Source organism: Candoia aspera, chromosome 12 (genome assembly GCF_035149785.1).
Source record: "Candoia aspera isolate rCanAsp1 chromosome 12, rCanAsp1.hap2, whole genome shotgun sequence".
Lineage (NCBI taxonomy): Eukaryota > Metazoa > Chordata > Lepidosauria > Squamata > Boidae > Candoia > Candoia aspera.
Genome location: NC_086164.1, coordinates 23,211,377 through 23,339,103, shown reverse-complemented (window position 1 = coordinate 23,339,103; position 127,727 = coordinate 23,211,377). Strand labels below are relative to the sequence as shown.

Sequence of the window (127,727 nt, the reverse complement as noted above, 5' to 3'; positions counted from 1 at the left end):
ATGTGGCATAGTTTGCAAAGAAGCCTCCAAAACACTTTTGATTTTTTTAAAACAATAAAGCTTAAATGATTTTATTTTTTATTTTATGACACAGAGTTAAAAAACACTCAACTTCAGCCAACTCTGGGTGCTTTACGTAAAAAGACAATAAACAAGAATGATTTCTTTAAAAAGTGACAAATAGTTAAAAGGTCATGCAATAGGGTTATATTAAATATCAAACAATATTCGGGGAATTGCTTAAAAAATCTCCATTAAAATAACAGAATCTTAAAAACACCCACCCTTTCAAAAATACAACAGAACATAATTTTCTACAGAACTGGAAAAAGATATTTAACTGTCCAGGTACAAAATCCAAATTAAAGCATCCCCTGATTAGGCTTGTCCAGTGACTTGGTCTCTTGTCAACCTGCTTTCTTTTAGGAATTGTTGGGTATCCACTTGGAATCTACTCCCCCCAAAAACCTAAATCCATTCTTTCTGGAACAAAAAGACAGCAGGTTCAGTATTTCTTTGGGGTGATGGCATCCTCTCTTCATGACCATTCTCTGTATCTGTTCCATCTCTCTGATAACTTCTTAAATTATGCTGCCTTGTGTAATGTCTGGATGGGGTTTGACCAAAGCAGAACAGAATGGAACAGTAACATCCGATGATTCGGAAATTACATTTCTGTTGAAGTAGCATAAACATTATTTCCGATTTCCTTTTATTTGGCAGCTAGATGGCACTGGAGAGAGATTCAGCTTGCAATCAACTACAATTCCAACACTTCCCCAATTTAATAAAAATAATCAAAAACTAAGATAAGGTGAGTCTGGCATGTTCTGTTTTTGGCAAATCTATGCTGTAATCTGGTAACTGCTGCCTCGTTTCAAGGTGCTGACAGATCAATCTTCATTATTTGATCTAGATTTGTCTCAAGTATTGATGTTAAATTGTCTGTAGTTACCAGGATTCTCCTTTTCCCCTTTTGGAATAGAAGACCAACAGGCTCTCCTCTAGTCCTGAGAGCAACCCCCACACTTTCTGAAAAATAGAGCATAAACCACCAACATGATTTTCCTGCAGCTCCTTCAGGATTAGGAGCATCTGCTGCTGCTGCTTTCGTATCCAGATCAAACCTTATGCTGCCAATATGATGCCACCTTTGGCTTTGTCATTGGCCAAAAGCAAGCCATTTTCAGGGCATACTATTGTTAATAGCAGGTCAGCAGGTAGGCCAAATTCTGTCTCTCTCCACATTCACCCAGCATGTTATCAGGAGCATCTGCTGAGAGAGGGGCAAAGGCTGCGAGGACAGGCATGGCCCTGCACCAAAACCCCTGTCTCTGGCCACGCATCGTTACACACACGCACAAACAGGTGGGCGTCAGTTTGGCAGTCATGCCTCCCCCTTCCCAGGACACACCTGCCTAGAATGTAATTTATGTGGACATGCTTCTGGACAAATTTTGAGCATTAATCCTGCCCTTTCATTCTGCTCACAACTGCTTAATCGAAGGTATCTTCTTGCTGGAGAAGATTGAGCCGAAACAGTCTTCCTTTTGTTATCATTTTGACTGCTATATTGACCAGATGATTTACTGATTCTTTCTCAAAAGAAACTGGCTTTTATGCACTTAAGAAGTCCTGAAAGAATTAAAATGCTTGAAAATATTTGAAAAAGTTTTCAAAAGTACTGCAGAACAAGCTTTTCTACAAGTTTGCACAGAAAGTAAAAAAAAAAAAGGAATCACACTGGAATACTGTCTGAATGCACACACACACACACACTTTAAAAAATCAGAATATTTCTAAAATATATTTTATTAAACAAGTTGAAAAATATTTGCAAAAATGTTTCCAAAGTATGGAAATAACAGCTTGTTACTTGGATAAAAAGAATTTATAGTGGTTTCAGCAATGGGTTAAAATTGAAAAATCCAAGAGACCACCAGATGGTGCTGGTCTACTACAATTAAGAAAAGAATATTCTGTAAAGAGCCTTAGAATCACAGAATATTTAAAACTAAGTTATTTACTCATTCATGGGATGTGCATAAAAAGGCTCAGCTTCAAACAAATGCTGAGTTTGCATAGAAAGATAAATGGCAGGGCTTACATAGCAGAAAGAGTCAGTGTGATGCAGTGGTCAAGGCACCAGGCTAGAAACTGGGAGACCGTGAGTTCTGGTCCCGTCTTGGGCACAAAGCCAGCTGGGTGACCTTGGGCCAGTCCTTCCATCTCAACCCTAGGAAGGAGGCAATGGCAAACCACTTCTGAAAAAGCTTGCCAGGAAAACTGCAGGGACTAGTCCAAGCAGTCTCTGAGAATGGGACATGATTGAACAGATTAAAAAAAAAAAACGGAAAAAATTAAAATACCAACATTCCAATGCACCTTTCTTCCTAGACTTATTTCCATATCCTTTTTGGAATTGGATGTTCCCGCTGAGCCCATTCTTTGGATTTTCCTTTTTCCTGTAACCTTGGCCTGAAAGAAGGCTGGCTGTCCTATCTCAACTCACTGCTTCCTTCTCCAGTTTTCAAAAGGAGGGAAATGCTGCTGTCTCCCAGCCATAACATAAGCCTCAGACTGCTATTAGTTGTAAGACCTCACTCTGAAGATGAGAAATAGAAAATGAATCAAGCTAAACTGAAGGTAGCGTTTCTTGAAAATGACAGCTCAATCAGATCACTGGATAAGCATCAGAGATTGAAGCCTGCCATTCACAATGGTTGCCATGACAAAATTGGGAGATGGTACACAGATTGCATACCATGACATGCTGAGGGAAACTCCGCAGGAGTGCTGTGAAGGAGGCCAAAAAGGTACAAATAAGCTTTATAAAAACCATTAGTACTGACTGCAGTCCCCGACACTCAGTGCTGAGGAATGAAGCAAAGAGAGCTGGCACCAGATCTGCTCCAGGTCCTGTCAATTCAAAAAGGTCATTTCATGGGGCCTGGGAAGCACGTGTTCTCTGTTGCCACGCCTGCCCTGTGGAAAAGCAGCCTGCTGGACTTTAGAAAGGCCTTGGGGGCCTGGCTCTTCCCCCAGGCATCAGGCTGGGATGCTACACGAGTCCCTCCTTTTGGGGGAGATGGGTGGTGGCAAAATTTGATAAATAATAAATTAAAATTTTCATTGTGTGCTGGGTGAGTTATTTGCCCCAGTGCAGCACAATTCTTATTTGTGCTGGGACATTTTTCACCCTCAGTTAGCCACGTCCGGGGAGGCAAGCTTGGCAGTGTTGGAAGCGTTAGCAAATCCAGCATGCCACATTAGCATGTGCATTAGCATGTAAATTGAGTTCATCCCAAGATACAACTCTGAGGAAGCTGTTTGTTGCCACTCCCACTTCCTCTCTCTCTCTTCCTCCTCCTTCCACCCAGGGACAAGCAAGCATGCTGCGCTGCTCTCCATTCATCAGGGCCATGTGCTCAGGCCTTGATGAAAGATTCTGCCCCTTTCTTCCATGCAGCTCTTGGCAGCTGTAGGGCTAAGGGTGAATTATGTACAGGGACAAAAGAAGAACGAAGATTTCATCTTTTTCACCAAACATGGATGTAACTGGACCAAGAATAAAAAGGAGTATTATATTCTTTCACTTACTTCTAAACATACTATATCTAAGCATGTGATTCTTTATGCTTGGGAGGGCTGAGTGTGTAAGATCAATAACCTGTATTTCTCTGGCATGCTCATTCAAGCTATTTTAAGATAATTCTCTTTTTCTGTGCCAGCTTCTCAACTGTGTTAAGCTCTGCTCCATTTCAGTGGTTCTAGCAGGCCACTAAATGGCTTCAGGCAGGAGGGCAGCCCTACAAAGTGAAGGAACAAATCCAGCCACCAACCAACGATGAAGCCTGCTGAGGATTCACCGGTCCAGGCTCAGACAGGGATGCCCCAAGGGAGGGGCGGCTGCAGAAGCACCTCCCTGGCAGGAGCACTCCCTTTGCCCTCCTCATATGGGGACCCCCTTCTCCCCCTGCCTCTGGAAGGAGGGGGGGCACTTCAAGCGGTCTTTGCCCATCTCTTCTCCAACCTGCCCTCATATAGTTCCTCCCTTCCTCCCCAAATTGGGCCCGAAGAGGGTCACCCTCCTTTCGCCCCACTTTCCCTGGATATTGAGATCCAATCCAACCACTTCCTAAAGGGTAAAGTCTGGGCTTGCCCCACTCCTAGCAAGACTGTCCAATGCACATTTTGCTTTACCTTCAAAGGTTAGAGCTAGGAAACATTTTTAGGAAAGAGTCTACAGGTGAAGGCAACAGGCTAGAAACCAGGAGACAGTGAGTTCTAGTCCTGCCTTGGGCATGAAAGCTGGCTGGGTGACCTTGAGCCAGTCCCTCTCTCTGAGCCCAACCCACCTCACAGGGTGCTTTGGGGAAAGGAGGAGGAGGGGGAAGGAGTATCAGGTATGTTTGCCACCTTATTTATAAAAATAAAGGTGGGATAGAAAACAAATAAGGAAGGAAAGGAACATTTTTTACTGACAACATATAAACAAAACAAGGCTGATGCCCAGAAGAAATGTCCAGATGCAACAAGCTGGTACAAAGAAGGCAAAACACGTAATAATAAGCATTGATACAAATGATGGGCAAATGATGTCAGAACAAACGCCCTCATCCCTAAGCCTCCCCACCCCAGGCATGCTAGGTTCATGCAACTACCGACAGAACAAATGTCTTTGCACAACACACATCAACACCAGTCCAAATGTCATTTACGAAAAACAGAATTTATAACCCCCATGGTTTTCAACAGTGACAGGAGTCTTCAAGCACCTGAGGACATGCTGCATGGGTGTGAAAGCACAGACACCTGTGTGTGCAAAAGTCATGCTGCCCACCACTCCTCTTGCTGAATGGTATCCCCAGACCTCTGCTTCCCTGTCCTCTGCTGATGACACCACACACCCAGGCTAGACTAATCCTCGCCGAAAGACAGAGGTTGGTTGAAGAAGTGAAGGAGACTTCCAAGAAATTGATTGTGTTATCCTTCAGTTCATGATATCCAGGGGAGGAGGAAGTGAAAGTGACAGACCTGCATACAAGTAGTCCTTGCTTAAGGACCACAATTGGGACCAAAATTTTGGTTGCCGAGCAATGCAGTTGTTAAGTGAATCTGACCCAATTTTATGATCAGTTTTGCGGCGGCTGTTAAGTGAATCACAGTCGTTAAGCAAATCATATGGTTGTTAAGCGAATCACACAGTTCCCCATTGATTTTGCTTGCTGGAAGCCAGCTGGGAAGGTTGAAAATGGCAATCACATGACCGCAGGACACTGCGACAGTTGTAAATGGGAACCAGTTGCCAAGTGCCCGAATCACTATCATGTGACCGTGGGAACGCTGTGACAGCCACAAGCATGAGGACCAGTCACAAGTTGGGATTTAGCACTGTTGTAAGTCCAAACCATTGCTAAATTAATGGTCATTAAGCAAGGACTACCTGTACTAGACTTCAGAAGAGTGTATTTTAATGAACTCCAAGGGAAGGTAGATTGATCCTCGAAATCCTGAAGGAGAAAAGCATACAGGAAGAATGGGGAATTCTACAAGCTGAGGTAGCTAGCTAGCTAAAAATGGGAAAAATCTGAAGAGGTCAGTGTGTATACACACAGAGCTCTCTAAAATGCTGAACAAAAAAACCAGACATACACAGGAAGTAGGAGGAGGAGCACACAACCAAATAAGAATACAAGGTTGTGGGAACTGTAGTAGAAAGTCTAAAGCTTAGAATGAGCTAATACCAAAATAACAAGAAAGGGTTCTTTGAGTAAGTATTCTGGTCTTACCTGAATCCTCTGAGTTAGAGGCTGAAGAGGCAGAGCATCAGAGAGTCAGCAGGCAATCAGGCATGGTGGCAGCTTCAGGAGACAAATCTGGGCAGGGGAGACTTGTTCCAGATTCTGGCAGGGCAACTAGCCCAAGAATGTGCTGGCCCCAGTGAAGGGCTGTGTAAAGGTGAGGGTAGCATTGCCCCTCATCAAGCTACAGTGGTGCTTAAAAGTTTGTGAACTTTTTGAATTTTCAATATTTCTGCATAAATATGACCTAAAACGTGATCTCTTCTCCACATAAATCCTAAAACTATATAAAGAGAACCAAAGTAAACAAATGAGTCAAAAACATTATAGTTGCTTTATTTTTTGTCATTTATCTATAACTGAAGTCATTCATTCCATTTTCCCTGTCACATAAAACTAAATTGGCCTTTGCTTGATTAATGTTGAAATCCATATTCTTTGTTGCATCATACAATCTGTCTAAATATTCACTGCAAATTATTCAGATTCTCATTCAACAACACATATGTATACAAAAATAAGTATATATTTGCCAAAACTAACATATCTCTAACATCAGCAGAATGCTTATGCATTTACCAATAAATATATTAAATAACCAAGGGGACACAACAAATTGTTGTCTTGTCCCCTGTTCATTGTTGAACTATTTGCTAACTGATCTATTTCTTCAACCTCTATGCTGAATATATATTAAGGGAAGCTGGATTGGAAGAAGAGGAGTGTGGTTTTAAAACTGGAGGAAGAAACATCAATAGCCTGCACTGTGCTGAAGATGCTACTCTGATAGCCAAAAATGCAAACTATCTGCAAGGTCTAGTACTAAAAGTCAAAGAGCATAGTGAAAAAATGGGACTAAAATTAAATATAAAGAAGACCAAACTAATGACTACAGGTACAACAATCAGCCTTGAAATTGACAGTGAAGATATCTAAGTGATAGAGAGCTTCTGCCTTTTACCATCAACCACCAACAGTCAAGGAACAAGCAGTCAAGAAATACATTCCAGGCCAGCACTTGGTAGAGCAGCCATGAAGGCCTTGGAAAAGGTATCCATACCTAGAAAGATCAAAATTATGCAAGCCATGGTATTCCCTGGGATACTCTATGGAAGTGAAAGTTGGACTTTAAAGAAGCAGGATATGAAGAATATTGATGCCTTTGAACTTTGGTGTTGGAGAAGACTCCTGAGGATACCGTGGACAGCCAAGAAAACAAACCAATGGATCATCAAACAAGTCAACCCAGAGTTCTCACTCGAGGCACAAATGACCAGACTCAAATTATCCTACGTTGGAAACATTATGCAAAGACTGGGAAAAGGCTCTAATGCCAGGAAAGGTGGAAGGGAGAAGGACAATCAGCAGTAAGGTGGATGGACTGTTAAAGTGGCAATGGGGGCACCACTGGAAGAGCTGAAGGACCAGGTTAGATTGTCATGGAGAACATCTATCTATGTGGTCACTAGGAGTCAAAAATGACTTGATGGCACATAATCTTTCAATCAATCAACCAACAGGTAGTCCTTGCTTAGTGACCATAATTGGGATCGGTAACTCGGTCACTAAGAAACACGGTCACTAAGCAGAAAATCATGTGACCATGACTGGGCTTACCACCTTACTTCCCCTTTGGTTGTTAAGTGATGTGGTTGCTAGGTGAAAAATCATGTGACCATGAATTACGATTTTACTGCCACTTTCTATACTGTGCAGAATTAACTCTGCTTGTCACAAGCAAAAATGCACACTGGCTGTGAAGCATGCAAATGGTGATCACGTGACCGAGGGATGCTGCAATGGTCATAAATGTGTACCAGTTGTGAAGCACATGAATGGTGATCATGTGACTGCAGGACACTGCAACGATTGTAAACGTGAGATTGGTCACAAAGTTATTTTTTGGCACTGTTGTAACTTCAAACAGTTGCTGCATGAGGCAGTCGGTAAATGAGGACTACCTGTACTTCCTCCCACACTAGCTTTACTTTCATTATATAACGCGGTTCTTGAATTCAGCAACCAACTTTCGACTCCACAATCACCCAACCATTCCATAATTTAAACCTACTCACTTTATATGCTTTCTCTAAAGCAAGAAGTGTCCAATAAATGTTCTTTCTCACATTCAGATGTGCTGGACAGCAGAAATCTGGTCTATACACCCCCTCTCACAGCACTGCTGCATATTTCTCCTATTTTACTGTCTCTTCTTGTATGCTTTTGATCATGATTAAGCCTCCCCAGGCACACTTATTGAACTAGCCACCTGTAGTTTTTTAATTCACGGTTGAAATGTTTCCCTCTGTAGACGGCAAAAATGTCATTCTTCCCAATCATCAGACCGCTCTGGGTCTTAACACAAATGTGAAACAAATCTCACAGCCACACGATAAGCAACCCATTCATATTTTAACACTTCTCCAGTTGCACCATCTACACCTGCGGCCTATTTTTTTCAATGTTCTTATGGCAGATTACATTTTTTTCATATTTTTTCTTGGGTTACTAATATCTATATCATTTCAGTTCCACTCTTTTGAAGCATCATCTGAACCCCGCATCTATAAAATATTCCTTCCAGCATCCCCTCATTTCAGTTTCATCCAACCTTGCTTCTAAGACCTGCGAAGTGAGGACAGATACACTACCATCTTAGGGATTTGTCCAGTTGCGTTTGGGTTCTACAATAGCCATGAGCTCAAAGCTGGAGAGGGCTTAAGAAAATGTGTGACCAAACACATTCCTGTGTGTGACAGAGTTTTCAGTTGGCCTGTAGGACAAGCAGAGCCTCCATCCAAGAAACTGGTACTGTTGCCCAGTTTGTCCCCTCTTTAGGCTCCTTGGCCTGGTCTTTGAGCTGGTGCTACCTTTTCATGTTGAATGAATTCAATCACTGTGCATTGGGAGTTGGGTTTGGAGTGACCTCCACGGTGACCACAGGTTTGTCTAATTCCTTACCCAGGACATGAAGCTGGTCTTGGACTAATTGTGTAGTGAAATGATTATGGAGCTGGATCACCTCCTAGTACAACTGCGGTTAATTGCCATTTGTGAGCTCTACCATTTCTTCTCTAGCACTTCATCTCCCTGAGCTTCTCGTAAGACCAAGACATACCTCAGGAATGGTGAACAGAAAGGTGACAGTCTGGGGCTTAAACCATGTAGCTGAAATGTTACTTTTCTTTATGCATATTCACCAATCACCATTCCCATGGTCTTCCATTTTTCATCATTCGCTGGAAAGTAACATGCATCTCACACCACCTTGAAGATTACTACTTGCACACCCAATCTAGATTCCACCAAATTATTTACTGGTGTGTATTTCCAGCTTTTCCTTTATAATTAAATTATATTGCATTCCACAAAATCAGACCTCTTTTATTCGGATCTTTTGCAAGCATTCATGTTCTCTTATTTTCACAGGGACACAACCTATGTAATTCTTTCTCACGTTCTTCACCATTCGTTTTCTTAAATTCCGCGTCCCCTGCAGCACAGTCACACCGGATCGGCCCGCAGATATTGACCTTTGCCGCCCGTAGCGACTGGGTTGCAGAATGCTTGAGCGGGGGGAGGTAGAAAAGGCGCTGCCAGCCCTCACAACTCCACTTTATCCATAGAGGCTGCCACAGCAGGAGCCCGAAAGCCTGCAGCCCCCGCCCGCCAAAGGGCGTCAGCAAAGCCACTTTATCGCACCTGCTCAGTCCCCCGGCCGAGGTCACGCCCCGCTCAGGGTGTTTGCCGCTCCGCAAGGCCGACCCCGGGCTCCGGCAGGCGCAAGTCACCCGCCCCGGGCCCGCTGGCCGCATCCGGGGCCAGCCCGTTCCGCGCACCGGCCAGCAGGCCCCAAAGCGCCGAAGGGTTAACCCTAACCCTGGCCAGGCTCGCCGGCTCTTCCACGCCGCCAGGCGGGCTCTGCCTGGGCTTCCACTGGGCACCCCGTCTTTTTCTCCAATTCAAGGGAGTGCCCGGGCGAGCGGGAACCGGATCCGCGCGCTTCTTCCAGCCCGCCGGGGCGCGAGCGGCGGCTCCGCGCTCGAGGCGCCGCGGGGCCGCCGTCGGCGGACAGCGGTTCCGGGCGCCCCGGGCCAAGGCGGCCGTCCTCTCCGGGGCAGCAACCGGGACGGAGGGCAGTCCGCGGCCTGGCGGGGCCAGCAACATCCCGGCCAGAGGGGGGGCGGCGCCGAAGCCGCGACGCCGAGGTGGGCCAGGAGAGCGCGCCCGCCCCGGGCCGCGGCGCAGAAGCCCCGTCCCACGGCTCGGCGGAAGGCCGGCAAGGGCCGCGCGGCGACGGGCTCGGCTCGGCGAGCGCCGCAGCGAACGGGGAAGCAGGGCCCTGAGGGGGCCAGGGCGACCGAGAGGGCGCCGAGGCGCCCCCTGGCCCCGGTCCCCGCAAGGAGGCTCCGCACAGCGACGGGGTTGGTCGGTCGCCCGGTGGGGCGAGGCAGGGGCGGGGCCCGGCGAGGGCGGAGCAGGGCCTCTCGGGGGTCGCGCCTCCTCCGCGCTCCGCCCCGCCCACCTCCCTGCGGCCCCGCGCGCCGCCGGCAGGGGGAGCCCACCGCCCGAGGAGCCTCAGCCGGGCGGCGCCCGGGAAGGACCCGCCGGCAGGGCACCACCCAGCCGGCGGGTCCGGCCGCCCCCTTGCCCCGCCTCTCCACGGCCCCGCTCCCCCCCGTCCCGCCCGCCGGCCGCGGAGAGCCGGCGCGCCCCGCCCAGGCAGCGCGCGGGCAGGCGGGGCGGTCTGAGGATGGCCACGCCCCGGCCGGCGGCGGGCGAGGACCCTGCGCGCCGCTCTGCTATTGGGCGCCGGGAGGGCTGTCCTCGGCGATCGCCTGCGTCGGAGAGTAAAGCGCGCGGCGGCGTCCGACGCGCCCAGTGTGAGCTGTGGAGCCGGCGCGCGTGTTCGACGGCGGGAGAGCGCGGGGGTGCTGCGCCGCCGCCGCCGCCGCCGCGATGGGAGGCCCGTGAGGCGCCGCGGAGGGTCGCATCGCCGGAGTAGGCGCCGCCGCCGCCGGAGCAGCCGCGGCGGTGGCGGTGGCGGTGGCGGCGGAGGAGGATGGGCCGGCCCGCGGGACGCCCCGAGCGCCTGTGCCGGGGGCTGCTGGCACTGCTGCTGGCGCTGGGCCGCCTGGCGCCGCCGCTGCTGGCCAAGAGCCTGGAGCCGGTCTCCTGGAGCGCCGCCAACGCCAAGTACGTGCCGGGCGGGGCGGGGGCGCTGGGACAAAGGGGGCGCGCGCGGGGCCGAGGGGCGGCGGGAGACTCCCGGCGGCCGGGCTGCCGCCCAGCCGCGGAGGACCCGGCGGCGGCCCCGGGGGGCGGGCGGTTCCTGCGGCCCCCGGATGGGCGGGAGCGCGGGGGAGCGGCGTCCGGGCCGGTCCGGGAGAGCAGGGCTGGGGCGCCCCCCCGGCCCCTCGCCCGCCGCAGCTGCCGCGGGGCGTCCCCGGGAGAAAATAGCGCCGCTGAAAATAGCGCCGGGCCCGGCCGCCGGGGGGAGCGGCCCTCCACAAGCGCCGGGCGGCCCCCCGCCGCTCTCCCTCGCGTCCTGCGTCGCGTCGCTGCTGGCCCAGGGCCTCGAACCGCTCCCTGGAACCCGGCCTGTTCTGCCGGGGACGGCCGACGGTCCGCGCTCGCCTCGGCCCTCTTCCCGGCCCGACCGAAGTTCTCCCGGAGCCCGGAGGAAGGCTGCTGGCGGGGGGCGGGCGATCGCGTCGCGGCCTTTGTGCTGCCGGGAATGAAGCCCGGGAGCCCGGCCGAGAAGCGCGGCGGCGGCGGCGGCGGCGGCGTCCTCAGCACGTCTCTTCGCTGCCGGGGGAGAAACCCCAGCGCCGCTTTTCTTGGAAGAGCAGCTCGGGAGATTCATTGCGGGCCGAAACTCTCGTCCCTTTAAGGTAATGTAATTAGGCGAAGGATGGGGCGAAAATGCATCCAGGCATTTGTATTTTACTGTTCTCTGGGGAGCGCTGCGCAGGGTTCGAGCCTTAGGTTTTCTTGTGGAGATCTGTTCCCTGCATTATTAAAATAAATGATTTTCTCTCTTATAATTCGCGTGAATTCTGCTATAGGGCCTTCTGAAAGCTTCCTACAAGACTTGTATTTTCTTTTTTCTTCTTGAAACAACAATTCTAGGAAAGTGGTTCTATATTAATTTTGGCTGGTTTCAAATTAATTTTGCAAGTTTCTTAGCATAAATAGTTCTGAAATGCAATTTCGCATTCTTAAACTTGTAAGAACTCTGGGTTTATATTCTCGTGTACACACATAGATTGTGGATATGTATTGAACGAGTCGTGTAACTGTGACTTTAAAAGGGGTTTTATTTGCGTGTTAGAATTCAGTGGAATTACTGTGGTTTTGTGTTACGAAATGCTCTGTGATGAGTGCAGTAATTTGCCTGCTTGTATGTTGTATTCGTTCCTGGTAAATTGGCTGCGATTGCAGAAATCAGTATGATATTTTGTTTGTAGCTTGCATTAGAGGCTAGCCTTGAATGATTCAGTTATTTTTATTTACAAAGTTGAATTACTATTTTTTCAAAAATGTAGGAAGACTTTTAATAAAAAGTTTGATCTATTCCAGTCCAGGGAATGAGATGCTGTACTTGAAATCCACAGTGGCACAATGCCTCTGAAGTGAGCCTTCCTTCTGGAAGACTTTCCTGCTGCTGAGGATGCCCCGAACACGTGGCAGGGCAGTGAATGAGGTGCGTTGGCCCGCTTGCTTGCCCAGGGGGCCTTGCCTGCCAGGCTCCTCAGAATGCGAGGCAGCGGCACTGGCACTTGAGCCCCCTGCTTTGGAGGTTGGGGCTCTCGGCAGTGTAGGGAATTCTGTGCCCCCCCTCCCCATTTCATTCCAGAAACAAACCCTGGAGTCTGAGAGTAAGAATCAAAATGCTGGTGCTACAGAAATAGAAGGTTATTCCTTCAAAGAGTCACTGTTTAAAGTTTAATGTATTTACTTTCCGTCAGGATTCAATTTTTTACCCATTTTTAATTGAAAGGAGCTGTGACTTATTTTCCCCTGGTTGGCTTAGAGAGAGTTAAAAGAAGCCTTTTGACTGTCCTGGCCAGCCATCCGAGGGCGCATTCCAGCCATTTCTCCTGCGGCAGCCCAAGGCCTCAGTTGCCCTTTGGCGCTTCTCACCTAAAGCGAGGGTGGAGCGAGGGGCTCCTGGCTTTGTGTTCCAAGTGGCACTTAGGCAAGATTGGGTGTGCTGGGAGACCATGTTACAATTGATTTCCAGGTCTTCAAGGCTCCCTGTTGTGCTCCCTGTTGCTTGGATGCCCAGAGTTGGATTGTATGGTGTTGTGTCCAGACTGGGCTGGATCTTGCAAGCAGTAGACTCCTGGACTACGTTCCTGTTTCCTCTTGGAGCTTTGCCCAAGGACCATCCGCTGTTGGGCTCTCAGAGCAGAGCTGTTGCTGTGGCTTCTTTGAGTAGCTGGCTCTGCTTGTGGTAAAGGCCTTTTTCAAAAGGAGGCATGCGGTTCTCTTGTTGTCTCTCATGTGATGGGGCTGTTGCGGGGTGGGGGATAATCTAAACAGGCCTCTCTTCTTGGGCTTCCCTGAAGTAGGGCTGCCCTTGGGCACTCCCTGCCTGTCCAGCTGGGGTTCTTCTGCCTGGGACTTCCTTCTCCAGCCGAGCTCCACGAAAAATATATAGAGAAAAGTGCTTCTGATATTCCTGCCTACAGCCCAACCGGCAGAATTGAACAAACCTTGTGCCATTACTGAACTGTCAGAGGCGGCTATGTAACTGCAGTCTTACGCTTGGGGAGGGTCTTGATGGGAAATTCCCTTATGAGGCCCTTGAGTTTATTGGAAAACAAAAGGAAGCAATACAATCAGCAGCATCACTCTGGCTAAAAGATGGTGTTAGACTCCAGCTCATTCTCTTGTTGTGTGCATCTTGAGCACACAGTGATGTTCTTTTTGGCTGTATCAAGTAGTGTGGATTTTTCAGCTGTGGGAGCTAGCTAAAGAATTATGTGAAACTGCAATCCCCTGATTTGCAGCAATCAATTGTCGACTTGTGTTATTTGTCAACATTTGAACAAGGGTGTTTTTTTTTTCCTTTTGGGGAAAGGGCAAGGAAGAAACCTTTGGAGCAACAAGGGTTTTTTTTTTCTGTTGATGCCATAATTTCCCAGCCCCTTCCTTCCCTTCCTTCCCTTTGCTATTCTGTTCAACCTACACCGGGGACAAATAATGTAAAGGGGATTGGGACTCTTGTTTGCCAGCCTCTGGAGACAGAACTGGCTGCACTTGCTGCGGCAGGGAAGATGGGTGGGTGGTTTCGGCTCTTGGGTAGCTGCACGAATGTCTTTGCCTGCTCCTTTCTGAACCTGCCTGCTGGTCATGTGACCCAGAACAGGGTGCATGGAGCCTGCTGGGGCTTTCTGGCGAAAATGTAGATGCTCACGGAGGGACCAGAAACACGCACGCATCCACACTCAAACACAGCAGGTCGGCCTGCTGTTATGCGGAAGAAAATGTACGTGCCTCTTATGGCCAGTGCTGGTAAAGGGTTTGGAAAGAATTCCCGGAGCCCTGTTCTGCATGCTTTACTGACTCATCGTCATCTTGGAAGATTATTGCCTTAATAGGACAAGTTAAAAAATATAAAACTTGTAAAATGTAAAAAGGAAGAAAAAGCAAATAGTAAGAAACAGCAGCTGTAAATGTTGGGAGAGTAATGCAGCTCAGTTTTTAAATAACAAAATAAACCTTGATCTAGCAGTCATGCTCTTCAGATTTTTAGTACGGGAGTACACATACTCCAGATGCCTCATGAATCTGGGTGCTTTCTGGTGGGTGCTGAGGGATGTCTGGTGAGTCAATCTGGTTTGCAACCCAGGCCCTTGACACGATTGTCCCTGAGTGGTCTCTCTGTCAGCCAATCCCATATGGTTCATTGAAAGCCTCTGGGAGATGAAGTGTCAGTAGCAACACCTCGAGGTGAACCTGACCAAGCATTAGGATGTGCCCACATTTGGCATACCCTGTGCTGATGAGAGGGGCAGTGGACCATGTCAGTGAGTTGTTGCTCAGTGGCTATATTTTGGTGGCCAATTCCCTGCTAAGGAAGAACCAGCATCTTCCTGAGACCTTCCACCAGGCTGCTGTGATCAATTAGCACAACATTTTGCTGGCAAAGTTGCCTAGATTTGTTCATGTCTTCAGGATAGGATCTGGGGTGATGACTTGCTTGGCTACCTGGGATTTCTTTTGAACTGTGATTTCTGATAAAGTGGTTGGGAGGCTCTCTAGGATGTCCCTTGCAGACTGCATCCCTGTCTCTTCTGGCTTCTCTGGGTAGCTGGAGGAGGGGCAACTGTTAGACAGCCATCTCCAGGTCACCAGCCTTGCTTTGAAACCGGGGCATGGAAGAGAGATGGCATTGCAGGCACTAGTGGAGGACATTCATTGGGACCTGGATAAGGGTATTGCATCCATCAAGGTCCTTTTAAGATCTCTCAGCAGTGTTGATATCATTAGCCATGGTATTCTCCTGGACCCCATTTGGTGATTAGGGCTCTGTATTGCAGTTGTTCCAATCCTTGCTCAGTGGGTAATTGCAGTTGGTGCTGCAGGGGTTTTTATAGATTGATTGATCATATTTGTATGGCCGCCCATCTCACAAGAAAGTGACTCTGTGTGACGTGTAACACTCAATTAAAAATGCATATAAAACACTAATTAAAAATATAAAAAAACACACAAAACAGGACAGGATGATGTTAACTGTAGTAAGGGAGCCATGGCAAAATCTTCCCGGTCCCCTGGGACCCCCAGGGCAGATCACACAGCCAAGTTTTGAGAGACTTACAGAACATTAAGAGGGGTGGGGTTAGCCTCACTTCCGGGGGGTGAAGATTCCGCAAGGCGGGCACCGCAGCAGAGAAGGGCTGCCTCCTGAGACCTGCCAAATGCAATCCCCTGACAGTTGGGACCAGCAGCATGCCTTCTGTGCCAGATCTGCTGTGACAGGCAGATGTATTCGGGGAGAGGCAGTCCCTCAAATACCCAGCCCCATGCATTGAAGGATTTCAAAGATCAAAACCAGCACCCTGGACCCAGAAGCAAACTGGCAACCAGTGCAGCTCGCAGGGCAGAGATGTAATGTGTACTCTTCTAGGGGCACACAGAACTGCCCGTGCTGCTGCATTTTGCACCAGCTGAACCTTCTGGATACTCTTCAAGGGCAGTCCCATTTAGAGCACATCACAGAAGTCCAAACAGGAGGTGACTATGGCATGAGTGGCAGTGGGCAGAGCCCCTGATCCAGGGATGGGCACAACTGGTGCGCAACCTGAAGCTGTGCAAAGGTCCTCCTAGCCACAACTGCCACCTGCTCTTTGAGCAGGAGTCGTGAGTCCAGGAGGACCCCCAGATTGCACACTGGGTCTGCCTGGGGCAGTGCCACCCCATCCGGCACCAAAGATGGCATAGTCCTAGAACCAGAAGGCCCCAAAACCCAAAGCCATTCAATCTTGTTTGTGCTCAGCTGAAGCCTGTTGTCCCCTCTCCAGACCCCCACAGCCTCCAGGCACTGGGATAAGACATTCACAGCATCACTTAATTTGCCAGGGGCAGAGATGTACTGTATAATTGGGTATCCTCACCTCATGGTGATGGATGAGCTTGCCCTGCAGCCTCATGTAGATGTTGAATAGGGGAGGGGAAAGTGCCAAACTCTGCGGCACCCTACACAGTAGGGGCTGAGGACGGGATCTCTCCTCCCCAACTACAACCAGCTGGAATTGGCCCCAGAGAAAGGAGGTGAACCAGCACAACACTGCTGCCCACCCCAAACTCTCTGAGCTGATCCAGAAGGATAAGCTTAAAGCAGCAGATAGAGGACCTGGTTGGGGAGCCCTTTGCTCAGCTTTTGCTAATGCCCCACTTGAGATGCTACATGTAGTAGGAGGACCTTGCTACGGTGACTCACACACTTGTTGCTGCCTGTTTAGACTACCGCAAAGTGTTCTGCGTAGGACTGCCTTTGAGGATGACTCAGAGGCTGGAGTTGGTTCAGAGTGCTGTGGTTTGTGTGCTAATTGGCATTTACTGATGGGAGCACATTACGCCAATGCTGCAGGCTGCAAGCTGATTACCAATAGGTTTCTGAATGCCATTGAAAATGGTGGTGGTTACCTATAAAGCCTTCCATGGCTTGGTGCCAAGGTATATGTAAGGTTTAATTCCCCCCTTGGAATTGATCCACCCAATTTAATCTGCTTGGGAGAAGCTACTAGTGGCACTCCACTTCAGGGAACTGAGGGGGATGAAGCTCAGTGGCACTACTTTCTGGTGGCGGCACCAGTCCTTTGGACAGCCAGTTGGCTCCCATCCTCTCTGCTTTCTGGAAGCAGCTCAAAACTGAGCTGTTCTAGATGGTGTTAGGGCCATGCCGAGTTATAACTTGGCTTTATTATTTAATTTTATTCTATGCTTTTAATTGGTTTCTAGACTTTTTTATTTGCGTATTTTTATTATGCATTGTTTATTGTGCATTTTGTCTTGTAACCCGGTGAGTCCTTTGTGATTGCAATGGTCTGTCTGTACATAAATAAATCTTAAGATAATGAAATACATGTTTAATGTTTTTCTTAAAATCTAAGACCATTGACTTGTTAGAAACAAATACTCCAATTTTTTACTGAAGATTTCTTTTAATTTGTTTGTAATTATTCCTGTTAGATTTTTCAGTTCATAAAAATGCATTTTTAAAATGTAAAATTTGTGTTATTGTAAACTGCCCAGAGTCTCTGTTGTGGGAGATGGGCAGTGATAAATTTGATTAATAAATAAAATAAAATAAGTAAATGTTTTACTTTCAAAATTATTGGAGTTTTCTGTAGCTGACAGTGCATCAGATCCAAAGTGACAATATATTAATGTTTTAATAGAATTTATTGCCATTCCGTAGTTTCACAAGTTATTTTTGTATATAGCTTTGAAGGTATACTTAGCAGTAAGTTGATTTTGGGCGCTAAACTAATTTTCAGCCTATGTCTTTTTTCAAAAAAAAGTTTGAATCAAATTTTCATGAGGGCATGAATCAGATTTATTACCAGTAACATCCAAATACATTAGGCTGTGTTTAATGCTGGGAACACAAACAATTCCCAAGATAACTAGGATACAATGCAGTTTTAGAGGCTCCTAATAAAAAACATAATAGTTGTGTACATGGCAGTCTCATTTTCATTCCAACAAATAACACACTAATATATAAGCCCAATGGTTCAATTGGAAGCACTCACATGTGGGAACCTCAGTTTAAGAAGAGAAAATTTGGTAATCTGGTCATTCTACAGAAAACTTCATCATTAACTTACCAATTTGTCTAAAGCATCAAAGTGGAACTGACACAGCCATTCCCATTACAAGGAGTAGTCCAGGCAGTCGCCAGGAGTCAAAAACTGACTTGGAGGCACCAAAAAAAGAGAAAGAAAAAGGAGGATGTTAGATCTATTTCCATTTATTGTGCATCTGAAAACGTAATTTATTATTATTTAATTTGATTTTTATCTTGCCATTGTTTTGGATTGACTCAAGATGGTATATGTACCTATTGCTCCTGCCTCTGATTTTCCCCTGTGAGGTGAACGGGGCTCGGAGAAAGTCACCAGTGGGCCTCCATGTCCAAGGATGACTTCGACTCACAGTCTCCCAGTTTCAACACCTTCACCAGAATATGTGCCGTCTTGTTACACAGCCTCCGCATGTTTAGGTAAAGAACTTAGATGGTTGTTAATAAAGCTCAGAAGTCTTCATCCTATAACAATTTGTGTCCAATTCTGTCTGCCTTGGATATGTCTAGTTTGTCTAAGAAGAGAAGCTGGAATTCCAAAGCCCAATTAAATAGAAGAGGAGACACATTCCAGGCTGAATCGTATTTCTGGAGAATAATCCCATTATTAAGAACTTTGGCGGAAGGGCTGAAATAATAGATTTCTCATATTAAATCAGATGTTTTAGCTCAACGTTTATAGTGGCTTCACTGGATGAAGAAAAGGATTTTGATATGGTACAGATTAAATTTTTGGAACTTTTTAAAAGAATCTATCATATTAAAAGCTTTTTCTTCAACCAGCAAAAACATCACTAATAATCTAATATTGTCAGAGACTTAGCATCCTTTCACAAACTCTATTATCGACAGAAGGATCTTCCGCAGTCTATGTGCTAAATTAGCAGGCAGAATTGGGTGACCAATCAGTTTGCCCAATCTCAAAATAGCTATTCTATAGGCCTCATACCATTCTGTTAGAAACCTGTCCCAGGAGCCCTCCTGGATTGTATAGAATTAATTGTTTCTAATACTTCCAGCAGCATTAAAGGTGCGTCAGAATCCTTCAACTGGGCTTGAGACATCTTTGGAAAATTTATTTTGTTTAAAAAAGTTTCAGGCTCTTTGTCAGGTATTTCCACATTCACATTATAAAATAGGGGTTTAAAAGTCCAAAATGAGAGAATTAATTTCCCCAGAGTCATTATATATTCTATCTGTAGAGTCCTTAATTATACCTGTTACATAGTTTCAACTGAGAATCCAACAATTTTCCTGGTTTTTTTACTAGTTCCAAGTACGACCATTTAATACATTTAATTAACTCTTCCACTTCAGATATATACAGTTGGCATTTTAAGAATTCCAAATTTAATTTCTCACATAGATGATCAAATTTTCCTTGACTTTCCTTTCTAGATTGCAATGGTAGATTTTTTTCTTTCTTCTTCGATTAAGCATATGCTGCAGTCCTGCAGTGTAAAAGCTTTAAAAGCATCTCCAACAGTCCTTGTATTTGTTATTTGAAAAAATATTGAAGTATTTTTGTTGGTGGTCAGAAAATCTGGGAAACATCTAATTTGATGCATTAAAAAAAACATTTTAAACTTGCCAGGAAACTCCTTCCTAAAGACCAGATCATCAATTATAAGAGGACCTGTAGAACAATTCTCTAGCCACCTTACTAAGGATTGGGATATTAAAAAATAATCCAAATAAACACAGGAATTGTAAGGAGTTAAAAAAAAGTTATATTCTCATTGGATCAGAATTAATCCTCTCCAGATATCATCTGCATTAAATTTCTTTCTGTAGCATAGAGGGCACTCCAGCTCTGCAGTAGGTTTTTCTTAGAAACTTTATGTTGGCCCATTGTAGAGCCCAAAACTAAATTGAAATCCCTGACCTCAATTATATGGTTTACCATTTAAATTAAAAAGATTTAAAAAGCCAACATTTCTAACAACCAAGATTATAGTATCTATTATTATTTCTAATTTTGAGTTACATTGTTTTGTTAATAGCATGGCAAGAATCTATAGTTCTGACCCCTTTAGGGAATGATGGGCATGACAAGACACCTGCAGGTCTGTAACATGAGTTTGCAAGTTTCTTTGTAGGTAATGTTGCTTGTAGCTATTCTAGTTTAGATATCAGGCAGATTCTACTGTGCTGACTTCTTGTTTTATGATCTTAGATTCTGTTGAACTTGCAGAACCTGAGGAAGAGGATTGGGTTCTTTGTAGTATGAGCTCTGACATCTGTGGGTTAGAACCATAACCTTCCTATCTCCCCGAGGCAGCAAGATAGTGTGTGTATGGCTGGATTTGAGAGGTGGTCAATGATTCTTCGTGGGAAAGTATGATGCCAGCTATTTTGAAAGAGATGGTGGTGTGCCCTTTTTCCAAAGAAGCATCTCTTGATCCAGCTGTGTTTGACAAAAGTTCCCCTTCCTTTGGCAAGGTTGTTGAGAAGGAGTGGGAGGGCTAGCTCCAAAGGATCTAAAGGAAACAAGATGATCCAGGTCTCTTATAGACTGGATTCAGGCCTGGTTATAGGACAGAAGCAACATTGGTTGCTCTGGCAGTTCTATGTCCTTTTTGATACTATTAGACTTCTCAGTGGCACTTGATACCATCAATCATTGTATCCTGCAAGGATTGGGAGCAGGAACATTTTCTTATGGGGGTTCCAGAGTGGGTGATTCCAACCCATAATTATAGTAGGTGACTACCAAGTCTCTGGCTGCTCCACTGTGAGGTGCCATGGGGGCACAGGGCTCTCTATTTAACATTTTTATGAATCCCCTGGGAGAGTTCCTCTGTTGTCTGGGAGTAATCTGTTGATGATACATATTTTCATCAGTGGTGCCATTGTATCAATGGATTTGTATACGTACCTGTCCATTTCACTGTTCTCCCATAGGGAACGCTATGGGGAGTGCAGAAATGGAGTAAGAAATAGTAAGCCAAATAAATTAAAAATATGTGATCAGAAGAGCAAAGGAAATATAGCTAAAGCTAGTTTCTATCATCATAGTTCACTCTACCTTTCTCTCCTGGCAGACTACCCTTGCATCCATCTCATCATATTCAGGTCCATCCTCTGCCACTTGTCCTTTAAATTTCTCACCACTCTTATTTTGAAGATCTTACTGACTCCATGTAAGCATTCTTTCTTACTTGCCTCTTGCTCTCAACTCATTCTCATTTCCTTCGTAGATTTGTTTTGCAATTCAGTTCTCATTCATTCCAAACTACCCCAAGATATGTTATTTCTTTTGTCCTGGATCCTCAGTTCTGCTTTCCGTTCACATTCATTGAGTACTTGCTCTTCCTTGGCTTTCCCTCTCCATGGTTGGCCACACACCCTTCTTAAGCAGCCCGTCCCTGCTCTGTGGAGCTTCACTTTCCTTTTCTCTTTTCTCTCTTTCATGCCACAAAACCAGATGGAGGACTCTCTTACCCCCAGCTGCTTTACATTCTTTTCTCACTCATTCCTCACAACAGACCACACATTACTCTCTACCTTTCTAACAGCATGCGTTCCCAAGCTTTATGGAACAGTGTACAAGGCACACCAATTCATCCACTTCCTCTAGTTTTTTGGCCGTTTACAATCATTTGATCCATTGTTCGCATCAAATAAACTAGCTGGTCTCTTATTCCTCATTGCATCATGCAGTCTGTCTCTGCCAACAGCATGGCAGCATCTGTGTGCCACAGTGCCCATGTGTCATGTCCCTAACCAGCCGCCCTCTCCTGTCATCCCCAGCATTTATGATGCATTAATCAAAAAGAAAAGGAAGTTCAAAATAAAATGAATACTGTAAATAACATGTAGAGTATATGTCAGATTAAAATACCAACTCTAGAACCCAAATTTGGGATGTGGCAATTTTAAGCTGATAATAATCTACACATTATTTACAGTATTCTTTCACTGTATTTTTTATTATTTATAGTTTTTGCTTTTTCCTCTTTACTGATTACGGTTCTGCTAACCAAATGTTCAGTAGAGACATGTCTTGACTGGAAATTAAGTATGCGATGTCTTACAGTACTCTAAATTTTTAATGATATGTTAGAATATATTAGCCACATAATCTGCTGGTTATTTGGGATTTGTTGATTATCCACCATGTTCTATGGTTTATATTGGTCCCCCCCCCCCATTTTCTATATTCTTTTAAATGTGTATTTCTTTCAGTATTCTTTCTTTTCCTTTTTTCTTGAAATAATAATAATGAATAGGCGTGGGTGATGGAATGGTTTGGTGAATATGGAGTTGAAGTTTGGTTCTGAAAATGGTAAGAACAGTATATGACAGAAATAAAGTGTGCACGGGAATAAATGGAGGTGGCCCATGACACTACTTGAGCCAAGTGTGCAACGATGTGAATGTGGATGGAGAGCTGGGCTTTATGGTAGTGAGAGGAGATTAGCAGGAACCAAACATTGTAGAGGATCATCCAAAGTCTGGTTGTGTTTCTATGGAAAGCGATGGCTGAATTGCTTGACTTCGGAACAGTCTTTATAGTATATTTTGTAGTAGATAGACAGGGCTTTGATATCCACGTGGCTGGATATCAAAACCCTGCTTTGCTTACTCATGTGCAGTAAAGTTCCTTAAAGGCTGAAGCATTACCTGTTTTTTTTTCCAGATACAATAAGATAGAAGACAAACAGGAAAGAAACCAAGTGAGCCTCCAGGAAGGAAAAGGGCATTGAATAAATTAATGGAGGACCAGTCTGTTGATGGCTGTTAGTCTTACAATATGACATTTTCCTCAAGTTGGGGGCAGCCTGTCTGCAAATATCCATTGTAGGAGAATAGGTGAGAGAAGGGTATGATTCCACCTCTTGTTTGCAAGCATCTGGTTGGCCATTGTGAGATACAACAGTGCTGACTAAGATGGGCTTTGGAATAGCAAGGCAACAGTGTACATATCTGAGCATCGTTGTGCTGTGTATACTAGAAATGCTCCAGTGGTGCAGTTTGTCAGCCCCCAAACTGAGGCAGGTGTCGCTCCTTGAGAAGAGGCTGCACCAAGGGGTGTGTGCATGTATGTGTGTGATGGCATTACTTAACCTGAAGGAGAAGGAGAACATCTGGCTTTCCTTGCTGACTTGCGTCTGAGCTTCCATCTTATTGTCTGCCAATAAAATACTTTATCTGGGAGAAAGAAATTCAATACGGAAAAATGAGCTTAAAAGGAGCTTCCCTAATAAAAGTGGAAAGCCCCAAAAGGATAAATATGCAATTACTTGTGTTACAAAATATATACCATAATCACAGTGATTCATGTAGGAAATGTAATAAAACCGGTATTTCTGGAGAAATGTTGCCAGGGACTTCAAAGTACAGAACACACTTAATGTAAGTGTAAGTGGAAAGTTCTTGGATGCAGAATCGATAACAAAAACAGCAATAGATTTCCTAGCCAGTGGAGAGGGAAACATTTAGAAGAGCAACTTTAATCTGCTGTGGTTTCCTCATGTGCTTCTTTGTAGGAAGGGTGGCATCACTAAATATGTGCTGATGCACAGAGGAAGATTAAGGTGGTGAGAAATGCCACCCTTCAGGGCTGCACAACTGCCTTCAGCCCTTTGCAGTGGGTCCTGAGTCACAGGTTTTGGGACCAGCAAATAGGCTTTTGAAAGAAACAGTTGCTATCTCTTGGTCTCTTTAGGATCAGGCTGGCTTGCCACATTTAAAAGACTCACGCTCTGTGATGGTCTGTGGGAATGACCTTGGGAGACAGGAGGGAGAGCCACAGACTGGACAACTGTCAAGTAAAAGATATCTCAGTCCATAGAAGGAGAGGGTGTGTGGGAAGTGTTTCAGAAGAGACCCTCCCTAGTTTTCCAGAGAGTAAAAGGAGAGGAAGAGAGAAATACTTTCAGTCTTGCAAGATTGTGTTAGTGTAACCTTACAATATAGATAGGGTTAATACTAATAGTTGTGCTTCTTGTCTGGACTACCTGGAAAGGCTAACATCCCACCCCGGTCTTTTTGTGGCTTTTCACACCTGCATTTAAAGAGGTTATTTTATTTATTTATTATACTTTTGGACTGCTGTAGTCAAGAACCAATTCCTAGTGGCTTCCAGTGAAAACACAAAACAACAAAAATCTAACAAAGTATGAAAGCAATAAAGGTCATCAGGGCTGACCCGAATCCCACTGGCAGTGGCAGTTCTATTCTCATAGCCATCTCAAAAAATGTCCTGGGGAAGCTGCTCCATGACAATGGATATTGTCTCTGGGCCCCCACCACTCTCAGCTCATGTACTAACCCTTGAGCATTCCCAGCCAGGACAAACCTACAGGCAGCATGGTACGTGGAAGAAGAGGTTGTTCTGGAGATTCCTGGGAGCCAACTTTGTCAGATAAAACTAGCATTTCATAGGCTCGACTTAGCACAGATAGGTGGGATGACAATTTCCATGAATATGACAATTTGGTTAATGGTGTTTCCTGTAATTGTTGCCCTAGATGCCTTCTAAGTATACACCGTCTTCTCCTCCTGCCTTGGTTAACTCTTAGGCCCCTGTGTGAGTCAGACTAGAGATTACCTGGGACAAGCCATGATTGCATGGGGCCATGAATTTCTAAGCCTTCCCCAGCTCCTTCCTCCCCCAAATAAACAATGGCGGTTGAAATCCCCTGATAACTAGCAGCCAAGGAGGTTCTAATGTCAGTCCAAAGGTGAGGACCAGGAGCTCAAGAAGGTGTCCTGCGAGACAGCAAGGCAGGTAGTCCATGAGGAGAAGACCCCATCTTCAACTGCCAGCCCCTTGAATTTCCAGATGCAGTACCCTTCCGGCTTTATGCAGATAAGGAACCTCGCTCTCATTCTGCCCTTTGTGAGATGTGTGCTCATCTCAGCCACAATCTTGCATGCATGGAGCTGTTGTCCCTCGGGGTATCTGGGGGGCAGTCAGCCCTTGACTGCCCTTTTCTGGAGTTGTTTGTTCATGAAGGCAGCGTGGGAGGGGCGGTGGAGAGCTGGTGTGCCTGACTAGGTGGTAGAAAGGTTGTACTGGTGAAAATGGGGGTGGTGGGGTGCCCTGGCTTAACGTCAGTTGGCCCCTTCTTGCCCTTGGGGATTACTGAGTGTGGTGAGACCAGCATGGAGGTGATTGCTCTTCCGGGCAGGACAGGATTTCAAGAGGCTCCTCCTGTTCCTGCCAAAGCCTTGGACTCGCGGGTGCGTGCAGGAGTGCCAGAGCATCACGTTAGTGCATTTGCGGGTGGCTGCCCCACTTAAAGATTGGCATTCCTGTCTGGACAAGAGGATTGTGGGGAGGGCAGTTCCGTAGCATTGTTACAAGGGGCAGACCTTTGGAAGGAGGCTGGATGAGGGAAAAGCCCTTGCAGCTGGAGCCCCTGCAGCCACCAGAGGCCCCCAGAGCCATTGTCCAGCTGTGTTTCATGTTACAGGAGGATAGTTCAGGAGATGCATGACTGGAGAGTAGCATATTAGCACCTTTTACAAAGGTGCAAAAGGGTTTCTCTAGGTGTTTGTCATCTATTTATTTGTTTGTTTATTTAATCATATTCATATAGCCACCCATCTCACAAAATGTGATTCTGGGTGGTGTACAATAAAAAACAAACCATAAAATGAAAATGCTAAAAACATTCCACAATTAAAAACATCAATATTATTATTATTAGAAAGCTAGGACAAAGCATTTGATATTTATATTTCAAATTCAAATTTCGTCAGATTTGAATTTGAACTATAAACATCAAATGCTTTGTCCTAGCCTTGATGTTACAGGCAATTTAGCTACCTCGTTAGGCCACCATTTTTCTGAGATCCCCAAGCCTGTTGCCACACCCATGTTTTGAGGGACTTCTGGAAGGACATCAAGGATTGGGCCAGTCTCACCTCAGGGGGCATGATGTTCCACTGGGCAGGTGCCATGGCAGAAGAGGCCCGTCTCCTGGGCCCCGCCAGATGTAGCTCCTTAACAGACGGGACCTGCAACATAAGTTTTTAGTGTTATTTTATTGTAAACTGCCCAGAGTCCCCCATAGGGGGAAATGGGCGGTGATATAAATTTAATAAATAATAATAATACCTCTTCTGCCAGACCTGATGGGACAGGCTGTGTAATCAGGAATATAGTCAAACTATTAATGTTTAAGTCACTTCACTTGATAATAGGAAAATGGGAAATCCAACTTCATACAGACCACATTTCTAAATAGTCTTCCAAAGGGACTTCCTTCAGCAGTGAAATCTTCAACTAGAAGAGAAGGATTTAAACTTTATTTCATTTTAAGGTAGCGTTGATGTAAATGAGTTGAATTCAGTTTTAACTTTTGCTTTGGTGGTCGCACCAATTTGGAGTGCGGTCTCAGCACCACTCAAGAATCCAATGCAGCTTCTGGTCAGGGTCAAGAAATTGGAGCATCATTTTATTGGAAATGACCTTAGAGGTCATCTAGTCCATCCTATGCTGCATTAGAGCATCTCTGACCAGTGACCAGACCTTTGGCTGGCTGTTCCACTGGATAAAGCCATTATGCTCGGACTAAGCAGGAGACGTGGGTGGGATGCGGTGGCGCTGCGGGTTAAACCGCTGAGCTGCCGAGCTTGCCGATCAGAAGGTCGGCAGTTCGAATCCACATGACGGGGTGAGCTCCCGTTGCTAGTCCCAGCTCCTGCCAACCTAGCAGTTCGAAAACATGCAAATGTGAGTAGATTAATAGGTACTGCTTCGGCGGGCAGGTAACGGTGTTCCGTGTAGTCACGCTGGCCACATGACCACGGAGGAAGTGTCTTCGGACAAACACCGGCTCTTCAGCTTTGAGACGGAGATGAGCACCGCCCCCTAGAGTCGGACATGACTGGACTTAATGTCAAGGGAAACCTTTACCTTTACCTTAAGCAGGAGACAGCGCTTCCTGGTGGTCTTCCTCACCCTGCCCTAAGAGTTCTGAAGCTGCCCATCCATTTGCCTGCCCCACAACTTTGCTGACATCCCCTTGAGCCTTCTACCCTGGGACTGAGGTGGCACCTGAGTTCTTGAAGGTTGCAGAGCAGGGAGGCTTCCTGTAGGTGCCCTGTGTGCTTCTCCAAGCCTGTCCACTTCCCAGAGGCTCAGTGCACAACCCAAAGGGCTGCATCCTGGTCTGGCAGCTGGTCTGGATCTGGGTTGTGCTCCTGGTCCTTTGGGGTGGGATGGGGCAGTGGCTCAAAAAGCTGCCCGTTGCAGAGCCTGGTGGGGAGGTGGCCTAGAGCTTCCCTCAGCGGCTGAGCAGGGGGTCCTGCATGAGTTTCTGCTGCCAGCCACTCCTGGGGAAGCCCTGGTGGCACTTGGGAAGGTGCCCTCTTGGGTCCCTCTGTTGAAAAAGGCTTGACAAGTAACAAACTCTCAGTCTTTTCAGAGACAGCCGTCCTGCGTGGCCCCCGTCCTTGTGCAGCCTGTGCTGGCTTCCTTTGTACTGAGACAAACGCCAGCAGGGGTCTCCCCCGCTCCCCTCCTGAACCTTTTCTGGGCCTGGAGATTATGTCTGCTCGGTTTGAGGGGCTGCCAGGCACAGAGCACCTGCCCCCTCCCAAACAGGGAGCAACACATTCCCTCCCTCTCCCATGCCCCCCAAGTTGTGGGCCTTGAGCACTACCTCAAGGTTTACCGAGCGGAGGCAGAAATGACTGGCGCTTTCACAGGGCGCTCAGAACTATCAGCACTTCCTTGCCTGGCACTGCACTGTTTTGTGGGGCAAAACCTGTGCAGAAACCTGACTCAGAAGGGCCCTGGAGGCCCCAACGTTCATCCCCACCCCACCCCACCCCACCTTCATTGTGCAAGAATCCCAATGGAAACAGCCCAGAAAGTTGTTTGCTTAGATGCCTCTGAAACACATCCCAGGGAAGGGGAGCCCCCCACCTCTCTGGGAAACCAGCTCTGCTGTCAAAGTACTGCCCCCCCCCCCACCTTTCAGTGGAATCTGCCTTACCTTGAATTAATCTGTTTTCCACGGCCTTGGCCTTCTGCTTCATGCTCTCTCAGGTATCAACAGACGCTGGGCATCTGGGCCACAGCGGGGGGCGGGGGCAGAATATCAGAATGTGGTTATTCTAATGTACAGTTGGTGGCTTACTTAATTAACATGCAAAAACAAGCCATGACTTTACTTGAGCATATTTCTGGCCTGGGCCAGTTAATTATTTTAGCAATAAAATTAAAAGCTGCTGTCAAGCAGGTACAGACTAGTCTGGCTAAATGCCTTGTGCAGTATTGCTTTGTGGAACAGTGAGGTCCAAAACTGAGGCAGCATAGTATAAATGCTGTGATAGTTCATTTGCGAAGTGGTGATTCAGGAGCATTGTCTTTTGCTCTGCTGGGAATGCAGCAGGTAGGTCTTCTCACCATCCAGTATGTTTGGGAACGTGAGTAGGACATTCCTCACGTGCAGTTCTGGCCCGTCTAGGGCAGAAGGTAGGTTCAACTTCCCACAAATGGTAACCTGGATGTGGCGAGCATTGCGCTCTCTTGCTCACCCCCCCTCAGCCCCGCAGCTGTAAGGCTGGCGCTATGCTAAATAATACAAGTGCCTGGGGAATTCCGGGTGTTCGGGGTCCAGCGGCTGTGCGTGTCTGTGCCGGATGCGCTGGTGTGGCAAGCAGGCTGAGGGGCCCACAGGGGCCATCTTCCCTTGGCTTGTGAGCTTTGGGGCCTAAGTAGGGGAGGCCTTTTTAAAGCACTGGCTGCTGTTTCTGCCCAGCTGTCCCTGTGGTGGGAGGAGATGGGTGGTGACAGATCTGATGAATGAACGAACGAATGAACGAAAGAACTGTGTCCAAACTGGGAGAAAATTTGGCTTTGATAATGGCTTCTTCAGATAAATGGTCTTGGATTGTGATTGATTGCTTTTTTGCTGCAGATGTAATGACAAATCACAATCATTTGTGGAGAGGGAATAAGGGAAAGGTTACTGCCATGACTGCTAATCTTAAGAAATTATATCCAAGTAAATGGAAGTATTTCCTTCTATTGGTACACAGTGATTTTATAAGCAATATTTTGTATTCCAAAATCCGTTTGAAAATCAAGTGATATTATGCAGAGTGCCACCTTCTGTATGGTGCAGTGTAGCCTAAAGAACATGCTACTAACAAATGTGGCTGCAACTTAAAATAAAACATTTTGGTTTTGACTTCATGCTAGTTGATGTGAATTCTTATTAATTAGGCGCAATAAGAAACTGAAGAAGCTTTAAAGTCTGGCCTAAAAAGGAGATGGCAGAGGAGAAAGAAAATCCAGCGCATGAACGTGTGACCCCCACGCCCCTGCCTCGCCCGTGGAGCTTCGTGGGAACTGTGGTCAGTGTGAGGCTTTGCAGGACTTGGGGGGACTCCTCTAAGAGCGGCTTTGCTGCCTTAGATGGGTCCAGTCCAAACCACCCTGGAGGGGCCGACTCAACTCTGTAGCTCTCACTGCAAGGGCAGACCTCATGCCTGGAGCCTCAAGAAGATACCCCAAATAAAATTCTGGAATGCATGTTTGTCTTTCACCCTTCTGCCTTCTGATGGGCCCTGAAAAGGTTGCCATGATTTATAGAGTCTTGGGTTGGGAGACCGATGGTGGAATTGTCCCCTCCATCCTAAGATGTGCTGATCAGCAGTTTCTACTAATCGTGCAATTTGTAGATCCTAGAGAAGAGCAGCCTGTTAGGTGGCTTCTGTGGGAGGCCTTCCTTGCTCTCCGCTGACGTGTGTGCATGGCCCAGGCCTCTTCCCTCCCATCCCCCCCACGCTTCCTCCTCGTGGCTGTCATGGTGCTGGTTTTCCAGCTCAGAATGGTTCCTCGGGAAGAAGAGTTCCTCTGCCAGCTGTTTTGCCAACCAGGAGCACTGAGCGGAAGGCCACCCGCCAGTCCCTTTCATCCTGGTAGCCCGGCAATGTGCGCGGGAAAGTAGGGCGTTTCCCCGGCATTAGGCAACAGGCGGCTCCTTGTAGGAGATTCCCGTGTTCGGGGGTGATCCAAGCTAAAATTTGCAAACAGTAACTGAACTATCGGCTTCTTTATCGACTTCCCTGGAAATACCCATTTTACTGCCCATCGTCCCCTGGGTATAGTCAGAACCTAAAATGGCCTCCATGAGTTCAGTACTAGATGCCCAAATATAAGAAATGAGTATTAGCTGCTTCTTTAAAGCCCCCAGTTAAGCTCTTCCCTGGCTGGCGGGATCTTTCTTGCGACAATCTGCTCCAGCACGAATTCTGGCGACCCAGGTTGCTCGGAAGGGGCAGCTGGGATCCGCTGGCTTTTCTCCTCAGGCTGGATGGGGTTGGCTCTGGAGGGGCTGGCCCGGTTGCCCCCAGTGACCGAGGGACAGTGGATATATAGGTCCCTGTGACATGGGTTAGGCCACGGGATGCAGCCAGCTTCGTGACGACATTGGGATATGAACCAGGGTCCACTAGATCGCAAGCTGGGGTTCTCCTCCTAAGCCCAACGTGGCTTTTGCTTCTCTTGCCCAAAGTCCCAAGGCCCATTCCGACCATGGCTGCCCCTTTCCACACTTGTCCGTGGAGGATATGAGAGGGAAGGGACCGTCGGTCTGTTTTCACTCGGGTGCTTCAGATCACAGTGCAGAGCAAGCGAAAGTGTCTGAGGCCAGTGGGGGCAGGAGGAAAACGTTAGGAGATGCTTCCTAGCTAAATGCTTCCAAGGAAGGACTTGGGTGGGCAAACCAGTGTGGGAATGGGCTGCCCTGACACTCTGCAGAACTGCAGCATTTCAAGAAAAAGATGAGCTCCTGTGTGTTGCAGGGGCGCTCGTAAGAGATGGACAGCTTACGACCCATCCCAGGCTGTGGGAGGGAGAGACCCAGAGCCAGTTGCAGGACGCTGCAGGCTCTTCTTGTGGAAATACCCTGGCCCTGCATGGGCGACTGTCCAGTTTCGGCTCAGAGTATAGATAGACCGAAGGGTCAGCCATGCCCGAGAGGGACTGGCAACTTTCAGAAAGGCTTCTTGGTGCTTACCTCTTTGAAGTTTGGCTGCTGGCAGGAGGTGCTTGCTGTCTGCCCCCCTCCTCTCCCTCCATGGATACGTGATGCTTGTGTAGCCGTGGTCTTCATTTTCTGCTTTTCTCTTCCTCCTCTGAAGGACAGTGGAAAAACTGTTGAGAAGGTCCCCCACAGGATGGGTAATGCTGGCACGATGCACGCATTTCCCGGGACCTGTTAGCTACTGAAAGGAGGATGAGTCGTTGGTCCGGAGTTGCTTGAATGGATCTTGGGTTTCTGCCTTGGTTGGCTTCCATCGAAATGGCATGGGACTTTGTCTTTCTGGTGCAGTAGCAGAAAGAGGCCTTCCTGAAAGTCAGGGCGGGGAAGAAGCAAAGAGGATCCAAGAACATGTCTCTTGGGGGGGGGGGGAATCCCACCGTCTTCTAGAGTGGGAGCCCCGTTTTGTGCAGGCCAGGAGGCTCTCCTCTGCCGCAGCCTTCTGACCCTTCTGTGCACAGATCCGTGCTGGAGTTGGTCTCTTCCCCCGTCACACGGGGGTGAACTGCATTCCATGTTGTAGGGCTGGGTGGGCTCCCCTGTGGCCTTCCATTGCACTGCCATGTTTTCCTCTTCCAAAGAGCAGTGAGTCTTGTGCCAAAGTAATTCTTTGTCTTGGAACTGCAGAATGCAGTTTCCTTCTCCCTTCTGGTTTCTAAGGGGGCCAAGGAAGGAATAGAAGCTCTTGGAACGAGCTGCCTTTCCTTTTCCCAAGAATGAGTAAAGAGAGGCAGAATTGCCCTGGGAAGCATACGGGTTGCAGGGTCAGCCTTAGGAAGGTAAACCAAATAGAAAACCAAGCTCAGTTAAGCCTGGGAAGCGTATCTGCTCCCCTCTGGCCATTTACTGCCTGCAGGGCCCAGGGGTGGGGCATCCGTTTCCTGTTGGTCCTAGAGCTGTCTGGTGGTGACTGGGGTCTGACCACAGAGCGCCATGGAGGAATCCAGAGGCCAGGAGCTGCCCCGGCCTGGTAGGGAGGTGTGCGTGAGCGCAAGGCTTTCTCTTAGCCTCCCAGTGGCTTTGTGAGACTCTTGAATTAAAGCTTCCGGGGGAGTAGAAGTACTTGGCTTGTCATTCCCCTTTTTCTTGCTTGGCTTGGGGCTGCTTTGACAATTCATTTGGCTTGATCCCCATTTGCATGTCATCGTCTGCTGGCTGCTACCACAAAAACTGCTTGCTGTGCAGAAACTTCACCTGCAATCATAGCATTGGAAGGAGCTTCGGAGATCATTTAGTCCAACTCATCTAGTCCAGCTCCCTGCCCAGTGCAGGAAACCACTACTACAGCATCCCTGAGAGGTGGCCACCCAGCATCTGCTTGAACATCTCCAGTGCAGAAGAATCCACTGCCTCCAAGGATGTATGTTTCATTGCTTGTACTTTAGGAAACCATTCCTGATCTACTGTTAAAACAACAGGACAAAATACGTTAGGTGCAGTATGACCAGTGCAGAATAGAGAGGGACAGTCATTTTTCTTGAGGTGGACATTGTATTTCTGTTCATGCATGCTAGGATAGCATTTGCCTTTTTTGCAGCTGCATCATACTGTTGGCTCCTGCTGAGCATGTGGTCCTCTCTAAGTCCTATACTCATGCCGTAGTTTCTTCCTACCCATAAGTAGGCTTTTACATTTCTCCTCATTGAAATGTACTCTGCTGGTTTTTGCCTGTGGTCCAGAACCTCCTGACTTGATATTATTCTCTAAGATGTTTGTTCTTCCACCCTACGCCCTTTGTGTTACTGAAGAAGGACTGGAGTTGGCCGGAGGGCCTCTGCCTTCCCTGCATTGCCTGTGCCTACCCCAGCATTGCCCTTGAGTAGCGGGGCTGGCTGGTTGCCGGCCCCTGAGCTTGGATCACCTCTGGTACGCCCTTTTTCTGATGTGGAAATAGACTCTTCAGGCAAAAGGCTCTTGTAGGTGAGGGTACCTGATGACGGGTTGCATTAAAAGGTTCTACCGTGAGAAGACCCCACTTTTTCTTATTCAGAAAAGTAAACCTTGTTGAACTAATAACTTGAAACTAGGCACCCGTGAGGTTAATATTATTTGTGATAGCTTTAAAAACTGGTGGGCCCAAGAATCAGAAGTGATGTTACTTGCAAGTAAGTATTTTAGTGACTGAAGAAGATGTGGCCGGACATTCTGAACCATTTATTTTAATTGCTAACTTTTAATGGTAGCAGTATCACATCTTGGCAAATCTGTCCACAGAATCTAATAAATAAATTGGCAGTGGTTAATTCCTCTTTGAGAGGGGTGTGTGGTCCCACCGGCTCTTAATGAGGTGGTGGTGTGTCCTCAAGGGGCCATTGCTCAACCCGACCAGCCTGGACAGTTTTCGTCCAGTCTCCAACCTCCCCTTTTTGGGGAAGGTTGTGGAGAGAGTGGTTGCGTGGCAGCTGCAGAGGACCCTGGATGAAGTGGATTATCTGGACCCGTTTCAGTCAGGGTTCAGGCCGGATTATGGGACTGAGACGGCATTGATTGCACTCTTAGATGACCTCTGGCAGGAGCGAGATGGGGGCAGTGCGACCATTCTCGCTCTTCTTGACCTCTCAGCGGCCTTCGATACCATTGGTCATGGTATCCTTCTGGACCGGCTTCGGGAGTCAGGGGTGGGCGGCACAGTATTGTGCTGGTTCTCCTGCTTCCTCCGGGGTCAGTTCCAGTCAGTGTTGATAGTGGGGGAGAGGTCCAGCCCACGTCCCCTATTTTGTGGGGTGCCTCAGGGCTCGGTTCTCTCCCCTCTATTTAACATCTACATGAGACCGTTAGGGGAGGTGATCCAACGGTTTGGGGTACGATACCATCAATATGCTGATGATACTCAGCTTTATATCTCTACCCCAGACCGCCTGAGTGATGCCGTGGATGTCCTGTCCCAGTGCCTGGAGGCTGTAAGGGCCTGGATGGGGTGCAATGGACTTCGACTCAACCCAAGCAAGACTGAGAGGCTTTGGGTGGTAAGGTTTTTCCATCTTTGGTCCTGGATGGGGTTGCACTGCCCCAGACAGACCTGGTATGCAATCTGGGGGTCCTCGTAGACTCATGGCTCCTGCTCAGAGAGCAGGTGGCAGCCATGGCTAGGAAGGCCTTCACACACCTTCGGGTTGTGCGCCAGTTGTGCCCATTCCTAGACTGAGAGGCTTTGCTCACAGTCACTCATGCCCTCGTGACATCCCATCTGGACTACAGTAATGCGCTCTACATGGGGCTGCCCTTGAAGAGCATTTGGAAGCTTCAACTAGTGCAGAATGCAGCTGCACGGATAGTAAATGGTGTCAGATACTCGACACATGTAACACCATTGTTACATGAGCTGCATTGGTTGCCGGTGTGCTTCCGGGTGCAATTCAAGGTGCTGGTTGTCACCTTTAAAGCCCTTCATGGCTTGGGACCGGGCTACCTAAGAGACTGTCTTCTCCCAGTTGTTTCTACCCATCCAATTCGATCTAGCAGGTTGGGTATCCTACGGGTCCCGTCAGCCAGGGAGTGTCAGTTGGCGGGAACCAGAAGGTGTGCTTTCTTTTCCGTAGCGCCTGCCCTCTGGAACATTCTCCCTCCAGAAATTAGGATGTCCCCAACCCTGTTGGCCTTTTGTAAGTCCGTGAAGATCTAGCTTTGTGCCCGGGGCCTGGGGCCTCGAGCATGTGGATGGTCCCGCCCTTTGGTTGTATTAACATCCATACGTTGCTTACTTGGCAGCCATGTATATTTATTTTGTATTTATTTTATATTTTAATTGTTTTAACTGTAATTGTTTTAACTGTTTTATAGTTTTATTGTTGTGAGCTGTCCAGAGTCACTTGCTGAGATGGGTGGCTATAGAAATCAAATAAATAAAATTAAATAAATACATAAATAAAATGTATGCAAGTTTATAAAATGGATCTACTTAATACACATTCAGTGCGCATACAGTTGTATGCAACATTTAGGCATCCCCGGCCATATTTAGGTCCTGTGGGTTTCGGTGGCCTGGCCTGGCTGCTGCTCCGCTGGCCTGAGCAGCCCCTGGAGTGGAGAAAGAGCAAGAACACCCTTGAGGGCAGCTGCTCTGCCACGAGGCCGGGTGAGCCGCCCTGGCTGCTAGCCGGGGCTGGTGCGGGGAGACTCGGAGTCAGCAGTCTCACTGGTGCAGCAAGGTATCTGGGCGTGGGACTGGAGCCTAGGGGGCACCTGCCTGCCCTGTTGCGGTGGGACGTGCTGTGGGTCCAATAAAAAATGAGTCGGGGGGAGTAAAAAAGGTACTCAGAGTGAATGGAGGAGCTTGAGAGAAGTTTGGTCTGGGGGGGGGGAGGGGAGACCCAGAGGGACGAGAGCTCCACGCGAGGCCCAGGAATGGAAGGAAGGACCTGGCTGGCTGCAGGCATCGTCGTCATCCGAGAGGAGGAGGGAGACGGCTGCTGGCAGAGCAGCCCTGGTGCTTGGGGGAAGAGGTTCATTCCCCAGCCCAGAAACAGAAGGTGTTCATTCCTTTGGCGGAGCCGGAAAGAAAGTCCAGCCACAGTGAGCAGCTACAGTAATCTCGGCCCTCTCCTCTCCTTTCCTCTCAAGCCCAGAGAAAGGGGGAGGAAGCAGGAGAGATGCAGGGAGAACATTGCTGGAGGGAGCCCTGGGAGGAAACCTGACACCCAGACCATGTTGTTTAGCCCTGTTGTAAATACCTGCGATCAATAACTGTATATACAGTCAGGACCAGAAATATCGGAACAAGGATAACTGTTTTGGCATTTGATCTCTGTACACCACCACACTGAAGTTGGAAGGAAACGCACACAGATGGTAGCGAAGTCAGGACTTTCAGCTGTAATTCAAGGTGTCTGACAAAAGTGGGGCACTAACCATTCAGGAAGTACAGCCAGTGGCATACACACACACCCATCGTTGGTGGCTCATAAGTAATGGGACAAACCAAGATCACTACAAACATAAGGATCGCCTTTAATACCTGGATGAAAATCCTTTGCAGTCAATGACTGACTGAAGTCTGGAACCCATGGACATGACCAAATGCTGAATTTCCTCCCTCAAGATGCTTTGCCAGGCCTTTACTGCAGCTGCCTTCCGCTGCTGCTTGTTTGTGGGGCTTTCTGCCTTCAGTCTTGTCTTCAAGTAAGTGAAAAGCATGCTCTATTGGGTTGCGATCAGGTGACTGGCTTGGCCATTGAAGAATATCCCACTTCTTTGCTTTGAGAAACGCTTGAGTAGCTTTTGCTATATGTTTTGGGCCATTATCCATCTGCAATATGAAGCGGCGTCCTATCAGTTTGGCAGCATTTGGCTGAATCTGAGCAGAAAGTATAGCCCTATACACTTCAGAATTCATCCTGCTGCTTTTACCAGCAGTCAGGTCATCAGTGAATACCAGTGACCCAGTTCCATTGGCAGCCATACATGCCCGTGCCATAACACTGCCTCCGCCATGTTTGACAGATGATGTGGTATGCTTTGGATCATGAGTTGTTCCTTTCCTTCTCCATGCTTTTCTCTTCCCATCATTCTGGTGCAAGTTAATCTTGGTTTCATCGGTCCAAAGAAGCTTATTCCAGAACTGGGCGGGCTTTTTTAGGTGTTCGCTGGCCAAGTCTAATCTGGCCTTTCTGTTCTTGAGTGTTATAATCGGTTTGCACCTTGTTGTGAAGCCTCTGAATTTACATTCGTAAAGCCGTCTCTTGACTGTAGATGTTGACAATGACAAGCCTACCTCCTCGAGAGCGTTCTTGCCCTGGCTAGATGTTGTGAAAGGGTTCCTCTTCACCATGAACAGAATTCTGCGGTCATCCACTTTAGTTATCTTCTGTGGTCTTCCAGGCCTTTTGCTGTTGCTGAGCTTGCCAGTTAAGTCCTTCTTTTTCAGGATGTTCCAAAATGTTGTATCGGCCACTCCCAATGTTTTTGCTATCTCTCTGGTGGGTTTATTTTGTTCTCTCGGCCTAATGATGGTCTCCTTCACTCGCATGGACACCTCTTTGGACCTCATGTTGAGAGTTCCAGTGAACAGCTACCAAATGCAAACGTAACACTCAGAACCACCTCCAGGCCTTTTATCTGCTTGATTGGTCATGGGGTACCCAGGAAACAGGCCACACCTGGCCATGCAGCTGCTTGTCAGCCATTTGTTCCATTACTTATGAGCCGCCAACAATGGGTGTGTGTGTATGCCACTGGCTGTACTTCCTGAATGGTTTGTGCCCCACTTTTGTCAGACCCCTTGAATTACAGCTGAAAGTCCTGACTTCGCTCCCATCTGAGTGTGTCTCCTTTCAACTTCAGTGTGGTGGCCAAATGCCAAAACAGCTATCCTTGTTCCAATATTTCTGGTCCTGACTGTAGTAAAAAGCATAGAAGCTTCCACCGTCCACTGCGACCTTTGTAAGTAAATACACCACCGGTTCAAAAATGGACCCCGTCACACTGTGCCAATATTGTATGTTTCATTGAATCTTAGAGTGAACAGCAGATAACACAACCTCTACAAGGTACAAAATTAAACATAACATCTTTCTGCAAATTTGAGAGCACGCTTATTTATACACAATTATGAATATGGCAGATGCAAAGTTTGGACACCCTATCAGGTCAATACTTTGTAATACCTCCTTTGCCGGAAATAACAGCTTCCAAACATTTTCTGTCACCGTAGCCGTCGTCTTCTTGCTTTTGGAATGTTCCCCTCTTTGTTGTGGAAGTCTTCTTTTGCTGATTGATTATGTGCCATCAAGTCATTTTCAAGTCCTAGGAACCGCAGTTAGATTTTCTCCATGACAATTTGTTCCTAGCCTGGTCCTTCAGGTCTTCCAACAGTGCCCGCATCACTGCTGTAGCTGGTTGTCTGCTGCTGGTTGTCCTCCTCTTCTCCTCCCTTCCACCCTTCCCACTATTAGAACTTCTTCAGAGAGCTGGGTCTTCGCATAGTATGTCCAAAGTAGGATAATTTGAGCCTGGTCATTTGTGCCTCAAGTGAGAACTCTGGGTTGACTGGTTTGGTGATCCATTGGTTTGTTTTCTTGGTGGTCCATGGTATTTTGAGGAGTCTTCTCTAACACAAAGGCATCAGTACCCTTCCTATCCTTCTTAATTCTCCTTGCCTACACCTCATATTTTCAATTTCCCTTTAAATGTTCAGTAATATTTAAGTCTGGGGTTGATAAATGTTACTTCAAAATCTTTCTCTTTCCTTCCTGCATTTTACGGATCATTTGGAGGTATGTTTTGGATTGTTGTCTTGCTGAAATACCCAAGCTCTCTTCATCTTCAGCTTGCAGATGAAACTTGGCTTTGAAGTGCTTGCCCTAAGAGCGTGATTGTGTGTCAGTGTTGTGGCTGATGGGAGTCACTGAGCAAAAGATGCTGTGCCGCCCCCCCTCATTCACCTGTGGGAATGCTTTATGCCCCTCCCTGACCTGATCAGTCTTCAGTAAAGGTGAGAGGTTTATAGGATGGCCTGATCCACTTAAGGGGCGATGGCACGCATTTGGTCTGGTAAAGAATCCTGCTTGGTGCAAAGCATTAGGTCTCCTCCTCCGCAGAGCCCTCCGGCTGTTTTCAGCAAGAATTCCATAATGAAATTGAGATCTGCCTGGATTTGCCAAGAAGGGTGTGTTTACACATTTCCCAGCCAGGTGAGGTTCTCTCTGATGTATAAGGTCTTTAGAAGTGGTTAGTACTATGGAACATTGTCTACCTGTGAATCAGAGAAAGCCCTGGGAAGAGACTTGCTCGTTTTATGAACTCAGAGCCAGGTAGTGCAGAGATGAAGGCGTTGGATCAGCGGTAAGGAGGCCTGGGTTCAGGTTCACCTCAGCCTTGGAAGCTCACTGGGTGATTTTCTTTCAGCCCAAGCTACACGATTGTAGTGCCTTTTGCTCCTTCTTGAACAGATCAGTGAATCAAATAAATAAGCATGTTCCTGCATCTTGGAAGTTAAGTAGAATGGAAAACATCCTCTAGTTTCTTGCTCCTCTGTAATGTGAGTTAGGCTTCCCTCTAGCAATGTCTGATGGCTGGATTTGCATGAATCCTCGTCGCTTTCCTTTGAATCCTTAAAGTATGGTGCCCCTGAACCAGACAAGGTAGCAGTTTTGACCAATTTCAAAGCACTGCATCTTGTGATTTGGCATTGGGAACTATACTTCTGTTGTTGTAGCTTGAATCGCACTTGCCTCTTTGCAGCCACACAGTTACTATTTCCGTTTTTTAAATGCCAGCTAGATATCCCTCATCCTATACAGTACATTTGTGTTTTTTTTTCCCTAAGTGAAGAACTCTGTTTTTATCTCTGCTGAATTTCATACTGTTACTCTTTCATACTCTGTATGAAGTCTATCACTGTTACCCTACTAGGCCTATTACTGTTACCCTACCACATGCTGGATGGGGAATTCTGGGAGTTGAAATCCACATATCTTAAACTTGCCAAGGTTGAGAAACACTATCTTAGGGTATTAACCATCATAACCAATTTTGTTTCATCCGCACATTGGTTAAACATTCCTTCTCACTCTTAATCCCAGTCATTAATGAAAATGTCAAAGAATGTAGGAAACATTCTCCAGAAACCTTGTAGTACCCCGTTTACTAACTTCTTTCCTTGATTAAAATAATTGATGAGGAGTGTTTGAGTGTTGGTTTTCAAGTCAGCTGTGGAACCACCTAAGAGGCATAAGCCAGTGCTTAACAAGTTGTTAATTAGAATGTACTTCATCAAACGCTTTCTGGAAATCAAGGTATATTACATTGACAGCATTCCCATAATCTACTCAAAAATTACAAGATCAGAGAATGAGGTTTACAGGAAGAAATGGTTCTACTCTGCTCTGCCTGCTCTGATCAGATCTCACTTGCAATGTTATGCCTAGTTCTGGGTTTCAGAAAGGATAGTAACAAATTGGAGCAAGATTGTGCAGTTGCTACCAAGATAGTGAAGTGTCTTGAATCTAAGTCCTGTGAAGCATGGTTAAAGGACCTGGGTTTGTTTAGCCTAACGAAAATAAAGCTAAGGGGAGCTATGACATTTGAAGGGTTGTCACACAACCCTTCTAATTGGATTTATTCTCTGTTGCCCCAGAGGGCAGGGCAAAAACCAGTGGGAGTAGAAGTGGGACTAGGAAGGAGGTTTAGGCTAGAACTCAAGAGGAATGTCCTGACTGTAAAAGCTGTCAGTCAGTGAAACAGGTTCCCCTGTGAAATGGAATTCTTCAAATAGAGGCTAGATGGTAATCTGCCAGAGATACTTTAGTGAAACAGACTGCCATGTGTAATGGTGAGTTCTCCTTCATTGGAGGTCTTCAAACAGAGGATGGATGGTCATCTGAAGTGGATCCTGCCCTGAGCAGGGATTTGGACTAGATGGCCTCTAAGATTTGTTCCAGGCCTATGATCCTAAGTTTATTCTGGCAAGATTTGTCCTTGACAAATTAAACTGATTTTTGGTTCTCCACAGTGGTTTTAGATGCTTACAGATGGATCTTTCTATGTTCTAGTATAGAATCTTCTCAGGTTCTCAAGATCAGGAAGTCTTATGAGAGCCAGATCTCAGATTGGTAAGAGATCTAGGGGCTGTTTCCAAAACAGTCAACAGGTGCTCCTTCTTCATAAGAGAAATAGACCCCCTACCCTTTACACTGAAAGGGCATGAGGAAAAGGACCAGAACTACGCTGCTCTAATTTGCCTATATATAGCTTTATAATTTCAGAATAGAGTACTCAGCAGAATTCTTGTGTTGTTACTTACTAACTTTTTAATAAGTCTTACTAATCAGAGCGCTGGGAGATTTGTTCTTGGGATTAATTATTTCAGACTGACCTAGATACCTGTGAAGACTGACTGGTCTGTAGTTTCCGGATCTTCGCCTATTCTCCAGGGCTTTCCTTAGTTAATACCTAAAAAATCTCCCAGGTCATCAGCCATGTCCTTTAATATACTCTTGTCCCTGGAGATGTAAACCCATCAAAGTAAATTGGAGTCCCCTGACCACATTTCTGTCAGTCTGAAGACTTAAGCTCTGCCCCCCATCATCCTGGTCTTCATAGTTAGTTGGTAGAGCACATTCCCTCTTCTTGAGGAAGACAGAACAAATGTAGAGGTGAGTAGCTCTGCTTTTTCTTTGTTAGCCTTTTGTTGTCTTCATCTGAGGAGCCGGTATACTGGTTTATTCTTTTCCTTTTATTTTGAATGTATTTACAGAAACCCTTGAGATTTTTTTAGCATCATTTTCAATCTCAGTCAATTCTGAGTTTTAGCCTTTCTGATACCATCTATACAATTCTGGTGTGGTCTGGTCTGGTTTGGTCTGTGTGCTTTTTTTCCCACTTTATGCTGATTTTTTTTATCAAAATGTAATTTTTAATCAATTTTTTTATCAAAACCTACAATTGGAAAGGAGACCTTGTCTAATTTACCTCACGACCACCTTATTTTGCCAGTACGCTGCACTCCAGAGGAGTGTCCCCACAAAGGGCTGTGCAGCTTCTTCCTGAGCATCCCAGTGAGGGAGAGCCTTCTCTTCTGTCCAGACCTTTCTGGTTCATCCTGGCGTGAAGGTTGTCCTACTGCACAAACCACTCCTGTACCTTGAAGTGTGTTACGTCTAGCTCTGCCTTTAGTTCGGCCTCGAAGGGACTGGGTTGGCTTCCAAAGAATTCAGCTACTCCAGAATTCCATTTCTTCCTCCCTGCTTCCAACCACCAAGATTCAGCCTCGTGGCCAGCTTCGGTAGAAAGGAGTTGAACGCCACACTTTTGGTTTTGATGAGGGTGAAGTGACACACAAGTGGGGTGGAGTCACACTGTCCTCAGCATGATCGCCCGTGGGGAGAGAGCCCCCCAAGCCACCGACTTCCCCGCTCACGGTGCTTTCTCCGTGCAAATCCCTCCCACTGCAGGAATGGGCCTGCTCGTGTGGGGCGGGCTGCACAGGGTGGCCTTTTGGAGGTTGGATTGCATCTGCTGAGCTCCACTTGCATGATCCTGGCGTGGGTGCAACGCCGAGGCTTCTTTTTGTGCTAATCTCTGGCCCAGAGCCTGGCTGTGGCTTTGGAGGATCTCCCTGGAACTGGAACTCTGAAATCAGGGAGAAAAGGACTTCTTCAGCAAAAAATTTGCATGCAAACATGCACTTTGTGTCCGTAGGCCCTACATCCACAACAGCAGCGATCTGTGCAGTCTGGCGTTTTGGGTGCTGACTGCGACGGCTTTCCGTTCTGCAGAAAAGAGTGCAAAATCATGAGGCAAATCTTGTGGAAGAGGAGTGTTCTCTTCCTTGTGCTGCGTGCTGGCGAGATGGACACACCCTCTTCCTTCCTTTCCCAACTTTTGGCCCAGCTGCTTTGGGGGTACAAGGCAGGGGTACAGCAGCGAAGGCAGCAATGTTAAGCAGCTTTAAGTGGGGAAGGAAGGGTCACCATTTCACAGGAGGGCTGCGAGAGGCAGGGCTGCAGAGCTGCCAAAGATCCCCCACATCTGAGGTTACCAAGGCAACCACTAATGCTGCATTGATGCATCATGTAAATCCGTGTAGGTCCTTTGTCTCTGGGGGCCCTGAACAGACCTCATTTAATCCAAATGCTTTTTGGAAAAGACCCTAAAGTACATCAGGAGTGGAAGAGAGGAGGAAACAAAGGCCCCCTTGCCGCTGAATTTCTCAGCAGGGTCTTTAGCCTCAGCACAGCGGTGATGCCATGCCTGTCCCAGGCAGAGCCAAGGCCAGGGAGAGCTTGGAGTCCCCCCCCCCACCTCCCAAGGGCTTTCTTGGCCCAGGCACGGGTAGCGTCTCTTTGGGGAGGGCCAGGGGGTGGCTACCCTGGCCTGCTGGAAGCTGTGGCCATCAAGAAGAGGGGGGGGGGGGTTGGTAGGAAGAGCAGGGATGCTGTGGAGCTGGGCAAGGCTCCACCAACCACGAGCGGGTGGAGTGGAGGAGAGCGGGCTCAGACTTGGAACACCTGGAATGGAATTTAAATGTACTTCCGCAAGTGATTCGAGGCTCGGCTCCCCCACCCCGCATGAAAGTCAAACGTGAATGTGTTGATAAGCCAGGTAGCATGAAACACAGATATTAATAGAAAGGTGCATTTCAGGGTCCATTTTGTTCACATGTGTCCAGCTTTCCCAGGCATCACAATTGACATTGACTCTCCAAAACTCAGCCTCGCACTTAGTAGCCGCAGAAGCTTCACAGATTTTCCAAGGCTGGAGAAGCTGCTCCGTGGGGAAAGGTGGCACCTGGGGAGATGCTGCACTTCCCCGAGGGCAGAGTCAGCTTCTGGGTTTTGGTGTCTTCCTGCCTTTTGGAGTTCTGGGCTGTTCTTGAGGCCCTGTTCTGTGTGTGCAGTGCATCAGTGGTCCCTCTCTTGCCCACTCGGCCCACCCTCCATGCTCTAGAGAATGTCTTCCTCCTATGAGTTGGGGTGCCCCTAAAGCCATGTCTGAATGCTTTATTTTCCCCTCCTCAGATCAAAAGTGGTTTGGGGTTTGTTTCCTTTTATGGGGAAGGCCCAGCCATTTGGGGAATAGGGTGGGACAAAACGCTTGGAGGGCTCAGGGAGAGCTCTCTGATTTCAACCGTGCATCAGGAATATTCAAAAGAACTTGGTGAGAAGGAATTGCTATTGTTTCTATAAGTCTTATTGCAAGAAAAAGAAGGAAGACTGCTCATTTCTCAGTTCACTAGGAACTCACACCGTGCTTAGGAGGTATAATTTTGCATCTGTTACCCCCTGCTCCTGCCTTGGTGCCATTTGATGCTGATGCCAGCCGGCTCTGTATCACAGCAGCAGCTCAGATGGTGAGTCAAGGCGAGGTGACTCACAGTTTGGTGGCTCAGCTTCATGGGTAGGGACGGGCAATCGGTGTCACTCCAGATGTTGCTGTACTACAACTCCCAGAACCCCTGAGAAGCATGACCAGTGGCGGTGGGTGCTAAAAGTTGGAGCTCAGCAATATCTGGAATGCCAGAAATTGCCTATCTGTATCTAGGACCCTGGATTTTGTCATCATTTGACCTCTGCAGAGGGGAGTTTCTTATGTTTTAATATCTTTTATTGTAAACAGACGTTATTTTATCTCTCAGTTGTGAGCCGCCCAGAGTTTGGTACAAGATGGGTGACTATATAATTGTCGGCATTTATGGTGGGAATTGAAGGAAGCCCTGCTCATTCCAGAGGGAAAGTTTGGTTTTGTGTTGGTGTTTTTAGCAATATAGATGCCCCCAGTCTCTTCGAGGACACAAGATTTGCTTATTAACCTTTGTAGCGGAGAGGTAGCAGTTGTGAGTAAAGGGTTGTAGCCAAGTGTGGTAAGAGAGCTTCAGGGGATCTTTATAGGATAGAATAAACTATGGGTTGGTGTTAGGAAGACCTTTTCCTGTAGGCAAGGGTGAAGGCAACATTTGAGTTCACATCTCTGCTTTCCATGTGGTTCCTCCCTTGCTCCCAAATGCTAACCCAGTTAATGGCAACAGGAAACACAGCCTGCCCTGTCATTGTCCCATTGTGTCCACTTGTGCTGTCAAGTTCCATTTAAGCCTTTGGGGAGCTTTAGATCCTTGGGAGACCAAACACTTCTGCCCTCCTGAGAAGATCTGAGGAGGAGTGGGGAACAGATGATCGCAAGTCATGAGCTACATTAGTGGCAAGGAAGAGGGAGAGAACTGCTGTTCTGGTTTTCCCAGAGATCAGCTGGGTGAACGAGAACTCCTTGGGTTCACTAGATTGAGTTCCAGTGCCTGGTCACAGCAAAACTTTTCTTTTATCACTGCATTTCTGGAAATACAGTACTCGTCAGTAGAAAGAAATCTCCATCAATCAGCAGGCAATAAAATAGCAGGAGAGATGTGAGTCCAAGTAAACTGGTCTTTGTCTGGGCAAAACTAGATGGTTTGGAAAATGCTGGGAGGGCCCAAGCGATGGGGAGGGGCTGCTCTGTATGGCCTTGGGATGAGGAGGTGGAGATGGTTTTCTGGAAGGATGCCTTTTTCCCAATTGATTCTGCTGTAGCTGCACTTCCCTCAGGGTGGTTTCAGGCTTCTTGCATATGCCTGGAGGCAGCAGGAAAGGCTGTCCTCCAGCGGTTCTTTGGCAGGGCGTGGGAGTGCGTGCGCTGCGCTCTCTGGAACGTGAGCTGTGCTTCAATTTTCCTCTCTGCCAACAGAGCTCTCCTTGTTTACTCAACTCAGAGGAATCGTTTTACAAGCCTTGCAAGTCCCCTTTTCACCTTTCCCATCAGAAAACACCTCTTGAAACAATGAGGAAATTGGATCCTGCCACTTGATAGCCCCAGAGGAACCTCCAGGAGCAGAGACTTCTTGGAGTGAGCCAGCTCCTGCATGCGGCCCAGAGAGGAGCTGCGGAGGGGGCGTCCTGTGTGCAGATCGATGGAGGGTGGGTTTGCTGGCCGGCTGGCTGAAGCTGTGCCCCCTGGCCCCAGCACAAAGGAAGCAACGTTGAGGGAGTCAATATAATCTTTCAGAGGACTTGGGAAAAATCAACCTTGGCTGCATGTTGGTACAGATGAGTAGTCTATCCTGGGTATAATTGTCTTCAAGCTAATTTTTCTTAATGCAGTGATGGAGAATACATGGAGGGCTCTGGCATCATAGGTTCCTCAGTCCCTTAACAAAAACCTGCAGGTGGGTGGGTGGCTATGGATAGATGATTTTTCATCATCCTCATCCAGAAACAGGTTTACCTCACAGATACTTCAACAAAAGCTAAAGGTGTGGCTATTTTGGTTTGAAAAGGATTCCCAGTTGATGTAAAACAGGTGATCACTGATGCAAATAGATGTTATTTAATTTTATGTGCTGAAAGAACACAGACCGCAATAGCCATGGTTAATATTTATGGACCTAATTTAGAGTCTCCTATTATTTATTTATTTGTTTGTTTGTCATATTTCTTTACCTCCCAACTCATATTATAATGGCTCTTTTATTAATGTTTTTCAACATTCGAATGCGTGTATTTATGACAATGTGATAATAGGAGGAGGTTTCAGTGAAATACTAGATCCTGAGCTTGATAGAAATACACTGGCATGAAAAAAAACAATCACTAGTGAGGGAAACAATTAAGACTTACATGGAAGAATTCAATTTAATAGACCCCTGGAGTTTGATGTACCCAGCTAAAAGAGGATATACATTTTATAAGAGAACATTGTTTTATTTACTGCGTTACATCTTCGTACACATATTTATGCTATGGGATTTCCTGCCAGAGCTGTTTCCTACACACCGCCAGTGTACACTTCCCCCGTATTAATACTAAGTTGCAAAGTGGGTGTTACAACGACACCAATTTGTTCTTTCTTGCAGTTGTCCATTGCCACTTCCCCTTTGACCAGAGATGCCAGGTTTAAACAGGAAGAGTGTACTTAGAATGCCCTCTTATTTTTATTTATTTATTTATTACACACATTTTGCTACCTCTTAGATGCCCTCTTAGATGGCAGTCTTGGAGGATATATTGGAGCTTCATCCTCCCAGTTATTTGTTGAGATGTTCCCACTTCAGGAAGATCTGAATATTACCTTCCTCCTTTTCCTGTAGAGAGAGAAGGGACTTTCATGTGTATATTTACGAGATTTATTTATTATCCATAGCGTCCTACAATTGATTCTTCTTTGCTTTGTTGTAGATGGGTCTTTTTACCAGTTTTGCATTTTATTGTTTGCTCTCTCAGAGAGATTTTTTTTCCCTAAATGAAGGTACCTGTTGTTGCATTCTTCCACTTCCAAGGTATTGTTTTGTTTCCATATCTGGTGGTTTGGCTTCTAGTTGTGCCTTCCTGTACAGTTATTTCACCACATAGCTCAGGTCCTTATACATGACCTGGGACTCCTTATTTTCCTTTTTTATTCATACATTTTATTCAGCTCATAAGGATAGTAATAGATATTCCAAGCCTCTCTGTTGTTGCTGTGATTCTGTACAATACAGGAGCCTGTCCAACTGTTGCGCAACATGGCCACCGTGACTTAGTCATATCTTTGGATGCCTTCTGTACCTTTTAGTTTGCCCTGTTTTATAGCTATTTGTAGCTGTAAATTCCTTTAGTAGGAAGGCAGCTGCCTAGAGAAGAGCGAAGCCAATTTTGAAGTAGAAACATATCTTAGATAGAATGATTGTTATCTTGGCTGTGTCGTATCCAGATTCTTTGGGCAGTGGTCAAATTAAAGTGCAAATGAATAGAGGAAGCAAAAATATACTCCAGGGTCAGGAGTCATAGAGTAGAATAGTTCAACATAGATTAAGGAAATTAGTTGCAGTGAACTTGCTTAAGTCTCCTGGGCTGGATGTCTTCCCCACAGGTGCTGCTTGTTTAATCAGCTGGGGAGAGCACTCACTGTCTCAGTACAGTACGTGGAGTCTGAGAAGTCAGTACACCCCAGGGCTGGGGAGAAGATGTAGACTCTTAACAGTGTAGTGGTGGAAGTGTCGGACTAGGACCATCCTCAGCCACTGAAAGTCACTAAATGACTTTGGACTAGTCACTCTCTCTCAACTGTACTTAACTCATCAGTTTGCTTTTGTGGGGATAAATTGAAAGGAGTTCACAAAGTAAATTGCCTTGAGCTTTTGAAAGAAAGGCAAGATTTAAATCTAACAAATAAATACACACTTCATCTCCAGCTGTTTTTGCTTCCGGACAAGCATTTGCCTGAACCTCTTCCCTGACAGGTAATTGTGATGCTCCAGTTTCCCATGGATCCTAATGCTGAAGAAGTATGACTTTCCTCTTTGGAGATAGCCCTGATACGGTTCTACACAACATCAAGGAATCTCTCTGCTCATGGATGATTTCAGACAATATTACCAGAGCTGTATCCTTTATACCTCCTTTCCAGTGTGCTGGTTAATGACCACAATAAAGCCTGCTGCTGCTCCTTTCCAGTGGAGATGCTTGCTGCTAACATCCATGTCCAGATGGGGAGCTCACCTCTGAGTCCTTGCATTTGTGGCACTGGTCCAGGTGAGAGGCATCATGACATCACAAAACACTGGTGCTCCTTCTACTGTGGAAAATACTCAGAGTCTTTGAACGTTGTCTCCATGGCCAAACTGGCCAGATTATGTAGGACGGTTCCATGGTGATCTGGTGCCTTAAAAAGTAGTGGAAGGTCTATCTTTCTTCTGCACTTTATGTTACAGATATAGCTATGGCACATCAGACATTCCATACTAATCCTGGGAATCTGTATCCCAACTATCTTAGCCGTACTAGGTTGTACCATTCATGAATTCGAAATTTGTCCTTTGGAGTCAGTAGAAATTTTTTAAAGAATTTGATTAAAAAAAATACTTTCTTTGCAATATTTGATTCACCATGTATTGACTTTCTTGCAGCATTTAAAACAGGCTTAGCTCTGTCTTTGAACAGAATGTTCCTGGCTGTCATCTTTTTCTTTTTCCCTTCACTAGGAGGCACTTCTCTAAGTGCTTCGTGAAAAGCCTAGTATACTTCTTTCGACCAGCATTTCTGCTGATTCTGGCCTACAGCTTTCCTTTTTCTTTTTTTATGTGGAAACTCCTGAGTCTGAGTATGTTCATGGGAGGTAGGCTTTTCTTTTTTCTTTTTTTGTAATTGTGACTTCAGCTTGTCAGTCTGGAAAAAGATGTGCCCTTCAAAGAGACCATCATTTCCTTATTTTTCATAGAAAGCATGGTGTTCTTTCACTGGGACCAGTGGTTACTTTTGACCTTCTAAAGAACATCTGAAGTGTGTGGTTTAGATGAGCTGAGCCCTTCATCTTTATTCAGTGTTTTAGACAGACTGTCGCCTCCAGAGGGATTTATCCATTGGAAGGGCCATCCTCCCTTTGGTCACCTTATGGCCAACAGACCCTGCTACATGTTGCATTCACCTATCCCACTTCGTATCAGATGACCTTGCTGTTTTTTGGAGACGCTATATAGGTCTTAGGAAATGGACGGATTTGGTGGGAGTCACACCTAATCAGGTGATACACATGGAATATGCATATGTGGAGAGCAAGTTTGATGTAGTGGTTAAGGCACCAGTCTAGGAACTGGGAGACCATTAGTCCTGCGTGAGGCATGAAGCCAGCTGGGTAACCTTGGGCCAGTCACTCTCTCTCAGCTCTAGGAGGAAGATGACGGCAAATTACTTCTGAAAGCTTGCCAAGAAAACTGCAGGGACTTGTCCAGGCGGTTGCCAGGAGTCAACACTAACTTGAAGGCAATAATAATAATAATAATAATAATAATGGAGAAAATCTATGTGGTCACTGGGATTCAAAAACAACTTGATTGCATATAATCACTCAATCAGTGCATATGTGGCTCCTGCCAATCTAGTGTATAAACTCTAGGAAATTCAGATTGATCTTTGTGCATGCAGGGAGCCCATACATGTGAATTCACAAATGATCACTTGGGAAGAACTGCATCTACATGTTAATGGCCAGTTCTTTAACAAAAATTGAGAGTATCCATCTTTACTTTAACTATTTGCACATTCCATCTCCTGTGAAAACAGCCTCAACCTACTTAATGTGTGTTCCTTTCATGTAGGAGACAAAGGTGATTGTTTTATGTATGTGTTTTTGTTAAGTATTATAATAAAACCTATAGGTGGTTAATTAGCTGACTTGTTCTTTCTGCCTACTCTCCACTTCACCAGATGGAGTGCTCAAACAGTTCCTCCACCCCGCACTTTTGACTGATCCTGTAACACGTTTGGGCTAGCCACAGTCCTGCTCTGAGTGAAGTGGTAGAAGACAACAAGGCATTGATGTTGTGTTCTTATGTGTTGTTCTGTGAATTGGTAGTACCATTTCATTGAGTAGGCTTAGGCAGTGATGTTGTTGTTTGTTTGTTTAGTCGCTTCTGACTCTTCATGACCTCATGGACCAGCCCACGCCAGAGCTTCCTGTGAGTCGTCAACACCCCCAGCTCCCCCAGGGACGAGTCCGTCACCTCTAGAATATCATCCATCCATCTTGCCCTTGGTCGGCCCCTCTTCCTTTTGCCCTCCACTCTCCCTAGCATCAGCATCTTCTCCAGGGTGTCCTGTCTTCTCATTACGGGGTCAAAGTACTTCAGTTTTACCTTTAATATCATTCCCTCAAGTGAGCAGTCTGGCTTTATTTCCTGGAGTATGGACTGGTTTGATCTTCTTGCAGTCCAAGGCACTCTCAGAATTTTCCTCCAACACCACAGTTCCAAAGCATCGATCTTCCTTCTCTCAGCCTTCCTTATGGTCCAGCTCTCGCAGCCATATGTTACTACGGGGAACATCATTGCTTCAACTATGCGGACCTTTGTTGTCAGTGTGATGTCTCTGCTCTTAACTATTTTATCGAGATTTGTCATAGCTCTTCTCCCAAGGATTAAACGTGTTCTGATTTCCTGACTGCAGTCAGCATCTGCAGTAATCTTCGCACCTAGGAATACAAAGTCTTTCACTGCCTCTACGTTTGCTCCCTCTATTTGCCAGTTATCAATCAAGCTGGTTGCCATAATCTTGGTTTTTTTGAGGTTTAGCTGCAAGCCAGCTTTTGCACTTTCTTCTTTCACCTTCATCATAAGGCTCCTCAGTTCCTCTTCGCTTTCAGCCATCAAAGTGGTATCATCTGCATATCTGAGATTGTTAATGTTTCTTCCAGCGATTTTACCCACAGCCTTGGATTCCTCAAGCTCAGCATGTCACATGATGTGTTCTGCGTACAAGTTGAATAGGTAGGGTGAGAGTATACAGCCCTGCCGTACTCCTTTCCCAATCTTAAACCAGTCCGTTGTTCCGTGGTCTGTTCTTACTGTTGCTACTTGGTCGTTATACAGATTCTTCAGGAGGCAGACAAGATGACTCGGTATCCCCATACTGCTAAAAACTTGCCACAATTTGTTGTGGTCCACGCAGTCAAAGGCTTTAGAATAGTCAATAAAACAGAAATAGATGTTTTTCTGAAACTCCCTGGCTTTTTCCATTATCCAGTGGATATTGGCAATTTGGTCCCTAGTTCCTCTGCCTTTTGCTGAAGTCTACCTTGCAGGATCTTGAGCATTACCTTCCTGGCATGTGAAATGAGTGCCGCTGTTCGATAGTTTGAACATTCTTTAGTGTTTCCCTTTTTTGGTATGGGTATATAAGTTGATTTTTTACAATCTGATGGCCATTCTTGTGTTTTCCAAATTTGCTGGCATATAGCATGCATTACCTTGACAGCATCATCTCGCAGGGTTTTGAACAGTTCAGCTGGGATGCCGTCGTCTCCTGCTGCCTTGTTATTAGCAATGCTTCTTAAGGCCCACTCAACCTCACTCTTCAGGATGTCTGGCTCTAGCTCACTGACCACACCATCAAAGCTATCCCCGATATTGTTATCCTTCCTATACAGGTCTTCTGTATATTCTTGCCACCTTTTCTTGATCTCTTCTTCTTCTGTTAGGTCCTTGCCATCTTTGTTTTGGATCATACCCATTTTTGCCTGGAATTTACCTCCAATGTTTCTAATTTTCTGGAAGAGGTCTCTTGTCCTTCCTATTCTATTGTCTTCTTCCACTTCCGCGCATTGCTTGTTTAAAAATAATTCCTTATCTCTTCTGGCTAACCTCTGGAATTTTGCATTTAATTGGGCATATCTCCCCCTATTGTTGTTGCCTTTTGCTTTCCTTCTTTCTTGGGCTACTTCTAGTATCTCAGCAGACAGCCATTTTGCCTTCTTGGTTTTCTCTTTCTTTGGGATGTATTTTGTTGCCGCCTCCTGAACAATGTTGCAAATTTCTGTCCATAGTTCTTCCGGGACCCTATCTACTAAGTCCAGTCGCTTAAATCTATTCTTCACCTCCACTACATATTCCTTAGGAATATTAGTGAGCTCATATCTAGCTGATCTGTGGGTCTTCCCTAATCTCTTTAGTCTGATCCTAAATTGTGCAAGAAGAAGTTCGTGATCTGAACTACAGTCAGCTCCAGGTCTTGCTTTTACCGACTGTATAGATGTCCGCCACCTTTGGCTGCAAAGGATGTAGTCAATCTGATTTTGGTGTTGTCCATCTGGGGAAGTCCATGTATAAAGCCATCTCTTAGGTTGTTGGAAGAGGGTGTTTGTGATGCAGAGTGAGTTGTCTTGGCAAAATTCTATCAGCCTATGTCCTGCTTCGTTTTGTTCTCCCAGGCCATGCTTACCTGTAATTCCAGGTGTCATTTGACTCCCCACCTTAGCATTCCAGTCTCCTGTGATGAAAATAACATCTCTTTTAGGCGTGTTGTCCAGTAGGTGCTGCAGAGCCTCATAGAACTGCTCCACTTCAGCTTCTTCAGCATCTGTGGTTGGAGCGTATATTTGGATCACTGTGATGTTAGATGGCTTGCCCTGAATTCGAATTGAGAACATTCTATCGTCTTTTGGATTGTATCCAAGCACTGCTTTAGCTACTTTACTATTAATTATGAAGGCTACTCCATTTCTTCTGTGGTCCTCTTGTCCACAGTAGTAGATCTGGTGGTCATTTGATGTGAAGTGGCCCATTCCAGTCCATTTCAGTTCACTGATGCCCAAAATGTCTATCTTTAATCTTGACATCTCACCAATAACCACATCCAATTTGCCCTGGCTCATAGATCTTACATTCCAGGTTCCGATGGTGTGTTGATCCTTAGAACATCGGATTCGCCGTTCACCACCAGCACCGTCGGCCGCTAGCCGTCCTTTCGGCTTTGAGCCAGCTGCGTCATCATGTCTGGGGCTAGTTGAACTCATCCTCTGTTCCTCCCCAGTAGCATTTTGACCATCTTCCGACCTGGGAGTCTCATCTTCCGATGGTATACCGACATATCTCTGGTTGTACTGATCCATCTAGTTTTCATGGCAAGAATACTGGGGTGGGTTGCCTTTACCTTCCCCAGGGATCGCGTTTAGTCTGACCTCTCTGTCATGACCTTCCTGTCTTGGGTGGCCCTTCATGGTCTAGCTCATGGCGTAATTGATGTGCTCAAGCTCCAGCGCCATGACAAGATAACGATCCTTTGCTGAAGTAGGCAGTGATAAAATAGCAAAAATCTGCTGCTCTGTCTTTCGTCTCAGCAACCAGGCTTTGTGAGAATTGGTTCTCACAGCCACAACCTTTACTTTTGTAAAATAGATTCATTCAATGTCCATGTATATGACCTGATTTTTTTTTAAATTGTCATACTTACAGGATTGTTCAAAGGTCTTTGGTACTGCCAGCCTTTGATTGCCACTCCCAGCCTTCCTCGCCGTTACATGTGTTCGATAAAGAGCAAGTTGGGATTCATCCATGTTGCCCATTTCTGCAGCAGAGCAGAGGATGGAAGAAGCAATTCTGGATGGTGCTGTTATCCTGTGGTGCTGTCAAAGACTAGAATCTGATCTGCCAGGAAGGATTAATTCTGACCAACTGAAAGTGTTCAGAATTTACCTGAATCTGCAGAATTTATTGTGCTGCTGTTCTTTTTACTATTTTACATGATTTATGCTGGTTATACTAATCTTGGGGGAGTGGAAAGTAATTATGTAGAATGCTGGAGCACCACACCCAACCCTTGGACAATTTTATTCTCACTCTCTCCCTCACACACAAATGCATACCTGGCTCATTTGCCTGCTTATTTATTTCAGTTTTTATCCCAACTTTCCATCAGTGACTTTCATATATATATTTATTCAGGGTGTACCACAAGTCAGGTCCCATAGACAGTTTGTTATATGAATTAAATTAAATTCTCAAATTGGTTGCCATTTTCTTCTAAACACTTCCTTACTCATTTGACATGTGACCTTTGAACTTTCCTAAGTACAGTAATATTTTCTCTAAAAAAATTAAAATTAATAAAACATATTGTGATTGGGGCCTGACTTGTGGTACACCCTGCAAATCAATCAATCAATCAATCAATCAATCAATTGCTTCTCCCCCCTATGGGTGATATGTGTCTTCCTCAACCTCAAATCCCCTATCAGAGGCCTTGGAGTTTGAGGGTTCTGCACAGGATCTTAGCTGTTCCTAGCACTGCACTCTTCTGGATAGAGAGCTCTGATGATGTTCCTGGGATCTGTTGGAGCCACTCTCCCAGCTTAGGAGTCACAATGTCATGACTACTGATGGCGGGCAGGAGGGGGCCTCTATCCAGAGGGGAAAACGCATGCGTAGTACTGAGGAATTAAGCAGCCATTCAAAGAGACACAGATCAGACCCGCCTTAACTTTTGGGGTTTATCTGTCTGGGTTTTTCCCACGCTTCTTCAGTTTGTTAGGATTCTGTTTAATGTAGCAGTAATAAACACTAGAGACCTACTCCTCGTCTCAGCATGATTTCTGACTGTTAGGACACACAACCCGGAGTGCTCCTACTGGGACCACTTTGGCCTTCACTTTCCACATCCTCTCTAGTTCCTCTTTCGGGTCCTGGTACTTCTCTGGCTTCTCATACTCCTTCCTGATGTTGCTGTCACTTGGCACCGCTACATCTATCACCACCATTGTCTTCTGGTCCTTGTCTACTACCACGATGTCTGGTTGATTGGCCAGTCCCTGCCTGCCTGTCTGGATCTGGGAGTCCCATAGGATCTTAGCTCTGTTATTCTCCACGACCTTCTGTGGAATCCCCCATCTGGACTTGGGAGGGTCTAGCCCATGCGCCACACAGGTGTCCCTGTACACAATGCCAGCTACTTGGTTGTGCCGTTCAGTGTATGTTGTTCCTGCCCTCATCTTACACCTTGCCACTATGTGTTGGACTGTGTCTGAGGCCTCTCTGCACAGTCTGCATCTCGGGTCCTATCTGCTGTTGTAGACCCCTGCTTCTATGGATCTAGTGCTCAATGCCTGTTCTTGTGCTGCTATGATCAGTGCCTCAGTCCTGTCTTTTACTCCAGCTCTTTCCAGTAGGACTTCCCAATGTCAGTCACCTCAGCTATCTGTTGATGGTACATCCCATGCGGTGTCTTGTCTTGTCATGGCACTTCTTCTGTTTGATCTTCCTTCCATGGCTGCTGCTGCTGCCTCAGGCATTCTCTCAGCAGCTCATCTTTAGGTGCCATTTTACTGATGTACTCCTGGATGCTCTGGGTCTCATCCAGGACAGTGGCTGACACTCACCAGACCCCTCCTGCCCTCTTTCTGGCTGGTGTACAGTCTCTGGGTGTTGGACCTGGGGTGGAAACCCCCATACATTGTGAGGAGCTTCCGGGTCTGCACATCAGCAGCCTTCATGTCCTCCTTTGGCTGGCTCACTATACCAGCAGCATTTCTGATGATTGGCAGGGCGTACGTGTTGAAGGCGTGGATCTTGTTCTTCCCATTGAGCTGGCTCTTCAGGACCTGTCTTATCCTGTGGAGGTGCTTGGATGTTGCTGTCTTCCTTGCCTCCTCATCCTGTTCCCATGTGACTGTGGGATACCAAGGTGCTTGTGGCTGGTCTGTATGCCTGCTGTGTGGCCCACTGGTAGTTCCACCTCATTAGTCTTAACTACCTTCCCTCTGTTTACTACTATATGACCACTTACCTCCAGTCTGAATGACATCCCAGTGTCCTCATTGTAGATCCATGTCAGGTGGATCAGTGAGTTGATGTCTCGTTCACTCCTAGCATACAGCTTGATGTCATCCATGTAGAGGAGGTGACTGATGGTAGTTCTTCTCCTGAACTTGTATCCATATCCAGTTCTTGTGACAATCTGGCTGAGGGGGTTCAAGCCCATGCAGAACAGCAGCGGGGACAGTGCATCACCTTGGCATATGCCACACTTGATGGCCACTTGTGCGTGCTGTCTTGAGTTGACTTCCAGTGTTGTTTACCACAGTCCCATTGAGTTCTTGAGGAAGGTCTTTAGTGTCATGAGGAAGGTGTGTGTGTGTGTATCTGTCTGTCTGTCTCTATATGAGCTAGTTTGGGGTAGTAGTTAAGGCACTAGGCTAGAAACTGGGAGGTCATGAGTTCTAGTCCTGCCTTAGGTATGAAGCCAGCAGGGTGACCTTGGGCCAGTCACTTCTCTCAGCCCTGGGAAGGAGGCAGTGGCAAGCCGCTTCTGGAAAATGTTGCCAAGAAAATTGCAGGGACTAGTCCAGGCAGTTGCCAGGAGTCAAGACTGACATGGACGCATGTGTGCTCATGCACAGACAAACTAATATGTGTTTAAAATAGGCCACTCCAAATAGACCCTCTTGACTCTTTTCTGAAACGTGTAGAGAGATCAGCCCAAGAGGAACTCCTAAGCCCTTGGGAAGAACGGTCTCTCCAGCATAAAAACAGCTCCCGAGAAGAGCCAGTCCATCTGCCCTTGGGGCTCAAACAGATGGCGCCCAGTCGGCAGGCCAGGGTGCTTAGGGCCTTAAAGGGGCCAGGAAACAGTTGGTGCCCAGTGTAGACTTGGGGGGTTCCCAAATGTGTGTTAGTTAGCAGCCAAATGGTCTCATGTTGTACCAGCTGAAGCTTTTGGACACTATCTGAGGGTGACTTCACTCCTAGTAGTACTAGGACTTGTGCAGTCCCGTTTTCTTCTTTGTAGACACAGTGTGTGACAAGGCTCTCACAGTGACTGCTGTGAGGGTGGAGAAGTCACATTTGCAGGGTGTCAGGTGTGCAGCCGTTTGTGGTTTGACCAATCGGGGTGTTGAGTCAGTCTTTCCCTGTTCCAGAAGCCATTAAGAGTTGTTACTAGTATTTCATGATCATGGTCTTAGCTTACCTTTATTCATCTATAACTTTAGAAAGAAAGCATAAGCATTCCCAGGGGAAAATTAGAATGAAACAGAATTTTCAAATGAAGTTAAATGTTAGTGTTCTGGTGCAAAATAGATGCTGCATTCACCAGTTCTGTTCCTGATGCTACTTGCAAATATTCTAGGTTTTAGGAACATAAACAGATTAAGAAAGAAAGAAATGCACTTGGAAAAAAATGGGAAAGAGGCACGGCGTATTGGCAGGGAAACGGCCTGCTCTTGGTAGAGCTCTGCAGTGGATTGCAGCTGGGAGACGCAGCAGGGGTCGCCCTGGGGTGGGAGCGCTGATCGCTGCTCGCTCTTTCTGGCAGTCTGGAGCTTGGAGCAAGTGGCAGTTTGCCAGAAGGGAGGAGCGGGAAAGAGCTCCAGCTTTGTGCTGAACAGGCCACCGGGATCATTCAAAGAGCCTTGTCAGGTAGGTCAGCATACCGTGGTATCTACATAGATATCCGGGGTGTGGGGCCAGAATAAGACTCAGAAGGTTCAGTTCCTGTAGTTTTGTTGCCTGTGGCTATTTTGTGAAAGGTGAAACTGTTTGGCATTCTTGCAGCAGGAAGGCAGCTGGTTTGGAATAACTCCGGAGGAAAGAGAAGCACCTGACCCCCTTCTTTTATGCTGGGGAAGCAGCCCCGAGCTGATGGTTGTGCTTGGAACAGGCTTGTCCAAGGCGGGCACCGGAATACCTGCGTGCTGCTGTGAGAAAGGAGCGGGGAGGCGGTTTCACAGAGCATCCCGTTTGGGCCAGTCCTGTGGGTGCTGCACAGCCCTAACCTCGTCAGTGGCCGATCGTGCACCCCTCTCGTTCATAGATGCTTGGCCCCTCTTCTGTTGCTTACCCTGTTTGCGTTGGCTCGTGCCGGTCAGACATGCGGGCCTCTTGTTGACCTGCAACACTCTCGGTCTGTCAGATGGTGGGGATGAGAAACATGCCAACCCTCCCTCCCTCCCTCCCTCCCTCCCTCCCTGCCAGCACTTGCCTTCTTCTCCTTTTATGTTGGTGCTGTCACCCAGTTAGACTGTGTGTATTGGGAGGGGGAGCTTTGCTCCTTTTTTTTCCCTGGTGTGTCACGGTTCGAAGCTCCGTGTGTCAAACTGCGGGGGCAGGGAGCCTTCTCCACTCCCTTCTTAAAATGGTTTCCCCTTCCATCCTATTTGAATCTTCTCCAGCCAGTGGTGCAACTTTAGCATCTTCAAATAATGCACCTTCCTTCCCTCCCCAAAGTAAAGGTAATAGTTTTATTTTAACACATCACAGTATTCTCAGTTACAGCCCTTGGAAAATTAAAGGAGCCAGTCCTTAGCTCTCATATGCATGCAAAAACGCCCCCGTTTACTGGACAGCATCTCCCTTAGAAAGGATGCTAAGCATCTGGAGAGGCGCTTCCGTTCCACCTGAAGCAACTGAAGCTTTGACGTCTTCTTCCTCTCCCCACCTCCTAATACTGAGTATAAAGAGCAAAGGACCACCAGTCCCTCATTGCTGCAAGACACCAAGAAACAAACATTTCCTCAGCCCCATTCTCTGCTGAGGGGCAATTAAATCTGTTCACTCACACAGCCAATCCATTTTCCTCATTCTGGTGGTCATATGTAAAAAGGGACACTATCTAGCTCAAGTAGGTGTCATGCCAGAAGATCAGACTAACCCTTGGCCTGAAGAAGACTCTAGGCCAGGACCTGAATGCCATCTGCTGAGAAAGAAGGGGCAGTCCTAGAGCAGGCCCCAGGCTAGTGAAACTGGTCAGAGAGGAAGTTTCAGGCTACATGGTGGCAATTTCCATTTTGATCCTAACTTCCCATTCCTGGGTGGAAAAGAACAGGGTGTTCATGGGAAGACAGAGTCACCATTAAAGCTTTGTTGATGGACAGAACTGAGGGATGAGCATCTATCTCCAAGCGGTCTTTAATGGTGGCCTACCCTCAGCTGAGCCGCTTTATCTTCCAACCATGCTGAAATTAAGGCTGTGCAGCACTTGGGAGTGCAAATGTAGCACTTTAAAATGGCACGTGATCCAGGGAAAAGACGCATCTGCTTTAATGCTCTGCTTGTATTTGCTGAATGTATTTGCTGAATGTTCTTCACACAAGTACAGTGGTATGTCACATGAAACACAGACTTTGGAATTCATTCTGTTCTGATTTCTTTTTTCTTCTATTTCTCTTTTTTTGCAGGTTCATGTCTGGGATAGGGCTGGTCATTTATCCAGAAATTGGGGATAAACTGGACATAATCTGTCCGAAGGCAGAGCCATCCAAACCATATGAATACTACAAGTTGTACCTAGTGAAACGGGACCAAGCAGAGTCCTGCAGCACCGTCATGGACCCGAACGTATTGGTGACCTGCAACAGACCGGAGCTGGACATTCGTTTTACCATCAAATTTCAGGAGTTTAGCCCCAACTACATGGGCTTGGAATTCAAAAGACGCCAGGATTACTTTATCACATGTGAGTGTCCCACCCCCACCCCACCAACCTTCCTCTTCCTCAGTGTTAGCTTTCCCTTCCAGACTCCTCTGGAGCAGGCTCTTCCTGGAGAGGGGCCTCACAAGTCACTCTCTTCCCATTTCCACCCAGGGCACATTTTTGTCTCTCCACCAGGAAGCGCACTATACTGTTCAGTTGCACTAAGCTAGGTGCTGTGTGGAGCCATCTTGTTACCTGTGCCTCTTTTGAGAAATTCTGAGTTTAAGGTTACTTCCTTGGTGAAGCTGTGCTGGATGCACCGGAGGTAGGAGAGGCGTTCTCAGCCGCTTGTTTCTCTGCATGGGCCATGTGGGGGAGCCAAGAGCGCTGCTGCCAGAGCACAGGGCTACCGTTTGCCTGTGAAAAAGTTGCATCCAAGAGCGGGAGCCAGTTTCAAATCTGGAAAAGGGTTTTGGATTTGCTCTGTTAAAGCAGAGCAGCCTTGAGAAGCAGCCTGAAGCGAGGCATGAAACAGATTCAAGAGTCCGTTTGCTGAGCGCTGGGATTGTTTCTGATGACTTGAATCCAGATGCTTTGAATCCCTGAGGGCAGAGATTGAAGCTTCCGGTTAGAAGTCCTTTCCGCACCTCATCTATGAGGGCTTCGACGGCCCTTGTGTTGTGCTGGAAGTGGATTTTTGTTTCTCCCAAGCACTCTCCTGCCTTAACAGTAGCAACAGAGCATTTGTGGCTCTTCCGGAGAGTGCAGCGGTTCCCTTGGCTTGCTAATTTGGTTGCTGCCCACCTTTGGACATCTCTTTAAAGGACGTCTTTTAGTCTGGGAGGGACTAGACCAAGGAGCTGTTTTAGTGAAAACCAGCCCAGAGACTTCAGTGCTGCGCAGCAGGAGCTGGAATGGAATGTGCTGCTGGTTCCTCCTTTTGGGTGGGGGGGGCAGATGCCTTCTCACTTAGTTAAATATATTTCTGTGCCAGGTCTCACAGACATACCTGGGACCAGCAAGTGTGTCTTTTTAGCTTTTCTCCCCACCATTCCCCAGAGGTTGCCCCTCTTCCCCATCTCCCCACATCAAGGGTATTTCAGTCCTCAGTTCCTTGGGCTAATGGGGTCAGTCACTGCCAAAGGCTGCTCAGCTGGAGCAGCAATCAGCCAACTGTGTGAGAGTTGGTCCCAGGGTCTCTTGCATCTCATTGCAAGGGAGAGTCGCAGACGGGACAACCGGCATGTAAAAGGTATATCTGGGTCCACAGAACGAGAGGGAACGAGAGGGAGTATGGGAAGTGTCTCAGAAGGGACCTTCCCTAGTTTTCTAGTGGATAAAAGGAGAGATGGGGAGAAATGCTTTCAGTCTTGCAAGATTCTGTCAATGTAACCTTACAATAAACATATAGTTAGTACTCATAGTTGTGCTTCTTGTCTGGACTAACTCAAAGGGCTAACATAATTTGCAGTACCTCTTCTAGTTTTGGGGTACAACATGGGCAGTAGAAGGGGGTATGGCCACGGAATATATCCCACTCTTGGAAATGGCACGTTCTCCATCTGTATGTCTGCAAGGAGCTTTCTCTTCTGTTACAGCTGTGGAAGATGAGTGCTGGGGTGGGGTGGAAAGAGGCACAGGACCGTCACTTGACTGGCAGTCCTGCTCAACACACCTGGATTCTACTTCCAGCCTACAGTATTTCAAAGCTAAAGTTATTAGCCCTTTTTGACGACGACGTAAAGTCCAGTCGTGTCCGACTCTAGGGGGCGGTGCTCATCTCCGTTTCTAAGCCTTAGAGCCGGCGTTGTCTCTAGGGACACTTCCGGGTCATGTGGCCAGCATGACGACACGGAACGCCGTTACCTTCCCGCCGAAGCGGTACCAATTAATCTACTCACATTTGCATGTTTTCGAACTGCTAGGTGAGCAGGAGCTGGGACTAGCAACGGGAGCTCCCCCGCCGCGCGGTTTCGAACCGCCGACCTTCCGATCGACAGCTCAGCGGTTTAACCCGCAGCGCCACAGCGCCCTTTTTACAAATGCCAAATTACTGGGCTTCAGAGGAACAGCTGCAGGGCCACTCGAATTAATAGAAAAATTAAGAAGAGGTCATTATGGAGTGACCTCCACTTTGTTAGATGCATGAACTGCTGCTGTTGGTACAGGCACATTCATATATAGGAGGTGGGTGAAACATTAACGAAATGCAAAAGTTGCAGTTACTGACAATTTAATTGGGATTTCAGTGGAAGCAAAAGATACACTGTAATCATTTAAAATAGTAGTAGTAGGTACTAGCTCAGTCTATGGCGTAGGTAGGTAAACTAATACTTGGAACAGGAAAAACCACCACTATCTCCAATGTTCTCTTACTGGCTCCCAACTTACCCTTTCTAATGTCAGACTTGTGTTATTTATCAAATGCTGAAGAGTGTTGTTGGTAGGTGATACAGTTTGAAAAGGAGGTGCTGGTTGACTCTCCTGTGGCTGACTTTACCACAGCCTATAATAAGGCGGCAAGATGAATTGTTTTAGGGTCTTTGTTCAGCCCTTGGCGCTGAGGCCTCTCACGGGACCAGAGCTGCACAGTCCACCATCCACTCTCGGTGAGCTTCCCTCATTTCATTAATTTGGGGGAGTGGGGAAGGAATCGTTTTGTTTCTGCCTCATTGACCCTCCATATAGCCAGGGAGGATGCCTGGAATGCTTCTAACTGGGGGCTGTGGACGTCGGGCAGGGTTTCTTTCCTATTTACTTCTCAGCCTGCCCTGTCCAGATTATTCCGGAATACCAGTGTGGCTTTGGGGGTTCTATCCTTCATTTCCACCCTCCACTGAGTGGGCACACTGTTTATGCACTTGTTTGGCCTTAATTCCTGTTTGAAGAGTTGAAGATGGGACAGTTAAGAATGAACATATGTAACTTTTAGACAATTACAGACTGGAACCAGTATTTTCCTTCCAGGCTCTCTCTTAGTCCCGCTGTGAACTTTTAAGGGTTGTTAGGAAATGGGAAACAGATGCCTGTTTGGCCTATCCCTTTCCAGCAGAGGTTTCCACCAGCTCTTATTATTCAGAAACCTATGATTTCCCACTATATGAAGTGCTTCAGTTCTCCGGCTCTAAAAGGACCAATCGCTTTGCTGCTACCTTGGTCAAATTAAAAGAGCTCCTGGAAGAGCAGAAGAGTCACTGAGGCACATGAGCAGACAGCAGAGCAAAAGGGCCAGCAGAACCAAAAAGCGGGAAGAGAGATTAAGATGGTTGATGAGAACTCCTGCACTAGTCTGTATCTTGGTGATTATCTGATTATCAATTCATAGGGAAGGGAACAGGTCCTTCAACGAATTCAGTATTAATGCTCAGATTTGCTATTCCATGTTGTATTTCTACTTTGAAAGGCAGCAGTTTCCAGGACTTTCCTGAACTGTGCTTTGACTGCCTGAAGCTGAGGTCAAGTAAGGCAGAAGTCTTTCGATGGGGGGTAGAAGATGGGAGGCAGCAACACTAGGGCACCTATTCCAGATGATCATAAGGTTATGGGGCATAACGGTTGGAAGAGTTCTTGCAGGCAATCTAGTTCAACCCCCAGTCCAGTGCAACCTCCAGTCCAAGAATTTTTTTTCCCTGATGTCTAGATGCAATCATGTTCTTGTAATTTTAACTCATTGGGGTTTTTTGTCTTCTGGTACAACTTCAAATAATTCTACCTAGTCTTCTACATGTCAGCCCTTCAAATGTTGAAGACAATTGTCATGTCTCCTCCACAATTTTCTGCAGGCTATACACATATAATGCCTATAACTGTTCATTATAAGTTTTTCCTTCCAGGCCCCTTATTCTCTTGGTTCCTTTCTTCTGGACATGATCTAGATGTCAGTGTCCTTAAAATGAAGTGTCCATAATGGAATATAATATGTGAGATGTGGTCTGACCAAAGCAGACTAGAGAGGACTAAGGACTTCTCTTGATCTCAGTATTACATTTCAGCTGATGTGTTTCATTTTTTTGCAACTGCATCACACTGTTGGTTCATATTCAGCTTGTGATCCACCAAGCCACCCCAATTCCTTTCATGTGAGCAGCTACATTCTCTTCACAAGATGTGTCTATTATCTGGAGGTGCATCTGTAGCCCTGTAGATATAGCTGAAATACAAATCTCAGGAGCCTCAACCAACTTTGGCTAATGATGAGAATTTCTTGAAGTTGAGCAAGCTGGAGAATCACAGGTTCTCCACCTCTGTTTAGAGACACAAGTGTTCTCTATGGCATTTTACCAGTTAGGAAAATAAAACCACTATAACTGGATAATGAGACTAGACTTCCATTTTCTGCATTCCAGTCACATTTCTTTTAGATTAGAATGATATGTTACCTGTGGATTGTATTTGAAAACAGTATAGAAACTCCAGTTAGTATGGCAGTTATTGACTAGAACCTGTATCAAGACTCTGATGGTTCCAGTGGCTCCAATTTCATGTCCGCACCCAATCCAACACACTGGCCTTTGCTATAAGGTCCTTCATAGTACCTCCTTCCTTCATTCCTGAACAAGTCTTCAGTTACAGTTTCCATCTGTGAATATCCTTCCTCAGAGAGGGCTGCTCAGGGCTTGTGTCATGAAGAGTTTAAGGCCAGGCCAAGGTGCTCTCTGCTAGTCTGTTGTATATTTGAGCCTGGGTTTAGCAGTTGTAGCATGGTTTTTTTATCTCCTTAGACGGGAGGTAGCAACTGGAAAAGAGTGGAAGCAGGAAGAGCGTCTCTGGGCTCTTCCTGTGACGAGATTATGTTCTGCAGTTGTGTCCTTCAATTGTGCAGAAGTCGCAATGGGCTGCTTTGCCCTGGCCCCAGGCAGGAGTCTCAGTCACACAGCCAGTGCTGGGCCAGGTGGGCCACCCTCACAATCTGCAGAAGGGCACCCTTGGTGTTCCTGGGTTCTTTTTCCAAGCCTCAGGCTAGAGGGTTTTCCTTTTAACTGGTCCCCTTTGCCCAGCCCACATATTCAGCCAACTGTTCTGCCATTTCCTGTCTCCTGCAGCTGAAGTTTTGCCCTTCCATCTCAACAAGGGAGGATATTTTAAACCCAGATTGTAACCCTGGTTGGAAAAATGTACACTTCAGATTAATTTCTCATTTTATTAATAATATATATTTAATTTACAAATGCATATTACAATTTAAAGCAATTTCCCTTGCTTTAAAAAATCTCAGAACGGGAGCTGGGGGAGGAAGCTGGTATCCCTGTCTCCGCATGTCCTACAAGCCAGGTTTGGAGCCCCTCCTGGTGGCTGCTGGTGCTTGAAAGCCTGGAGTGGGAGAGCTGTCTACCTGTAGGAAAGGCTACAGAAGAGCATGACTTGAACCAAACTCAAGAAAGCTTTCAAGATCCAAATTTGCAGTTAATCAGTATGCTTAACAAGGTCAGATGAAATTGCATAGATTTGTTGGCATAATTTGCTAAGATGGAGTAGTTTGCTTTTGTGTGCCTGTAAGTGCTTAGCATGTTATACAGTCAGATCATTTGGTTACTTAAAAGTTGAAAGCAGGGGCATCCGTGGTGATGGTGGATGTGGTGTCAGAAAAGCTAAGATGCGATCTAAGCCTTTTGTAGTGTGTTAATGACACACAGGTATACAAAGGGATTGGAGTTTCAATTGCACAACTGCAACCACCATCTTGATTCCCCACCCAGAGGCCACTGGTTCAGCAGGTTCAATAATTCAGTAAGCAGTTTAGTATTTTTTGTGCAGGCTGCTATTGTGAATGAAGTGGAGGAAGGTCTCTTCTGTATTGGGTGATTTTGTGTCTCTGGAGTCACTTGGCTTGGTGGGCTAGAGGCAGGCAGAAGGGAGCATGTGTTGATTGTGGTGTTTAAGAGGCAATGTAATGGAAGAAATATATTCTGGGCATGGCCAAAATCATTCTTGTCCTTACGTTCTGGCATCTAGCCTCTGAGGAGCCATAGCTCCAAACCATCATTGTCAGTAACCATTCCATAACCACAGACATGGATGAAAATGTAAGCCTTTCTTCCACTTGCATCATGCTTATGGGTAGCTGATCTTCAGCAACACAGTGGTGCAAGATAGTGATTTAAAGCTCTGTTGGAACTTTTGGGTGCTTCTGTGCTTCAGAATTTAATCTGTTCTGTGCCATTCTTTAAAAAAGTCTGCTTTGCCCAGATTGGTCTTGGATAGTTTTGGAAGCTCCCTTGCCTTAGGGATAATTGGGTCTTGTTGTTTTGCTAGGAAGCAAGTATGTCCTTTGATCCTGCTTCAGAGCACGGAGTTGGAATGAACAGCCAAATTCCCACTATTGGAGCTTGTACTTGTGCAGCGCAGCAGTTTGTTGGGTGAAGATGGAAAGCTGAATTCTTTAGCAATTGAAAAGAGAACGGACAAAACTGATTGTTAAGGTCTCAGTCGCTCATAAAATTGAACTCAGAATAAAGGCTGAGATGCTCCCAATTTGATCAGGCAATCATTGCATTTCAAGACTTTCTGAATTCCCTCCCAGTAATGTTTGTTTAGAACCAAAAGCAAATAACACAGAAGTTTTATAGTGAAAGTCATGAGGAATCCATTGTACACATGTGTAAAAACAGTCCTCAGTCACCCTTTGGATTCAGCCTTTTAAAGACTGGCTGAAAATGCATAGTAGTTCTACCTTCCAGCCAAGAAGTTAAGACTTGTGCTGCCTTCCAGAATTTTAGTACTCATATTGTGCTTATTGGATATGACTCAGAAATAATCAAAAATATAAACTATGCGTCCACTACCTGGAAAGAATGTTCTTAGCCGGAGGAGCTTGAAAACTCCATCCTGGATGAGGGAGCTGAACATCTTTCTGCACAGATCAGTGCAGTTGCAAATCAGTCAGATTCATGAGCTCCACCATGGCTTGGAGAGGCATTAGATTTATGTCTGTGCCTAGCATCTGATCACACAGTACCAAAAATGTGGATATGCTGAGAAACATCAGTAGCTTCATCAGGGTCTGGTTTCCTCAGCATTTCTTGGGTGTTCCTCCTAAGAAGTCAGTTTAAAGGAAACTTGGTGAAAAATCTGAGTCCACATCTTTTCCCCTGAATCAACCCACCCGATGAATGGAGAGCTGATTCAGCAGCATGAGCCCATCCTGATGGTTTCTGTGGGTTGCAGCTATTTCCGTGAGTCACTCTGTTGGTATTAGGTGGTCACAAGCCCTCATTAAGACGAGAAATATCATCTTAACATTCTGGAATTCTTTTTAAATTGTTTGTAAACTATCCATTCCAGGACTATACATTTTGGTATAGGTGAAATAGGCAATAACTACCACTAGCTAGCTAAACTTGATGCTGATTAGGTGAGATTTGGCAGAGATAGGTTTAAAAATTTGTATCCCACCCCATCAGTTGGCAGCTGTATTGTAGTTAGGGGAGTATAGCTTGACTTTTATTTCTGATGGATACAACTGCACTTAAAACTTCTTGCTAGGTTCCAGAAGGCTGTACTTTTGGTGGAGAATGACCAAGATGTTTTAATGAATATGAATGTGAGTAAAAGATACACACACAAATCAGAACCAAGACTGAAGTCAGAGTTTGTAGTGAGTAGAAAGGTAGCTTTGCCCTGCAGCTGAGAACCATCTATCTTTCTGTCCGTCCGTCCATCCATCCATCCAATTTGTCCCTGCCCATCTCCTCCCATCGGGGGACTCTTTTAGCTTTATTATTTATTTATTTATTAAGTTTCTCTGCCGTCCATCTTAGGTACAACAATTCTGGGCGGCTTACAATAGTAAAAATGAGGAATCACTCACAATTCAATATAAATACATAAAAATGCAAATATAAATGCAAAGTATAAAATACAGATTGTAAAATACAAAATTCAAGATGGGAAGATCTTAACCTTGGCACCCTCATGGGGCCAACCACCCCCATTAATAGCTGTCCCCCCTCCCATCCCAGGCCAGGTGGCAAAGCTATGTTTTTACTTCCTTCCAGAAGGCCAGGAGAATGGGGGACTGTCTTACCCCGGGGGGTAGCTTGTTCCAAAGGGCGGGTGCCATGGCAGAGAAGGCCCTCTTCCTTGACCCCGTCAATCCCTTATGGACAGGGTCCATACCATGCCCCCTCTGCTTGACCAGGGGAGACGGGTTGATGTAGCAGGGGTGATGTCCTAACAGCCAGGAAACACACTGAGACAAGGAACTGGTCTCTAATATTTATTGCTAGTATTTAACAGGAATCCTAACAAACTGAAGAAGCGTGGGAAAACCCAGACATATAAACCCCAAGGGTTAAGGCGGTCCCGATCTGTGTCTCTTTGAATGGCTGACCAATTCCTCAGTGCTACGCATGCGCTTGACAGTCTGGATGGGAGCCCCCTGCTCGCCATCCTTACTCATGACAGGTGAGGTGATTCCTCAGGTAACCTGGCCCCATGCCATGTAGGGCTTTAAAGGTGATAACCAACACCTTGAATTGGACCTGGAAGCAAACCGCCACCCAGTACAGCTCACACAGCAACACTGTTATATGTGCCCTTTTAGGGGCTCCCAAGACTGCTCACGCAGCTGCATTTTGCACCAGCTGTAGCTTTCGGATACTCTTCAAGGGTAGCCCCACGTAGAGTGCATTGCAGTAGTCTATGCAGGAGATGACCAGGGCATGAGTGAGCTTTCAAAGGTACTCCCAATCCAGGAAAGGGCATAGCTGGTGCACAACACAAAGTTGTGCAAAGGCTCCTCTGGCCATGACTGCCACCTGCTCTTCGAGCAGGAGTTGTGAGTCCAGAAGATCCCCCAGGTTCCACACCGGATCTGTCTGGGGCAGTGCAACCCCATCCAGAACCAAAGATGATAAATTCCCAGATACCTGGGAGCCCCCAACCTGCAGCCCCACTCCATCTCGCCTCTTGTTCCCCATCCAAACCCTTACAGCCTCCAGGCACCATGAAAGGGTGGCAACAGCATCACTTACGTCACCCAGGATGGAGATGTACAATTGAGTATCATCAGCATATTGATGATACCTCATCCCATGGCAGCGGATGATCTCACCCACCTTTTGCTTCTATGTGCATTTTGAATTACCCCATTTTTAAGGTAACAATACATCCCTGTGATTCACATCGTTAAGACTGATGTATAAGCAGATGAATTATTATAGAACGGGAAGAAATGGTCATCCTTACTATTCAAAAGGAAGACTTGATACTTCTTCTCTCAACTGCAAAAGGATGAGTGAGGGGAAGATACAGAATAAACCTGTTTAGTGTAAAGTAAGCTTGATTGACTTACATGTGCTTATCCCGATCTATGTTTGCATCAGGTTGAAGGCCCAAGGGCTTCTTTCTTCTGCTTCTTTTCTTCCTTCTCTCTCATTTTTGCCTAAATAAAACAATGCATGGTAGTGATTACTCTTTTTCCCCATCATCACAGGTGGCTTTGCCCCTTAAAGAAACAATTCAGAACTCCATGCTTTTAGTGCAGGCAAACCTTCAGATTCCAAGCCTTGTTTTATGTTCTAGCTAGCCCTGCATTGGAATGACCCTTGTCATTTCTCATCCTGTTTCCCTCTGCTTTGAAAGAGAGGAGTTTTGTTTCATCTGTGAATTAGAGCTTAAGAGACTGAATTGTACTTCATCTCCCCCCATACTCCTTTTCCAAGACTGTCTGAAAGTCTCTTAACTCCTACTGGAAGCAGCAGCGAATCAGTGCAAAATGCTTTCCAGCAGCCAGCTGCCTCTCTACTTTTCCTGCTGTTGCCAGATTCACACAATAACAGTGTGAGACAACCTCTCCTCTTGCCTTCTCCCATCTTGAGCCAGGCAAACAGACAAATTGCAGATTTAGAGATTTCTGTCATAAACCCACTTGTAGTTGAAGGCAACCTTGATTGCTCGAGGAAAGACTTTTTTGGCAAAGGAGTTAGCAAGGAACTTTTCGTGGTAGAACATTTTCTGTAGCTCGCTCTCTCTGTTTATGAGAAATATGTAATACATCTCCCAGTTCTGTAGGTGAGCCCAGAATAGAAGCTCGTGTGCATTGGGAGTAAATACCATTGTTTTCAGGAATCTGTATCTTGAATGGTAAAGGGTTGCAGTCTTAAATAAAATAAATAAAGAAAGGAGAAAGAAATTCTAAGGATGAAAACAGAGGTCAACAAAAATTACAGGGAGAAGAGGCCTGAATGAATTGCATTTCTACACTACTGGGAGGACTGAATTGGTGGCAATGCAAGTGCAATAGTATCTAGAGGTCCTAGCAGATCACAAAGTGGACATGAGCAAGCAGTGCAGTGTAACAGCTAAAAAGGCCAGTGAAAATTGCCTCCAGAGGTAGGTCATGGATCCATTGTATTTTGTGTTGTTTAGACCACACATGGAATATTGAGCTCCTTTAAAGGGAATGTGCAGATGCTCGAGTGAGTAGAAAGGAGAGATATTAGCAGAACAAGGAAGCTGGAAACCAAGCTATATGAGGAATTACAGGCATGTGATCTACAAATATCTGAAAGGCTGCCATGGCTCTGTTGAAAGCAAACATCAGTTGGTTGAAATTATAGGAAAAGAGATTCTAGCAAACATTAGATGGAATTTCCTGATGATCAGTGCTGTTAAACAGAGGTACAATCTCCTTAGAACAAAGATGGATTCTCCCTTGCTGGAGGTTTTCAAATGGGGGCTGGAGGGCTACCTGTTGGGTAGGGTTTGGTGGATTCCTGCACTGAGCAAGGAATTGAACTAAATGACCTCTGAAGATCGTGCAAAGCCAGGCCAGCTACAGCTAGTGGAGAGACTTCAGGGCAGAGCCTTGTGGGGTGACTCTTGAGAAGAGAAGCTATGAAACCAGTAGAAGCTTAGGGCTGTTAATATCTGACTGCTTTCTTTGGGGCCTGTAATTGCTGGTATAGGTAGTCCTTGGTTAAAGACGCTAAGCAATGTGGTCGTAAAGAGCCACGTCATGTGACTGCATTGCTTAGTGATGTAAATCTCAGCACTTCTAGTTGCCATCGTTAAGTGAATCCCATACTGTTGTTAAGCGAGGATGTCACTTTGGTCACCATTTGTGACCTCCTTCTGGCTTCCCCATTGACTTTGCTTGTAGGAAGCTGGCAAAGAAGGTCACAAATGGCAGTTGTGGGACACTGCAACATTGTAATTGCAAGCTGAGCACCAGGATCACAATCACATGATTGTGGGGAAGCTGTGATGGTTGTAAGTATGAGGACTAATTGTAAGTACTACTTGTTCAGTGCCATTGTAAGTTCTAACGGTCGCTGAGTGAATGGACATTAAGCAAGGGCCACCTGTATTTCAGCTTTCCTTTGCTGGGCATCACAGGGGGCCATTGGTCTTTCTTTGAAGATTCTACAGCAGATTTTAAAGTGACTGATCTGTAAGCATTTTGAAAATGGAACAGGAGTAGATTGTTTCAAAGAAAGACACAAAATAGAGAAGGTGGTGTAGCATTGTCTTATTGGGAATGAACTTACTGGAGCTGATATGCAGTGGGATGATGGTAACTTGAGTGTTGCTGAAAGGACAAGCTAACAGAAAGGATCACTTGCTAGGATTCTGTTACAGACCACCAAACCATGTACTTGTACTCCTTGATCTCTCAGTGGCTTGGGAGGGATGAGTAGGGAGCATCATATTCAGGCTTATGTGATAGGACATCTGAAAGTTAGTATTCTGTGAGCCAGGAATATAGAATATATAAAAATCAAAACAGGAGAAAAATTGTGCCCACCTGATCTATCAAGGAATGTGCCTTTTGCAGAACTTCTAAATTCTTGTGACCTGTGCAAACCTGTATTGGGTGGGCAGCACCTTCCAGAAAATGCCTCCATTTTTGGAATGCAGTTTTTCACTGCACACAATTGTTTATTGAAGATGCCATTGTTCCATTCTGCTGGTAGAAGCAACCTGGAGTAAAATGTATGTAATTGGAGATCTGCTACATCTGAAGGGCTGGTCTGCACTACAAACTGGTGGGTGGGATCTGGGTGCCTGAGCAATGATTGTGAAGTGAAAAACTATTTCAGTACTTGAAATGCTGGCTACTCTTGAGTAGACCATATGAACCTACACCCCTTTTTTGGAGTTGAGACGGTGGCTTTATGTGGTCTGCAAAATTAGGGATGAACTGATAGAAGTTAGCAAAGCCCAGAAAATGCTTACACCCTTCATGCCATGAAAGTATGGACTGACTTTTGCCAGATTTGTTTGTATGCCTTCAGCAGAGGTCCTGTACCCCAAGTAGTTCAGTTGAGGTAGTTCAAATGCCCATTTTTACAACTTAGCAAAAAGCTTATGTTCGTTGAGTCTCTTTAAGATGTTTCTGACATGTATCTCATGCAAGAAAGAATCCAAACATATCATCCAAATATACCAACACGTACTTGTCTAAAATGTCAGAAAACATTTCATTCATGAATCTAGAGAAGACTGTTTCACAATTAGCCAAGCCAAAAGACATCACTGTGTATTCAAATTTGCAGTGCCTGGATTTTTTTTTTTTTTTTGGTTGGGACTTATGGATGGTCAACTAGAAAAGACTCATGGAAGATAGTTTTGTATATGGCATCTGCAGTAAGATTACTATATGCACAAAGATGGAAAGATTCTGAAATACCCACAAGAGAGGAATAGTTGGTAAAGATGACAAAATTTGCAGAAATGGCAAAATTAACTTTGTGTGGTCAGGGTGAAGACACCAAGTACATTTATTAGTGCTTAGAAACCCTTTATGGACTTTTTGCTGAAAATGAACTGGTGATTTATGGATTTGATTATTACAAAGGGTAAAATTTTGGAAGAAAGGAATTATGATGTAACCTTAAAGAGGGAGGATAGATGGTAACTTCATTTGTAACTGCTGTGAAGAAGATTGCAAGCCAAATACTTATATATTTTCTTTTCCTTTTTTCTATTTACTTTTTCTGTTTATTCAATTGTTCTGTATTTTTCTTTATTTTTTCCTTTTCTTTAAATCTGTATGTTTGTTTTTGTTACTATATAAAATCCTTTAATAAAAGTTATAAAACAAAATAAAAATTTGCAATACCTGGTACCAAATTCAGTCAATGTAATGATTGCCCTAGCCCAAATACTCAGACTCACAAGAGGCTGCTAAATGAAATCTGATTTATTAGGGAACTAAAGACAAATACAGAGAAAGCTGAGAATGAGCAAAAGCGCGCCAAATACAAACTTAAACCCTTGGTGCAAACGTATCCCGCCTCCCTCGTAACAGCCCCGCCCGGCACAGGTGCTAGCAATCGTCAGAGTTGCTAGCCTGGGAAAGTAACCTTGAGCGCAGTAGATAATACAAATACATTCCAAAGCAAAGCCAAAAGATAACTGTTCCCATCCTCCCCAGAGAGATGAAACACGCATCGAATTAATGACATGCGAAACGTTACGATGCATCAAAGACATTGAAACGGCGAACATGACATACCGCCTCCCCAAAAATACACCTAGGGACCCGGCTTAGTGGGATAAGCAGAGTGGAAACGGGCCACCAGGACAGGGGAAGCCACATCTGGTGCAGCGACCCACTCTGGATGAGGGAAATGTTTCCAACGAACTAAATATTGTAAAGTATTGCGAAGGCGTCTAGAGTCCAAAATTTCTTTAACTTCAAAGTGTTGCTGATCGTCAATCATGATGGGGGTTGGAGGTGGAGGTTGGCGATGCCAGCGGTCAGAAGGAATAGTCGGTTTGAGCAAACTGCAATGAAAAACAGGGTGTAAGCGTTTGAGGTTATGAGGCAAGTCAAGTTTAAAAGTCACAGGGTTAATCTGAGCGGTAATCGGGAAAGGACCCACAAATTTAGGCGCAAGTTTCTTTGAAGGTTGTGAGGACTTGAGAAACTTGGTGGAAAGGTAAACCGAGTCCCCGACTTGGAATGCAGGCTGGGGGGCCCGCTTCCGATCAGCATACAGTTTATAATCTGATTGTGCATCAGCTAATGCCTGTTGAATCATTGGCCAGGAGTCTGCCAGTTGTGTTGTCCAATCATCTGGAGTGGCTGATCCTGCAGGAGGTTGCGGTAGATCAGGGATAGGTACAAAGTCTTTACCCTGGGCTACCCGAAATGGGGTTTGGCCAGTGCTTTGATGCACTGCATTGTTGTAAGCCACTTCAGCAAACGGTAGGAGGTCTACCCAATTGTCCTGCTGATAATTCACAAAAGCTCGAAGGTACTGCTCCAGAGTAGAATTTACAGCCTCAGTGGCCCCGTCCGTCTGAGGATGCCAAGCCGTGGACAGGGCTTGCTTCGTGCCTAACAGTTTGAGGAACGCCTGCCAAAATTGTGAGGTAAATTGTGTACCTCTGTCCGAAATCAAGCGGGAGGGACATCCGTGTAGCCTGTACACGTGTACAAGAAATAGGCGAGCCAATTGACGTGCCGACGGAATGGACACGCAAGGGATGAAATGAGCTTGTTTGGAGAAATAGTCTTTGACCACCCAAATGACCGTTTTGCGTTGGCTGGGTGGTAGCTCTACAATAAAGTCCATGGAGATTTCCTCCCAAGGGGAAGAAGGGGCGGCCACCGGCTGCAGAAGGCCCTGGGGCTTTCCCACCTTGCGTTTAGACATTGCACAAACAGTGCAGGAGGCAATGTAGTCTTTGACATCTTTACGTAATGTGGGCCACCAGAACTGCCTCCGAACCAGGTGCAAGGTTTTTACAAACCCGAAGTGACCTGCGAGTTTGTCATCATGGGAACGTAGTAACACATCTTTTCTGAGGCTTTCAGGAACATAGAGGCGGTTAGATTTCCAAGCGAAGCCTCTGTCAAAAGTAACACTGTCTTTATTCGCAAGCAACCAAGTATCTGTTTTCAGTTCTTTTAGAAACTTTTGTTGCAACTGGGAGGGAATTGACAAAGTGCTTGGCTGGGCAGCGTCCGTGGTGGGCGGCTGCTGCGCGCGCATTTGGCTTCGCGTCACAGCCTGCATGCCCAATTGGGGCGCCGTCCATAGGGTGCTAACCACTTCTGGCGCTGCCCCGGAGTCCTGAGGTTGCCTTGACAAGGCATCAGCCAAGAAGTTCTTTTTCCCCGGAATAAATTTCAATTGAAAATTGAATCGATTGAAAAATTGAGCCCAACGGACCTGTTTGGGGCTCAGTTTTCGAGGGGTACTAAGAGCCTCCAAGTTTTTATGATCAGTCCATACTTCAAAGGGATGATTTGCCCCCTCTAACAGATGCCGCCAAGCTTCTAATGCGGCTTTTACTGCAAATGCCTCCTTCTCCCAGACATGCCAACGTCTCTCAGTCTCGGAGAATTTGCGGGACAAGTAGGCACAGGGCTTGAGGCATCCTGTTCCGTCTTGTTGCATCAACAATGCCCCAATGGAATAATCGGAGGCATCTGCCTGTACTACAAAAGGCTTTGAGGGGTCCGGATGCTGTAAAATGGGCTCTTTGACAAAAGCTGCTTTAAGCCGCTCAAACGCCGTTTGACAAGCAGGCGTCCACCGCAACAGCGCCCCGGGATTCTTGACTCTCCGAGTATCTCCCACCCCTTTTGTTCGAAGCAGTTCAGTTAGTGGCAAGGCAATCTCAGCGAATCCCCTTATGAATAATCTGTAGTAGTTGCTGAACCCCAGGAAACTTTGAAGTTGCCTGCGGGTGCGGGGACTCTCCCAGTCCATGATAGCCTGCACCTTGGCAGGGTCCATTTCTATGCCTTTATCTGAAATTCTATACCCCAAGTAGTCAATTTGGGTCTGATGAAAGGCACATTTAGACAGTTTGGCATACAATTCAGCTGATCTGAGTTTACACAATACTTTCCTTACCAGAGCCACATGCTCTTCCATGGTTTCAGTATAAATCAATACATCATCCAAATACACCAGTACCCCTTTAAACAGATGTTTCTTTTGCTAAGGGGTCCTCGAAGTGTTGTTTCAACGCCCAGAGGAACTCCTCGACACTTTCGAGTTCAGGCGCTTCCGACTGGCACATCTGGACATACCAGTCTGCCGCCTTCCCCTTCAGTTTGGTGGCAATGGTGATGATCCTTGCCTTTTCCGATTGGAAAAACGCCCCCCATTCTTCCATGTAAGCTTTCGCATTCGTCAGGAAGAACGAGAGTTTGGTCGGGTCCCCATCAAACTTGACAGGGAAGTCTCGCATGCCGCCTCCCGCCGGGCTGCGCCCCACCACCGGTGCTGCCGCGGCTTGTGCTTCCCTGGCTCGGGGCGGCACGGGGCCCCGGGGCGATCGCCCTGGCGATGCTGCGATTTCCATCTGGACCGACTGGTCCCCTCCGCGCCTCCGCACCGCCCGTCGCCGCTCCGGGGACAGCCCCTGGGAAGAAGGGGTTGAGTGCCGCTGGCTTGATTCTTCCCGGACCTCTCGCAACGAGGTCACATCCAAGCTCAGTTGTTTCAGTATAGCCTCCAACGAATCCATTTTGGACTCCAGCACTCGGATCCGATCCGGAGTGGGTGAGCCCTCCGTTGTCTGCACCTGCACCACGTTGGGGAATAATGGGTATCTCTGCCTCCAGGATGGGCCCCCCGCTACCGTGGCATCTCCTTGGGTCTCATCCCAGGTGAGCAGCTCGCCCGGAGAAGTTACGGTGGTCTCCGGGGCTGTTTTCCGCCCCCCGGCTTCACTCTCCGACTCGGAGCTCGCCTCTTCTCGGATGGCTGACAGCTCCCCACCTTGGGACGGTCGGCCGGACTGCCTCACGGTCGAGTCCGGTTCCCCTTCTTCCATCATCATGATGTCGGGTTCGGTCATCGCGGGCTCTCTCCCTCACAGGGTTAGACACTTGTCTTTCCTGGACAGGGGCCAGCGGAGTTAGGATCTTAGATTCTCAGCTTTATGTAATGATTGCCCTAGCCCAAATACTCAGACTCACAAGAGGCTGCTAAATGAAATCTGATTTATTAGGGAACTAAAGACAAATACAGAGAAAGCTGAGAATGAGCAAAAGCCCACCAAATACAAACTTAAACCCTTGGTGCAAACGTATCCCGCCTCCCTCGTAACAGCCCCGCCCGGCACAGGTGCTAGCAATCGTCAGAGTTGCTAGCCTGGGAAAGTAACCTTGAGCGCAGTAGATAATACAAATACATTCCAAAGCAAAGCCAAAAGATAACTGTTCCCATCCTCCCCAGAGAGATGAAACACGCATCGAATTAATGACATGCGAAACGTTACGATGCATCAAAGACATTGAAACGGCGAACATGACAGTCAAGTACTCATACCCCTCTACCATTCTGATCAAATTGTAAGCACTTCTCAAGTCTAACTTCGTAAAAATGCATGGGTTTTGGAGGTGGCCCAGGAGTTCTGAAAGAAGACCTAATGGGTGGTGGTCCCTAACTGTCATTTGATTAAGGAGTCTGCACTGGCCCCCCTTCTCTACTGGATACAAGAAGGTTGTGCAGATGCTGGAGATTTGGAAGGGCAAATAAATCCTTTTTTCACACTGTCATCCATATAATCCTTCAGGATAGCTAACTCATGAGTAGGCATGGGATATTGTCACATCAAATGACCACCAGATCTTCTACTGTGGACAAGAGGACCACAGAAGAAATGGAGTAGCCTTCATAATTAATAGTAAAGTGGCTAAAGCAGTGCTTGGATACAATCCAAAAGACGATAGAATGTTCTCAATTCGAATTCAGGGCAAGCCATCTAACATCACAGTGATCCAAATATACGCCCCAACCACAGATGCTGAAGAAGCTGAAATGGAGCAGTTCTATGAGGATCTGCAGCACCTACTGGACAATACGCCTAAAAGAGATGTTATTTTCATCACAGGAGACTGGAATGCTAAGGTGGGCAGTCAAATGACACCTGGAATTACAGGTAAGCATGGCCTGGGAGAACAAAACGAAGCAGGACATAGGCTGATAGAATTTTGCCAAGACAACTCACTCTGCATAACAAACACTCTCTTCCAACAACCTAAGAGACGGCTTTATACATGGACTTCCCCAGATGGACAACACCGAAATCAGATTGACTACATCCTTTGCAGCCAAAGGTGGCGGACATCTATACAGTTGGTAAAAGCAAGACCTGGAGCTGACTGTAGTTCAGATCACGAACTTCTTCTTGCACAATTTAGGATCAGACTAAAGAGATTAGAGAAGACCCACAGATCAGCTAGATATGAGCTCACTAATATTCCTAAGGAATATGCAGTGGAGGTGAAGAATAGATTTAAGGGACTGGACTTAGATAGGGTCCCGGAAGAACTATGGACAGAAATCCGCAACATTGTTCAAGAGGCGGCAACAAAATACATCCCAAAGAAAGAGAAAACCAAGAAGGCAAAATGGCTGTCTGCTGAGACACTAGAAGTAGCCCAAGAAAGAAGGAAAGCAAAAGGCAACAGCAATAGGGGGAGATATGCCCAATTAAATGCAAAATTCCAGAGGTTAGCCAGAAGAGATGAGGAATTATTTTTAAACAAAATAATGCAATGCGCGGAAGTGGAAGAAGACAATAGAATAGGAAGGACAAGAGACCTCTTCCAGAAAATTAGAAACATTGGAGGTAAATTCTAGGCAAAAATGGGTATGATCCAAAACAAAGATGGCAAGGACCTAACAGAAGAAGAAGAAGATATCAAGAAAAGGTGGCAAGAATATACAGAAGACCTGTATAGGAAGGATAACAATATCGGGGATAGCTTTGACGGTTTGGTCAGTGAGCTAGAGCCAGACATCCTGAAGAGTGAGGCTGAATGGGCCTTGAGAAGCATTGCTTATAACAAGGCAGCAGGAGACGACGGCATCCCAGCTGAACTGTTCAAAACCCTGCGATATGATGCTGTCAAGGTAATGCATGCTATATGCCAGCAAATTTGGAAAACACAAGAATGGCCATCAGATTGGAAACAATCAACTTATATCCCCATACCAAAAAAGGGAAACACTAAAGAATGTTCAAACTATCGAACAGTGGCACTCATTTCACATGCCAGGAAGGTAATGCTCAAGATCCTGCAAGGTAGACTTCAGCAATTCATGGAGCGGGAATTGCCAGATGTACAAGCTGGGTTTAGAAAAGGCAGAGGAACTAGGGACCAAATTGCCAATATCCACTGGATAATGGAAAAAGCCAGGGAGTTTCAGAAAAACATCTATTTCTGTTTTATTGACTATTCTAAAGCCTTTGACTGTGTGGACCATAACAAATTGTGGCAAGTTCTTAGTGGTATGGGGATACCAAGTCATCTTGTCTGCCTCCTGAAGAATCTGTATAACGACCAAGTAGCAACAGTAAGAACAGACCACGGAACAACGGACTGGTTTAAGATTGGGAAAGTAGTACGGCAGGGCTGTATACTCTCACCCTACCTATTCAACTTGTATGCAGAACACATCATGCGACCTGCTCAGCCTGAGGAATCCAAGGCTGGAGTTAAAATCGCTGGAAGAAACATTAACAATCTCAGATATGCAGATGATACCACTTTGATGGCTGAAAGCGAAGAGGAACTGAGGAGCCTTATGATCAAGCTGAAAGACGAAAGTGCAAAAGCTGGCTTGCAGCTAAACCTCAAAAAAACCAAGATTATGGCAACCAGCTTAATTGATAATTGGCAAATAGAGGGAGAAATGTAGAAGCGGTAAAAGACTTTGTATTTCTAGGTGTGAAGATTACTGCAGATGCTGACTGCAGTCAGGAAATCAGAAGACGCTTAATCCTTGGGAGAAGAGCAATGACAAATCTCGATAAAATAGTTAAGAGCAGAGACCTCACACTGACAACAAAGGCCCGCATAGTTAAAGCAATGGTGTTCCCCCTAGTAACATATGGCTGCGAGAGCTGGACCATAAGGAAGGCTGAGCGAAGGAAGATCGATGCTTTTGAACTGTGGTGTTGGAGGAAAATTCTGAGAGTGCCTTGGACTGCAAGAAGATCAAACCAGTCCATCCTCCAGGAAATAAAGCCAGACTGCTCACTTGAGGAAATGATATTAAAGGCAAAACTGAAGTACTTTGGCCATGTAATGAGAAGACAGGACAGCCTGGAGAAGATGATAATGCTAGGGAGAGTGGAAGGCAAAAGGAAGAGGGGCCGACAAGGGCAAGGTGGATGGATGATATTCTAGAGGTGACGGATCCGTCCCTGGGGGAGCTGGGGCTGTTGACGACCGACAGGAAGCTCTGGCGTGGGCTGGTCCATGAAGTCACGAAGAGTCGGAAGCAACTGAATGAATAAACAACAACATTGTCCCATCACCAGAATCTGGGCCCCTGGTTTCAAATTGATGGTGCAGTCGCACTCAGTAGAGAGGCAATGTAGTTGCCTCTTCCTTCTCAAACACATCTGCGAAGTCTGAGTATTTCCCTGGCAAGGTAGGCAAGTTGCTGTGCTGGACCAGGTTGAGGGGAAGGGAAGGGTGCAAGGCTTTCAACTGTTGTTGGCATTTTGGGGATGGGAACAAAATAGTTTCTTGTCCCCAGCCCATGTCTGGGTTGTATAACTGCAGTCACTTGAACCCCAAGATAGTGGGTACTTACAAGGAAAGAGCCACTTTGAGTGGTGAAAGCTCCATGCGATCCTGTATTGTCAGCCGGGTTAGGGCATCGCCACACTGGCCCCACTCTGTGTCTGTCCATCTACTGCTCTACCATCGTTGCTTTTTTGAGAGTCTGGGTAGGTAAACTTTAGTACTGTGGACTCATCTATGAAATTAGTGGTCGTTCCCAAGTCTGCAAGAGCAGAGAGTTGTACTTTCAAGCCCAAATCTAAACAAAACGTAATAGGAACAGTAAAGTGTGCTTTTCTGCTGTTGGCTGTCTGAGCTATCCTTAAATGGGCTCCTGGGGGAGGAGCCTGTGAAGTTTCCCAACACCACCACCTTGAAGGAAGTTGGGCACTTGCTTGCTACGTGGCCTGTAGATCCACAGGTGCAGCATTTTGTCGCTGAGGCAGAGACTTGGATTTTAGCTTGCAGGATCTGGCTGTTTGTCTAAGAGCTTTGCAATAAAACCATAAGCCTAGCATTGCTGTTTCTCTCCTGATGACAGAGATCTCTTGGCTGCTCCAATTTGCACAGGTTCGCCAGTGCTGGATTCCGAGGAGCCTATCGAGAGGGCAGCTATGGAAGAAGAGAGGCTGTAAAACCTCTTTCCTTTGCCATTTCTCCCCTGCCTCGACTCTTCCAGTCAACGGTCTATTACTACACAATGTTGGAACAGGGTATAGTAATTCTCTGAGGTGCCTTGTCTCACCAATTCATCTCTGTCAGCAAGCCCCTCTCTAAATTGGTCAAACAGAGCCAGATGATTTCATCCCACATCTTTGGCAAATTATTTAAAATTATATATATACACCTACGCTCTTCACTGACCTTGCCTGACTTGGCAAATTTCACAACTAGCAGTTAGGCACTTCATAGGATCATCAAAGGAATCTCTAAATCTTTGCATGACGTTTTGATAATTGCCCAGCATGGGGTCATTGCCCTCAATTATTGCCCATTTGGCTTCCCTTTCTTTCAGCAAACTCAGCACAAAAGTCACTTTAGTGCAATTGGTGGGAAACTCCACTGATCGATCTGCCATAAGCAGATCATGCTAAGTCAGGAATTTCCTCAGCTCTTCCAGACTTCTCTGGCAAACTCCCATGAGAAAGCAGGAATACCAGCTATGCTGAGGACTGCTGTGCTGCTGCTGGTTGAAATAAATTCAGTCGCAATTGTTTCATTAATTGCATCATGGCATTTTGCAAGCTAGTTATTCATAAATCTGCCTCTCCTTGGTGTGGCAACAAGGGTGTAGCAAGGTGCTCCGCAGACAGCGGAATGCCCTGGGGAACTGACAAATGGTGAGATCTTCCGTTTCTCTTGGAAGAGAGCATGAGATTTTTGATAATAGCCCCACAAGGTAGACCGGACCCCAAACTCAGTTCCACAGGATGACTAGAACTTAGCAGTTTGCTTCCAGGTAACATTCAAGATACTGATTACTTATCTATTTATTTTATTTGGATTTATTATGGGAAGAGAAGAAAACCTTAAATGCAGAGGTGTTGTGGGTGGCTTGGACTTCATGCAAAGGAAATTAAGATAGTGCAGTCTGAAACAATTATGAAGAAAACTAGCAGACCTTTAAAGGAGCTGTGTGGTTGAACAGGTAGTTCACAAATGAGCTAGAACTGAAGAAGGATGCTTAGTGGAAATGGAAGTCAACAAATCTTCAGCTTAGAAATATAGGAATGAAGATAGGAAGGCAAAGGCAGAAAATAAAGCAGGCTGTTGGTAGCTATCTTGATAACCCTGCTGTGATTGCTAAGGTTCAGCGTGTCTTTGTCACAAATTAGATCATATGAAACAAGTCTCACCTCCTTTGACAAGGGTGACTACTTTAGTGGACTTAAGGGGAATGCTGTGGATATAATCTACCTCAATTTCAACAAACTTTTGATAACGTTCTGCATGACATTCTCATTGTTAAGCTGTGTGGCTTGAATGGCACTACTTTAAAGTGAGTCCGCAACTAGCCAGCTAATGGCACTCAGTATTACTGCCACTAGTTTGAGTTGGAAAGCAGGAACCAGTGGGCCAGTATTATTTAGCATTCTTAGTAATAATCTGAATAGCAGGATTTGTGAGCTGGTTGGCACAAAATTGGGAGGTCTGGCCAACACCCTAGGATGACTGAATGAGATTTCAATCTAATTTGGACAGTTTAGAAGACTGGTAGATAGGAACAAGATGTCCTTCAGTGGAGAGTAATGCAAAGCATTACATCTAAGGAGGAAAAAATTCCCAGAAGGATATTGACAGAGGAGACAAAGACGATACATGGTTTTGAGGACAGTATAAGGACAGGCTGAAGGAACTAGGAATATTCGGTCTGGAGGAAAGAGGGAAGAATGATACCCACTTTCCGGTAAATAAAAGGGTGCCCTGGAGAAGATGGTCTGATATTGTTTTCCATGGCCATCAAACTTAGGATAAGAAATAATGGGTATAAGTTGCATCTAAGTAGATTTCATTTATATATGAGGAAAACATTCTCGATGGTAAGAACAGCGGAATAGTCTCCCTATGAAGGTTGTAGTTTGTTCTTCTCTGGAGGATTATAAGAAGAGGATGGACAAGCACCTCTCAAGTACAGTCTAACTAGCTTTCCTGAACATTGGAGAAAGTTCAGTTAGATATTCTTGTGGTCCTGTCCAACTCTTAATTCTATGATTCTGAGAAATTTATCTTCTTATCCTAATGGCCTACATGGGATACATGGGCTAGGTGAGATTTATGCAGCTTTTTGATATTAGAATGAGTAATTATTTCTCTAGTGCAACAAAGAAAGAAGAGTTGTTTGAGGAGCTGACCTTTATAATTGGCTAACATTCCCTTCACACTTGTTCTGCAGTTTAGTGTGTCTAACCCAGTATGGCTTCGAAATCTTGCAGCTTATCTTACCCTCTAACTTCAGTATTCATTCTGAATGGCTGCCTTTTCATCACCAAGCTAGCAAACAGTTTTCAACTGTGGGATTCTTTTGCAACCAATAACATAGTTCCTCCATTGCTGGATTAGATGCAAAGTTTGTTAAAAAGGCAGCTTTGGTAAGGACTGCCTGGACTAGAAGCCTGGGGCCTCATCCTATATGCCATTTTACTTGACGATCTGCACCATCACTGCAGTTGGATGGTGTCACTTACATGGTCTTTCTCAGTTACTCTTCAAACCTTAGGTGCTTGGTGGAGAACTGTCTCCGCCCCACCAAAGACAGTTTTACAATCTACTGTATAGTTGTACACGTGTAGGCTTCCGTAGTCATGGATATGGCACTATTGACCTAGCTAGAGAAAGTGTTGGAGACTACATGGATGTCATTTCTCTCTCTCCATGGACAAGGAGCTCTGTGACATGGTTGAGGTCCCACTTAGTCTGATGGGGATCAGAGAGACTGGATATTTGGCAGAGGCGAGTGGGTTTTGCTAGAGAGTTGGGGGAGGGGAAGACATTAAAAAGAGTGTAGTATTTGCCCTGCAGTTACAGCCATTTTGGAAAACCATTGGCACTGTAATTTTATATTATCAACAGACTTAAAGTAATGTGTGATTGTGAAGAGGTCAGTGTTAGATGCTAGAATATACGACGGAAGGCCATTCCTGGTGCCTTTGGGGAGAACTGTGGGTCAGTTACTCCTTGCAGGTGCCTCCTAGAGCTCTTTCTCCTCATAAATGTGTGTGGTGGAGGGTAGAGACATCACAGAGATTGCATGAATTCCTGTGTGTCCACCTCCCATATGAGAAGAGGTTGTGTGGCTTCTTTTTTTAAAGCCACAGTGAGGTTCTGCTGGCACAATGGGGAGCAGAGTGAGTTTTGACAGCACTCCCTTTGCCTGGGCAAGTCTGATCACTGTCACAACTCTCTCCCCCTATACCTGGACAGACTTGCAGTGGGCTTCAGAGGCAGAGCAGGGAACATCTGGAATGAGGCTTGAGAGATGACTAAACTCCAGGCTTACTCTAGCCAGCTGTCAAAACCATTCACCAGTGACAGCAGAGCTGTGACCGACTGGCAGATGTTTTTCCATCAATTGGTGTGAACTAGTGTGGAATGGGGTTGTATGTCTGAATATTTGGAGTGCCTATACAAATGTACATGTTAGTGAAGATAAGCAGGTTAAATTGAGGGTGGGAAAAGAAAGATGACAGATGAGCAAGCTGACTGGTAGGACTAAGACAGGTAAGCCTAAGTTGAGAAAGTGAGATGGTAAGGGGTGTCTTTAGCCTTTAACCTCCATGACCATGTATGAATTCATTAGTTATATGCTTGGGGGGGAAGGGGTGTTGCACAGTTTCATTTATTATTTTAGGGGGTCTGCTAGCACCCCTTAGATATTCTGTTCTCTTCTTTCATCTTCGTTCTCTATTTTGATGTTCCTTTTTTCCACCCAAAACATGAGTATATGTTGACTTTGAAGTCAGGAGATCTTTGCCAAGGCTCTGCTTGTACAGGATTACTGGGTGCTCCTTGCTGTGCATCTATTTTCTGTCCAGCAAGAGCCCAGAAGACGTGGGAAAGAGAGATGTGTGAAGCAGCATTTGTGTGTCTGGCACATATGGATTTGTGCTGCTTAAAATTAGACTCTTATGCAAGGTCGGTACTCAAAGAAGCCTGGAGCAAGGAAAAAATAAGCCCTTGCATCTCCCTTTTGGTGCCTTCAAAGCGCTGTCATTATGACTTCCTTATGTGCCAAATATTTTTGCTCCATGGTTACTGGAACAGAAGGCAAGGAGTCCTGTGGCGTTGCTCTTAAACTGCATATGGCAGGGTCAGCAATCTTTAGGCACCAGGTGTGATCTGACAAGCTGGAGCCATTTTTGTTTCTTTGTTTAAGATCCAGATATTGTAAAATTGCATGATTCTTGGATGAGGCTGCAAAAATCTCAGGGGAGAATGCTAAAATCTTGTGAGATGTTTGCCATTTTCCCTCTTAAAAAGTTTTTTTGCTTGTTTGTTTAGTATTGGGGTTCAGTGGATGTGTACGTGGGTGCCCATGGGTATCGTGTTGTGAAATACAGGCCGTGTGGGGCGATCCAAATCCAAGGGGGAAACGGTGATCTGAAGCACCCAGGTTGCCTCTGGCAGTGCCCCGTACATCGAGCTCCTTTTCTCCTGGGGCAAGCAAGCAGTTGCCGACCTGCATGCGCTCAGTCATCCGTGCCCACGTGCGCTCCAGATCACTCTCCCTTTCCTATCTGAATGGCTTCATGCCCCATTTGATATATTTTCCTTTCTCCAAGGGTTATTTATGTTTTTATTCTCAATAGTTGCGTCTGACTCTAAATTAAGGGAGCTGGGACACAAGTGCGATTCTTGGGCATGCTGCGCCACGCCATGCACCGTGGGGTGCCTCTGGGAGGCTTGCTGTGGACAAGCAGGGCTTCTGGAGGGGCTTTTCTGTCGAGGGTGGGGGGGGCTGCTCTCGCTTTGTTGGTGCGTGGGGAGGTTCCTCCCAGGGGCAAGGGGGCCGATCCCCTTGTCTGCTCCCCCCTGGGGCCGTCCATCCTTCCCCCAGTCTCGTGCCTTCAGAGGGCTCCCCCTCTGCCAGAGCCCGCTGCTCATTAGGTTGGTTCCAAGGGAGGCAGCGAGGCCACGCCTGACAAGGGCCAGCCCCTACCCCCACCCCACCTCACTGATGCTGCACAACAGGAAGAAGGGGGGCAGGAAGGCAGCCGTTGCCACTGCAGAGGCCTTCCCACCCAGGGCCCTCCTTGCCTGCTTTAATAGAGAGTTTGTTAGCCCGTAGAGACGAAAGGACATGCTCTTTTCAGCATTCCCTCCCAGGGACTGTCCTAATCCCTTGGGCGGGCAGGGGAGGGGGCTGAAGGCTCTCACTGGGCGGGGGTAGTTTTTCTTCCTGGCAGCAAGATGAGCAGGGTCTCTGTGATGGGAGGGGTCACCTTTCCCCCAGTCGGTTGCCCCTGAGTTCTAGGGATGCTGGGGCCGCGGGAATCCGCAGCCGGCTGGAAAGTGACTTCCTAAACTGGTCAGATAGGCCTGCCTTGAACTTTCCCTGCAGAACTGACAGCCCGGCAGAGCTGGGAGGTAACTACAGGTAGAGCTAACTACTACTTTTTTTCGCATAGGAAAAAAAGCCTCCCTTTGACCACTTTGGGTAGAATTTTAAACAGGAAAAGGCCGTGTCTGCTTATCTCCCATCCAAAGTGGCCAGTCTGGGGCAGCCTTTCCCACCAGCGGCAGCCCCAGGCAGAGGGAAGGTCCTCTGGGCAGGCCACGTAATGCCCACCTTTTGTCCTGCACCCAGCATGCTGTTGGTAGAGAGTCAGCCAGTACTGTGCCATTGCCGTCTCGTTCAGCAGGCCTGATGCTGTTTTCTTCTCTCCTTGTAGCCACGTCCAATGGGTCTCTAGAGGGCTTGGAGAACAGAGAAGGAGGGGTCTGCCAAACACGTTCCATGAAGATCGTCATGAAAGTGGGACAGGGTGAGTAGGTGCAGGTGCTCCAGATTCCTTCCAGGGCTGGTGAGAGGAAGGCAGGGCTCAGATCCATGGTGGGGAGAAAGAAGATGGGGAGACTTGTGGAATTGTTTTGACTTGAGCTTTGTGTTAATGGTAGGAAATGGCCTTTGGAAACCTTGCCTTGCTTTGGTCCTTTCCAGAATGCCCTGCGGCCTGGAGAGTCTGGTTCGAGCTCACTCTGAAAAGCCTTCGCATTCCAGACGTTTTTGTCCTGGAGTGCCACCCCGGTGTCCATCCCCAAGCCCTCCTTCCAAATGAACAGAGGCCTGCCTTTACCCTTTTGTCTTTGTTCCAGCCAAGCGGCTGCATTCCTTGTCCCCAGAATAGAGGGGCACCTGGTGGATAATGGGGACTGGCAGGCCCCTCTCTTTGGATGGTGTAAAACCAGAAAATCTTTCCACTTAAGGATTTCAGTTACCTTGATTCAGGAAGCCAAATAAAACCTCAGAAGGTAGCATACAATAATTATAAAAGATAGTGTATAATAAAAAGCACTAAAAAGACATATAGGGGTAATAAAGCAAATCCCAAGGTTGGGGAATCTTGAAAATCCCTTCAGTGCTAACATATAAGCCAAGAGAGAGGTGCCTGATGTTCCAGCCAGGAAGCCTCCAGACTCAACCTTTTGACCTTGGAGGAACCCTTGAAATATTCTTCAGGCCTCAGGGAACCCCTGCACATTCAGGCTCAAATATAGGCCAGAAGTTACCAAATTTTTATATTCATTTCCTGTGTAGGGCTGTGTAGGGCTGTATATATGCACTAACAGTGTTCTTAAGCTAAATGAAATATACCTCTTTAATGTGAAGTTGCCCAAATTTGAATAGTTTTTTAAATAAATCATGATCTCCCAGGGAACCCCTAGTGACCTCTCACGGAACCCGAGGGTGCCACAGAACCCTGGTTGAGAAACCCTGTGCTAGCAAGAGCAGAAGAAAGCCAGGGGGTGCACATCCCCTGTGGAAAAAGCTGTTCCTCAAAAACTGGTGCCAACTTTGGAGCCTCAAAAGTAGCTTTGATTTCATTTTCAAGAGTTATTCGGCCAGCTTATGACAAAAACATTATTAACAATAGAGGGGAAGCTTAATAAAAAACAATGCAGCATTAAGTGATTAAGAGAAAAATGTAAGAGAAGAGGAAAAGAAAGGAGTTAAACCCATTCAGAAGCCTCAGAACTAGAAGACCTTCTTTCCAGTGCTACAGTCTAGTACTTACTTCATTTTGCATGAAAGTTGATGCCAGAGAAACCCCCCCTGAAGAAGACCTTTTCCATGCTGGGTGCCACTGTCCATGAGGTGCTTTTGCATGTCCTACAGAAGGGATGTGGCAGGAAGAGGCAGCCTTGCAAAGAAATGCACTGGGAAGCAGAACTCAGGGAAGAGGCAAGAAAGTCAATACACTCAAAAGCAACATAGAAATGTCACTTTGGCTAATGAGATTTGCCAAAAACAACTCCAGCTGTATTGGTTATATATATTCTGCCAAATAATATGAAATGTGGCCTTCTTAACTTCTCACAGGAGATCTGCAGTTATGACGTATTTCAAACTCCTAACAATTGTGTTAGGTACAGCTAAGTAAAGGTACTGAAAACTGACACGTTTTCTTGAGGTTTTTGAGAAAGTCACTTCTTTGTGAACTTCTAAACATTGGTTAAAAAGTTGAGATTTTTCTGACCCATTCTTGAGAACTACAGGGTACAGACTAGGTTTTGTTCTGAAAAGTTGATGCCACCATCCCTGTAGCATTTGCAGGGGGCTTCTGGGCTGCAAAGGAAACCTAACAAGTGCTTTTAGTAATGAACGACATGATCTTTCAGGGTCAAGCTGCATTTCCTCAGTTGGAAGAATAGAAGGGAAATGGGGGCATAGGAGTGTTTGGAAGTACTGGCTGCTAAGGAGAACCCTACAGGGTTTCTGGGAGAGACAGTTCTGAGGAAGAACGGGTGATTGAAGGGAAGAAAGGGGTTTGACACTGGATAATGAGTGCCAAGTAGAGAAGAGTGAGGAGCTACACAGCATTCATCCAGCAGTAGTTTTGAAGATAAGAGGGCATCAGGTGAGACCCATAGTTTGATTTCTTCCCAGGGTTGAATAACAGCAGTCACACCTGGGATGAGGGACCTGATGTCATGTTCTCCATTTCAATGTCCTGTAGACATCGTAACGTTTCACATGTCACTCTTCTATCCGTGTTGCCCTGTTGGAAATTTCCAGCCCTGCGTGGCTGTAATCTCTGGAATGCATGTTTGGGTTGGTAACTCTATTCAAGGTTACTTTCCCAGGCCGGTGTATGACGATGGATGGCATCTGGGATGGGGTGGTTGCTACGAGGAGGCACGGGGCGGAGTTGGGCTGAAGCAACAGTATTTGATTTGTATTTCGCGCGCTTTTGGTTTATTCTCAGCTTTGTCTGTATCTGCATACTATTCCTTAATAAATCAGTTATCTTAAAGCTCGGGCTTGTGAGACTGAGTATATTGGAGTAGGCAACCATTACATAAAGCTGAGAATCATCCTTCTTTAACCTTTCCGTTAGCCCCATCCAAGTATTTGGTGAAAAGGGACGCTAGCGATGTCAGAACCTGGACTGCAAGTGTGCGAGGAGGGTGAAGGAGAACCAGACACCACAAGAGCGCTTGTGGTCCCGAGCTCCCGAGCTCAGAGGGCAGCCCGACGGGATAAGCGGGGTGCCCTGACGGAGGACCGGGGTTTACCGTCTGAAGTGAGCGGCGCTACAGGGGATGACTACCGAACCGGGGAGGAGGGAGACTCCGAGGTCGAATCACCCCACGCATCCTGGGAACCGGAGATCCCGCTGTCGCCTACAGTGGTAGTGACTACGGGTCCATTGGAAGCCCCGGTTACCTCTGCGCGTATGAAGGCGCTGGAGGAAAAAATGGACATTATTGTTGCCCTGTTAAAGGACCACCCCAGGGGGTCGGAATCCAGGCAGGAGAGTCCGGAGGAAGTTCCACCTTGACGGCCCAACCCGGGAGCGAGGTCCCCATCCCCACCGAGGGGGAGAAGTAGGACTGGGGTGTTCCGGCAGGCGAGGGGTAGAGAGTCGGGAGTGACCAGGGAAGGGTCACAGGCGGCGGGCAGGCGTTCGTTGGCCTTTGCGGAGCCAGCTAAGCCGAGAGAGGCGGCAAGAGCCCCCCCCCCCTTTTGTGGTGAAGTTCAACGGCGACCCTACCAAGCTGTCCTTCTTCCTTACCAACGCTAGAAATTATATAGCTGACTGGGGGCGAAGCTTTCGCTCCGAGTCGGGCAAAATCAATGCCATCACCAATAAGCTAAAGGGGAGGGCAGCAGGTTGGTATGTGCAATTATGCCAAGCCGAGGCCACGGAACTAGAGGAGTTTGAGGAGTTCCTGTGGGCACTAAAACAACACTTCGAAGACCCCTTGGCCCAGGAACGGGCGAAGCGGGCATTGAGGAAGCTCTCCCAGGGATCCCTCTCCGTCGCGGACTACGCTTTGGAGTTTAAAGCCCTGGCTGGAAAGGTGGAGGACTGGTCCCAGTCGACCCTAGTGGAAATGTTCAAACAGGGACTGGAGACGGAGGTCCTCCGATGGGCGTTGGGACGGGACGACCCGAAAACATTGTACGGGTGGATTCAGCTGGCCGGTAGTGCTGAAGACGCCCTAGAGTTGTTCGCCCATAATAAAGAATTGAAACAAGGAAAGTTCAGCCAAAGTGTTCGCGCCCCGGGATTCCCAAGCCGCCCTAAGTCGAAAAGTTGGGAGGAGGAGAAAGAATGCCGTTTTGCGAAAGGACAGTGCTTGCGATGTGGGAAAGAAGGGCATCGTGCAGCGGCGTGCCCAAGAAAGAGATCCGAGGAGCGACCTGGGAAGGCGTCCAGCAAGTCCCCTTCCGTCCCAAGGAAGGTGAGAGCTGCCCGCGCGGAGGACGACCCGGACGATCACCAATTCAGAGGAGAGGAGGAACAGCTGGACTTCAAACAACCGGCAGGAAAAGCCAGCCACCTGCTCTGAACGGCGCCCTAGGGCAGGTGGAAGGAGAGGGGCGCAACCACGATTCGGTGAGTGGGAATTTTCCTACCCTGACGGTCAAGGTAAAATTGGGCTCCAGTACCCGAACTGTGGAAGTGTGGGCAATGCTGGATTCGGGCTGCTCGCGATCCCTGATGCACCCCGATCTGGTAGACGTGTTAGAGCTTCCCAGGTTCCCGCTGCAGCGACCAATGATTTTTACCCAACTGGACGGAACTATGGCGGGGGGAAAACCAGTAACCCACTCCACCGGACTGGTGGCGTTGCAAATGGGAACCCATTGGGAAAAATTACCCTTTGTAATAGCACCGGTGGGGGGCCCATTGGTCATCCTGGGGATGCCCTGTTTTGTCAAGCAAAATCCGGCTATCAACTGGATGCATAGAACTGTGACGTTCGCTGATGGATTTTATAAGGTGCCGGAAAAGGATTTGTTGGAGGACAATGAAGGGGGGCGGGCAGCCACCACCACAGTGCAAACGCTGGAGCCACTAGAGGGACTGCCGGCCCAATATCAGGACTTCGCAGATGTCTTTGGCGAAAAAGAGGCAGATCGCCTGCTCCCTCACCGAAAGACCGATTGTGCTATTGAATTGTTACCCAATGTAAAATTGCCTAACCCAAAAATCTATGCCATGTCTCCGAAAGAGTTGGCCACATTGCGGGAGTTCATTGACAAGAATTTGGCCAGGGGTTTTATTGAGCCAGCCAACTCTCCAGTGGGGGCACCTGTCCTATTTAGACCTAAAAAGGACGGTTCTTTGCGGCTATGTACAGATTTCTGGGGGCTAAATGCAGTGTCAATATTAAATAAATATCCTTTGCCCCTCCTCAAGGACATGTTAGCACATCTGGCCAGAGGCAAGGTTTTCTCAAAACTGGATTTGAGGGAGGCCTATTTTCTCATTTGCATAAGGGAAGGGGACGAGTGGAAAACAGCTTTCAACTGTCCTCTCGGGGCTTTTCAATACAAAGTGTTACCTTTTGGGTTGGCAGGGGCACCTGGGGTATTTATACAGCTCATCAATGAGGTCTTGCATGACCACCTGTTTAAGGGGGTGTTGGTATATTTGGATGATGTATTGATTTATACTGAAACTATGGCAGAACATGTTTACCTGGTGCGTCAGGTGCTTGCTAAACTCCACAAAGCTGAGTTGTATGCTAAATTATCCAAATGTGCTTTTCATCAGTCCCAAATTGATTATCTCGGCTATCGAATTTCGGCAGGGGGGATCGAAATGGACCCAGCAAAAGTGGAAGCCATTGTCGCCTGGGAACCCCCACGCACGTGACGCCAATTACAAAGTTTCCTTGGCTTCGCCAATTTCTATCGGGCATTTGCCCAAAATTTTGCGGAAATCGCCCTCCCCCTCACTGACTTATTAAAAACCAAAGCTCAGGGGGATACTTGACGATCAAAAAATCCAGGCGCGCTCCTTAAATGGACTCCAGCCTGCCAGCAGGCTTTTGACGCGCTGAAACAATTGTTCACAATTGAACCCGTTCTCAAACATTCCGACCCAACTAAACCATTTGTGGTACAGGTCATTGCCTCCGACTTCTCTATCGGAGCCCTTTTGCTCCAAGGTGACCAGTCAGGCACTTTGAAACCCTGTGCATATTTGTCTCGCAAGTTTACTGAGACAGAGAGGCGATGGCATGTCTGGGAGAAAGAGGCTTTTGCTGTAAAAGCAGCCTTGGACACTTGGCGACACTTATTGGAGGGGGCTTTGCACCCTTTCGAAGTTTGGACTGACCACAAGAATCTCGAAGCCTTAACCACCAATCACAAACACAGCCCTAAGCAACTTCGTTGGGCCGAATTTTTCGGCCGTTTTGATTTCTCCCTCAAGTTCATTCCAGGGAGAAAAAACTTTTTGGCCGACGCCCTGTTCCGCCGGCCCCAAGATTCTGGTCCTGCTCCAACTGTCCAAGGCACAGTATGGACTGAAAAGCAATTAGGATTGGCAGCCGTGACGCGCAGTCAGACACGCGCCCGTCTAACACAGCAGCCAGCCACTCCTCCCTCTCCCGCTCTGGGGCGCTTGCCAATTTCCTCGGACTTACAACAACAGTTTCTTCTGCACCTCAAATCTGATACATGGTTGCAGACCAACTTAGACTCTGTTACTTTTCGTGAGGGTTTTGCATGGAAGAATGATCACCTTTATGTCCCGTCGGCTTTGCAAAAGGTGATCCTCCTGCGCTGTCATGATGATAAGCTAGCAGGGCACTTTGGCTACCTTAAAACCCTCCATCTCACCCGTCGTCAATTTTGGTGGCCAGCGCTCCTCAGGGACATCAAAGACTACGTCGCTGCTTGCCCTGTTTGCGCAGCAACTAAGCGCAAAGTTGGAAAGCCCCATGGCTTACTACAACCAGTGGCTAACCCAACCTGCCCTTGGCAGGAAATCTCCATGGATTTTATAGTGGACTTACCCCCCAGTCAGCATAAAACCGTAATTTGGGTTGTCAAAGACTTCTTTTCCAAACAAGCCCACTTCATCCCCTGTGCATCCATTCCCACCGCGCAGCAGCTAGCCCGGCTCTTTCTCATACACGTGTACCGCTTACACGGGAGCCCCTCCCGTTTGGTGAGTGACAGGGGTTCACAATTTACGTCACAGTTTTGGCGGGCTTTTTTGAAACTAATTGGCACCAAACAAGCCCTTTCTACGGCGTGGCATCTGGAAACGGATGGATCTACTGAAGCGGTCAACTCCACTTTGGAACAATACCTCCGGGCCTTTGTCAACTATCAACAAGACAATTGGGTTGACCTTCCCTTTGCTGAAGTAGCTTATAACAACGCCGTCCACCACAGTACTGGACAAGTCCCTTTCAAAACTGTATTCGGCCGTGATTTCGTCCCGATTCTAGAACTCCCCAATCCGCAATCTCTCCCTTCCTCTCTCACCGATTGGGCTCAAACCTTAGCCGACTCTTGGCCGAAGATCCAACACCACTCGCAAGCCTCTTACAAAAAACATGCAGACGTGAGGCGTTCCACCCAACCCGCCTTTAAAGTCGGGGACAAGGTCTATCCACGAAATTTATCAAATCCCCGCAACACTCCAAAAAGCTTGGCCCTAAGTTCGTTGGTCCATTTCCATGCTGCCTATCCCGCCAAACCCGCTCTGTAATTTTTTTTAGGGAGGCAGTATGTCATGTTCTCCATTTCAATGTCCTGTAGACATCATAACGTTTCACATGTCACTCTTCTATCCGTGTTGCCCTGTTAGAAATTTCCAGCCCTGCGTGGCTGTAATCTCTGGAATGCATGTTTGGGTTGGTAACACTATTCAAGGTTACTTTCCCAGGCCGGTGTATGACGATGGATGGCATCTGGGATGGGGTGGTTGCTACGAGGAGGCACGGGGCGGAGTTGGGCTGAAGCAACAGTATTTGATTTGTATTTCGTGCGCTTTTGGTTTATTCTCAGCTTTGTCTGTATCTGCATACTATTCCTTAATAAATCAGTTATCTTAAAGCTCAGGCTTGTGAGACTGAGTATATTGGAGTAGGCAACCATTACACCTGAGGTGTGCTTACTAGCATTAGATGATTGCCAGTTGTGTTTCTTTTCAGCTTGACCTTTCTGGCCCAAAGCCAGATGAAAAGTAGAAAGCTGGGGACCACCAACTAGGCCCCACTTTTTCCTGGTCCTGATGAAGCCTCTGAACCTTTGTACTGCTGTGTATTACTTGGCTGCTGATCATGGGGCATGCCTGTTTATACAAAGCCCAACATTTCAGAACATGAGAGAACCTTGTTTCTGTTCTTACAGAATGTTGTTGGCTATTAAGAAGCAAGGCGTTCAAGGAATCTGAAGACAGGCGTTAGTTCACAAATATGCTACAAATGTGTGTGGTTAGGGACATGTGCATCTCTGCTCTTCAGATTGCCATATGAGAGGCCCAGAGATGTAAAGAGGGACATCTATGCCTGAGGACATTGTATAAACACCACCTTCTGTACAATTTCTAATTTGTTCATGTTTGTGATGCTAGAAAAGAATAGTCAAATCTGTGCATCTTAATTCTGGCAGTAAAATCTGACAAAATGGCAGAAGCTTGTGTAGGTCTGGGTTGCAGGCAGTTGGGACAGATTTGTAAAGGCCAGTATGTATTTTATTAGCCTTTTATGCTGCTCAAATCATGCCTGACTCTGAGGATCTTACAGACAGTAGGGAAAAGATAATCAATTCCATGTCCTTAATGAGAACTTTTCAGGGCCTCTTAATGATCAGTTTCAAAAGCAGGCTATTTGGTAAGATTCACAGCATCAGGTGAAGTTCTTACTGGGTTGTTTTCATCTTGGTGCTGATCATTTGAAAATAAAAGAGGCGTATGGAAAATGTTTTGTTTAGCTTTGAGCTCAAAACAAAATGGTTCATCTAGAATATTCTGTTGGATCATTCCAGGTTGGCAGAACACAGTTGAAAACAACTTCAGTGTTCCATTGAAACAGAGTTTAAAATGTTTGCAAGTTCTGTCCCTAGGAAATAATGAGAATTCAGGAGAAGGAGTTGCTGCCTTGTTTTTCAGCTCAAAGCAAAAATAATCTACAGAGCAGTAGTCTGCTCTCCAGCTATGGAAGTGGCTAGAGATGATAGGCTATAGAAGGAAAAACACTGTGTAGCAACAGAAATAGGCAACTCTCATTGACGTGAGGCCGGCGTTCCCAGAACAGTCTTCTCTTTAAAGCTGGAATAATAAAACCAATGCAGAACAAGAAGAGCTAATCTCTCAGCCATGTTCCTGTCAGCCAGCTCCTCCCCAGCAGCCTGAAGGTCAAAAAGACAAGTAGGTACTAAGTACACTTCCATTGGTATGCTGTGGGTTATGTTTTCAAAAATACATACATACATACATACATACATACAAACATACATACCATCCTCTTCAGGGCTAATTTCTCTGTGCATTGTGGCAGTCAACATACAGTAGCACCTGGTTAAAATTCAAATAAGATATCTTTGCATGATATATTGGCAATTTAATCTGCCAAAGATAGCTGCTTCCTTGTTCGTGCGTGTGTGTGTGTGTCTTCGAGTCCCTGCAGTTTTCCCAGCAAAGTTTTTCAGAAGTGGTTTGCCAGCGCTGCCTCCTTCCTGGGGCGGAGAGAGAGGGACTGGCCCAAGGTCCCCCAGCTAGCTTCGTGCCTAGGCCGGGACTAGAACCCACAGTCCCCCAGTTTCTAGCCTGGTGCCTTAACCACTGCACCAAACCGGCTCTCTCTCCTGAGTCTTATAGGAATAAACACAACATTATAACAAAATAATAAGATGAATCATACATACAGTACTGCTTTGGGCTCAGTGAGTGAACCCTCCCTGTAGTTCCATTCTGAAGCCTCCATGGAAGACAAATGCAGCGCCCTTCATTTAGCAAAAGTCTGGAAAGCGTTGCCATGAAGAGGTGACAGAACTAAAGAGAGCCCAAACCTGCCCGTCCATGAATGGGTGATCAGGGAGAGGTAACAGGACTGTGCTGATATGTTGATAAGGAAGGGTAAGAGGAGCACCTAAATTTTCTTTTTTCTAAACTGAGTTTGCGCTTGGCTAATCTAACACCTTAAGAAGAAATACTAAGTTTTCTACCAGTGGCATCTTAAACAAACAAACTGAAGGTCAAGAGACAAAAATTTGCAGCTATGACCTGCAGTGCTTGTGACATATTCGTGTTTCTGCCAAAAACAACCTGGCATACTTTTAGTAAATGCAGCGTGGTCAAGGATTGGAGCAATGAATGATCACACTTAACACTGATTAAAAGAGGTGAAGATTGATCGATTTGATTTGATTTGATTTCTTTAGCCACCCATCTCAACAAGTCACTCTTGGTGGCGTACAATCATAAAAAACCATAAAAAACAAATCAAAATAAATATATATGGTCACCAAGTAAACAAATGCCATAGATGTTAATATAACCAAGAAACGGGCCGCTTAACACACGGCCCCAGGCCTGGGCACATAACCAGATCTTCATGGCGTAACAGAAAGTCAACAGGGTTGGGGCCATCCTGATCTCGGGAGGGAGGATGTTCCAGAGGGCAGGCGCTACGACAGAGAAGGCAAGCCTCCTAGCCCCTGCCAGCTGACATTCCTTGGCTGATGGGACCTGTAGCATGCCCAATCTACCAGACTGAATTGGACAGGTAGAAACAACTGGGAGAAGATGGTCCCATAGACCAGGGGTCCCCAACCCCCAGGTCACGAACCGGTACCGGTCTGTGGCCTGTTAGGAACTGGGCCGCACAGCAGGGGGTGAGCGGTGGGCAAGCGAGCGAAGCTTCATCTGTTTTTACAGCCGCTCCCCATCGCTCGCATTACCGCCTGAGCTCCGCCTCCTGTTAGATCAGCGGCAGCAGTAGATTCTCTGTTAGAATGCAGTCTGAGTTTTGCAGCAATGGCAGGAAAAGTGCTGAGCTCTGGAGCAACAGCAGAAAAATCTCAACAGAGCCCAGCTTGACAGTTAGAAAGAGCACCAAAAAGAAAGCAGGCCCTTGGCTGCTATCTCCAAACAGCACAAAGAAAAAAGAATAAAAGGTCAGGAAAAAGAGGAATGTGTTATTGGGGACAACTGTTCTTCAGGCTCAGCTTCCAGACATCACCTATTACGATCCAGAACTGGGAAGACCTTCCAAAGCTTGCACAGCTGGACCACCAGACAAGCCCGCCTTCCTGCGCCTTCGCTGCCCTCAGCCACTTCCAGCCCTGCCCTACTGACCCATCCTCCACCAAGTCCTACCTTCCTATGCCTCCTCCACTCTCCACCACTGCCTCCATTGCTGCCGCGCTGCTGCGGAAGCCTCCAAGGGTTACCAGGCTGGGTCTCCTTGCCTGAACCTGCTGGTTTCTGTGCCAGTCCTAGCGCCTGACGTGTGCCTTGTGAATCCAAGGGATTCTGTGGCTGGGACTGCTTTGACTTTGCTGGTTTTCTGGAAAGGACTCTGCTCTTCAACCCTGCTGGCAAGCACTCAAGTACTCTGTGTCAAGCCTTGCTGTACCCAGTGTGAATCCTGCCAAGTGTTGTGGTTGCCCAGGTGAATCTTGCCAAGCCTTGTTGTACTCAGTGCGAATCCTGCCAAGTCTTGTTTTTGTGAGAGTGAATCTTGCCAAGCCTTGCTTGGATCCAGTGTGGAATCTACCAAGCCTTGCCTTTGCCAGTGCAACCTTGCCAAGCCAAGCCATTACCCTGCTTACCACCATCCTGAGTTTTGTGCCAAGCCTGCCATGTGCCAACCAGCAACTAACCACTGAACTTGTATTGCACCTCCTGTATTAATAAAGGGTATTACTTCACCTTCCGTGTCGAGTCACAGTTCAGAACAGGACATTCTCATAGGAGTGCGAACCCTACTGTAAACTGCGCATGCGAGGGATCTAGGTTGTGTGCTCCTTATGAGAAGTCAGAATCTGAAACTTGTTTTAGTCGGCGCATGGCCCGCCCATCATTTTATTTACCATTTCCGTCCGCGCCTCTTTCCCGCACTGTGCACTTATCTCAGTCATGGTTTTGGTAAGCTCACAAGCTACCCCTAGCCAAAATGAGTAAAAAGCAAACATCGTTGAGAGCTTCTTTGAAAAGGGGGAAGGACCCAGTGATGAGACAGCAGAAGACTCTAAGACTGCCAACAAAAGGAAAGCTGCATTTAAAAGAAAATACCAACAGTCCTACTTAAATTATGGGTTCATTGCAACAGGTGATTCACATTCTCCAAGCCCGCTTTGTATAATGTGTGGCGACCGGCCTTCAAAACTGCTTCGCCACATGGAGACCAAGCACCCTGCATTAAAAGACAAGCCTTTGGAGTTTTTCAAAAGAAAAAAAATGTGAACACAAAGAACAGAAGCAATTACTGAAGGCCACCACTTCATCAAATGTGTCTGCACTGAGAGTATCATTCTTAGTGGCTAACCTCGTTGCTAAAGCTAAAAAGCCCTTTACTATTGGTGAAGAGTTGATCGTGCCTGCTTCTAAGGACTGCTGTGAACTTTTAGGAGAGGCTGCAGTTCAAAAGGTGGCACGTGTTCCTCTTTCGGCTAGCACCATAACTAGACGAATTGATGAAATAGCAGAGGATATTGAGGCACAATTATTAGAGAGGATTAATGAATCACCATGGTACGCAATCCAGGTTGACGACAAGGCAACAATGGTGTTGTCAACAAGGCAACAATGCTTGTTTTTCTGTGATATATTTTTCAGGAGGATGTGCCTGAGGATATGTTATGTGCACTTTCGTTGCCAACCAATACCACAGCTGCAGAACTATTCAAGTCTATAATAATAGAAATAAAGTGCACAATAAATGTAATGTGCTTGAATCATCCCAAAACCATCCCCCCCTCCCAGTCCGTGGAAAACTTGTCTTCCATGAAACCGGTCCCTGGTGCCAAAAAGGTTGGGGACCACTGCCACAGACTGCCTGTAAATTTAAGAGAGTTACTCAACTTTGATTTGATTTTCTAGGGTCAGGCCATGGTAACTGTCTAGGAATACTTGCCAACTCTTTGCTCCAGTATAAGAATTAAGTGGACCTGCACCAGAGCCAGGTAGATGTCCAGATAAACCATTTAACTCAAGCAATTCCCAGGTAACAGAGAAGCTAGGACAGCTTCAGCTACCACTTGCTCCTGTGCTTCCAATTGTCCCATTTCAGAGAAGTTTTAAGTTTTTATCATTCAGTGCGAGGTATATGAGACCAAGTGAGTTTCCCACAGATCATCGTTAGATGGAACTTATACATAAGACTTTTTTTCAGATAAAGTTGCTAAACGCACAATTTCACTTACAGATAATAGTGACCCTGTTCTGGATTATTATGCTAGTTTTATGCTTAAACCACAATCTGCCTTTGATGACCCTGCCAGAATGGAAATACTAATTGTTAAATTTGCTGATTGTGCTGAGATAAAAACAGAGTGCAGGTGTAGTTAGCTAACTTTAAAATTTAGTCTAGAGATGTGGGCTGGAATCAACTGGCTTTAATTGACCTATTTAAAGGAGGTCTGTCTGAGGAACTGCAGGATAAGCTAGTTTGACAGGGCATACCAGACATCTTAGAGGAGCTGTTCCAGCCCTGCACGGTGATAGACAGAAGGCTAGAACAGCTGAGAGTGGAGATGGGGAAGAGAGGAAACTTTATTCCCCTTCTATACCCTCCCTCTACACCCCCCCGTTTTTTGTTTTTTTTAAAAGATTTCGGAGCAAGTACAACCCTTGTCAGTTTAAAGAAACCCATATAGAAATATGCTTGGTCTCTGTTTATATTGTGGAGTGTGTGGACATTTTGTACTTGCCTGTCCTGATAAACTTCCCCACTCTGAGTCTATGGGGAAGTGTCATTCTTGTGGAAGTAAAGGTTATTTTTCAAGCAAGAATCTTGATGGTCCCAAACATGCTTTCTCAAGAAAATAATGAGGCCTCCCTTTCGAGAGTTCAGAAAGGGGGTCATCTGACAATTAAGTGGAGCTCAGACAGAGCACTGACATTTTATTCTGCTTGTCATTTCTTGCTCTCAGATGGGTTCAGACATAGATTTTTGGGCTCTATTGCCTGATTACTGAACACGCTGCTCCCCACTACCATTATTAAGAAATTTTACAATTCTATTTGACTTCTTCCTTATATGTTCCCTTTGTGCTGGGGATGGATTGGCTTCAAACTTTTTACCCACAAATTGACTGGATGCTAGAACCATTACTAGTAATGCCCCTTTTTGCCCAAGGCATTGTTTGCAGAGTTTAGGCTTCCATGTTCCTCTTTCCACTGATCAACAAAACCTTCTATTTTACCTGCAAAGTATTCTAACGTGGCTGATGTTTTTGGAGAGGAGGAGGCATGTACTTTGTCCCTTCCTTGTTCTTGTCACCATGCTATAACCTTGGTTTCAGGCACTCAAATCACTAGTAAATCTCAGTGGCCTATGCCTGAGCACAAGTTAATGTGTTTAAAGGAATTTATTGATGACAATTTACTGAAAAAGTTTATAGGCCCTCTGCACATTCAGCCTCATCCCCATTTTTTTTTTCCCAAATAAGAAAGGTGGTTCTTCAAGTGTGGTTCATGATTGCAGACTTTTGAAGAGATAGTGACCACTTACCTTCTCCCACTGTTTACTGAACATCTGGAATGGCTACAGAAGCCAAGCATTTTTTTACTAATTTATATCTGGCGGAGGGCTTATAATCTAACTGGTATGAAGGAGGAACACAAATATTGAACTGCTGTTGTATATAATGATGTCTTCTGGTTTGGCTAACACCTCTTCGATAATTATGAGATTTATGAGGGAGAATTCATTCATAGTTGTTTGGCTAGAAAACATTCTGATTTATTCTGAAGATCCAGTTATGTTCATGTCAGGATTGTCCTTAAGCACCATCATCAGTGCAAGTTGTGTGTTAAGCTAGGAAGACGTTTGGATTACTTCAACTATTGCATCTCTTCAGACAGCATCCAAATGGGGATCCTGCTAAAGTGGAATTTAATGTGTCCTGGCATCCTCCAAGGAACATAAAAGAGGTCCATTGTTTTGTCCCTAACCTTGGCAACTGCACTAAAAAGCTTACCCAGAGGCCCCATTCAAGGCACACAAACAAGTGTTTGCCTCTCAGCACCGCCTTCATCATCCTGATGATACTAATTCTGATTTCTTGTTCAAATGTCCTTCTGATCTTGCTTAGGAGATGTTCTCCAGGCAGCCAGTGACTGCCCTGGATTTTTGTATCAGAACAAATGTGGAAGCCCATCTTGTCATGCCCACCATCATGCCAACCTTTAACACACAAGCCAGCTGTTCCCTTGGCAAAGCAGCCTTGGGATACAGTTTTGATAGGTTTTATTACTGGATCAGGAGTTTGGCTCTAGATCTTTTTTCTGGAAGTTGGCTCAATTGCAGTGATTTCCACTGTCTGCCTTTTTCCTTTGTCTTGCCTTTGCAGTAGTAGGCCAAAGGTATAGAAGCTCTGGTTCTGCTTTTGGTCAGGGCTGCTCAGCAAAGTGCCACATCTTTTGGGAGCCCAATATATATTGTTTATTGATTGCATGCTAATAAAATTATGTTGCATCTTCAAAGTGATTTGGTTGCTTTAGGTGAGCCCGGTTTTGGCCACAACAGACATTGAAGGATCGATCTTCCTGCATTGCCAGAGATGGCTTGGTTGTTTACGACCCTTGTGCTTCAAGACTGAGAGATATTTACTCATGGGTTCAATCTACAAACTCTGTTTTATTTCCTTCAGAACTGCTCTGCATTTTCTGTCATACTTTTACTCTTAAATGTTCCTTGCTCTCTTTGACTATATTCTTTTCAGCGATACACAGCATACATCCTTCCTTCTTATAGCGTTCTCCCATCCACAGTGTTTCTCACTTCATCATTTCACTGAACATCCTTTTTCACTTTTCTCTACTGCAGCAGTACATCTCTGGGGCCCACTGTTGTAGAGTGCTTTTCACTCTGGCCTGGACAACTGGGACATCCTTTTTCATTATGGCCATTTTCCATCCTAGAGATAGTGAATATCACTTTATTCTGTTTCCTGCAGTTCCACAAATATACTTTTGGATGGGGCACCTTCATTTCTGTAGTTTCTTTCACTTCTTTCCTTTTCTTTCAAATCCCTTTTCCCCAAGATCTATCCTGACACTACCGAGCAGTGGTTTGTCCCAGGTTCAGAACCTTTCATCGCTTTTGTCTGCTTCACCTGTTCTCTAAGTCTTTCATCATGAGCCCTGTATTGAGATTTATATATTGTGCTGTCTGAACTTATGAACAGACTTACAGGTAAACCCCTTGCTTGAAATAAACAGAATTCTAAACAGATACATTATTCTTTCTTGATTCCCTGAATGGCTCAGTAGCCTTTTCTCTAATCTCATTCCCACCTTCTATTCATATTACAGAGCAGAATAATTTTTCTTTTGGACAATATTCATTTGGAAATTCCACATTTTTCCCCAAAACTCAAGTTTTTCTGTATCACCATTCACTGAAGTATAGTGTGCAACCATCATCAACCTATGGGTTCCTACTTCAGTATGCACCTGTGATAACTTACATGACAACAATTCCTACTTTCTGACGTATATTTTGGATCGCTCATTCATAATTAAACTTACACCTTCACTGCCCCAAGTTTCCACATCATCTTTGCTTCAGACCACCTTCACTTAGATCTATTATATCCTTTCCCTTTCTCTTACTTTCACAGAGAAACAATGTATTTTCTTGCTTCTTTAATGTCATTTGTTAATTCATGTTCCTGACCATGTACTCCACCTGCATTCCAAGTTGCAATCTTCTATGTGCAGTAGTTATTGCCAGGTGGGCCCATGCATATTAACCTCTGCCACCTGACATGGCTTTGGTCAGTCAAGGCTGTCACTTAATGCTTTTTAATAAGGTACGGGTAAACTAGGTTGCCTTTGTGCTACATGCAGCATTCCTTGTTAATAGTAAGGATATATGAGTCAGGTGTGACATATTTTGGACAATATTACATGAGTGCAAGCACAACCCAGCTTTACTTGCAAGCAGGCTCCCACTCCTCTATGCAAGCTTGGATTTCCAGTGAACATGTGTGCATCCCATCAGCTAGGAGGTATATGCTGTCAATAAAAACAGAATCAGTTTCTTACACTGAATCAATGTATATGCATTAGAAAATATAGATGGTTAATCATCTGCAAGATTCAGTATCAAAAAAATGGTAATATGTAAAACTTGCATCTTTACCAGCAGTCTGGAAAGGTTGCAGTTCATGTTGTGGAGCTAAGGAATACCTTTGACTAAATTCCCAGAAGGTACTTTAGAGTGTAACTGTGATCCTGGGAAAAGGCACAGCTGCTTTAAGACATTGTGGGCTGGGTTAGGGTTAGGGTTCAGTGCTCTGTTATATAGTGGAATTTTAGTAGAGTAATGCCACCTATGAATTCTCTTCACAGTCAGTTCCTAATGACTTGCAGGAGGACAAAACACCAACATTCTAACAACACATTAAAACACTTTAAAATGACACTTAAATGGTTTAGGCCAATAGAAAGAGGGGTTTTCTTAAAACCCATGTGAATAACAGCACCCACATTGCATTGAAGTGGCTAGCAGGCACACGGCCCTTGGACATGAGCCTTCCCTGAGGACCTTAGTGGATAGTGGGAACCTTGCAAGTCAAAGGACATTCCTGGGTGTCTAGGATCCAAGACATTTAGGGCTTTAAAAGCAACAAGTAACATTGGGAGGGAGATGGGCGGTGATAAAATTTGATAAATAAATAAACATCTTTTATATTATATTCAGAAACAGATTCTACTAAAAAGAAATGTGATCCTACACATCTTAATGTTTGCAATACATTATGCCTGTAATATTTTAATGCATTTCCTTACACTATACAATGTTTTGTTTTTTTGTCTTGCATATGAAGCTGAATTCTTCTGGGTGCCCCATCCAAAAGTATATTTGTGGAAGTGTCTGTGTGTGACGTCTGTGTGTGTATGTGCTAATGTACTATAAGGCCAAGCTCAAGACTACAGGTAGTCCTTGGATTACGACATCCATTGGGACTGGAATTGCCATTGCTAAGCGCTGCTGTTGTAAAGCACATCACGTGACCGCATCACTTGGTGACAGCAATCCTGGCAGTCCTGGTTGCCGTTGTAACCCAAGGACCATGCAGGTCATTAAGTGGGAAGAGGCGGGAGTCCCAGGCAAGAAGCATGGGCGTGCTGCAGGCAGGTGCTATGGAGTGCGGCCAGACCAGCAAAGGCCTGGAGAGGCCTGGCGGAAGTTGCATGCAGGCGAGGAGGCCGGGGGGCTGCTGTGTGCGGGTGCGTGCTACAGAGGGCAGACGAGTGGGCAAGGAGGCTGCTATGGGATATGAGATCTCTAAGATCCCTATATGAGATCCTGTACAATCTTGTACTCCGTAGTGGGGCTCCTTGGGAGAAAAAGCGGCGGGAGCAATTTATTGGAGTGATTTGCGACCTTTCCTGCCAACTTCACCATTGACTTTGCTTGTAGGAAGCCAGCAGGGAAGGTCACACATAATGATCACATGACTGCGGCTCACTGCAGCATCGTAATCGCAGACTGGGCACCCAAGCGCCTGGATCATGATCATGTGACTGCAGGGGTTCTGTGACAGCCAAAACTTCAAGGACTGGTCATAAGTCCATTTTTTCAGCGCTGCCGTAACTTTGAACAGTCACCAAACAAATGGAAGTAAGCTGAGGACTGATTAAACAACCGTTATGAAAGCTTAATTCTAACTTCGAATGCAGCAGTTTGTTGGGTTCTTGACAGGAAAAGGGGAGGAAAACAGCCTGCTCTGGTGGCCAAGGGCAAGTTCTCCTGCAATCTCAGGAGCTTCCTGTAACCTGCCAATATCTCCCCCTTTCTTTTTTTCCTGGAAAGCCCAGACTTCAGAAGAGCCATTGAAATGATGCTGTGGGTGACTTTATGTTTTTATGAGTTGCATGTTTTTCAATTTAGTTACAGAATTGGAAATATCCGTGAGCAGTTTCATAGTTGAACAGAGAGCAGAACTTTCAACTTTTTCTTGGCCCTCACTTTAGACTGAAGCTGTTTCTTTTGTCTAAATGCAGCTTTGGGCCAGTGAACACAGTGCTGAGATTGGTCCTGCAAGACGGGACTGTGTGTAGCGTGGAAGGGGTGATCTGGGACGGACGGAAGGAAGGCACTTTTCTCGGCTGTTGCTGAGATGATAATGGCAGACCGGTGCCCCACCTGAGCCCTCCAGCATCCTCACCCTGCTACAGGCCTTAGTTTTTCACCCCAACCCTTACCTCTTTGTTCTTAGATCCCAATGCGGTGATGCCAGAGCAGCTGACAACAAGCCGGCCCGGCAAGGATTCGGACAATACGGTGAAAATTTCTACGCAGAGCCCCCTTAACAGATTCCCGCCTGTTGTGGAGGACCCAGGGAGGCCAGGTAATGATTTTCACAGAGACCACCAAGAACTTGGCCTTTTGGATGCATCGGCATTTAAGGGTGGTGCGTTTTTTATGTATTGGGTGTCATGTTCACCATTTCAATGTGCTTGGTACATCGTAACGGTTCGCATGTCATTTGCCTGATACGTGTTTGCTCTCGGGAGAGGGGAAGATTCCTCGTCAGGGAGTTGTTACCTGTTGGCCGCAGGATTGGAATGTGTTTGGGTTATCTCATGTGTTCAAGGTTGCTTTCCCAGGATGTGTGGAAAACGGTTACCAGCACCTGGGAGGGGGGTGGTTGCTATGGCTGGTAGGGGGGAGGGATTACGTTTGGAGCCGAGGGTTTTTAGTTTGCATTTGGTGCACTTTTAGTCATTCTCGGCTTTCTCTGTATCTGCCATAATTTCCCTAATAAATCAGATTTCATTTAAGTAACCTCTTGTGAGTCTGAGTGTTTGGGATAGGCAACCATTACATTGGGGTTGTTTGTAATGAATGGGAATGTTTGTGTTCTACTTGGCCTCCAGCTGCTGCTGGCAATTCAGATCAGCTAACTTTTACTGGCATTTTCTGCAAGCTTCCTTACTCTGGGTAAGCTGAGTTATTCCCTGGCTTTAGGGTGAATTGTGATGTCGTTGGGGTGGGAGGTGTGATTTTAATTTAACTTAATTTTAACTTTAATTTGCTGTTGGTATTTTATAATTGCTGTGGCTGCCAAGAACCAAACTCTGTGAGGAATGGTTAAAAGATCTGGGTATGTTTAGCCTGTAGAAGAGGTGACTGAAGGAATATATGACAGCAGCCTTCAGATACCTGAACGGTTGTCACACAGAAGAGGGAGCAGGCTTATTCTCAGTTGCCCCAGGGGGTAGGACCAGAATCGGGTGCAAATGCAAAGTAGGAGGTTCAGGCTGTATCTCAGGAGGGGCTTCCTGACTCTGTATGAGCTGTAACCCAGTGGAACTGGTTGCCACAGGAAATGGTCAGTTCTCCGTTGTTCCTTCAAAAGGAAGCTGAATGGTCATCTGTTCAAGATGCTCTGAGCAGGGTTGGAGTAGATGACCACAAACGCCCCTTCCAACTCCCTGTTTCTGTAATTTTTGTGATTTTTAATGGGGAATATGTATGACCTTTTTTTTAAAAAAAAAAGGAATATTCAATGAAAACATGTTTTAATACTACTCTTTATGTTTTTTGTACATGTAGTCGAGTGTGCTACCAACCCCACAAGCAGCTCCTGGTTGATGAGCTGTAAGCAACACTGTTAGCTTCCAGGGTAGTCAGTAGATTAGAGATCTTGGCTTGCATAGAACAGCATGAGCATGCCTGGACTGAAACCTTTGATTGAGCTTGTTATCATGATGATTGCATTAAGTAATGTCCCGTAGTTGGTATTTTATAGCAGTAAATTGTTACAGTCTGCTTCATCAGCTTTGTGTTAGTGGACTTATATGAAAGATGGAATATGTAAGACCCACTCAAGACCAGGCCAAAAAGATAGAAAGTTTTCCTCAGAAGATTTCAGCTTCCGTAGCACGTGGAGGAGGATCCATAGTGGCAACTTCAAGGAAGACACAGCAGGTTATAGTTCCCTAAACAGCAGATAGTTCCTATGTGAACTGGATGATGCAATAGCATTCTGATGGAAAAATACCAGTGTGAGAAAGTGTAGGCGTGTAAAGGAGTGGTGTTTTTTTAATGGGAATTTTTTAAAAAAGTTTTGGAGGTGTTTGAAGAGAGCTAAACAAGAATCCTTCAGAATAAATGGAATTGAGAATAAAGGTGATGAAATCATTTGGAAAGAAACAGAAGTGAGCAACTGTTGCATGGAGTATTTCAGAGATTTGTGTAGGAATTATAAGATTCATCAAATAGTGAATTTGAAATGAATTCTGGAAATGATAGTGTCTAAGAAAAAAGTAATAAATGCTATGAAAGTATGGAAAGCTGCAAGGCTTTGGATGTAGAAGGTGTACATAAAGAAGGGTTAAAAATGGATGTGGTATGTTTATGGAACAGCAGTTTGAGTTGTTTAGTGTGTGTTAGGGCGGCATCTGGGCCTGATGATAGGAGTAATTACTGTTCCCTTCTACAAAGGGAAAGTTAGCAAGAGTGAGTAAAACTTCAGGGGGTTGCATGTTTTTAAGTATGCCTAGAAAAGTATTTGGCAAAATTCTGATTGAAAGGGTAAAGGCAGTGACAGGGAAGGAGATAATGACAAATTTGGGAAGTTCGGTGTGACACTGTGTTGGCAGGAGATGTACAGAATGTGCAGATTTGGGGGTGGGCGGGTATGTGAGTTGTTTTAGAAGAAGTGAATGGTAGCCGTACAGTGTAGAACCATGGGGCTGGAGTGGCGAATGGGCTGACATTACAGAATGTGTTGTGTGAATATGGAGTTGAAGGCTGATTACTGAATGTGGTATGTGATGTAAGTAAATGGAATGCTTAGCAACTGATTTAACCCTGAGCAGGGAGCAGGATAAAGGTGTGTGAAGTCCCCTTGCTTATTTAATGTATTTATGGATATGTGTATAATGAATCATTATGCTGACAGCAGAGACATGTAGTTGGGGCAGATGAGTGCAAATACACTTCGTTTGCAGATAGTGGTGTGTGGTTGATCCCTGCTGAAGCCTGGTGGGCTTGGGAATGGGGTACCTATGGAGACCACTTATTCCAAGTCTGTTCACCTGATAAATCCAGCAGAGGGGCCATGTACAAGTTCCCCCTCAAGCGGTCTGGCAGCAGGGGGCAGTGGCAAACCTTCTCTGGGGTGTCCTCCCCCCTATCCCCCATCTCTCACTTTTTGGGGGGTGGTAATAGTTCTTCCTTTCATTCATTCATTTTTATACCACTGACTACCAAAGATGGCCTCCAGGAAATAAAGCCAGACTGCTCACTTGAGGGAATGATATTAAAGGCAAAACTGAAATACTTTGGCCACATAATGAGAAGACAGGACACCCTGGAGAAGATGCTGATGCTAGGGAGAGTGGAGGGCAAAAGGAAGAGGGGCCGACCAAGGGCAAGATGGATGGATGATATTCTAGAGGTGACGGACTCGTCCCTGGGGGAGCTGGGGGTGTTGACGACCGACAGGAAGCTCTGGCGTGGGCTGGTCCATGAAGTCACGAAGAGTCGGAAGCGACTAAACGAATAAACAACAACCAAAGATGGTGGTTTACTACAAGTAGTGAAAGCATCACCAGTAAATTGCTGTAGATAATCTAATTAAAATAATTAATAAAATCCAAACACAGTTACAGTAAATGATTGAATATTAACAAAGCAACAGCCCTAACAGTAAAACAATAATAATAATGGCAAAGTTAGCCGCCCGATGCTGCCTTGAAGAGCTCTATCTTTGTTATCTTCCCAAAAGATATTAGAGAAATGGGTCAGTTTGAAAGGCAGGTGATGAGGGAGAATGAAGTTTTATCAGGTTTTCGGGTCCACACACAGTAAACAGACTCTGAGCTTTTTGAAGAAGAAAAAGGGGGACAGCAAAAAGGCAGGATGGTGGATCCCTAAAGGGAAGGTGGGGTGCAGCTGAACCCTGCCAGGAGACAAGAGAAGAGTTGTGGTAGTTGGTGACTCACTCTTAGGAGGAAACAAAGTAAGTAGGTACTTACCACACCCAGTGGATTGGGAGGAAAGAGCAGGGATGTGACCATGCAGCTTCCAAAATTCTCCATGTCCACCAACCATTATCCCTGCCTGCTGATACATGCGGGGACCAATTATACTGCAATGAAAAGCTGCAGCTGTCTTGCCACGGAGTTTTAAACACCAGGAAAGAAATAGAAGTTCTTGGGGGATCAGGTGGTGGCTCCCACTGATTCTTACAGTATATGGAGAGGAAAAAAGAATAGCTACAAGAGAATGAATGGCTATGAAAATGGTGCTGATGGGAGAGTTGAGGTTTCTGCAGCCATGGCCTGAGTTATTTGGATGATGGGTTGCCCCTCTCAAGGACTGATAAAAATGTGATATGCTGAAATATAGCAAGTTGGATAGGAGGGGCGACTTGACTCCCTCAGACCTAGGAAGGAGGCAAGGGCAGGCCACTTCCAAAAGCGTGGTCAAGGAGACTGCCTGGACTGGTCCACGCAGTCACCAGGAGTCAGAACTGACTTGAAGGCACCAGTAAGTAAGTAAGTAAGTAAGTAAACAAACAAACGTGGGAGTGTTTCTCTAATGAAGTCTATTAAACTACTCAGTGAAAAATCAAAAAGGACATTGTTATATAAAGTCCATTTTTTAAAATTTATTCAACAGTGCTTAAAATGTGGGGAATGGACAAGAAATAACTTGACCTCTTAAAACAGGAAGGCTTCTGTAATTTAAAGATTTGGAGACTTGGTGGGATGAGCCCCATAACAGCAGGTGAAGGAGAATCTGTTCAAAAGCAGCGGAAGTGATAGGGAAAAGGTACACTCCATGTTCAAATTGTTACTCAAAAATCCATTCCTGAACCACAGATCTTTTGAAGGGGCAGGAAGGAGCAACAATGGAATGCTTGAAGTGCATCTTTGCGGGAGGCAAACTCAACAAGCCTGGCCCTCCTAGGAAATCCCTGGCTTCTGCTGACATTTTCCCCCTTCCCAGTGGGGAGGAAGACCAGGGAGCTGAATTCTTTGAAGCTGGACATTTCTGCCTTTGGGGAAGAGAATACTTAGAGAATACTTAGCACTCTTCAAATATCCCAAAAGACTGTCATCCAGGTTTCAGAATAATGGTTTCAGTTGACAGAACTGCAGATTCTAATTGAATGTTGGAAAAAACTAGTTGTTGAGGATGCTTTCATGTGGGTTCCTGGGTGGATTAGGGGATGGGAAATAGCCTAAATGCCCCTTCCAGCTCCAGAATTCTGTGGTCACAATGAGACTAATCTGAAAGAACAAAGGTACCTACTTGAAGTTAACCTGTTATCTTAGATTCCTTTTTTCCTACTAAAGCTTAATGCAAATCTATTTAAGGAGAACCAGTGTTGGCAAGATATATTAAGCCCCAGTTTTTGTGCACAATGATGTTTGTAGTTTCTCCTTAACTAGACCTATTGGCAGACCTTTGCCAACTGGGCTTGTTTTCAAGCTGGCTCTGGGAGCTCCTGTCCCCTTACTGATTCTCCTCCCCTCCCCTCTTGTTGGGAGGGCTTGTTGTTGTTTATTCGTTTAGTCGCTTCCGACTCTTCGTGACTTCATGGACCAGCCCACGCCAGAGCTTCCTGTCGGTCGTCAACACCCCCAGCTCCCCCAGGGACAAGTCCATCACCTCTAGAATATCATCCATCCATCTTGCCCTTGGTCGGCCCCTCTTCCTTTTGCCTTCCACTCTCCCTAGCATCAGCATCTTCTCCAGGGTGTCCTGTCTTCTCATTATGTGGCCAAAGTATTTCAGTTTTGCCTTTAATATCATTCCCTCAAGTGAGCAGTCTGGCTTTATTTCTTGGAGGATGGACTGGTTTGATCTTCTTGCAGTCCAAGGCACTCTCAGAATTTTCCTCCAACACCACAGTTCAAAAGCATTGATCTTCCTTCTCTCAGCCTGCCTTATGTTACTACGGGGAACACCATTGCTTTAACTATGCGGGCCTTTGTCGTCAGTGTGATGTCTCTGCTCTTAACTATTTTATTGAGATTTGTCATTGCTCTTCTCCCAAGGATTAAGCGTCTTCTGATTTCCTGACTGCAGTCAGCATCTGCAGTAATCTTTGCACCTAGGAATACGAAGTCTTTCACTGCTTCTACATTTTCTCCCTCTATTTGCCAGTTATCAATCAAGCTGGTTGCCATAATCTTGGTTTTTTTGAGGTTGAGCTGCAAGCCAGCTTTTGCACTTTCTTCTTTCACCTTCATCATAAGGCTCCTCAGTTCCTCTTCGCTTTCAGCCATCAAAGTGGTATCATCTGCATATCTGAGATTGTTAATGTTTCTTCCAGCGATTTTACCCACAGCCTTGGATTCCTCAAGCTCAGCATGTCACATGATGTGTTCTGCGTACAAGTTGAATAGGTAGGGTGAGAGTATACAGCCCTGCCGTACTCCTTTCCCAATCTTAAACCAGTCCGTTGTTCTGTGGTCTGTTCTTACTGTTGCTACTTGGTCGTTATACAGATTCTTCAGGAGGCAGACAAGATGACTTGGTATCCCCATACCACTAAGAACTTGCCACAATTTGTTATGGTCCACACAGTCAAAGGCTTTAGAATAGTCAATAAAACAGAAATAGATGTTTTTCTGAAACTCCCTGGCTTTTTCCATTATCCATCGGATATTGGCAATTTGGTCTCTAGTTCCTCTGCCTTTTCTAAACCCAGCTTGTACATCTGGCAATTCTCGCTCCATGAACTGCTGAAGTCTACCTTGCAGGATCTTGAGCATTACCTTACTGGCATGTGAAATGAGTGCCACTGTTCGATAGTTTGAACATTCTTTAGTGTTCCCCTTTTTTGGTATGGGAATATAAGTTGATTTTTTCTACTCTGATGGCCATTCTTGTGTTTTCCAAATTTGCTGGCATATAGCATACATTACCTTGACAGCATCATCTTGCAAGATTTTGAACAGTTCAGCTGGGATGCCGTCGTCTCCTGTTGCCTTGTTATTAGCAATGCTTCTTAAGGCCCACTCCACCTCACTCTTCAGGATGTCTGGCTCTAGCTCACTGACCACACCGTCAAAGCTATCCCTGATATTGTTATCCTTCCTATACAGGTTTTCTGTATATTCTTGCCACCTTTTCTTGATCTCTTCTCCTTCTGTTAGGTTCTTGCCATCTTTGTTTTGGATCATACCCATTTTTGCCTGGAATTTACCTCCGATGTTTCTAATTTTCTGGAAGAGGTCTCTTGTCCTTCCTATTCTATTGTCTTCTTCCACTTCCGCGCATTGCTTGTTTAAAAATAATTCCTTATCTCTTTTGGCTAACCTCTGGAATTTTGCATTTAATTGGGCATATCTCCCCCTATCACTGTTGCCTTTTGCTTTCCTTCTTTCTTGGGCTACTTCTAGTGTCTCAGCAGACAGCCATTGTCCTAACAACCAGGAAACACACTGAGACAATGAACTGGTCTCTAATATTTATTGCTAGTACTTAACAGGAATCCTAACAAACTGAAGAAGCGTGGGAAAAACCCAGACATATAACCCCCAAGGGTTAAGGCGGTCCCGATCTGTGTCTCTTTGAATGGCTGAACAATTCCTCAGTGCTACGCATGCGCTTGACAGTCTGGATGGGAGCCCCCTGTTCGCCATCCTTACTCATGACATCCATTTTGCCTTCTTGGTTTTCTCTCTCTTTGGGATGTATTTTGTTGCCTGAACAATGTGGCGAACTTCTGTCCATAGTTCTTCCAGGACCCTATCTACTAAGTGCAGTCCCTTAAATCTATTCTTCACCTCCACTGCATATTCCTTAGGAATATTAGTGAGCTCATATCTAGCTGATCTGTGGGTCTTCCCTAATCTCTTTAGTCTGATCCTAAATTGTGCAAGAAGAAGTTTGTGATCTGAACTACAGTCAGCTCCAGGCCTTGTTTTTACCGACTGTACAGATGTCCGCCACCTTTGGCTGCAAAGGATGTAGTCAATCTGATTTCGGTGTTTGGGAGGGCTTGGTCACAAGCTTTTGAGAAACCTCTGGTGGATGCAGTTCTTCCAAGGCAGAGGCAGTTTCCTGACCCTTCCGGGAGAAAAATTAGATGACATTTGGGGCAAGTACATAGGTACAGCCCTGGGAGGCCACTCAACTAATCTGTTGATGAAAAGTAAGTGGCTCTCTTCTAGAGAGAAGGATCAAGGGATTTGCTTTCACAGGGTTTTGTAATCCAAATTGGTGCTTTCCAGGTGGGCTGCAGTGTACTTCCATAATTCCCTTGCAGCACAGAGATTGACCAACCTGTCTAGGAATACTGGAAGTGATGGTGATGCTCATCTAGGAGGCCATCAGCTTTGGTGAAGCTGGTCTTGGGGTTTGGAGAAAATACTGGCATGTCAGTTTTAGAACTCTTGGAAGACTGGATATCTGGGTCTATTTCAGTCTGCATTCTGGCATAAAAGAAGCCTGGTCAGCTCTGTTGCAAGAGAAAGAAGTGTGCACATTCCTGATTCTTCCTCAGCTCTTAGCAGCTTTATTGGGTTGATGGTAGCATAGTGTGGCATTCCTACCAGAAGAATTAATTCCATGCAATGGGAATGGTATCTTGCTCAAATTCATAAAGCACATGTTGTGGGCCCCCATAACATTTCTTCTTATTCTCTGTGTTCTTTAACATACATGTGAAGCTGTAGTGTGAGCTCATGAGTAGATCTGGAGAAAATCAGCATTCTCTCTCTATCTATCTTCTGAGCGGGGTGAGACTCTGCAGGTTTGAACCTCTGCTTGGCTTTGGTAATGGTGTGAATAAGGTCCAATAAATTGAACTGAATCTTGACAGACAGATGATTGCTTTTCATATCTGGGAAATGGGCATGCAGCTCATCCAAAATAGTTTGATGATGGTGGTGGCAGCAGTGGTTGTTGTTTATTAAGTTTATATGCCGCCCAGCAGTTCTTGATGTCTATGATCCAACTGTGTTCTCCAAAGCTAGTTGACCCCTTCCCTTGTTTTTTCCTTTCTGGATAGGGGTGTCTTGCTGTGGGACCCCTGGTCAGGTAACATCCCGACTGGATTACTGTAATTAGGCGGTACATGCACTCTCCTTATAAATGATTCCAAAGCTTTTAAAAATGCTGCTTCCTTCATATTCAGTCAGATGGAATCCCAGGGCACTATTCTGGGGCATTTCTTTGGCTGCTTGTTTACTTCCAAGCCCAGTTCAAGATGCTGGCATTTACCTTTCAGATCCTCAGCACTGACACCCAGTCCTTAAAATCTCAAGGAGGTCCCTTTTTGCTTTGCCTCCTTAAGGAAGAAATGCTGTATCATCCTTAGGGAGAGAGAACTTTTTTGGCTGGGACCTGAACAGCGGCATCCTCTTTCTCACAGAGGTGCTTCTTTTGATCTTAAAAGACCACACTCTGCTTGTTCTAACATAGTTTATTTTATCAAGGACTGCATGACTAGCTGGGCTTTGGCACAATGCTTTGATTACCCATCCTTGTAGAGGGCAGTTTAGAAGTATAGAGAGGTATCTGAATCATCAACCTTCTTTAATTTCTGTTTCCCTTCCACACATGCCAGACCCTGTTAACCAAGATGGCCAGGATACCCAAAGACCAACTGATGGATTCTTCAGCTCCAAGGTGGCCGTGTTTGCTGCGATTGGGGCTGGCTGTGTCATTTTCATCCTCATCATCATCTTCCTCATCGTCCTTCTCATCAAGATCCGGAAACGGCACCGGAAGCACACTCAGCAGCGGGCGGCAGCCCTGTCTCTCAGCACCCTGGCCAGCCCCAAGTGCAGCGGCAATGCGGGCTCCGAGCCGAGCGACATCATCATCCCCTTGCGGACTACGGAGAACAACTACTGCCCTCATTACGAGAAAGTGAGCGGAGACTATGGGCACCCTGTCTACATTGTCCAGGAGATGCCCCCACAGAGCCCAGCCAACATTTACTACAAGGTTTGAGGACAAGCCTTGGCAGCCCCCCCCGCAAACCCCTGCAGGTGCGAGGGAGGGGGGTCTGAGTGCCTGGCAGCAGGGCGCCCTCTACGCCCTCCCCTCTCTGTTAGTATTTAGCCTTGTAGTTTGGAGCTCTTAGGCCCAGGATTTTTGCAGGAGGGAAGCCATCCTCCTGCCCCCCCAGCCCGTTTTGTGGCCCTCACTTGGGCTCTGTGCCTTTCTCACCCTTGAACCCACCCAGGAAACCCCAAGATGGCCACCACTTCGGTTGAGGGGGGGGGTAGATCTTCCAGCACCTCGTTTTGTTACCATACGCACTTTGGGGGGGGGGGGGATTGGGAGAGGGCAGCCACACCGAGCCTGGCATTTGAAAGGGAGGGGCATGCCAGTCACCCGTGGGGCAAAGCTTTGGGTCTTGCTGAGAAAGGAAGCTGTCTGGCCCCACCTTTTATACATATTATAATTCTAAAGTATTTTTTGTAACTTTTTAGAAAATTGTGAAAGATTGGACTTGTGAGCTGCCTCCTGCGGTTTTCCAGCACAAGCTCTTCTGCAGTCTTTCCCCTGCCCGTGCCCCCATCTTGGGGCTCACACTCTCCTCACTCGGGATGGTCATCCGCTGATCCTCTGTATCCGCTGTGAGGAAAGTGGACCGCTTTGTTTTTGGTCCTTTTTGCTAATTTATGAAACAAAAAATGTTTTTTAAATCTTGCAAAATTTGCAGCGGTCAGTCTAGGAGAGAATCCAGTTTCAGAAACTAATGGGAAAACTAATGGGGAGAGAGTTGGACCACTGTCCTGCTCATGTGCACAGGCACAATCCCTCTCCTGCGCTGGGGTGCCAATGTGCGAGGGCATATTGATGCCTTGTTAGGGTGGGATCCCTGAGTTCCAAATTCCATTCTCCCTCAGCGGCCCAGAAGAGTGGGGTGGAGGGGGCGGCATTCCTGGAGCGCCAGACCCCTCTCCCGCCTTTCTCTTCATCGCTTCCAGAAATCCTGCGGAAGGGGACTTGGCTCTTGGCCCTGCTCCTGGGAGTTCCAGGAGGAGGTAGCAAAGCAGACCTCTTGCCCGTTGCCCCTTGCTTGGATCCACTCTCCTTCATGCCCAACTGCAGGATGTGGAACTCCCCCCCGCACCTCTTTGATCCGGCCACATGTCCTTGAGCTTTTCATTGGTTCCCTTCCCACTAGTGGTATTAATTCTAGCTGTGGCTTCGGAGGCCTCCGGAGGCAGGTTGGTTTGCCCCGTGCCACTTCACAGGAGAGAGGCAGCCTCTCTGTGCACTAGAAGTGGAGCTTGGCTCTTCTGGCAGCATCAGCCTCTCGTCGAGGTTGCTGAGGTTGGCGCATGACCCTGCTTGTCCTTGTCACGCAACTGCTGGCCCTGGAGGTCTCACACCTCCGGGTCGGAAGGAGGTCTGTGTGCCATTTGCCTCATCCCCCCTCCAGCCCGCTCGGCTGCAGCACCCTGAGCTCCGTGCTGTTTTCCGTGGCCGGGTTGCCCCTGTCATGCCAGAAGCCTTACTTTGCATGGAGAGGATGGTGTGTCTCTCTCTGGCTGAGTGCACGTACATGTCTCGCCCTCCCCTCCCCTCCTTTTCATGAGAGATTCCTTCATTGTACACAATCGCAGTGCACCATCTGCCCCAAGGTGGGCTGCCCGCCGTGGCCAGTCCCACAACTCCACCATAGCCTTACTTCTGCTTCGTGGTTGATGGCTCAAGTCTGTTTCCAAACCAGCCACACAGGCAGCCACTCTGGAGGACATCCTGGGGCTGCAGAAGCAGCTGTAGCATCTCAGTTGACACCATGCTGTGCTCTTAAACCTGCCTGCCAGCCGCCCTCCCATTTGGAGACAAACCTTTGCAATAAGCTGGTCTGGGCAGAAGGGGTGGTGAGATGCAATCCTGCCCCCAGTGGCGCTCTCGAGCCCTCACTGGCTGACCAGTTGCTCTTCCCAAGAGACGGGTCTATCTGGAGCCACTCTGCTTTGCCCCCTCCAGTCTTTCCCCGTCAGGATCTCTATGCAGGATATGAAAAGGGTGTGTCTGTCTCTGTCTGTCTGTCTGTCTGTCTGTGTAAGGGCTTAGGTAATTGTGCACTTTGAGGCGTGTTCAGTGGAGATCAGCCAAGGATTCAGGTTTCTCAGGGCTCCACAGATAATCAACAGGTATTTTTAGTAGTGGTAGTAGTATTCTTTTTAAAATGTAAACACTTTTGCAAGACTCCTCCCATGTCCCATTATTATCTTACGCCCCAACAGTAGGATAACCTTTGTGTGGTGGGGGTTGCTGAAACCCTCATCTCTGGCCTGGCGGCCAGGAGGGAAGCCCCCACTCCAGCTGCAGATCCAGGGGGGCAGGGGAGGCGTTGGGTGGACCTCCTCTGTCTTTCCTGCAGCCCAGATTTGCTTCTCGAATCAGCTAGTTTTGTGCCGGTGCTCAGATTTTGCAGTCTTCAGAACGGTTGTGCTTACAGAAGCTGAGGGATCAGAGGCCCTGCATGGCCACTTCTAAAATTTGGAAGAATGGACCCTAATAGCGTTCGGGGCATTCTCAGAAGGAGAACCACATCCCCAGCACAATCCATCTGAAAAAGACAAGGGCAATGTGGGGGGAAAGGGGAGGTTGAGTGGCTCCAACGCTTAAATGTTTAAATTTTACACAGGATGCAGCAAAAAATAGGGAGAGACATAAGATGCCAACTGCAGTTCTTAATACAGGCTTTCAAGAAAACTAATTTACAATGTGAATGTCATAGGAATTCCATACGGTTTATTTTTCTTTGTGTGGAGAAATGGAAAACCCTTGCTGATGTTCCCTTCCTGCTCATGCCGACCAACAAAATAAGAAACACGTGATGAGTTCTGTGCAGTTACTTGCATGCAATTCATTTTGTGCAGGGAAATTTGCCTTGTGTGAAATCCTCTCCAGTGTGACTTCTCCTATCACACACACACACACACACAAACACACACACACACTTGCAGGTGGGGGGTGAGGGGGAGCCTTAATTGCCAGGGGCAAGCAAGATGGCAAAACCTTCAGCTCAAGTTGGGGGGTGGGGGGTTGGCTTGCTACTCCCCACCATAAAATGAACAAAGTAACTGAGCTGTGGGCAGCCACATAAATTTGTAAAATGGTTGTTTGGGGTGAAAATATGCCTTTGGGGTCTTGGGGTTTTTAGCATCTCTAAAATGGTCCTTTTTTGTTCATCTTTCTCCCATCAAAAGGATTTTTTAAAACAAAATTTGAGGTTTTATTTTATGTAAATAACCAGTCTTTTTGGAAGGTATAATGTAAAGAGGTTTTGTATAAACTCTGGATTATTTTCTGGTTGCTTTTCTTAGAAAAAATGAAAACAAATTAAAAAATAAGGGAAAAATCAACCACAAGAACGGGTGTTAAAACATTTGTCATATTACAGTCCATCTACATGCAGCTCATCCATCACAAAAGGACATGTCTTGGACATGCAACCAGCACGCTCTGCTCCTGAATGCCCATCCCTGCCCCCCCAGGCCTCCGGGGCTCACCAGAGGGGCTCATTGAGACCCAGGCAGGAGAATCGAGGCTGAAGCTCCACCAGGTCCAGGGGTGTTACGGCTCTGGAGCCCCTTTGGCAGGGGAGCCCTGCCCTTTCTTACCCTGGAGACCTCTGCTGGTGCCCAAGGGGGGGTGCGGTTTGCCTCCCCATGGCTGGTGGAGGCCCCCAGGTCTGTGGGCTGGAGGGGGCGGCTTTCCACGCCCCTTGGTGTTGCCTCTGGGGGCTGCTGGGGCCTTGGCCCTCCATAGGATATCCTGGGTTCATACTGCCCAGCTGCCCGGCAGCTCTTTAGGGCTCTGCCAGCATTTTATCCCCATGAGGCAGGTTGTGTGGGGTGGGGGGGCTAGCCTTTGCCCAGGCTGCCCCCGGCTGAAGCTTGGCAGTGAAAGCCATTGTGGTGGGGCAGAGTTGGGGAAGGGGCACAGACGGCGTACGTGGGTCTCTGCAAGGACGTGTGGCTGAAGCCCCTCATCCTCGGGGGGAGTGAGAGGGAGCACCCTTTGGGGCAGGCGAGGAGGGCAGGTCCATTTCCCTTCCCCAGGAGTGGCCTGGGCAACCCAGCAGGCAGAGCCACGTTCACAGCTGGTCTGAGGGGCTGCAACTTGCCAGTGTTGCCAGCTGTGGGAATGTACATTGGTCCCAAAGGGATTGGATTCTGCCCCCCCCCCCCCCCGTTGCCTGGAAGGCTCCATCTCGGAAGAGGGGCACGCTTTTTCCCTGGGCTTGGGCAAATGCCAGCATGCGGGCAACACTGGGCCTTTCCCGGTCAGTGCGGTGCTGTTCACAGTCTTGCTGGGCAGTCCAAGGGCTCAGGTTTCCTCTTGGTGATTCCAAATGTACTAGAACGGTGTGGGTTTTTTTTACTATTGATTCTGTCATTTTTTAGGGATTCCTTTGATTCACTGCTTTCACCCAGTTGCCACATCATTGTCTTCAGTAATAATGGGATATGAGTTCCCTGGAGCCATGATGGAACATGGTATATTGTTAAATAAAATATTTTTTTCCTATGGAATTTAGTTGTCTTGCATTTTTGGGTGGTTTCGTGGACAAGATACCTGGCCACGAACATGTTACGGTAAATGTAGAAGCATGCGGGATGCAGGACTAAAACTGATTCCAGAAAAGGCCTTTTGAAATCTCCGGAACAGGGAGCTGCGGCTGCGGCTGCTTTGCTTGCTTAGAGTTTAACTGATGAAAGCAGGGGCTGCCCAGGGCCCTTTCAAAAGTTGCCGTGAGTTTATTAGCACCAAGGAGAAGCACCAGCCGGGGATAATACGCTGTTCAGAGCCTGGCTCTGTGAACCGAGGAGCATGACTGCCAGGATGCAGCTGAAGTGCGGGAACAGCCCTCGGCCCCAAGAAAAGTTTTTAAAACCCCAGTGCTGCTTTTTCCTGTCAGCTGGACTTCTTCATTTCTGGTCAGTAAAGATGGTGAAGAGATACTGGTAGGAACTGATATTCCTTCTTTTAACTGAATTGTCTTGAACAACTTTGGGCACTTCCTCTGATGCCCCTGAAACATGTGTTTTTTCTTTCATTGCATGGTTTAACTTTTGTTCTCAAAATGTTTATTACCAATATTTATATGCTACTTACTTACATGAGAGTTACACGGCATGGTGATAACAAGATCCATAAAAACTATTCAGCATTAAAGTAAAATAGCTCCTGCCAATCCTCACCTGACATACAACTGGTTGGGGCAAACTTTTTCAGAGTGAGGGGGTTGCTATGGAAATGCCCCAGCCCAGCCCCAATTGTGGGCAATACAAAACAAGGGTTGCTCTGCCAGACTGACTGGCCCTCATCAGTAAGCAGCCCCAGTTTCCATCTCAGCCTCAAGGGCAGCCCCTCGTAAAGCAAATTACAGTACCCTAGCTGATGAATAAGGGCACGAGTCTCTCCAGTGCCTCTTAGGAAGAAGGGACATAACTAGCACCCCCCCACTAGCAGACCAAAAGCTTTCCTGGTCATGACTTCTGCCACTGTCCAGTTGTGCGAGTCCAGGGGAACTGCCAGATTGCACAGCAACTTGGTCTACAACAACAGGTGGAACATAATGGAAGTAGAGTTTCTACTTACTACTTACAAACAGTAATTTCACCTTCCTGGGATTAGGTATCAAATCTATTTTACCTCATGCAGGCACATGTAGCCCCCAAGCACCAGGTCAGGATTTTCACTGTATCCTGCTAGCCTGAGGTAGAAATGTAAAGCTGGGTGTCATTGATGTTGCCCAACCACAGATCAATGGATGACCTCGCCTGCAGTTTCAGATGTCGAACACTATGAGAGAGAAGACCAAGTTCTGGCACACTCCACAATGGGGGACCCAAGGCTTTGACTTCTCTCCCAACAGTGGTTGAAGCTACCTGCTCAGGAAGAAGTGGAGTCACTGCAAAACAATGCTTCCAATCCCTAAATCTCACATATGGCCCCAAAGGATACCACAAATTGTATTACTGAACACCACTGGGAGTTATAACAGGATGAGAAGGGATGTACCACTACCCCTCCAAATGCTCCAAGTCATCCACAAGAGTGACCAATGCAGTGTCATCACCTAGTCAGGCCAAAAACTCAAATGCAAGGGGCCTGGGTCATCCAGGGCCCTCTGCAGTTGAAGGCCGACCTTGCTGAGAAATGGTAAGTTGGAGACTGGCTGATGATCATCTAGGATGGCTAAGTCAAGAGATGGCATTTCAAGAGGCCCTAAGTATTGCCTCCAAGGTAGGTGGGATCGTACTCCCCGTCAAGGATGGATTCACTACTGTCAGAGCCCATGCTGACATGCCCTCTCTGACCATATGTATCCTAGAATGGCAAGAATCTAATTTGCAGCTTTTCAGCAAATAACAATATAGGTTCTTGGATAAACTGCTTCTGTTAGACACAACAATTTATCTTTTTCTGTAATGCATTTATGCAGAAGAAGGAAAAAAAGGGCCCAAAGGAGTAATTTTGTGGTGTGAGCTCAGGTGCAGCTTCTGCCGTGTCTTCATGGAATTATAGACCAATCCCACAGCAATCATTTTGTAAATTTCCTGAAAATGATATAGTAATTATTAGAGGTCAGCATGGATTTATGAAAAGATTTGACAGGTTAATCCTACTTTTCTCTCCTTAATAGATCATGGGAATGCTGTAGGTATCTTGACTTCAGCACAGTGTTAAGTGTCCAATAAGATTTTGTAATGTACTTAAATCTCAGCTAGATCTCATGACTTTTAACTGGCTCCATGGGTACATATTCAAAGTATGCTCATCAATGGTTTTTCATCAGACTGGAATGAGATGCTGAATGGGTGACGGAGGGTTAGATCCTGGAGTTGGTATTTTTCAACATTTTAATTAATGTAATTAAGAGGAGAAGGAATGCCATCGGCTGTAAGGATGGAGAACCCAGGTGCAATGGTTAATTGCACCTGGGTGCTCTAACCTTACACATCAAAGGGAAGGAAGGATAGAGGACAGACTACAAACAATGGAGGGGCAAGGGATAAGAGAGCAAATGGCAGCAACTCCATTCACAACTGAGACTGGCCACCATCATGCAAGCTGTCAACACAGAGGAAGGGGTGGGACAGAGAAAAGGCTGGAGGACAAAGGGAGGTGGGAGGAAGTGGAGCCAGTTGTGGCTTTGACAGTCTGAGGTAAAGACCTAATAAAGAACTTTGCATATCCATCATGGCTTGTGCTGTGAGTTTCTGAAACTAGGTCTTAAAAACCTCACAGAAAGCCACAACTGACAGCATGGAGACCTTACCGGAGGGAACAGGATGCCCCAACACTGAACCACATGAGGCAATGACATGGGGAGATACCGCCGATAACCCGGAAGGCCGTGTTGGCATTCCTTTGTTTTTCCTTGGACCAAGCCACTAGGTTACCATGGTAATTGAGTACTTTCTTAAGTATCGGCAGTGTGAAGAGGTCAAACTTAATTGTCCTCAGTTTGGGTGTTAATAGCTGCACTGCCTGGGGGAGGGCAGCTTTCCTGGGCTTGTTTAGTTTCGCTTTTGTAGGCTTCCAGCACAACCTCTCTTCTCAGTGCTCTCTGAGCATGTGTGAATGCACAGCTTGTAAAACATGTTTTTGTGCTTTCTGTAAATACATTTATTTTTATAGAAATGCCTGGTGTGTGATTTTTCTGATCTTGGGCCAAATGCTTTCTAGCACTGACAGGTTATGGGTCCAGTAAGCAGCCCAGTGAAACCCCAGAGAGAGCAGAGAGATCAGCTCCACACCTCATGCACATTTTTAAAGGCAGGTAGCAAAGACCTGTGAAGATTTTCTTTGGAGCCACCTGGAGATTTTCCAGCAACTGCTGACCTGCAGGACAAAGAAGCCAGCTGAGGTGACTTACAAAAGAAGGAAGAAGCCATGGCTGCCTCCCAGCCCTCAGCGATGCCTCCTGAGCACTTATCAGAGACCAACTACATGAATTGGGCCCTGAAGATGGAAACGTATCTTCGCAGAGAGAATCTTTGGCTGCCAATTGGTGAGCAAACCCCCCAAAATCCCAGTGCTGAATGGCTTAGGCAGGACGAGCGGGCTAGAGCCACTATTATACTGGGAGTGGAAGACAATCAGCTAGTGCACGTGAGAGGCATGCAGTCTGCAAAGCAACTCTGGGATACTTTGAGAGACTTCAAAGCAACTTTGGGACACTTTGAGAGACAACAGCAGGGAGTAAAGTTACCCTGACAAAAAAGCTGTACAAAGCCTACCTTGCAGAAGGAGATAGCCTTCCTGAGCACCTGCATCATATTCAGCAGCTGTTTCTTGAGTTGCAGGAGAGAGGACTGGAATTTACACCTCTCACAAAATCATATATACTGCTGTCCGCATTGAATGAAATGTGGGACACGCTGATTTGTACCCTAGAGGCTATGCCTGAAGCAGACCTCACCCCATCGTATGATACACAGCGCTTACTCGCTGAATGGGAGAAGGGAGAGGAAAGATCCCCCCCCCCATCTCTTCTGGAAAGCTGCAGCACCAGAAAACAAAGGAAAAGAAGGAAAAAGAAGCTGAGGCTACAGCGCTAGCCAGCCAGTGATGTTTTAACTGTGGTTCAGCTGGACATTTGCAGAAAGATTGTGCCTTGAGACCCAAGAGTAGAAAGACAGTGAAGAAGAACACAAGGGCAACACAGAATAAGGCTCTTCAGACAACCCAAATTGCACAGGTTTCTGAGAAGGGTAATTCTGATGTATGGGTCTTAGATTCTGGGGACAATTGTCACTTGTGTAATTGTAAAAGCTCTTTTGTTTCACTGTCTAAAACTGAAAGACAAAGTGTATCTTTGGCTGATGGGTCTGTGACCAGAATTATGGGACAAGGTGACTTGTATTTATCCTGCTTGGGAGAAACTGTGAAAGGTGTGCTGTATGTGCCAAATCTACAGTCAAACCTTTTATCTGTGGCACAATTAGCTGCAACAGGGTATATCATAACATTTAAGAAAAATGGTTGTGAGATACGGAAAAATGGGAAATTGTGTGCTACTGGTATGTTAAAAGACTCCTTGTACATTGTGCAAAATGCAAGGAAGCCAAGCTCCAAGGCTGCAGTTGGCAACACTCCATATCATGACCAATGTGTACACCTGATGCACAGGAGATTTGGTCATGCTAATTTCAAGTATATAGCACAAATGCCACAGCTGTGTGCTGACCTAAAGATAAAACCCTGTGACAAATACTTAGATTGTGTAGTTTGCAAAGAATGCAAAACACTCAAAGCTCCTGTGAGTAAGCACAATGACAGAATTACAACTAGACCTCTAGATATTGTACACTCTGACATTATTGGTCCTTTTGCTCCAAGTCTTGGACAAGCAAGGCATGCAATGACCATCATCGATCATTTCTTTCAAGATACACATTTATCTACATCTTAAAACATAAAGATGAGGCATTTGAGAAATTTAAAGTGTTTGTGACATGGGCAAATGGAACATTCCCAAGGCCTGTATCTGCACTCCAATGTGATAGAGGAGGAGAGTACCTTTCTCACAAATTCAAAAGGTTCTTAGCAGAAAAGGGGATGGAACAAATTCTTTCTAATCCTTACACCCCTCAGCAAAATGCTGTTGCTGAAAGAAAGGGCAGAACTTTGCAAAATGCAATGGAATGAATGCTTGAAGATTCGAATTTATCATTCAGATTTTGGGCAGAGGCAATGTCCACTGCCTGTTATTGTGCAAAACAGACTGTATAACTCTGTGATTCAGGAGACTCCATTCCATTTGTTTTATGGTGTGAAACCAAAGGTAAACCATCTTAGAGTGTTTGGTACCACTGCATGGGTTCATATTCCAAAACAACAGAGAAGGAAAGGAGGCCGCACAACAAAGAAAGCCATCTTTGCTGGCTATGAACAAAGCCAGAGGAGCTACAGGTTCATAATGGGAGAGAAATTAATAATTAGCAAAAGCGCTTCTTTTGCTGAACAAAACTGGGGGAGATTAAATTCTAGCTCTCCAGTTGATCTGACCACCACAAGAGAACAGCAAGGACTTGCTGATGGTGATCTTTTGCCTAGTGGTGACACCAGAGAATTCCATCTGGTGGGGTCCAGGAAGCGGGCCTTCTCTGCAGTTGCCCCACCCTTTGGAACATCTTGCCCCCAGAGGTGAGGCAGGTGCCTTCACTTCTGACCTTCAGGAGGGCCCTGAAAACCTGGTTCTGCCGTCTCACGTGGGATGGGAAGGGGGGCAACCATTCATGGGCTTGGCTCATGCTTTAGACCCCCTCCCACCTGATTAGAATTTTTAAACTCTTGGATTTTATACTTATTTATATTGTATTTTATAATTTTATGTAATTTGTTTTTATAAGTTCTTAATTGTCTATTATTATAGTCTTAATTTTATTGTAAACCACCCAGAGTCCCTCTTTTGGGGGAGATGAGTGGTAGCAAAATTTGAATAATAAATAAATGAATAAAACAGGCTGCTACATCCTGGAACCAAAAATTAGATGAAAAACTGCAGAATTTGGGTTTTGAAAAAGGAAAGGGAGATCCATGTGTATATGTGAAGAAAAACAAACAAGGCTTATGTATCTGTGCATTTATGTTGGTGATTTGCTGCTGTTCACATCAACAGAAAAAACAAAGACTTGATTTTGAAGCCTGCATGAAAAGCCATTTCACATTAAAAAGCCTTGGAACAGTTACAAATTACCTAGCCTTGGAAATACACAGGGAGAAGGATGGTAGCTTTTTGTTAAGCCACTATAGTAAAATTCAAAAGCTCCTAGAGGATTTTAACATGCAAGACTGTAAACCACTCTCTACTCCTATGATACCAGATTTTCAGAAAGAAATAGGAGAAATTCTATTAACTGAGGCAGAGAAATATAGATCTGCAATTGGATGTTTACTGTACATTGCAAATCACTCTCACCCAGATATCTCAAATTCTGTGGCCATTTTAAGTAGACAGGTAGAGAAGCCTACCTCTAATAGAAAAGCAGCATTGATTAGGTTAATAAGGTATTTGCAAGGAACAAAGAATTATTGCCTGAAGCTAGATGCCTGTGGAACAGAGAAATTGCAGGCTTTTGCCGATTTTGACGGGAGCAGATGTCAGTGACAGGAAATCCACTTCTGGGATTTTAATTCAATTTGCTGGGTCAAGCTTAGGCTGGCATTCTAGAAAGCAAACACTTGTTGCTCTTTCCACTGCAGAAGCAGAGTTTTATTCTCTAGCACAAACCTGTAATGAGGTTGTATGGTTTAAACAGTTGTTAAAAGACATAGGCATGAAAGTGAACCAGCCTATAACTGTTTATGAGGATAATCAAGCTTGCATTGCAATGGCAAAAACTGAAGCCTGTAAGAATAGGACAAAACATACAGATATTAGATATCAATATATCAAAGACATGATAGCCAAAGGAGGAATAATGTTAAAATATTGTGAATCAAACATGATTGCTGATATTTTAACCAAACCTCTTGCTCTACCAAGACATACAGAGTTGACAAAGAAAATTGGTTTGTGTCTTACTCTTTAGCAAAACAACGGGGAGTGTTGGCATTTTTTTGTTTTTGCTTGGACCAAGCCACTAGGTTACCATGGTAGTTGAGTACTTTCTTAAGTATCGGCAGTGTGAAGAGGTCAAACTTAATTGTCCTCAGTTTGGGTGTTAATAGCTTCATTGCCTAGGGGGAGGCAGCTTGCCTGGGCTTGTTTAGTTTCCCTTCTGTAGCCTTCCAGCACAGCCTCTCTTCTCAGTCCTCTCTGAGCATGTGTGAATGCATAGCTTGTAAAATATGTTTTTTTGCTTTCTGTGAATACATTTATTTTTATAGAAATGCCTGGTGTGTGATGTTTCTGATCTGTTGGGCAAAACGCTTTCTGGCACTCTGACCGGCTGATCACATCAAATGGGAGAACAGGGGAGGCCAAACTACAGAACCGCAGAGGCCTACCCAGAGCAAATTCCGAGAGGATTAGAAACTCCATATACCCCGCCGAGTGAAACGTTCCCGAGCAACCTGCCTACCCCAGAAACTCCCATTGTGGGTGAGCATAGAGGGAGAAAGAGTAGAAAACCTTGACCCCAAAACGAGAGGCTACCAGTGGGATTGGAGAGCAAAGTGATGAGGCTGGAACAAGATATGGTGGCTCTATGCAGGGCAGTAGGATGCCTGCTCCAGAGGTTTGAGGCTGGAACGTGGAATCCAGTAGTAACGGGAGCGGCACAAGGAGCAATCTCAGGCAAGATGGGGGGGCATGGCTGGAGAGAGGGTGGCAATGAACCCCTGGGACCCATAGGCCTTGAGCCCTGGATGGCAGAGTACACGAGAGTTGCGGGCCCCAAGCCTCAGGCAAGGGAATGCACGAGCGAAGGGAATGCAGGAGAGGGCAGAGCTAACCGAGGGCAAGAGATTTGAATTGAGGAACGGAGCTGAAGTGAATGGCGTGGCAGCAATAGGGAGAGGGGTGTGACCCAGTCAGACATCTAGGGTAGAGATGCTTAGAAAAGGAGGATTACCCACCTTGGAGGAGGTGTCACGAGGCCCTAAAGAGGCAGTAAACCCAACTCTAAGGGAGGCACATGGAGCATGCGAAGAGAGAGGGCCAGTTGCAGTCAGAACACCAGACATTCAAAATGGAACAGCAACAGCCATCCCTGTGCTACAAGGGAGATGGGCGCCCTCTACAGGAGAAAACGGAATAAGCCCAGACACAGCAAGGAGGCCCACAAACTGGGGAAGTGTCACCCCAGACACTTGGCAATTAGAACCACCAATCACAGGGGGTCTGAGCAGCCCAAGAATGAGGGAGGAGTTTTGGGGGGACAGAGGCCTCAATATCAAATTCATTGATTTTGTTGCTGGTCA

The 127,727-nt window shown here is 46.3% G+C and overlaps 1 protein-coding gene across 2 annotated transcripts; it reads left to right on the top strand.

Moving 5' to 3' along the window:
* The first annotated feature begins 10,704 nt into the window (after nucleotides 1–10,704).
* On the top strand, nucleotides 10,705–119,375 carry EFNB1 (ephrin B1). Of its 2 annotated transcripts, XM_063313814.1 has the most exons (5): nucleotides 10,707–11,000; nucleotides 59,019–59,296; nucleotides 86,135–86,227; nucleotides 105,115–105,246; nucleotides 114,436–119,375. In XM_063313814.1, the coding sequence occupies exons 1-5, from the start codon at nucleotides 10,867–10,869 to the stop codon at nucleotides 114,822–114,824; spliced, it is 1,026 nt and encodes a 341-aa protein (XP_063169884.1). In that variant the 5' UTR covers nucleotides 10,707–10,866; the 3' UTR covers nucleotides 114,825–119,375. The 2 variants fall into 2 exon arrangements, with proteins under 2 accessions (XP_063169885.1, XP_063169884.1); XM_063313815.1 differs by lacking the exon at nucleotides 86,135–86,227 and having other exon boundaries at nucleotides 10,705–11,000.
* The last annotated feature ends 8,352 nt before the right edge of the window (nucleotides 119,376–127,727 follow it).

Excerpts from the sequence above, each read along its gene's own strand:
- EFNB1 (XM_063313814.1), top strand. The coding sequence starts at position 10,867 with ATGGGCCGGCCCGCGGGACGCCCCGAGCGCCTGTGCCGGGGGCTGCTG. Across the intron at positions 59,297-86,134 it reads CCAGGATTACTTTATCACAT|CCACGTCCAATGGGTCTCTA; the intron begins GTGAGTGTCCCA and ends CTCTCCTTGTAG. Across the intron at positions 86,228-105,114 it reads CGTCATGAAAGTGGGACAGG|ATCCCAATGCGGTGATGCCA; the intron begins GTGAGTAGGTGC and ends CTTTGTTCTTAG.